Below are 142,806 nucleotides of genomic sequence, written 5' to 3' on the forward strand. Positions count from 1 at the left end.
TTTAGAGTTTTATCAAAGGTAGTTACAAAACAGGCCTTAAGCAGAGCTCTCCAGCCACAAAGAGGAGTGGAAGGTGGGAATCTCTTGCCAGAGGATGCTCTGGAGTCTCCATCCAGAGCCACCAGCACTGGGGCACCAAAACTTTGAACAGTTTTTAAAACAAGTCCTGTGCAGCTCCAGGCCCTGCTGTCATGGTTTCCTCTTCCAGGTATTCCCATGCTCAGCAAAGGGGTGACTTCTCCTCCTCTTCTTCCACCTGCTCAGACTGCACACTGATGTCCTCACCTCTCCTCATCTGCCCCACTACACACCCACACCTTCCTGCTTCTTTGTGCTTTCCAGCTTCAGTCTCGAAACCCTCCTGGATTCCCCAGAGAACCAGCAGACAGCCAGTTTTCCAGGAACTCTCCATCCCTGGATACCTTTAGGGATCAGCTCGGTTGGCATCAGTCAGGTGTTTCCTTGGTGAAGAGCTGACAGCCAGGCTCACACTCCTTTTCCCAGGAAGCTCATCATGAGGCTTTTCCCTCCTTGGTCTCAGCTTCCAGGAGTTTGTTCCTTTCCTCTCAGTGGTGCTCAAACAGCTGCTCTGAGCAGCTGCCCAGTTCCAAGGACGTCTCATTTTCCTCGTGCGATTTCGGCTCCGATATCGTAACACGTGAATAATGTATCAGAGCTGGGAAGTCTCCCAGCCCTTCAGCTCCCTGTTCCCTGCCATCTGAGCCTGATGCAATCAAAGGAATAGCCCAGGATGCTTTCCTTGCTCCTGGGTACCACTGCTGAGAAGTCTCTGATCGCTGTTAATCACGTTGGTTCAGCGAGGCCCGAATTCTGACGCAATTAACAGGGGAATAACTGAATTTGCTTTATTGCCTCTCCTCTGGGAACACAGAAAATTCCCTCAAGGCCTGTTGAGGCCATGTGTAACTCCACAAGCTTAAACACTCTTCCACACACCCCCCTATCAGAAACTGAGAGAAGCTTAATCACATTTTTCTCCCCAGACTGCAGCTTCAAGGCGACGTGGTGACCTATGGCTGGAAAGATTTTTTATAAAGGCTCTTGATTTATTTTGATTAAGATGGATAAGCCCATCCTGTATACCCAGCAGAGAAGGGCACTTTAGGATTGATATGCATCACTGTTAGATGTGCCTCCAGTGGTATAATCACAATTTCCAAATGCACTTTGAACAGCAGGAAGGAGAGGACTGGATGGAGGATGTTTAAACCCTTTCCTGATTGCAGGTCTCAGGGGGGAATTGCTGCTTATTCAGCATTTTGGATGTTTGGTTTCGTCTCACTTTTTCCTTTTGCAATTTTATCTCCAGGAATGGGAAAATAAGGATCAAGAGAAAACAGGGCTGGAAGAATATGAACCTCATACCTCCATCCCAGGGTGGGTAAGAAACATTCATTGCTGCATTCATTAGGTTTTAGCTGCTTGGCTTTTATATTTTGTGGATGTTGTAGGTGTATGTACACAGTCAATTATGAGGAAAAGTGACTGAGCACAACAGGCTCTGTTTGACAAATCCAGGAAAATGTCCAAAATTCGGGAAACCTTCCACTGCAAGATCAAATCCTCTTCACTGTTCCTCCTGTAATTTTCAGTATTCCAGATGATCAGCCAAGAAGCTGATAGGCCTAAGCCATCCTGATTTGTCTAGACATGTACAAGCATCCAAAGGATTAAAATACAGTGGATAATTTGGATCCTACAGTGTGCTATGGGCCAAATTCTCTGCAGCTATTGCTCTCCTGAAAACCTGGGGTAGGTGCAGCTCTGCTGGCAGTGGGGAAGATGAGGGTGGAAACCTCCTCCTAGATCTGACATGTCTAAAATGCAGATATTTAAGCCTGAGCTTCTTACCCCGTTCTCCTTCTACAGTCAATAAAGAGAAACAGGCACATCCAGAGGGAAATTTGCCTCACCCTAAAATAAGAAACTAAGGTCAATCTGAGCAAGACCCTTTGGAAGAGCTTATTCAGAGCTATGGGTCACAAAGGGATCCCAGGATGAGGAACTCAGGTGCAACCACCTGACTTTTAGACGCCTAAAATTAAGAGATACAAATCTCACTGTGACTTCATATCCTTGTCCCTCCCCACCATGTCACATGAAGGGACCAACCCCTCCTCTTCCATGTCGCTGTGTCCCCACACCACAGGATTAGGAGGGTTGGAAAGGCACCATCCTTCCTCAGCTCTGAAGGGAATATCAGACTCTTCCTCCCTCCCAGTACTTGGGGCTAAGGAGGAAACCAATATCTCTGTGCTGAGGGTGGGTGGGTGCTCAGCTGCAGCAGGACTGAGGGTTAACGGGAAGTAAATGACCTTCCTGGCAAATCTGAGCCTGATTATCCCACCAGATCACTCCTCTGAAGCAATGGGATTTCACAAGTTGAGATCACTCCACAGTCCTCACTCACAGGACTTATGAAGGAACCCAGTGTTTCCTCCAGAGCTCAGGTGTGGTTTTCATCACCTGACCCCGGGAGCAGGTTTGCGAGATCGTCTCAATGGCACAAGAAGCTGATTTTGGCCAAAAGGAGCTGTTTCCCACTGAACAACTGCAGCAGTGGCAGGTCTGACTCCCTCTCAGTGCAGCGAGATGGTTTCAGCTGAGCTGGACTCATTACAGAGTCAGAGCAACTCCTGTGCTCTGCATTCTTTGTGCTCAGAGGCATCCACTGACAGTGCAGCTCTTTTCCCAGTACCAGGAAAATCACTTCACTTGTCAGAGAGGCAGAGGCTTTTTGATCAACCCAAGACAGGGTGTCTCACAGTAAATACCTCTCTGCCTGCAGCAAGGTGCAATCTGCACTACTTTCCAGGCTTGATTTCCTTTGTTTTCCACCCTCGGGTTCTTCCTTTCACAAAGCAGATCTGCGAAGTGGGACAGTTCACCCTCTGCTGGAGCCCATTAGGGAACTTTTCAGCCTCCGCAAATCTTTCCACATTTATTTATTTCTTAATCATAGAGCGATTAGGGTTGGAAGGGACTGCAAAGATCATTTCATTCCAACCCCTCTGCCATGGGCAGGGACATCTTCCACTAGACCAGGTTGCTCCAAGCCTCGTCTAACCTGGCCTTGGACACTTCCAGGGATGGGGCAGCCACAGCTTCTCTGGGCAACCTGTGCCAGGGCTTTACCACCCTCACAGCCAGGAATTCCTTCCCAATATCCCATCTAAACCTGCTCTCTGGCAGTGGGAAGCCATTCCCTGTGTCCTGTCCCGCCATCCCTTGTCCCCAGTCCCTCTCCAGCTCTCCTCGAGCCCCTTTAGGCCCTGCAAGGGGCTCTCAGCTCTCGCTGGATCCTTCTCTTCTCCAGGTGAACCCCCCCAGCTCTCCCAGCCTGGCTCCAGAGCAGAGGGGCTCCAGCCCTGGGAGCATCTTTGTGGCCTCCTCTGGACCTGCTCCAACAGCTCCACATCTTTCTGTGTTTGGAGCCCCAGAGCTGGAGGTAGAACTGCAGGTGAGGTCTCACCAGAGCAGAGTAAAGGGGGAGAACCCCCTCCCTTACCCTGCTGCCCACTCTGCTTTTGATACAGCCCAGGACACCTTTGGCTTCCTGGGCTACAAGGGCACATTGCTGGGTAATGTCCAGCTTGTCCCCTGACACACCCAGTCTTCAACACCCCCTGGATCTTCAGAAAGGAATGAGAGCCCAAGGGAATAACCTTTGCTGTACAACATCTCTCTTGCATCTGTCCCTAGAAGTGCTCTTGGCATTTCTGTGAAAATTCCAATAGTCAGACCTTGATCTCAGTCCCTCACCTGGGAAACAGTCCTGTCCACGGGCATCCCGGGATTTGGAACGTGTGGTCTCAGGAATGGAGAAGAAAAGTGGAGCAGAGCAGATGATACTAACCTATGACACACCCCTGTTACTGTGTTGTTCTCCTAAATGAGCCATTTCAAAACAAAAAGGAAAAGGAGCATTCTTAAAGAGTTCAGATGTTTTGATGACATTTCTGAAAGAAAATGTTTCCTCCCACACAAGCTTTTCACTTGGAAAATTTACTTAATTGCTCTTTTGTTATCTTAATTCCCAAACTTTGATCAGAGCACTTTGATTCAAATGAAATGTTTTGTTCCCAGGGTTGCCAGTAGCTCAAAACATTGCTTTCCCTCATTACTCTGATTGCAGAGTCAGGGCAATTTGCCTGCCTTGTACACGGGGTGTCAAATGGCTGAGTCAAGAGCTGTGACAGCCAGGTCACCTCGACTTCCTGGCCAGGAGAAGAGCAAAACCTGCCTCTGGAAAGGGTGCTCCTGTGGGACAGGCCATGGAGATGGACTTGAGAGTCAGGGTTCAATCCCAGCTCTTCCCTTAGATGCCTCTATTTGAGCTTCTCACCCCTTATGAAATCAGTCAGTGGGACAATTCACCTCATCCTTAAGGGGATGTATAAATAATTCAAAAATATTGCTCCCTAAAGGCACCAGCTTCTCACCTAAATCCGTTATCAGAGCCAAGGGACACAGTTTAGTTGCCTAAAATCAGGCTTTCAGTGCCATTTGAGACCCACTGTGTGTTCAGCTGCCACTTCAGAAGGCACTGAGCACCTTGTAGGTCCTGCCAGCCCCACACACGTATAAAATACCCCAGGTCATGTAAAAAGGCACCAAACACGTTCAGTCAACTGAATAGAGCTGAGCACAAATTGTAAGACACAGTGACAACAATAATTCTCTGAAGAGTTTGCTCTGGTAAGTGAATCACCCTCACCTTTAGTGTCTTTCTCCTTGCTTTGTTGTGCTCTTGTCTAAAGAGCCCATTTAGCATCCAGTCCCTTCCTCCCAGTCCTTTTAAACACTGCAATCAATCCCCTCTGGATTGTGAGAGCTCGTGAGGTCTTCCTGCAAGATCTGCTTCCAACTGTGAAATAATTTCCATGGGAAGCAGAAATAGGCACAGTGGGGCAAAAATAATTTGAATGGAAACTGTTTCTCAAAGAGAAATCATTCCCAGTCAACAAACACAATCCACAGGACCTGGAATTGCAAGTGTACAGTAAAGTCCTCTTAAAAACCAATTTCTGCCTCTTCATAGCCTCATTTACAGAATTCATTGTCCCTGCTGCATTCAGGAATGGATATATTTCCATGAAATGGAGTTTCCTCTTACCTCACATCTCTTGGCCATCACAAGGCAAACATTCAAGGTGAGCTCACTAAAGGAGTTTCTGGTGCCTTCCACACTGAGCAAAACTGTTGGCACGTGGACTCCTGAGTTCCCTGGATGCCAAGAGCACAGGGAAAGGGAGCTCTGCTTAACCAGCCAAACAAATGAAGGGAAAGCAATTTGTCAAGTCGACCACCCTGATGACTTTTATTGCCCTGCTCTCAACCTCCACAGCTTCCAACAGGAGGAACAGAGAGACTTTCAGCACAGTGTCAGCTAAGGCAGGGAAGTCATTATGTTAATGAACAAGACAAACTGACTGGGGAGGCAGAGGCAGGGAAATCAGCTCATGCAATCCATCAGGGCACACTTGTCAGGGCACAGGTGGCAAATGTCCTCGTGACTCACAAATGGGGGATCTGCAGCAGCATCTCGGGAACAGGGAAGGCAAGAAGTGTTTGCTGCTCTGGAAAGAAAAGAGAAGACAGGAAAAAAAAAAAAAAGAGAAAAGTTAAAGATTGTAGAGTACCCGGCCAGAGATCTGTAAAACATAAAGTTCATGGGCCAACTTCTAAATCTGAAGAAGATTTAGAATCTGACAAACCTGCTAATCATAGAACCACAGAATGGTTTGTATTGGAAGGGACCTTAAAGATCATCTCATTCCAACCCCCTGCCACGGGCAGGGACACCTTCCACTAGCCCAGGTTGCTCCAAGCCCCGTCCAACCTGGCCTTGGACACTTCCAGGGATGGGGTAGGCACAGCTTCCCTGGGTAACCTGTGCCAGGGCCTCACCACCCTCACAGGAAAAAAATACTTCTGTAATATATCCTAGATTTCCTCTCTTTCAGTTTGAATCCATTACTCCTTGTCCTATCACCACAATTTCTGGTGAAATGTCCCTCTCCAGCTTCCCTGCAGGCCCCTGCAGATACTGGAAGGTGCTGTGATGTCTCCACGTGACCTTCTCTTCTCCAGGTTGAACAGCCCCTACTTTCTCATCCTGTCTCCATAGGAGAGGTGCTCCTGTCTCCTATATGTGGCTAAATTCCACCCAACTGCCTAAAAAATATCACCAAAAAATGAGCCAGGCTCTGGAAGTTTCTGCTTCTCTTGACTGATGCAGAAAGAGCCTGGATGACTCATTTAAAATTATCAGTTATCTTGTAAACATCTGATGTTGGACAAAAAGTGTTCTTCCCCTTCTTGTTTCAGTAGGAAAAGTAGGATGGGCAGAGAAAATGATGGCCCTGTACCACAGGCTGCTTAACCTGCCTTGCCTCAGGAGTCTGAGGATCTTACTGGTTTTCTGACTCTTTTTTTGGGTCTATTTTTGTTTTAAGGAAATATTTTCCAGCTGAAGGTGTCCTTGCTTATTGCAGGGGGGTTGGACTAGATGAGCTTTAAGGGTCCAAACCCAAACTCTTCTATGACTCTATGATTTAGCTTCAAAATCAATGCTCAGTAGCCTTCCCCCATCAAACAGGTCTTCCCTCTCCTCTCCCATTGCAGGACTGAGGAAACCACTCTTCTCCAAAGAGAGAGCATTTCAACAACCCTCTACTTCCCTCTTTGTCAAGTCTCCCAGTAAATGGGATCCAGAGGTGGCTGAAAATCATCTTTTTTCCCAGCCTGACCCTCCTCAGCAGGCACCACATGGATTCCAGTTCCCTGGTAGGAGGACTCTGTGCCAAGCCTTGCCCTCCCCTCCTGCCAGCCTGTGCCACCCACACAGAGCCCAAGGAACAGACCATGATGACAATATCTTAACAAACTGCTTTTTCCCTGGTGGGATTCACTTGGATGGAGGGTGTCTGCATGCCTCTTTGGTTTTATTTTGCAGAGGAGGCTTTCAGGGTGTCCTGGACCCCTCTGGCCAAACCTGCTGCCTGGGGGCAGTAAAAGCCAAGCCAGGAACGAGTCAGGGTGGAGTATTTTAAGTGCATGAAAACTATTTTTGCCGGTGGACTAAAAGCTACACACTTGGTTCTACTTTTTAATGCAACTGGCAGCACATCAGGGTGAAAAGAAATGCAATATTTTAGTGGGTGACAAGTTATGGAAGGAGCTCTCAGTGCCCAGTTAATGGATGTGATCTTGCCTCGTGCCAATGTGAGTTGTTAAACTCTTTCCTTGGTTCACAATTTCTTCCTGCTGAAAGCTCACCTGTGACAAGGCACCATTGTTCAGCTGAGAGATGGCAATTTGTCCCTGGATTAGGCACAAAGGTTGTGCTGTTCAGATCATTGGAATTAAAGCTGTTAAATATCCTTCTTAAATCCCCTTCCTCATGCCCATGCAGGCATAGGAATGCAGGAACAAGTATGTGAAATAGCTGGGTTTTATAAACCTTAATGATGGTGGCATGAGTGAGATGAACCATTTGAAACCCAGAAGTGCAAATTTCCATGTCACTCCTCTCCTAATCTCAGGCTGTTGACTGAGGTGTGACTTTTCACAAGGGCATGTAGTGATAGGATGAGGAGTAATGGTTTTATACTGAAAGAGAGTTGATTTACATGATATACTAGGAAGAAATTATTTCCTGTGAGGTGGTGAGGCCCTGGCACAGGTTGCCCAGAGAAGCTGTGGCTGCCCCATCCCTGGAGTTGTCCAAGGCCAGGTTGGATGAGGCTTGGAGTCACCTGGGCTAGTGGAAGGTGTCCCTGCCTGCAACAGGAGGACTGTAACTAAAAGATCTTTAAAGATCCTTCCAGCCCAAGCCATCTATGATTTTAGGACTCCAGATCCTAGGATTTGACCTGTTTGTTGGGAAAGTCTCAAAAATCTTTCTAGACTCGTGGTGCCACTGGACAACACTGGTTTCAGAAGCAGATATATCTTAACCAAGCTGGTACCTGGGATTGGGACAGATTTTAGACCTGTTTCTGTAAAGAAAATGGACTATACTGCTATGGTGTGCCTTGGCCATCATCTGCTCACCTGGAGGCTGGGTGGCTCTGGGAGCTGGACTGTCTTAGAGCAGCACTGAGCTTGGGTGAGGCATCCAACTGCTGCTCCGTGGATGAACTGATGCTAAACACTAAGCCACAGGCAAGGAATGGTTTGGAAAGACTTCCATTAATGGACAGGAGGGGAGAAAAGGGGATGGTTGTCTTCCTGTCAGCACATCAGCCCCTGCTTCAGGTACTCTAAAGCTGCCCTGTTTAGGAGAACACCACCTACTAACCCAGGTGGTTTTAGAGGTGCAAAATGTTATGTGAGGACCTGGTTTAAAGTTCATTTGTCGCAGTGTTCCTGGATGGAGGAGGAGATCCCCCTCCACAGCTCCATGTGGTGCTGGGGGAAGGTCTTCACAGGGCCAGGGCAGTCCAACCAGATATGACACAGATAGGACATTAATCCTGGGCACAGAGACTCATGTGAGGGCCGCACATGTGCTCTTTCTTCCTCCTGGGGAGGACCACACCACGCAGCTGCCCTTCCCTGCTGGGTTCAGCACCCATCAAGGTTTGGATGCACCTCCCTGTCCCTCCAGAGTGACCCAGGAGGACACTCCAACACTCAGGGTTCACACCTGGCAAAGAATTTGTGCTGACATTGCCCCAGGGAAACAACCCAAGCCAGGAATGACGTGACACCAGGTAGCTCAGCTTCCACCCCAGTGATAAATGCTCCTTGTTTTGGCAGGATGGATGGATGGGAGCTGGGATTTCTTGGGCTAATACAGGCTGTGGAAAATCGATCACACTGAGGTCCTTTAAGCTATCGAGAAAATGCATTGGGAGGTTTCTGCTGTCTGGACAGAAGAAAAAGGGGTTGTAGAGCTTGGTCATGATGGATTTCAAACATACTCAGAACTGAAATGAGGGTTCTACTACTGTTCATTCTCCAGAGAACAACAGCAAGGGATGAATAACTGAGGAGAGCTTAGAAACACCTTGTTTATTTCAAGTTAAACAAGCAGGCAAAGGAAATTAAAGGAATTAAAAATCAAGTTCTTCTTGGGGTCGTTGATTAGGGCGAGAAGTCGACTGTGGCCACTGCGATTTCAGCTTGAGAGATGTTTTTCCTGTAAATCACCACAGCATTCCCAGCTCCAGGGATGCTGCCACAGGGGCTTGTGCTCGTTTGTCAGGAGTGTGTCTCAAAGCCACCAGCTCCTCGCTGAAAGCCAGAACTGCTGTGATCATCTGCAGAAAATACTGACCCTTGCCTGCAGACACTGTCGTGGATCGAGGCCTCACTGATCCAGGCACAAAGTGCACGAGGCAACAGACAATTCCTGCTCCAAAAATCTCCTAATCCAGCTGTAGGGTGGAAAATTTGAGAGGAGTGTGTTCTTCTTTTAGGGGCTGGAAAGTGAGGCACAGATGGAGTGTGAGGTTTCCCCAGGGTCACTTAGGGAGTCAGTAGCAGAACACTGGAGTAAATCCAGATCTCCTGAAATGTGCTGAATTCCAGAAACCTTTAATATATCCATCTTTCCAGACACCTCACAGACACGAAACAGGGGGAGATATCCATGCTTCGAAAATGCAGCTGAGTTTCTCTTCTCATTATGGGAGTTGGACTCGATGATCCCTGTGGATCCCTTCCAACTCAGAATATTCTGGGATTCTGCAACTTCCAGGGAAGAGCAGGACAGCAGAAGTTTGTGTTGCAGCTCTGCAGCCCAGATTTGGCTTGGAGGACAGATTTTACATGTTGGGGAAGAGCCTGCACTCAGAGGGGAGGTGAAGGCTGCAAACAACGAGCTCTTAACCTCAGAAACAAGAACAATTTTATAGAGCACAAAACTAAACCCATATGGGGGAAACTGGGCTATTGCAAGGCAAAATTTTTCCTGTGACACATCAGCATAAAACAGATGCTAAAGACCAAAAAAGCTGTCACTTCATGGGTGCAGAGAAAGGACTCGAGTACCATTATTTCTGCTTGACTTAAGCCTGACAACACAATTTTCTCCACACGCTTGTTAATGCCAACAGAGAGAGGGGCCAACCACTGACACACACCAGCAATGCCAATAAAAAGCACAGTGGCTTGGCTTGCAGAGAGCTTTCTGAGAGCTCCTAATAACTGAGAAGCTGTTGCTATTATCACACAGCCTCTGAATGCTGGCTTTTAAATAGAGGGAGTGAACTGCAAGGGAGCCCTGTCGTCTTTATGGCAGCAATAACATTCCCATCTCTAATCCAACATCATTTTAAAAGACAAAGTCTCCCAGCTTTGAGAGAGTTTGACACTCTCCCATTCCTTTCACACTGAAAATTGCCTTTTGCCTCATGGCAATTTGCAGGTGGTTCCATCACTGGGGGGGTGTGACAGTCCATAGGCTGTGGTGCCCTGAACCCTAAAATGACCCAGCAAGAGACACATGACAGAATCCCACAATGGTTTGGGTTAGAAGGGACCTTAAAGATCAACTCCCCCCAACCCCCTGCCATGGGCAGGGACACCTTCCACTAGCCCAGGTTGCTCCAAGCCCCGTCCAACCTGGCCTTGGACACTTCCAGGGACGGGGCAGCCACAGCTTCCCTGGGCAACCTGTTCCTGTTCTCTGGATCTGGGGCTGACGGGCTAAATCCAAATAGGAAGGTTAAGGCCTCAGCCCATCCCTCAGAAAATCACCCTCAGGGACCTCCACTCACAACTTCCTTCTTCTCAGACTCCCCTTGTTTCCCTTTGCCTCCCAGTTGATGCAGCCCCAGGAAGGTCAAGACCAGCTCTCCCAAGTCAAAGGAGTGGAGCAGATCTGCAAAGCTGAACTTGCATTCCAGGAGCTGTATCCATATCCAGCTGATGAAGAGGGAAAAGGAGCTTGTTTCAACTTAACCCAGCACCTTGGCTTTTCCAATTAGTGTGTCACAGCCCAGATGTTTAGGAGGTCCCACCTCAGACAGGATAATGTCAGTAATCACAGGGACATACTGGCAGTCTGGGCTGCTTTTTATTCTGCTTGAAAGGGGAAAAAAATATGACAAACATGCAAATGGAACACAGGTCTCTCTAAGAAGTCATTTACATGGCCCGAAGGTCACAATTTGCAGCTGTTTTTAAAAGTCTGCTGGGGGGGAAAAAAAAGAAAACAGGAAAAGATGCAGAAGATAACCACAAGGATGGTTCATAGATGTGAGAAAACTCCTTACAAGATTTGGACAATTTGACCCCTGCCCATGGTAGGGGGATGGAATTAGATGATCTTTAAGGTCCCTGCCAACCCAAACTATTCTGTGAATATTTAAGAACTGAATTTTCTCAGTTAACAGAAGAAAAAGTTGAAGGAGACTTGCCCAAGGTGTGTAAATGTCTATGGGGGATGTAACCCCAGGTCCTGGCGGGCTGCTTAGCAGGACCAAAACCAAAGAGTGGAAACTAAAGCTGGACAAATTTAATCTGGAAATCAGAAACTCATAAGGGGAATGGAGTAGGACTTGACAAAACAGTGGGTTCTTCCTTTGTGACAGCTGCAGGTGCAGACAGCTGAGTGACAAATAAATACACACAGCTTAGGGGTCAGTTAAACACAGTTTAAACAGAAGAAAGAAGGGGAAGAGCAGTGACTGCTTCACACAGCCCAGATGTTGCAGCAGCACCTCCAGAGTACCAGACCCACCTTTGGCTCATGGAAGAGGCACCAGACCTTTGAGACCAATTGCTTTTTTCCTAAAACACCAAGAACCTTTCCCTGGTCGCTGGGTTTTAAACACATTTCTGTGCTTGCATCAGGAATAACCTGGTGAACTGCTCCACCCTCCATTTATATCCTTCACTTACTGTTCAGTATTCTTTGCATAAACCCCCTGCCATGGGAGGCTTCTACCTTTCCAAATATTTATGTAGATGTCCTCACCAGATGATCTGAACATTTAGTTGTCTTTAAACAACCCACCCTTAGGTGAAGCTGCTTTTGTTTCTGGCCATGAAGAACACCTGGAGCAGGATGTAAAATGGGCTGTAGCTTATGCCATAACAACATAAAATTGGGGTTTTAAAGGCCTTGGGTAGCTGGCATTCCTATTTTATTCTTTTCACAAGAAACCAGGTCAATTGTCTTTCACGCTGCAGAGATTTCATGCAAAACAGAAAGAAAAAATAAAAGAAATGATGTTGCAAATATACTTAGTGCACCTGACTGTGCAGTTTCCTTATGTCCTTCCTCTGGGGAAAAGCACCATAACCTGGTCCCAGTACTCAAGATGTGGTCAGCTAATACAGGCACTGCTAAAGCCCTGCTGAGGCAAATGTTTGTTACAGCTTCACACAAATACTCACACACACACCCCCCACTGCCCTGTGGCTGCCTACACTCGGGCTCCTAAAGTCATCCATCTGCCCTGTCTTGGGGCAAACTCAAGAAAACTGTGTCAAAAATGAAATAATGGTGGATTTGAGGCCTCCTGAGTGCTGGTGCAATTTGGTGTGGCCAAATGGCTCTTCAAATGGGTTTTATGACCTAAGGGAGGAAGATCCAGCCTGGCCAAAGAGGGACAACACATGTCTCTGAAAAACCAAGAGCCAGGTTTGATAGGAGACCTCACAACCACGTGATGCTCTGAGAGAACCAGGTGATATGAAATATGGGCAGTTCTGGGGTCAGAGTAGCCAAAATCAGCATCTTCTCCAGGCTGAGTGCCCAAAGTCCATCACTGCTGTTTTCAACACCTCATCCTCAGGAAGCGCCCAAAGCCAGGTTGGAGCAACCTGGTCCAGTGGAAGGTGTCCCTGCCCATGGCAGCGGGTGAGACTGGATGATCTTTGAAGGTCTCTTCCAACCTAAACCATTCTGTGGCTCTGCAAATCTAATGTATTTTATTCCTTCCAATTCTCTGGTGCCCCTTTCTCTGCCTGGGTTTGGTCTCAGGATTCAAGTGTCATCAGCCACCTCCAAGGGCTCTTCACTTTGACTCAGAGCAGCTTCAAACATCACAGAGCACATCTGAAACCAGACTGGCTCCTTCAGACAAGAAGGGCTGTTCTTGCCTCACCGAGAAATCAAAGCTCTGAGAAGGGGAAGGAAGGGAGAACAGCATACTGACCTCCTGGACACAAGAGATACACTGGATGTTCCCTTCTGGATGCTGAGAAGAGCATCCAAAAGGCAATATCCAAAAGGAAATTCTCCTCCAAAGGACTAGAAGCCTTTCATATTAAAGCATTTGAAGTTTTCAGGCTTTAAATCAACTTTTCATTGCCAAAGGCTCAGGCCAGAAGCTCCCATGGCAGGGCTTGGAATGAGATGATCTTTAAGGTCCTTTCCAACCTAAACCATTCTGTGATTCTTGAAGTGGTTTCTTACCCTCCAGTGCCGGTGTAGGCTTTTCTTGGAGGTTTTTCTTGGCTCATGGAAGAGGCACCAAAGCTTTGAGACCAATTTTTCCTTGGAGGCAAAGAGTTCCTGCACTGATGTGACAGCGACTTGATCCCACTGCAGATCCCACCCAGCACCAACACAGCATGGAAAGCACTATTTGAGGTTGGGGTTTTGGAGAAACAGATGCCAAATGCCATGGATTTAGAGCTCCTAATCCTTGTAAGTCTCTGCAGCCCCCCTCCATGTCCTTCACTTAGCAAGACAGTGAAATCTAACCCTGTTGGGTCACAGCCCAGGTATGAAAATAAGAGGTGAAAAGCAACACAAATGTTGGATACGGTGCTGGATCAGGATTAGCGGCAAACAGGAGGGTGTTCAGGCTCCAGTCCTTCACTACTGACATCAGGGGGGGGACACAAATGTCACACACTGCAAGACAAATTTCCTGTGGGGTGTTCATGGTACCCACCAGGTCTCCTCCACTGGTGATGTGGCAGCATAAGGTCAGACAAGGCTTATCATTTTAACTGTTGGATTCAATGATCTTCGAGGTCTTTTCAAGCTTTGTTCTATAATCTTATGATTTTCCAAACCAGACTGTCACAGTCAATCAAAGCCAAAAGCAGGGCTCAGATTTTCCTGTGTGTGGTTGGTTGCTTTTTCTGAGTTGTCTTACTTTTTCACCCTTTCCTGTTCCTCTCAAACTGAATTTTCACACATCAACCCTCAGGAGAGCTGAAGTGAGGAAAGGTTTGTTCCCAGGATCAAGCCCCCGTGACCCTGCCTGGCTCACACACCCCCATCCATCTCACTCCAGCGTTACCTCCCACCCCTTCCCACCCTCCTTCCCTGCCTGCGGCAGCAGCACCAGGAAGAAAATCTGCAGAGCTTCATCCCTGCTCTTCTCCCTCCTCTCCCCCTGTAAATTCCCTGCCAAAAACCCGAGGTTTGTGTCCTCCTCTTTGGATGCTCCCTGCCCTCTCCAAGAGCAGAGACTGGGTTTGCTGGGCTGCTCCCCCTTCCCCAGCAATCCCTCTTTCCCACACATACGGGATCACCCTCCCCTCTCCATTTCTCGTTTCTCTTTGAGCAGACAAGTGAGAAGTTTGAGGAATTTTCTGCTTTTTCTGGTTTGAAACTCCGCAGGTTGTGCCTGTCCTGCTTCCTCGGTCACCACCTAATGGCGCGTGAGGAAACAGCACTTGGATCCCAATGAATTCTGTATAACTGGTGTTCTGGGAGCAGATTCCCATGGAGACACATAGGACACTGTGTGTGCAGCTCTACCACCCTGGATTTACCCCACAGAACAGCCCCTGTGCTCGTCCCCCTGCCAAAATATCTCAAACCAGTCCTGCCTCACCAGACTTCTCCCAGGGACACAATTCAGACACTAAAAAGTTGTTATTTCCGTTTTACTGTAGGGAACAGAGACCCAGAAGGGCAAAATGAGCAAAGAGTGGAGCACAAGGAGGAATTAACTCATTGCAGGAGCAAACAGAGCTCCTTCCCTGCTCCACGTGTGTGTTCCTGCTTCCACTGGTGTTCTGGGACCAGTCCAGGACTGCTGAGCACAGCCAGGCCCTTCAAACAGATTTGTACAGACATTGGATGGCACTGGGCAATTTAAATCCTGCCTCTCCCTTACACCAAGGCAAAGCCACCAATCCTAAGGTCCAGTTTTATGCAGGTCTTCACCTTGATCACAAGGAGTCACCTCCTCTGCCCTCACTTGCCATAAGCAAGGCATCTAAGCTTGACCTACTTGACCTTTTTTTTCCCCAAAACACTGCTCTCTTTTCCATTCTATAAAAGTCCAACTCAAAAACCACTCAGAATACAACTTCTCTGACCTTTTCCTGCAGACAGCTGTGATGCTCCGTGGTTTGTGTGACCTCCATCATTCACTGTATCAATAAATCCTGCACTGGGGTTCAGGATTTTTGGTGTGAGGAGGTATTTAGTGCTCTAAAATGAGAAACTCAAGTGGAAGTTTAACATCACACAGCCTGTCTGGGTTAGCAATGAAACCCTGATCAAGAAGAGACACTGAGATTTGTCTTCAGATGGGACAGGACTTGTATCTTACGGAGAAATACAAAGCCAGAAGTTATTTGTCTTGGCCCTTTCTCACCACAAAACAGTGTAAGAGGGGAATTTTTTTAGGAATGGGAGTTAAGCCTAGCTCAGGAGTGACCCATTTGCTCAGCAAAATGTAGATAGACAAGGCTGTGTCCAAGCATTCCTGACCAAACACAACCCCACACCTTGCCTGGAAAGATGGATATTTGCCCAGAAAGGCAGATATTTGTCACCCTGCTTTGAATGTCAGGACCAGTCACCAGCTCCCTGGACATCTGGGGTGCTCCTTGGCATTCCCAAATAGATCCCAACCTCTGGAAAGCACAAGGACAGCCGTGCCTGGCTGATGGGCAGCTCAGATTTGCTCTTTGGGGATGTAACAAAACACTGTCTTCCTCCTCAATGTGCACAGCAACTAATTAGAGCATCTATCCCTCCAGAGATTGCCCAGGCTTAAACATTTTCCTGGATTTTAAACAAAAATGTCTCTTGGCACAGGCAGGCACCATAAAAAGCTGGTGACAGGTCTGCCAGAGCTGAAAGCCACTGGCACTGCAGGCTAAAAATCAGGATATGTGGCATGTCAAGGATGTCTTGTCCCTTAGAGGGTGAAACACAGGGAGGGAGCTTGTTCCAAGCCTCATCCCAGGCTTGCCAAGAGGGAAATCATCCCTCCTCAAGAGCTCAAATCCATTACACAGGGGCAGTGGAAACTCAGTGTTCTGCTCCACCACCCTCCAGCCCCAGTATGATCCCAGAGGTGGGAGGAAAGAGTCAGGAGAAGGAAACAGAGCTCCCAGTTCAGGGCACAGTGGTAGGGGAGAGGAATTGATTTTTTTTCATTAGGAACTGCAGTGATGGGACAAGGAGGAATTGGGACATATTGAGATAGGTGAGATATCTGGAAGAAATTTTTTACCAGGAGGGTGGTTGGACACTGGCACAGGTTGCCCAGGGAGGCTGTGGATGCTCCAACCCTGGCAGTGTTCAGGTTGGATAAGGCCTTGAGTGACCTGGTCTAGTGGGAGGTGTCCCTGCCCATGGCAAAGGGTTGGGACTGGATGGTCTTTAAAGTCCATTCCAACCCCTTATGATTCTAAATGGAGGCCCAAAGGAGTGTCCTGTACAAAAATGCGACTTGAACCATTTTTAACTGCTGAGAGGGGACCTTCTGATTCTCCACAACTCCCTGGAAGGAGATTGGAGCCAGGTGGGGGGCTGGCTCTTGTCCCAGGTAACAGCAACAGGACAGGAGGAAACAGCTTCGAGTTGCACCAGGGGAGGTTTAGATTGGATTTCAGGAAAATTTCTTCACTGGAAGGGTGGTCAGGTATTGGAAAAGGCTGCCCAGGGAGGTGGTGGGGTCACCATCCCTGGTGTTCAAGGACAGGCTGGATGTGGCACCCAGTGCCAGGGTTCAGGTGACGAGGTGGTGATCGGTCAAAGGTTGGACTCGATGACCTCAGAGGTCTTTTCCAACCTCAGCAATTCCGTGATACTTCAGTAAAAGGCTTCTGCTTTTATCCCAACCTCTCTACATCTCCAGTAAGAGAAATTTAGTTTATGCATTAAAAGCATTTACGGTGCTTTGCATCATCCTTGCCGATGCAGAGGGGTCTGCTCCTCCACCCACAAACAAGGTTAAATTTGCTTTCTCCTAACACCCAGTTTCACAGCTCTAGTTGCCTTTTCATCAGGACTTTGACTTACAAGTCCCTGTGATTGACAGGCAGGGAAGGAGCAGGTTTTCTCTGTAGGATCAGGGCTGACGTGGGTATTTGCTCCTCACTTGTTGGGAACACAGAAGGAAAACAAGCACCACATTTACTTTGGTCACATAAAAAAACTGTCCCAGTTCTCCCCTGCTGCTGCAGAGCAAAGAGAAGGGGAAGTACAAGCACCCTGATACCTTTTATATCCCCTTTTTACAGATAAAACTGACAGTGAAAATCTGGTTGCTAACAGTACAGAAATTTTGGTCACCTCAGGGCCCATCGTGCTTGAGCTCAGCTCTGCAGTGTTACAGTGGGAATTTACACCCCCATCACCAAAGTTTCCATGGGCTGCTGGAGCCCCTGGCACAGTTTAAGCCACTTTCTAGGCTGTTCAGGATTTTAGCTGCCCAAAGGAATGTTGGGGTTGGAGTTCAGCACATCCCTCACAGCCGGGCTTGAGGATGAGAAGCAGATTTGATGGATGAGGTGAGGATTTGACCTGGCAGCTCCTGTTCTCCCCAGTATCACAGGGATCCTCACACCAGCTTTGAGTCCTTGCCCACCCACAGCTAAGCCAGGTTCACACATGGAATCCAGCTGAGCCCACCCTGCTGTCCCCTCCCCTCAACACAAACCTCCTGAACCTCATCTTGGGGCAGGTTCTGTTCTCCTGAATCCATATTGGATCCCCAAGATATCCCCCCTGGCCTCCAGCTGCCTTTTCAGAAGGATGTTGGTGCCTTGTAAATCCTGTGTGACACCTGCCAGTCCCATGTAAATGTCTCAGATACCATCTCAAATGGTATTTGACAGCTTTTTATAGGAGCTGAATCACACCTGAGATGTGCAGGATAAGGGAGCTGAGGTGCCACTGGGGTCTGTTTCTCTCCTGTAAAAGGAGTCCTGTGTGAACTGGTTTAGATTTGAAGTTTAATATTTACATGTCAGGGAAGATTAATCCTCTGCTGCAAATGTTGGGGTTATTCAGCCTCAATAAGAGAAAGCTCTGGGGGATTTATTAATGTCTACAAGTACCTGATGTGGGGGGAGGAAAGAAGATGGAACCAGGCTCTTCTTGGAGCAGGACAGGAGGCAACAGGCTCAATCCAAAATATGGGAAATTCCACTTGAACATAAGAATAAACCTCTTCACTGTGGGAGTGCTCAAATCCCACAGAGGAGGGATTTGGAGAAGGTTGCCCAGAGGGGTTGTGGACTTTCCATCCTTGGAGATTTTCCAAACCTGACAGTGCACATCCTGCTCTCGTTCATCCTGGTTTCGGCAAGGGGGGGAGTGGGCTAGAGACCTCCAGAGATCCTTCCCAGCACAGCTATCCTGTGGCTCTGTGCATCCCAGGCATTCCTAGGGCATGGCCAGAGACCACAGGCAAGTGTCCAAAGTCTTCCAACTCTACCTGACATAATTTCTGATGAAGGAAGAGGCCAGGCTCAGGCAAATAAAGCAGGTCCGAGCTTAAAAGCAGCTCAGTGCCTCAGTGACCATGTACTTCTATTAAACTAAATTAAACTAAACTAATTAAAACAGAGTGCTCTGAAGCCCTCTGTGGTCACCTTTATTCATCAGGTCTTCTGTGCCCACTGCTAACAATGATGCAAAGAACGTGACCAAAGAGAACAGGAGCAGCAGAGCAGAAGTTGTGAGAGACCCAAAACTGGGCAGCTGGGTAAGGTTAAACACAGATAAATGAGAGGGGGGTGAGGCCCTGGCAAAGAAATTGTGGATGTCTTATCCCTGGAAGTGTCCAAGGCCAGGTTGGACAGGGTTTGGAGCAACCTGGGCTAGTAGAAAGTGTCCCTGCCCATGGCAGAGGGTAGAATGAGATGGGCTTTGAGGTCCTTTCCAACACAAACCATTCTGGGATTCTGTGATTAAGATATGATATGTAGAAAGGTGTTTATTCAACTCTCTTCTCCAAGTCTCAAACAATATTCAGTGTCAGACACAAACTTTATTCCGAATGATGCCTGAGATTTCATCCATGTTCATCTGGGACAGCATGAGATGCTCACAATGTCACTGTCCTGGACCATGGTATCCTTTTGTCCTCCTGTGCTGGTGTCTGAGCTCCTCTGGCAGCTACATCCTTACTACACAACCATTCCTATGGGCAGGAGGTCGAGGCAAGGAAGTGATGTGAGAGGGAAGGAAGGGGATGATCAGACACAGATGGAGTTTTCATGGCAGGAAGGTGAGGGATTGGGGTTAATGCCCTGGGCTGGGATATGGGGACACAAAAGGCTGTTAGAGGGTGCCAGTCTGCTCAGGTAGCACTGGAAGACAGGGTTGGAAGGGATCTTTAAAGGTCTTCTAGTCCAAACCCCTGCCATGGACAGCCAAACCTTCCACTAGCCCAGGTTGCTCCAAGCCCCATCCAACCTGGCCTTGAACATTTCCAGGGATGGGGCACCTTCTCTGGGCAACCTGTGCCAGTGTTTTACCATCCTGATCGAAAAAGAACTTCTTCCTTACATCTAATCTACATCAACCTTCCTTTAACTTAAAGCCATTACCCCTGTCACAACACTCCCTGCTGAAAAGTTCATCCCCATGTTTCTTATGGTCTCCTGCAAGTACCAAAAGGCTGCAATGACACCTTCCTGGAGCTTTTTCTTTCCAGGTGAACACCCCCAGCTCTCTCAGCCTGGCTCCAGAGCAGAGGGGCTCCAGCCCTGGGAGCATCTCTGTGGCCTCCTCTGGACCTGCTCCAACAGTCCCACATCCTTCTCACGTTGGGAGCTCCAGAGCTGGAGGCAGCACTGCAGGTTGGGTCTCACCAGAGCACAGTAGAGGGGCAGAATCCCCTCCCTCCACCTGCTGGCCACCATTCCTCAGTCTTGGAAAGGTGCAGCTGGAGGTGTCCAGAGCACAGCCCGCGGCAGAACAAGCAGCTGAGAAGCGAGGACGATCCAGCCTTTGGCACCCGAGCTCTGGCTCTGGCCCTTTTCTTTTGCGGTCTAAAGAACCATTTCTGCCCACCTGACGGAAAGTTTTTACAGATCTCCTCATGCCACTGCTCCTGGCCACACCCAGGGCACACCCACCCACCTGCACACCCAGTCACCCACATACAACAAGCAGCCACACCCAAACAAATATGTGCCCAAGCACCCTCGTGGTCCACCCAGAGTGAAGCTGTTGAGTTCACCTCTTTTGCAGCTTCCCAGCCTGTTGTATCACTGCCATTCCTTTCTCCCCAGAGTCCTCATCCATTAACTCATTTAATTGCTGCATTTCGGAATCGATGGGATTTCATCGATTTCCAAGGAGCTGCTCAGGGTTTGGGCTGGCCAAACCAGCTGGCAGCTTTGTTATATGCTCTCCCCTCAAATCAATACTTAATAGATGAGAGGGATACTTGAGACTGAATACAATTTCAGCGGGATGGAAGGTACTTCATTACAACCTGACTGTCTGTTTTGTTTCCTACAGCCAATTTGCAGTCTCTTGAAATGATCACAGACATAACTTAGATCAAAACAAACCAAATCCCCCACGTGAAAGATAATGCACTGGTGCTCCTGGCGACCCCCTCCCTGGAAAGATAAATGGGTTTCATTTCTATCTTTAAAGGATTCAGCCAAGGTCTAGAGGCAAAAGTTGCAGTTGGAAAGAAAATTCATCTTGTTGAGAGGGGACATGGGCCTGGGCAACCTGGTCTAGGTGGCACTGCTTGAGCAGATCCAGGGGTTCTTTCCAACCTCGATCACTCTGTGAGTCTCTTCATCTCCCAGTACAAACCCAGAGGTGCAAAGAATTACACTATCACAAGACCCATCTTCACACTGCTGCCAACTCATGGATACGCGTCAGCCTTGTGGTACCTCTGGTTTTCATAAAGCTTCAGATCTTGGAATTGTGCAAGAGTGACAGTAGATGCAGACTCAGCAGGCCAAGGACATTGAATCTTTGTTCCCTGACAGCTGATGTAATGAGGGATGATCCCACTGTCACCTGATCCTCCCATTCAAACCAGGCTGCAGCTGCCTCCAGTGACTCGACTTGTAACATGGTAAATTGATCCTGGTAAAAGAAATCCAAGGTAAAACCTAAATGTAGCAAGAAGAAATAGCTAAAGAAATAACTTCACTTACAGAGGACAAGCCACAACTGGGCTGGACTGGCTTTAGACTAGACCAAATAATTCTGTGTAAAGTGGGAAACCAGCTGATGAAACAGCCCCATTGAGCTGATCCCAGTGGAACTGGGCAGCATTAACCCCACTGCCAGTCCCACCAGCTGTGGGGGTGCTCGCTGATATCTGGCACTCCCGGGAGAAAGCAAGCTCTGTGTTCTGAGGGAGATGTATTTTTGCACCCAGTGATTTGAGAAATAAACCACATAAATGCATATAAATTACAGGAGGGCACAGGAGGATGAGGCCAATGCAAGGCCCCAAAGGATGTGAGGTTTTTCACACCGTTGCTGTGGTGGTGAGGACACTGGAGCAGCAAAGCCACAGCTTTGAGTCCAGAACAAAGCGGGAAATGATTTTTAATGTTACTACAGGAAACCTTGGAGGAAGGCAAACTTCTGCAAGACACTTAGTGCCACATACATGTGAGAAAAGTGGGCATTTTGTATGAAGAGAGGGACTTGGGAATGCTGATGGACAAGAATCTTGACAAGACCCATCACTGTGCTCTTGCAGCCCAGGAAGCCAAACGTGTCCTGGGCTGCACCAAAAGCAGAGTGGGCAGCAGGGCAAGGGAGGGGGTTCTACCCCTCTGCTCTGTCCTGGTGAGACCCCACCTGCAGTGCTGCCTCCAGCTCTGGGGCTCCAAACACAGAAAGGATGTGGAGCTGTTGGAGCAGGTCCAGAGGAGGCCACAGAGATGCTCTGAGGGTTGGAGCCCCTCTGCTCTGGAGCCAGGCTGGGAGAGCTGGGGGTGTTCACCTGGAGAAGTATCCAGGGAGACCTGAGAGCCCTTTTCCAGGGCCTAAAGGGGCTCCAGGAGAGCTGGAGAGTGATTTGGACAATTGATGGAGGGACAGGAATACAGGGAATGGCTTCCCACTGCCAGACGGCAGGGTTAGATGGGATATTGGGAAGGAATTCCTGGCTGGGAGGGTGATGAGGCACTGGCACAGGTTTCCCAGAGAAGCTGTGGCTGCCCCATGCCTGGAAGTGTCCAAGGTCAGGTTGGACGGGGCTTGGAGCAACCTGGTCTAGTGGAAGGTGTCCTTGCCATGGCAGGATTAGAACAAGATGAACTTTAGGGTCCATTCCAGCCCAAGGCATTCTGTGATTCTCTGATTCTTTACTTCAGTGCTGGGATACCTGAGATGTCCACACAGGACAGGAACACAACCTGCAGGAGACCCAAACCCTCCTGGGCTGGTACTGTGAGAACAAACAGGAGACCCTCTGATAACATCAGACAGGGACGTTCAGACAACTGAGTCTCACTGTGCATAACTCAGGGCAAACAAACCCTCCAAGACACACATTTCCATGGCTCTCTCCCAGAACCACATTAATATTCAGATGTTTATCACACCACTTATGTCACAAATCATTTCTTTTTAAGCACTGCTTTTGTGTGCTTTGTGTGTGAATCTCTCTGCAGAAGAAAACCAGCAATTATGTTAAGCTCTCTTTAAGTAATTCAAGCCTTCCCAGTGCCGGTGTCTCCTTGTCTGGGGTGTGTGCTATCACACTCTGCTTGCATTTTGTGAGTCTAGTAACCCATTTTCACACTGACAGGTTTTGACTACATTTCCGGATATAAAACCAGTGAATCCACACCTGAGATGGAAAATGATAGAAAGACTATCAAGCAACTTTTAAATTTAAAATCAGAGGCGTCTCCCTTGGTCCACAAAGTGGTTTGGGTTGGAAGGGACCTTAAGGATCATCTGCTTTCAACCCTTTTCAGGCTAAAATCAAATTAGAAATACTGAAGGTAAATATAAGATGTGAGGAAATGCTCCAAACCTAATCCCATCATTTAGGCAACTTGAAAGTACCAGGTAATTTGCACCTGCAGACCTCAGGTAAGGCCAGAAGCTTAGACACAAAATGATGGGATGGGGAAATAGTGGGAATAGAATTAATAATTTATTTATGGCCTGCCACTGCCTGAGGGGAATAAGATGCAGTGTGGGGAGGTGAAAATGTAATATACCATAAAATCGTGTCTATTGATTTTCCACGTCTCATAGATTTATCTATTTTTACTTTAAAGGCTCATGTTTGAACAGATTTCATAGGTGTTTCCTGGGGGTGAAGACTGAGTGATCAGAGACAAAAGGGTGAAGCCTGGAAAAATATTCTCTTCTGGACACCAGAGGGTTCCTGCCTGTATTATTATTCTGGCTGGTTTATTTTTCATCTTCCTGGGCTCTCTGGCAGTACTTGGAATGAAATCTCTCTCTTTCTGGTTTGTCCAGGCCTTGCTGGATTTGGGCAGTCTTGTACTAATGGATTTCTCACGGGTACCAACAACAAGCTTTTGGATACCAGCACGGGGCTCCTGAGCCTGCACTGGTCCATGTGGCATCTCTAAACTGTGCAGGGAAGGATGGAGGGGACATTTGGGCACTTGGAGATCTTTCAGTGAAATGTTCTTACGTGAGGTTGGTTCTTTGATGTTCTTCTGGCAGAGTTTGGTTTGCTAAAACACGGACACACACGTGGATGTCTCAGACTTTCCTGCTCTTGGGTCTTCCTGCTTTTCATTGCAGTGAAGGTGGGTTGGAGAGACCCTCTGCTCTGGAGCCAGGCTGGGAGAGCTGGGGGGGTTCATCTGGAGAAGAGAAGGATCCAGGGAGAGCTGAGAGCCCCTTGCAGGGCCTAAAGGGGCTCCAGGAGAGCTGGAGAGGGACTGGAGACAAGGGGTAGAGGGACAGGACAAGGAGGAGTGGCTTCAAACTGCCAGAGGACAGGGTTAGATGGGATATTGGGAAGAAATTCTTCCCTGTGAGGGTGGGGAGGTCCTGGCACAGGTTTCCCAGAGAAGCTGTGGCTGCCCCATCCTTGGAAGTGTCCAAGGCCAGGTTGGACAGGGTTTGGAGCAACCTGGGCTAGTGGAAGGTGTCCCTGCCCAGGGCAGGGGGTGGAACTGGATGATCTTTAAGGTCCCTTCCAACCCAGACCATTGTAGGTTTCTCTGATATTCAGGCAGCTCATTTTGAAGGTGAGATCTGTTCCCCACACGAGCACTTGAGGGGATTTCCCTTCCAGGCCAGTCCCACAAATTGTCCATGTACAGTGGAATGTTGAGGCCTCCACAGGTCACGTGGCCTCAGCAGCCTTTCCCAGGACTTTGGTGGGTTTGGGGTGGTTGGGGGGTTTGAGGGTGTCAGTGGTGTCTCTGTGCTTTGAGGGGTTTCTGAATGGGGTGGTTTGGGTCTGGTTTGTTTTCCATGATGATTGTGGGGTCCAGAAAACAGATACTTGGGAGATAGGAGGGAAGAGGAGGACAGGAAAGATGCAAATAGGTCAGTGACAACACTAATGGGAGCGACTGAGGGTAACCAAGAAATAAGAATATCGTGTTCCTGTTATTATTTATTACATCACATTTAGTATACAAAGTTAGGGTATTTTTAGTGCCCTTTATAGCACAGTCAAAGGTAAATCTGGCAACCCTAAAGTTGTGCTCATGCTGAAATGTATCACATGCTGCCATCCTGACTTCCTAAATCAGCTGAACAGCAGGATAATGAATTGCTGGAGAGGGAAAGCAACTGCACACTGAGCAGTTCTTTCATTTGCCTTCTCCTGCTTATGAATCCAACTCTCCAGTGGCACTTTGCCCAGTTCATTTTACTTTAGCAGCTGGTAAATGAATAAGTGATCAGGAAGCATTTCCAATAAATGTAATTACTCCTCTGCTGGGGAGGGTTGTGGCAAAGGCAGCCCAGCAACATTTTATATGAAACAATAAAAAGGGAGAGAATAAATTAAATGAGGAGGGTTTCCTTAAAAAATTCCAGCTTAACTTGATTCTCATGGGTTAAAGGAAACCACTGCTGAAGTCCCAGCATGGTGAAAATCAGGAAAGAGCTACTTTAGCTGTGGAATGAATTCCCTCCAGTGGATCTACGTGCCTTGCTAGTGCTAGAATGGAAAGTTCATAGAATCACAGAATGGTTTGGATTGGAATAAAAAGCTCATCCAGTTCCACACCCTGCCATGGGCAGGGACACCTTCCACTAGCCCAGGTTGCTCCAACCTGGCCTTGGACACTTCCAGGGATCCAGGGGCAGCCACAGCTTCTCTGGGCAACCTGTGCCAGGGCCTCCCCACCCTCTCAGCCAAGAATTTCTTCCAAACGTCTGATCCAAACCTCTCCTCTTTGAGTTTAAAACAATTCCCCCTTGTCCCATCTCCACCTGCCCAAGTAAAGTTGCTGGTGGAAATAAGAGCCATTTTAATGCAGGAACAACTGGATGCTCCCCTGGGAAGAGGGTCTGGCTGTGCAGGGGCTGTTCCCCCACCACATCTGCTGGCACAAAAGTTCTGGATTTTGCCCTCAAGCACTCGGGCACTGAAACTCTGCCAATCTGTGATTGCAGAGCTGCAGCCATAAAGTGTGGCCTCTGTCTGGGCAAATATGGCCCACGTCATAAAAATTCACCCACCCGTGTTCATCCAGTCCAGAGGCACTCCTGAAAATCCTGCTTTGGAGTACAGAAGAAAGGAAGGACAAGAGAAAGGAATATCAGCTTGGAGACCGGATTATTCCTTTCTGTTCAGATGTTCCTGCAAAAATATTGCTGTGCCACAACAGAGGGAAAATAAAAATAAAAAACAGAGGTGGTTTGTTTCTTAGTTTTTTGGGGTTTTTTTAATAAATTCTACTGAGCGTTTTTCAAATGTTCCCAGAGGAATAAAAAGGAATGTTGTATCAAAACTTCAACTTCTCTTTCTTTTACTGGAAGTTTCAAAAGGCCTATTTCATCAGAATAGGCATTTTCTCACTGAACTTTTCTTTGACAGAGAAGAGTTCAATGAAAAGGTTCTGCAGCTGCTTTATGTAGGAGGAAACAAGACATGGAGAAAGGGAGAAATCTCTGTAACCTGAGTGTGGACCACAAGAGCTTTTTGTTGGTGTCAGATCTATGTGTCTCAAAGGAATCTGAGCCTGGAGAGCACATGCTCCAATTCACTTCCATGAGCTCAGAGACACTGGCTGGCCATGACACCTGATTTCTGTGCCTGCCTGACCCAGCACAGCCCTAAGTGACCTGTCTGGAGTCACACAGGGAATTCCTGGAGAGCAGGGATTGAACACAGGCCCTTTCAGCTCCGCAACTGTGTCAAAACCTGTCAATCCCTTTGGCTTTTGGGACTCTCCACTGACGCCTGGGTTGGTGACTCCTAAATGGGAACCCTTTAAGTCTTCAAATTGGAAAAACATTGTCCAATTGAGTAATGTTGTAAGCTGGGTTCAGTAAGATGAATCTTAGTGTCCCCAAATCCTACCTGGGTACCCAAAGAAAGGAGCTGACTTCTCAAAGGTGCTCTGAAATCAGTCCTGCTGCTCAGGCACCTCAATATGTGTCTCCTAACCTGACTCCAGGTCCTCTTTTGATGCTCCTCAAGCTTCAGCTTCCCTTCCACCTGTACCACATTTGCATCCTCAGCTCTCTTCTAGTGTTTCAAACACTGACCAACTCTCCCACCAGCCAAAGGCCACACGGGACCATTTCCCTTTCCTCTGTGAGCTAGACCCAGTAAAACTGAGTTTACAAATGCTCTCCTCAGCAGTGCTCAGTGTGTCTTCAGTGGCTGTGGCCGCTGATCCTTGGCAGGAATGGTTTGTCCTCCAAAGTTGCTGCTGCTTTCAGCATCCACAGGCCAGTTAAAACCTTTGGGACTTGCCTGGCTTGGTTTGTGACCTCATGTCACGTCACAGTTGACAGCTGAGATCCCTTAAACTGAACCCTTCACAACCACCTAAGTTGCTCTCAGGAGAGGCCTTTGGTCTTTTAGTTGTGCATAAACCCCTGCATCCATCACACCACAACCTGTTCCAGTGCAAACACCAAACAGCACTCTGTGGGCTGGAAAAACATGGAATCCTGGGATGGGTTTGGTCAGAAGGGATCTTAAAAACCATCCAGTTCCAACCCCCTGCCATGGGAAGGGACACCTTCCACTGGACCAGGTTGCTCCAAGCTGTGTTGAACACCTCCAGGAGTGAGGAATCCACAACCTCTCTGGCCAATCAGTCCCTCCTGGCCAAGACTGTGCTCAGTGTGGATAAACAGAGTGGATTGCAGTGGGAGTCCTCACACCAGAGGTTTATTGACCCTCACACCAGAGGTTTATTGACCCTCACACCAGAGGTTTATTGACCCTCACACCAGTGGTTTATTGACCCTCACACCAGTGGTTTATTGATCCTCACACCACGCTGAGGAAGGTGAGTTTCCAGGAGATGCCTCAGCTGCTGCTCTGCCAAATAGAACAGGAACGTGCAGGTTTTAAAAGGCAAAGCCCCAGCCCATCCCTCACTGAAGACACCTCCACCCTGACCTTTTGCATTATTGAATATCCTCACTGCCACAAAAAGGATTGATTTTCTTTCCCAGGCAGTGATGGATGGAGAGACACAACCCAGGGGGAAGAGCTGCAAATCAACCTGGGTCAAAGATACCCTCAAAGCCCTTTTCCTTCTTTGCCCGTGTACCCAAGAGTGTCTAAAGCAGCAGCAGGTCCCATAATTAACCAACTTAAGGTTGTAATTCCTCAGTACATCGATGGATTTGGGCACCACACACCTGACCAGGCAGCAATGGATGACTTAATTTGCAATCATTAATTTATCAAGGATTTAAATTTTTAAGTCAGTCTTAAAAGGCAATGGGGTCTCAACAAAACTGAACACTGAATTTTAACTACTCAAGACTGTCAAAGCAGGGGCTGAGAACAGTTATACCCCTGCCTTTAAAATCTTATTGTGATTAAACTCTTTGATCACAGTCCTCTGTTGCTGTTTCTAGGCTTTCCTGGACAAAAAGGGTCTTGAGATGAACAAAATATGTCATTTTCAGGATGTTTCCTTTTTGACTTTTACTGAGATTGAGGCTGACAGTGAAATATAATTTTGAATGAAAAGTGTAGCATTTCAATATTTTTTTTTTAAGTTTTTTGGATTTTTTCTGTTGTGATTGAAGCAACCGAATGAGTTCAGTTCACAGGACAAAACCTTTTTCTTTTTTTTTTTTTTTCTCTGATTAAAATATCCAGCAAAACCACTGTGCTTTGCCCTGGCACATTGTAAAATATTTATCAGAGGGAAGACTGAGAAAGAACTATGGGCTGACCAAATTCAGCACAAGAGGTGTTGTGACCAGGGGGTTGCCTGACCCCTCTGTGATGAGCATCATCCCCCACCATCAGATCAGCTCAGCCACCAGAAACAACTCACTGAGCTTTCAAATGACCAGAGGTGATCAAATTAAAACCTAATTTTCCTGCCAATCTGACTCAACTCCTTTGCAATGAAAAGACATCAAGCTCCACGTGGTTGGTTGTTGAGCACCCACCAGCACGGTGGTGGCAGGTGAGAAGGACTCAGCACAAGCTGTTGACATCCCATCCCTGGAAGTGTTCCAGGTCAAGTTGGACAGGGCTTGGAGCAACCTGGGCTAGTGGAAGGTGTCCCTGCCCACGGCAGGGGGTTGGAATGAGATGACTTTTAAGAGCCCTTCCAACCCAAACCGTTCTGTGATTCCGCAAAAAGGCAAGATTCCCATAAAACTGAGCCTTGGCAACACCATCCCCACCACACAGGCCACCTCCAGTCCAGAAGGTTTGTGGCTTTGTTGCCACAATTAATGCCTAGAAGTGGCTGGAAGTCATCCAGAGGGTAGAATCTCCCAAGGGTAGGGATGAAGGCAGGGCTGAGAGCCTCCAGGGGACATCGATGCTCCCAGCTGTGTGTCGTACCATCCCACACCCATATGGAATCATGGAATCCCAGAATGGTTTGGATTGGAAGGGATCTTAATGATCATTCAGTTCCAACCCTCTCTGTCACAGACAGGGACACCTTCCACTAGCCCAGGTTGTGCCAAGCCCTGTCCAACCTTGCCTTGGACACTTCCAGGGATGGGGAGACATAGTCATGTAAGCCTCCAGTAAAAGGCATTTTTGGGTCTTTTTTAGGGGCTGATGTGTCTCAACCATCAGAAAAAAAATAATTACCTTCAGACACAGGAACAACAACACATTTGTCCTACCCACAATAAAATTTGATTCCTGCTTGGGGAAGGCACTGGTGGTGTCAGGTTATTGTAACTCTCCCACAGACATGTTAGAAACATGTAACTTGGAACTTCATTAAGTCAGATTCCTGATATGTGGGGAGGGAAAGGGAGTTTTTGGGTTTTTTAAATAGTTGAGACATCTTTAAATAAAAACCTAAGTGTAATTATGCTGCTTCATTTCCTTCTGAAGCTCTGAGGTCACCTTCCAAATGGGAACAAGATCTTCAAAGGACAAGCAATCCCCTCAGATGGCAGCTGTAAATCTGATGTGCTGCAGGTCAGCACCATCCCAACACAAGGTGCATTCCCTCCCCACCACAAGGCTGGTTGTGGAACATGTGGCAAGGTCTACATTTCACAGCCACAGGACAGACAATGTGGGTGTGAAATGATAAAAATGTCCTCAAAGTACTCTGTGAATCCTTCCTGCTCTTCCTAAATTACGTTAATGTTTCATTTGGAGCGAGAGAACCTGCAGGGAGATCAATTTGATTTAGGGTTGTTGGTGGGATTTATTTTAATACTGTGTTAATTTAAGACCATTGTGAAGTAGCTGAGCAGCATCCAGAGCTCTAAATCACAGGGTGTCACAGGCTTGTAAAGTCACAGAGGTGCTGCTTGGAAGGGACATTAAATCACAGGTTTGTGAAATCACAGAGATGTGGTTGGAAGGGACATTAAATCAGAGAGATGGTTGTTGGAAGGGACATCTAGTCCAGCCTTTGGCTCAAGGCAGGGCTGACACCAACACTGGTTCCCGTCAGCTGTGGCTTTGCCCAGCCAAGACGTGACAGTCTCTGGGGATGGAGAGACCTCAATCTGTGTGACACTCTCCAGAGCTTCCCTTTCCTCCCAGCCATGTTTTTATCCAGTGCCCAGCCTGAGCATCCCAAGCTGCAATCACAGAATCATGGAATTGTTAGGGTTGGAAAAGACGTCTGGGATCATCGAGTCCACCTGTTACCTCAGCACTGTGCTCACCCCTAACCCACGTCCCCAAGTGCCACGTCCACACACCTCTGGAACCCTTCTGGGGATGGTTATTCCAACACTTCCCTGGGCAGCCTGTTCCAATGCCTGACCACCCTTTTGAGCAAGACATTTTTTCTAATGTCCAACCTAAACCTCCCCTGGCACAATGTGAGGCCATTTCATCTCATGCTGTTGTTAATTACTGGGAGCAGAGCCCAACACCACCCCCCCAGCTCCCCCCTCCTGTCAGGGGGTTGCAGAGCCAGAAGGTCCCCCCTGAGCCTCCTTTTCTCCAGGCTGAGCCCCCCCAGCTCCCTCAGCTGCTCCTGCTGCTCCAGCCCCTTCCCAGCTCCATTCCCTTCCCTGGACATGCTCCAGCCCCTCCATGTCTTTCTTGTTGTGAGGGGCCCAAAACTGCCCCCCAGGATTTGAGGTGTGGCCTCAGCAGTGCCAGCACAGGGGGACAATCCCTGCCCTGGTCCTGTGGTCAGAACTAGTGGTGATCCAAGCCAGGTGCCCTTGGCCTCCTTGGCCACCTGGGCTCGTGTTCAGCTGCTGTTGATCAGCACCCCCAGATCCTTTTCTGCCGAGCAGTTTTCCAGACAGTGAGTTCTCCATGTACACTTTCTGCTCCCATCAGATTTTCCCTCAGCCTCTTCTCCAGACCAAAACAAAGCCATCTCCCTGACCTCTCACGGTAGATCACAGACTTTTGCTCCAGCCATCACTACATCCTTTCACCAGATCCTCTCCAGCTCCTCCACATTCCTTTTGGATTAGTAAACCCGAGCTGGACTGAGTGTATTAGGTGCAATCCCCCAGCAATAATTAGGGGTGCAGAGCAAGACCTGCCAACGCAGAACAGATTAAAATGGTCAAGAATTCAGTTTTTAACCAGTGGCAAAGGAAAGGTTTTCTTGCCAGCACTCCAGTTGGCTCATTCCTCCAAAGGATGGAGGTGTCTATCCAGGTGAGCAGAAATCACGCCTCTGGAATGCCTTTGGGATGTGGTGGTCCCAGAGCTGAGTTGTTTAGACACCAACTGGCCATTGTGGGGTTTATTGCTCCTGGTTAAAGAGGGTGAGCAAACAACTGGGAGCTGTTGGAGCTGCATCTCTGTGGACAATGGTCTTGTCCAGTCCCAGAGACCCAGGAGTTTGGTTCTGCTTGTGTCCGAGCCCTGAAGGGGATGTGGGGTGGTACAGCTGATATTCCTGGCTCACAGAGACCCTCCCACAGCTGTTCCCAAAGGGAATAATTTGAACTCAGGCATCTTCAAGGTCACTTGGTGACCTTTGAAAGGTCTCTGCCAACTTGAACCATCCTATGATTCAGTGGTTGCTCCCCATCCCGGCAGGAGCAGAGTCTCTGCTGCTGCCTCACTTCCAGCCAGTAATCCCCAATTATGGCCAAGATCCTTTCAGAGCAAGCTGGCAGGTGGCTTCCAAGCCAGGTAAACCTCTATAATACATGCAGTGCAGGAGCACACCTGGGAATTTGGGGTTTTTCTGACAAGCAGCTGTGCCCTTTGCAGGAGGATGGTACCTGGTACCAGCTGCCATCTGAGATCTGCCCCTCTCTCTGCCAGTGAAGAGGTGGTGCATGACAGCCCATCACTCTCTAGGCAATCATCAGGAAGGGATTTAAAAGAAAAAAAAAAAAAAAAAAAAACACTACAGGGTAAGAAACTGCTGAAAAAACCTGTAAAAATTTTGGCTGGGAAAGAACATTTTCCCTGACCACACAGCGATACCAGAAGTAGGCAACTTTTGGTAGATGCCAACACGACTCTTCAGAGGAGCCAGGCAGCTCCTCTTCACCCCTAAACAGCAGAAAATTTGCTGTGGGATTAAGCTGGGAAAAATCCACCCTGTTTACCTGGCCTTGGCACACTGTGCCACCTCCTCCTGCCAGTGGACAGGTTTCTCCAGGAGGAAGCATCCAGTGTCACCTCTTCCCCCATGTGCCCTGAGGAGCTCAGGCATTAGGATGAGGTTAGAGCAGACCCGACCAAGCATCCCTACTCCTGCTTTTCTCTGCCTCCTGTTCCTCCATCCAGTGTGCTGGTACACGTGGGCTTGTGGTGAGGGAGGTCCAGTTTCTCCTTCACACCCACCCAATTTCCCTGCCCCTGTGGGAGGAGGGAATCAGGAATCAGCACTGCTGGCAGCAAAACAAAAGGGCAAGGAGAAGACGTGGTGTTATAAAAACAAGTTAATCCCAGAGCACACACTGCTAGGGGGGAGGAAGGATTAACGAGGTCCTGAGAGGTCCCTTCCAGCACCAGCAAAGCATCTCTCAGGCTTTGGTCACTGGGAGCAGCCTGGTGACCTCTGACAGCTCCAGTCTCTCTGCCCAGTGCTGGCCCAGGGGATACACCCCAGGTCCTACCTGGGAGTGACCCTACGTGTCTTCTACTCCCATCCTCCCACTCCTCTGGGCAGTAAAGGGCAGCATCATCCCTTAACCCATTTATTAGCAGAGTTTTGGAAACAAGGCTTTGCCTCAAATCCCTCTCCATGACTTAACTTTCCAAGCAGTCACTGCAGATGGATTAAGGGCCAGCAATGTATGCATGGGGGCCTCCAGACTGCTTGCTAATTAAGCTGCTGGTTTCTCCTCTCAGAACCCTCCAGTCCCTTCCTGCAACCCCTCAGGCTGAGAACAAAGCTTAGACCAGGAGCACCAATATTTAGCACAATCCTTTGTTCCTTAAAGACAGGCAGAGACAAAAAAGAAAAAAAAAGAGCTGCAGTGACTTTGCTCCTGACAAATCGGTTCCAGCCTCGCCGGCTAAGTGGATTTGCAGCCCTGAAGGGATCCTTCTACAGTCTCCAGGGTGTTTTATCTCTGTTTCAGGAGTCCTATGGCAAAATCTACTGGGAAAACTGTAGCTGAGTCAGCTGCTTGGCTTCCCTCCCAGCCTGGGAACAGCATTAGCTTGTGCACTGGTGCCTCCCAGTGCCTGGAAAAGGGAGAAACAGGAAGCTCAAGAAGTAACACTGAAGAGACTGTTTCAAATTCGTTGTTTCTAAATCAAAATACTCCTTTATATCAAATTTTTTTGTTTTAAATCTAAGTGCTCCTTGATATCACAGAATCACAGAATGGTTTGGGTTGGGAGGGACCTTACAGATCATCCAGTTCCAACCCCTGCCACGGGCAGGGACACCTTTCACTAGCCCAGGTTGCTCCAAGCCCTGTCCAAGCTGGCCTTGAACACTTCCAGGGAAGTGTTATGTACCTCATGCTTGGAGGGGAATCAGGAAATCCTGGGACACCTGAGTCCTGGGAATGTTGGGAGCAAGGTTTTCCCCCTTCTTGGTTCAGTGTATTGACCTTGAGAGCACCAAGTGCTGCTTCTCACCTGCCCCCTCCAGCCCCAGCAGCTGCAGGACAAGGCAGGAAGAAGCTTCAAAGAGGAGAAAAACGACATCATGACTTTGGTACACATGGGCAAGACACAGCAGAAGTACCAACACTGTCCCTGGAAGTGTCAAAAAAAACGTGTAGATGTGGCACTTGGGGACATGGTTTAGTGGTGGACCCGGCAGTGCTGGGTTAATGGTTGGATTTGGGGATCTTGGAGGGCTTTTCCAACCCTAGTGATTCCGTGATACACCACGGGAATTTTGGCTTCTGAGCCCAAACCAGCAGCCCAGCCTGACCACACTGCCAGCTCTGAGATGCCTCAGACATCAGAGTTCCTGCTCTGTGTCACCTGAATGCCCCTCTAGCCCTAAATGAGACCTGTGTGCAGGTGAAAGCCACGACCCTGGAAGAGGATCCATCTTCTGGAAGGATGTCCCAGCTCCTGGGGATGCTCAGAGCAGACCTGCCCAACTTCTGCCTTGTCATGCAGGGATGCCTGATGCCACAGAACCATGGAATTGTTGGGGTTGGAAAAGACCTTTAAGATCTTCGAGTCCAACCGTCAACTCAGCAACACCCCCCCAATAAGTGCCACATCCACATGTTTTTTGAGCACTTCCAGGGATTGTGACTCCATCACTTCCCTGGGCAGCCTGTCCCAGTGCCTGACCACCCTTTCAGTAAAAGAAAATTGTTCCTAAAATCTAATCTAAACCTCCCCTGGCTGAGGGGGAACCTGGTGCAACTCGAGGCCATTTTCTCTCATCCTGTCACTTGTTACCTGGGGAAGTTGATCCCTTGTTCACCTGTACATGCACTCAGGTCATTCCTAACACAGGGAAACAGCAAATCCCAGGATGAGGGATCGTCACTGCCATCCCTGCCACCCAGAGCCACGCTCAGCAGCTGTGGCTGTACTGTCACATCTTCCAAGCATGTAATTTAGGGCACCCTGTACCCCATCAAACACAGGGGGCTCTGCTCCTGAAAGCCTCATGTGACCTGCACAGGTTTATTCGGCACCTTCAGTGCAGCTTGATGGGGTTTTTTGCCTCACCCAGCAGGTAAATGTGAGTATTTTGGGATCAATCCTGCCAGGTCTGTGCCCTGTGCTCTTACCCAAGGCCACCAACCACAGCAGGAGGAGGTGGCACCTCCCAGGAGGAGGCCTCGTGTTTGTTTTGCCCTGTGCATTCCAATGGGCACTGATGGAATTGGGGGCTGAACTTCCCACTCAATTGCTCTTTAGTATTTCCCTACAAGAGCCCATGAAACAAGGGTTTTGGGATGTGAGTGTCCTTCTTTGCATAATGAAACAATAAATCCCAGCCCTCCCTACTGGACTGAGTGGTGCTTTACATTTTAGTGGTCACAATTTCAACCCTTTCTTACCATTCTCATAGCAAATGACATTTGTTCCACCAAAGGGAATTTTAAGGCCTTCTGCATTTTGCTTAGTTTGTACTTTAAATGGGAACAGAAAGCAAAGGCTTTTTAGGGCTCTTTGTTTTGCCTTGCCATTTAATTACTTTTAAAACGGTTCTTCCAAGCAGCCTGGATCAGCCTTCCTAGGGCTAGAAAAAATGGATCAAGGGAATCAGAGTGGTTTGGGTTGGAAGGGACCTTAAAGACCATCTCATTCCAACCCCCTGCCATGGGCAGGGACACCTTCCACTAGGCCAGTTGCTCCAACCTGGCCTGGGACACATCCAGGGATGGGGTAGCCACAGCTTCTCTGGGAAACCTGTGCCAGTGACTTGGTGAGTCACTATATAAAAAAATATATATTAAAAATATATATATAAATATATTAAAAAATATGTATATATAAAAATATATCTCCACTCCCAGAGTTTAACAGCTCGTCTCCGTGACCAGCCCTCCCAGAAGCCCCTGATGAACACAAGGTGTGCTGGTTTTAGCTGGGGTAGAGTTAACTTTCCTCACAGGGGGGTTAATTTTACTCTGGGGCCTGATATTACACATTTGCAGCACGGCAAAACACAGCAGGTGCTACTCCTGGCCCTCATTTTTGCCAGCAACACTTTACAGTGCCCAGCAAATGGTGCAATTTAAAAATACCACTTTGTTAAGCCCTCATTGAAAAGAAGGGATGAGGCGAAGAGGATTCATTTCCACACCTGCCCCGGGGAGCTCAAACACACCTTCATCTCCTGCCGGTGCGGCACTGCTGCTCTCCAAAACCTTCTCCAAAACGTCAAACCTCGGGGAGAGAATTTATTTGCAGACAAGCAGGAGGTGCCTGTAAAAGCCAAAAGGGGTGGAATGAAGCCTCTGACCCCTCCAAGCTCCATCCTCAGCAGAGGCACCTCACCACTGAGGCAAAGCGGTCGATGGTTTTTAAAGCAAATCCCTCTTGAGAGTGACGGTTCAGCTGCCCCCACCTCCTGCCTGGCCCTGTTTTTGTGGCCAAGGTTTCCTTCCCCTCCCCAACAGAACAGTTTTTACATGCAATTAGGTCACATCTGAAAGCCAGCACACAGCAGAAGCGGAGTTACTTCGCTTAAAATAAAAACATGTACTTCTATCACCTGAGGAGTTGTTTCTCTTTCGGCACAGGGCCCCCCCTGATCCTCCCACCTCCTTTTATCAGCATCTTCAAAAGAGAAAGGGAGTTATAATTGCTTCCTCCCCTCACCTTAGAAGAAAAGGGAGAGGCTGCTGTTCTTCTCTACTGGCAGCTGGAGAAGAAACATGCTTTGAGCAATCATTTATTTACAGAACAAAAATAACACCTCGATTTCAAAGGGCAGAGCAGTTCAGAAGAATGAGGCTCCCTCCTCCCTCCCCTGTTACCTCCCCCTGCTCCACCTCTCCCCCCATTCCAGGGGCTTCTCCCTCTCTCTGAGCATCATGTTTTGCTTTTGCTACAGATCCCAGAATCCCAGAATGCTTTGGGTTGGAAGGGACCTTACAGATCATCCAGTCCCACCCCCTGCCATGGGCAGGGACACCTTCCACTAGCCCAGGTTGCTCCAACCTGGCCTTGGACACTTCCAGAGATGGGGCAGCCACAGCTTCTCTGGGCAACCTGTGCCAGGACCTCCCCCCCCTCACAGGGAAGAATTTCTTCCTGACATCTGAGCTAAACCCCCTCTCTTTCACTCTGAAGGTGTCGTTCCTGTGGTGAACCAGGGAGCAGAAAAATGGGACAAACCCACTAATTCCACGAGCCTGATTTCTTCCAGCTCTTTGATTTTTACCTTATTCTGATTATTCTGGTTCCTGATCCAGCAGGGTCCTCTGAGTCCTTTCCCACAAAGCACCCTTCCCAAAGCACACCTGAACCCACCACATTCCAGTGGTGGGAAAGCTGGATTTTTCTGTCACATACAGCCATTCATTGCTGTAAAGCTGATGGGTTGGTGTCTTCAGGGCTGAAAATGGCCAAAAAAAAAGTCCACAAGCTCTGAGCAGGGACTGACTGGCCTATTTCCACTCAGAGACCAGGCTAAAATCCCAACAGCAAACTGCCACATCCCAATTACTCACTTCCAGGAAGCTGGAGAAGGACTTATGGGACTGTGTTACATCTTATTTCACACACTTCAACACTTCAAAATACAAGTTTTGCAGGAAAAGCCCCTGCAACAGTCTCTGAAATTAAAGAGCAAGATTGTTAAAGCTATAAAAATATTATATCACAGCCTGCTGCAATCTCTTGCTTGGATAACAAAGTTTCTCTGCCCATATTTATAAATGTATTTACGTAGTTCAACTGATGCCACACAGAACAGTAAAGGTGCCTCCAAAAATGAAAAGCTGATCAACTTGTTTTTGATATAATCAGTTAATTCAAAACTCTAAACGAAGACAACCATTAGAAAAAAAGCCATTTATTAGATATATGTACATATATACATGCAAAATGATTTTTTATACACATTTACACAGGTTCAATTATTAATACAGTGCAAAAATGTCTAAAAAGGTACCAGCCCACCTTCTACAAACTCAACAGGTTTTTGAGAGAAAGGGGGAAAAAAAAAAAACCACAGAAAATTATCAGCTTCATAAAGTGACTAAGCACTGAAAATCTGGAAATTATTGGAGTTTATTCTTTGCCAATTTTCTTGTGCTGAGCTACTGGGAGAGGAAAAGAGTTTCCAGCAGACTTATCTTGCAAACTGACAGAATTAAGAAGATGCAATTCAAACTACATTAAACAGTTTAAAGTGGAACAAAAAGGGATGGATTTCTCCCCGGGGATTTGATTCAATACAGGAATAATCCCACGTTGTGAGTCAGATCTCATGTACTCAAACTGCAAGTCATTCTTTTTTATTAAATCTTAAAGCACTGAGATCCATGTAAACTATTCTATTCCTCTTGCTGCTCCACCAGGAGAAGATGTTTAACTGTATAAATACCACGTGGATGTGGGAGCCACTCTAAATACCAACATTAAAAATAAAAATAGGGCCAACTACGAGAGCTCTGCCTCATCCTTGGAATCCCAATCCAAAGCTGCAAAGTGCACAGTGTTAGTGCACACAGACTAATCCATGGAGATTCCTTAATATGGTTTACAAATATTACAGGGGGGGAAAAAAAAAGGTTGCAAAGGGATTAAGACTAACAGCAAAGCAGAGCTTTGGTCACTGAGTAGGAAAGATCTAAAGATTACAAAGATCCAGTCACATCCTCCAATTAATCCACAAAGCAAAAAAATATCAGTTTAGGCAAAGGCAGAACTAAACCAACGGGTTTGGTTTGATTTTACTGAAACATTTTAAGGAAAAAAAAATTAAATGAAAGCTGAATTTAACCTTTATCCACTTTATGTTAATTACATAAATTACCCAGACACCTTGTTGTACCACTGCTGCAGAGCTGTGAGTCACATCACCTGGCACAGGGATTTGTTTTGTGACACAGCAAACAGCTGGATGCTTGGGAATCATTGGGAATGTTACAGCTTCTTCCAGTCAGCTTAGTCCAAGGATGAGGAATGCCCCAGCTGTAAATGCTCTGTGTGCCTTAAGCTGGAGCAGCCTGGCTTTAGCCAAGGAACAGGAAAGCTCTTTTGGATCATTTAGTCAGATTTAGGCTAAAAAGGCAGGAGCAGGGAGTTGGGTCATGTCACTAAAGTCCTTTTCCCAAAGTTTTGTCCATCTGTAGTATAAAATCCTCCATCCTTTCCCCACAGGATGATTCTCCATGATAACCCAGTGGGCTGACACCCAGTTTATGCTCCCAGAAAATACAATCAGATCCAGTATCCTTTTAAGTGTCAAATTTCCAGTATCAGATTTTTGGGGTGGTATTTTTTTCAGCTTTTTCTTTTTTTTTTTTTTAAACTTGTGATCCAAACTCGTGGCTTAGTTCCCACGAGGTCTCCAAAAGAATCTTTCCAAGGAAAACTGGGACTGAGCAGCATTATAGCAGTATATAAATTATAACTCCTCACATCTGTGAGGTCACCTGGGTGTCTTCAGGACAGTGGTTGAGTTCTGGCTTCAGTTTTCCACTCAAAGAGAACTGGGATAATGACAGACAAAAAACTTTAATCCATTCCCTTATAACACAAGGGAATTCCCTCATGGCACACAGCTCCAACTGTATTCTATCCCTCCATCATTCCTACCAGCCTCACATTTAGAGGCTTTTATGATGTTGGTGTTACAGTAAGTGCAATGAAAAAGAAATATCTACATTTTCCTACCGGGAAAAGCTCTGGAATTAAGTCCCTTGATGTCCTAGAAACTGGTCAGGTTGTAATGGGCAGCCTATCCCTGCTGTTGTTGCAATCAGCTGCATCCAGGAGTGCTTCCAAAGTACAGCACCACAAATTTCTGGTCTGATCCTCCACTGATACTCGTGTTTGCATCCTGAGATTTCAGGAAAAGTCACTGAGACACAAGAAAGTAAATTTTTTAAGTGTTTCTGCAAAAAACCCACAACTCGGCTGCATGTTAATTAATCTCTTTGCAACCAGAGGTAGAGATTATGTGAGAGGAAAAGAAATCTTTGGTGAACGAAACGGGGCGACCAGAAAGAAAGAAAGAAAAAAAAAAAAAACAAATAAAAATTCTCAAGAACAAAAATAAAAGGAAATTTTAGGACCATAATCCCACAATAATGCACCTACAGTTCTCTACACCTCGATTTGAATCCCCACGACCCTGCTGCATCAAAATGCTGTGCATTTTTTTTTTTTTTAACAGACAGCCCTAAATTATTCATCTGTGTTCTAAAATGCCCCCCTGCACCTGGATATGTGACATCCCAGCACAGCCAGTGCAGCAGAGGTGAAGAGTTCCAGCTCTGCAGTCCTATATATTCCAAAGTGCACACTCAGGAATTCATCTGAGTGTAAGAACTCTACACCATTAACTGAAGGTGTTCTACAGAATGAAGAGAACCTGCTCTTGCTTCCCACTCCTGGAAATGGGTTTTTACTCACCAGCCACACATAATTTCTTTTAAAAAGGTGAAGGAGTCAATGGCCTGGCACAAGCAGGCTTGGAAGATTTATTATCCATACAGACCAAGCAAATATGGAATTGCCCTTGTACTAAAAGTGACCTTAACCAAGGAAACAAAGGCCACTTGAGCTGAAAGATCACTCACTTGGTTTATTTTATGCTGCCCAAGCACTGTTGCAATTAACCACTGAGCACACACTTAACTACAATGTGCAGTTTAGCCAGGAGATATTTATAGCCTTTATGGTTTTTAAAAGAGCCACAGCCTTTTCCTGCCCTTCAAAACCCAGACAAATCACCCTGAAACTCCCCCTGACCATTTTTCCCACTGATTGTGAACTCACCTAATTGCAGCAAACAACTCCTTTACTAACGTTTACCAAGAATCTCAACCCTGCACAAATTCCAGAGACAAAAACGTTCTCTGTCACTTTGATCTTCATTTTGCCACACAGTTTTGGCATTTTCAGAAGCAGGGCAAGACACTGACCTGCCAAACTGTCCCAAAGGCAGAAAGACAAATGGCAAAATGCTGTGTGGATGGTGCAAGTCAAGGTGTAAAAGCCTGTGGATGGTTAAGAACCTCCACCTGTTGATGCCACCTGGCAAGATGTCCTGTGCACCACCACCACATCAAACCCAGCTACACTCCTCACTTCACTGGGTGTTGGACATGATTCCAGCATCCTACTTATTTCAAGTTGCTTGGAACTACCCTCCTTGCAACAGCCATTGTGACAAGTCTCTAAAAATACCCCGAGCTGTTTTTGGCCAGGTGAATACGAAAAGAAAAACCGACCAGTTGTAAAAACAGAGTAGCAAACCCCAAGTGCTTTTTCATACACCACAGTCAGGCTGTTTCTCCAGGAGTTGCCTTGTCAGGATCTGGTAGGAGGAAAGGGATGCCACTCCCATGTGGAAGGCAATTTGCCAGAGGTTCCTTAATCCATAGAGGTGGATGTTGCAAAAACAGACACAGAAAAGGAGCACAAATGTCTTCACCTTCCTCCCAGAGGTGTAGAAGAGGTACAAGTAACACTGCAAAAGGAGCAGAGAGGCAGTGTCAGGGTTGAACTACATAAACCCTGGGATACAGCGGGAATTGCTGCTTGGGACAGGTGGAACCCACTTGCTGAGAACGTGTGAAGAGCAACAACCCTTTTAGGAGCAAACTAAAAGCTCCAAGTGCTGACAGAAGAGTCCCTTTTTTAACTCAGGCAGGAGCAGCTCAGCCTTTCTCACTTCAGGTCACAGTTTCCAACTGTGCTGGTGCCACAGGCAGAGATCACTGTAATTTATGCACAGGCATTTTTGGGAAGATGCCTGCTGCAAATCAAAAGGATGAGAGGCAACATTCCTTTATTGAGCTTCCCTGGCTCCAGGTACTGACTGGGAAAAAAAGCAGGACAGAGCCTTTCTTTGTGAAAAGCCACTTGCATCAAGAATTTAGGTCTAAACTAATATATTCACCTCAAAGCTCTGCCCTGAGCAGAGGTGTGAGAAGGCTGAAAGACACTGAATTGTATCATGATACAATAAATAACCCCTCTGCAGGTTTTAAGCACCATAAATAAATAGAAACCTGCAGAGAGTGGTCCTCAAACCATCATTCAAATGCAACAGCACATGGGAATGAACACACTGCAGGCATTATGTTATTCCCAGTAACCCAACTGCTGCAGCTTCCTGTGATGACAGGCTAAAAATTGAAGATTTTCCAACAACATATTGCCCTTAAGTTAAAGGTTGTGCAGCACTGTTTTTGGAATTTAAGGAATTTTTCAAGAAAAACCCATTTGGAGCACACTGTATTTTCCTCAAACACTTCTGCATAAGGAAGTCAGCAAAAATAACCCCTTAGGGAAAAGTCTGAGGAAGTCAAGCACTGCATTTGCCACCAGAATGAACTGTAATTTTCAATGTAAATTAAAACATTTTCAATAATGTTGCTAAGATTTGCTTAGTCCTTCAAGGTGGGCTACAAAAGCCCATCACTAAGTTTAGCACTGACAGAAAGACATTCATCCCTTTGGAAAGAATCATCTTTGAGAGAGCATTTATTTATCCCACTCAACTGCAGTTTGCCAAGGGTCAAATTGTGCCTTTAACTGTATTTATGTGCCATTTTAGCTGTAATTTTGTGCCATAAATTTGTGCCATATTTAACTGTATTTCCAGTGATTCCACTGGAATCATTCAGGTAGGATATTAAAAACCTCTGCTTAGCCGAAAATCACTGTCTTGTGTATCAGAATATCAAAATCATCAGAAAGAATCTTATTTACAGTGAACATACCTGAAAAACACAGGCTAGAAAAGGTACAAAAAAAGCTATCACATTCCCAATTCCTTCATGGTCCTCCTGTTGGGATTAAAAGAAGTGACAAACAACTACGTCAGGCACAGTTTTTAGCAAGTGTTGCTTGATATTTGAGAACACTATAAAAATAGTCAAGTACCTCCCATCTTAGTTTATGCTGATTGACTGTAACAGTGTCAAACACCAAGATCAATATCATTGAACAAGACACCAAGAACTGAGGCTTATGTGACAGTTCCTGCTAAATAAAACTGTGTCAGCACACAACCAGGACACTTTTGCTTTTAAAATGTTGTTTGCACTTTCATGGTCGTTTAAAAAAAAAAAGAATTACAGAGAAGGATCTAAAATTAAAACATAAGAACAGAGAGGGGAAAAAAAAAAAATATCCAGCCAGGCTGGCAAGAGTAAAATATTTCTACAAATTTTAACCAGAATAAAAGGCAAAATGCTGTGATATACAACAAAATACAGCAGGTCCAGAGGGTGAGTAACAAGTTGTACATTCCCTGGAGAAACAAAACACTAATTGTGGAAAGGTGTGTGCTCTGCTAAGGAGCAGAACAGCCACCCTCAGCATGGTTACCCAAGGAATTGTCTCCCTTTGGCTCATTCCCAGGATTCAGTGCCATCAGAGGTACCTGAAATGAATATTCTGCCAGGTGAACTCCTCGGATGAGGTTCAGAGCTCCACACATGATGTTCAGGACAAGGGACAGGATCCCCAGGGGGGTCACAGGCTGCATTCTGTAAGTGGGGACTTAAAAGAAAGAAAAAAGAAAACCAGACATCAGTGAAAATTTGCACTATTACTCTGAATCTTTTAACAGAAAACAACCCAAATCTGCTTTTGTGGGTTCCAAACATTTTCAAAACCTTTCGTGTTTGCTGCAGAGGAGACTAAATATGAACAGAACAACCATTTTTTGCTGTTGCATTACACTGTTCTGTTCTTCAGACACCTAGAAATCAGCAAGAGCTCTGGAGTATTTTTTAAACAGATCAAGAACAGAATTTTTCTTGACCCATTTGGCATCAGTGTCTTGCATTATGGTGCACAGAGATATTTTTCAAGTGTTTATTACAGCAGATTAGCATGTTTAGCACTCCTTACAGGTCAGTAGAAAAGCCTCTCAGCACCCAAAGGTCTGGGAAAGGGCTTGGATTCCTGACACCCGTAACAGCAAGACAGCAATTCATCTCTTCCTTAACCAGTAATTATGTATTTCTTTCTGAGGGCTCAGGCTGCCCACATTTCACAGGTAGGGAATTATCTGCCTCCTTCCTTTCTCACCTTCTCCACTACTGCTCAACACCCACACTCCCTAACACCATTTCTTCAGGATAATCTCATTGATGAAACACCTAATTAAGGTCAAAGCAATTATTATAAGTGTGTGTTTAACTTGGGAATCTGCTGCCTCTAATCCAGGGCTGTCCCAAAGCCCACCTACGGTTTTCCCTCGCTTGCCCAACAAGAGATTCCACACCTGGATACTCCCCCACACTTCATCCCTGCCTTTGGGTCACCACAAGTAGGACACAGCCAGCTTAATAAAAAAAAAATGGGAGTTTGCAGCTCAGATACCAAATTCAAATCCTCTCCTGCACCACAAGACACGGGAGGGAATGAACCAGCCCTCAAGAAACCTCCCCAGCTCTCAGGATCTTCTGCCTCCTGTCCAGGTGTATCCAGCCCCTGGCTCTTAGAAATAAACTCTGGCTTCATTTTATTGTCTTCTCCTTCAAGAGATTTTGAGAGAGGGATATAAAAAACATTTGGTGCCAAATTAATGGAGGGATGTAAAGCATCTTTGCTAAGGGTCTCTGCAATTAATTTGTCTGGCACACACTCACACATCCACAATTTCAGCTCCAAAGCAACTGCACTAATTCCATTTGATACGTGTCACTTTATGGAGCATTGCTGTATATTATAGTCAGAGTGGTGTAACTCTGTCATCAAAGGCAATTTGGCTTTTTTTTTTTTTGGCAGACAGTGACGTTTAAGGCCCAAATAGTGCCCTGAGCAGAAGCTGTGGCAGCATCTTTGTTCACTCACTGAGCCCAGAATTCAGTTTCCTGCTATTTTTGATCAATTAAATCATGCTACAGCTCTCTCTCTCACACAGAAATTTCCAAATAAAGACTCTTTCTTTTCCTCAGGTTCTAAGATTTACTTCAGAGGCACAAAATGTCTCTCAAACAAATTAGAATTGTCAAGCACAGATGTCATTCATTGAACAAGATCCTGCAAACTACACGTGTCAGGAGTTCCCAGACCCCAGGGAAGAACAATGCAGGTCTCCATATATTCCTTCTGCAGCACGGAATATTATGTAAAAGTTACAGTTTCCTTAGTCCAGGAGGATAAAAAGAATTGCTGTCACAGATGCAGGGGAGATTAAAATATCATGGGTTCAGAGTTTGTATTCTGTGAGAACTGATCTTGAAATCGGGGAGCTTTATTTCTGCCATTAAATTCTGAGGTTTAATTCACAAACTGAAACTGCACAGAAAAGGGAGATTGGTCCTGCTCAGGGAAAAATTATCACACTTCCCTGTGTGCATTCAATCATAATTTAAAGAGAATTTCATATTAGAATGGCTTATTAAATTAAATAAGGGAACAGGAGAGTACAAGCACTTAGTCCAAGACAGCACAGTTTTGCACAAGAACAGATAAATTTTAACTGGGTTTCAAACTGATTTGACTCTTCAAGTGCAGAAGTTGTGCATTCCAGAGCACCAGATCCACACAGAAATGTTTGGGAACTGTGGGTGACGGAGCACCCAGGCAAAATGCACCTGCAGGTTTGAACATGCACAGAACAGCTCTGTGAAAACACCCTCACACAAGGAAGAAGTTGAAAGCTCTGCCCATAAAAGATTTTGTGAGCAGAGGCCTCTGCCCATTGAACACCAACACTCTGTGCTGCCTCCTCAAGGCACAGCACAAGGGGCTGGCAGTGAGTCACTCACTCAAAGCTCTGGATAAGGAGCATCAGGAGTGAGAAATGGAATCAGACTCAAACAGTTTAGAATGAAATACAAGCACACAAAAGACAAGAGATGTGAGACAGCTTCAAAAAACACCTTGAAAAGGACTCAGAAGGACTCCCTGTGTGCCTACAAAACATTAGGAACATTCATCAAGAGCAGCTGTATAATTTCCCAGCACATTTACTGGCCAAATTGCACAAGTTGTTCTGCTTCCCAGAGCCAGTTCTGATGAGAAAACTCTTCCCTCTTCACAGAAAGCTACTCAGACTTCACATTTCTGCTGTACCTGTGTCCTCCAGGGCACCATCAGCTGTGCCCATCCCATGGCACAGGGTGAGGCCCTGCAGCAGCAGCTGGGCTTGGGTAGGTGTGGATCAGTGTAAGGGCTTTTCTAGCAAGAGTTGGGATGGGTTTAGTGAACACAGGAAGGAACCAACAGGAGAATGGAAATAAAAGAGATGAAAAAGCTCTTGTTCCCATAAATATTAACAAGGACAAAACTGCCCTGACTTTTCCATCCCTTTTCACACTAAATTGAAGGGTCAGGGATGAGCTCACATGGCTTCAAAGAATCCAGGAGCCAGTTACAGCCATGTGATCATCTGATCATCCATGGACTGATCCATCTGCACTAGGGAGTCCATGGATTGATCCATCTGCACTAGGGAGTCCATGGATTGATCCATCTGCACTAGGGAGTCCATGGATTGATCCATCTGCACTAGGGAGTCCATGGATTGATCCATCTGCACTAGGGAGTCCATGGATTGATCCATGTGCACTAGGGAATCCATGGAGTGATCCATCTGCACTAGGGAATGCATGGATTGATGTATCTGCACTAGGGAAACCATGGACTGATCTATCTGCACTAGGGAATCCATGGACTGATCCATCTGCACTAGGGAGTCCATGGATTGATCCATCTGCACTAGGGAATCCATGTCCATGGGGAATCCATGGATCCACTAGGGAATCCATGCCACTAGGGAATCCATGGATTGATCCATCTGCACTAGGGAATCCATGGATTGATCCATCTGCACTAGGGAATCCATGGATTGATCCATCTGCACTAGGGAATCCATGGATTGATCTATCTGCACTAGGGAATCCATGGATTGATGTATCTGCACTAGGGAATCCATGGATTGATCTATCTGCACTAGGGAATGCAGACACAGTGAAATCCTGCTCACCTGCAACCACAGCCCTTCAAGAACAGCAGGGCCATCACATAAATAACATCAATTTAGGAACAAACACCATGCACACAGCTAAACATAGAGCAGCAAAGTAGGGATTCAGCTGGTAGGGAATGATGAGAGGGGAGAGACATAAGCCAGGAAAGCCGACTCCAGAGGAGGGAAACAGATGAACACAAACACCATCCTTAAAATAAAAGCAGAACAATGTGTGAGAGTACTTGGGTTAGAGCAGAGAGGAGAGCCAGAAATAAAAAGCCAGATGGGAAGCAATTAGGGATATGGGGGAACTGGAAATGTATTTCTGGTCTGTGGGCACAGACTGGATTGCAAATATTTACTGGCACTGAAGCTGTTCAAAAGGAAAAAAAAACAGTGCAAAGAATTTCTACACCCTGTCACATCATGAAAAGATTTAACCTTCAAGGACAGCTCTGAGGAGCACTCACAAACCTGACTGGCAAATACAGGCCTTTCAATTCTATTTTTAATTCTTCCTGGCCACTGCCCTGCTATATTTTAATTTAAAATACCTATGTCAAATTAGATTCCAGCTCATCCATCACAAACAATAAGATTGAGCAAGTGGAACTTAATTTTATTAGTGTTTCATAAGCCAAGAACGACAAAAAAAAAAAAAAAATGGAGGAAATACAAGCTCATGGCACTCCAGCTGCATCTAAACCACCATGTTAATAGGATTAAAACAGGGAAGGGTTTAGTGGTGGGCTTGGCAGTGTTTGGTTTCCTGTTGGACTCAATGATCTTAAGGGTTTTTTCCAACCTAAACAACAGCAGGTAAAATGTCAGGTTTTGTTACAGAAAAGTCTCTTGTCAAGGCTCCACGTGTTGTTCATACAGATACACAAATCCTCTTTCAGAATTTTAGGCAAATGCACTAAATTTTAAAGAACAAGGTCAAAGGGGGAAGCAAAGAGGGGAGAACAACTCAAGGCAGTCTGGGAACAAGAGTTTTACCCTCAGCTCATATTCTCCTCAGCTTTTCTTGCCTCGAGACTGAAGAAACTCATTCAGACTACAATTATGTATCTTTTATTATGAGTTTGCACAAGCAATGAATTCATTTGAGCTCCTCTTGCCATAGAAATTTGAACAAACACGGACTTTAAAAGCAGGAGAATTTAACGTGGCAAATACCAAGTCCAGTTAGAAACAATTTTCCATACAGAGAAGCTGATCTAAGGCTGGAAAAAGACACCACCACAGGTCCTTAAAGGCACTAATTACCTTTACCTGCCATAATGTAAATTCCAAATGTTGTTTCCTACGACAGAAAAGTCTTTTTTTGCTTCATACACAAGATAAAAACATGTATTTCTCAACACAAAAGGAACCTGTTGTGTGCCATTTGCAGAGTGAGGGTTGGGATATCTGCTGTCACCTTGGGTAGCAGTGACTTACCAACCTCCAAATGAACTCCTGAGTGCCCACCATTGGTCATCCCATTCAGCAGCTCCGTGTCCTCCAGTTTCAGCTGAACTGGGGGCTGGAATTTCAGCTCCTCCTCCACCTTCTCCCAGTTGGCCTTGGCTCGAGAGCCACGGGTACTGTTGAAATGGAATTTCACCTTCTGAATGATGTTGTCTGGAACAATAGAGGAACCTGCTTCAGTCAGCTCTGCAAAAGTTAACTGCTTAATCACTGACCCTTTACATTATTAAACCTTAATTAGGGAAATTCTTAATGATATTGCAGCAGTCTTTTTTAATTGGTTTTAATTTCTTCATTTCTTATTAGTTTCAGGTATAAAATTCCACTGCTAGTTAGGGAAAAAAAATACTTCTTCTAGGTACTGTACATCACAGAATCCTAAAATGAAAGGACATTAAAGACCATCTTGTTCCAGAAAAGACCTTCCACTAGCCCAGGTTGCTCCAACCTGGCCTTGGACACTTCCAGGGATGGGGCAGCCACAGCTTCTCTGGGCAACCTGGGCCAGGGCCTCCCCACCCTCACAGCCAAGGATTCCTTCCTAATATCCAGTCTAAACCTGTCCTCTTTCAGCCTTCTGGACATTTTAATCTCCACATCCTGCCAGTGGACTGCAAACAAGTCCTCACATCCCAGGGTGGATGTCAACTCGTATCTCAAACCACCCGTGAACTACCACGAGAAGCAATTCCTGGGCTTTAACCATGACAAGGATTTGCCCAGCACAGAGGTAAATTAATTCAATCTATATCTGAGTCATGAAGCAGCTCTGGCCAGCAGAGGCAATTCCACAGTGATTCCATCAATGTCCAAGCCACAGATCCATGCACAGATCACTCTCCTTCATCTCTCCCTCTTTCAATTTAACACCAGTCACAAGCAAATCCCTTTCCACAACTGTGGCTGCTGGTTGGACAGGAATTGTGCTGAGCCCAGGCAGGGAATTCCTCCAAGTACTCACTGCAGGTAGGGCTATTTCCTATTGAATTGTGGAAAGATATGGGCAAATTCAACCTATTTCAAATGCTTAGGGGAATAAAATGCAGAAACATTTATCCTATAAGTAAAATCTATATCAAATATTGCACAGGTGGCCCACAGCTACTACTGGATATGATATATCTGTAATACCTGTAGCATGTTGTGTTTAAGCTACTGTTATAGCTTGTATATATTCTATATTATTTATATATTATATATTATTTACCTATATTATTATAGTGTTTATATTTATGTATTTGTTTATATTATTTTATTTATATTATAATTATGCATTATTTATAATTATATATTATAACTTTTTATTTATTTACATATTATATATTGTTTAAATATTCTATATAAATATCTAATATTTATATACCATTTATATCTACGTATTAATTTATATCTATGTATTTATTAATTAATTACATATTCTTTCTATTCTAAAACATAGCTTAAGCTCTAGTTCTGTTGTGCTGGAATACACAGTGCCACAAGCAGGGGAAAATCCTACATTTTACCATGTCAGCCTGTCGAGAAGGCAAGAGTATCTACATTATTCTCTATATATATAATTATAGGTAATATTAATAATTAAAATAATAATGATAATTATAATAATAATATCTATAACTACCAGACAAAAGGCTAAGATCTCAGGCATCAAGTGCTTCTTAGATCCAAACACAGGGAAGAAGATGATTAAATAAATAAATCAGTTATCACGATATTAGGTAAACTCAATAACAAAGTATAACAGTAAAAATAAAATAAAAAAAGGGTGTGTTTTTTCTTTAAAAAAAAGACCCTCATGCAATTAAAAGAAGGTAGAAATTACCCAATTCCTACTCAAGTTAAAAAAGAAAAAGGAATAACGTGGATCTCAATCTAAAATCACACCATGGCTGTAACGTGCCCTGCAGGGAATGCACCCAAAATCCCAGAAGGCTGTTTAATAAGCTTTCCTTGTGGATTTCTCAATCTTTTAAGCATGAGCTTAAAAAAAAATATGACTGAAATCTGGACAGAAGGGTGCAAACCCACTGCAGGATTTCATCCTCTCCCACGGCAGTTTCTCACTGCGAGGGAATTGTGTGTGAGGTTCAGCAGAGCAGCTCCCACTTGGCAAGAAAACAAATTATATCAGGTTAAAAAAGAAACACTGGGCATGACTCTGAAGCTTTATGAGACTGTAAGTCAGGCCAGAAATAAAGCTGCCCACAATAATCTATTCTGTCTCCCAATAATCTGCTCTGTCTCCCTTTTTTCCTGTTCTCATCTGTCTCCACTCATCAGATTTTTTAATTATGTTAAAGTGTCTGAGATATCAATTTCTTGTTCTTCTCTGCTTGTTCATTAATCACAGATGAACTCTCTGTCACTACACACCCAATAATCCAGTAGTTTAAGGCATTAAGATCTTCCTCCTTCCTTGCAATCACAAGCTAAAACCCATTTCTTAAATGAGTTTAAATAAATGTCTTCATTTCTTCCTTCTTAATTTCTTGAATAAATTTCTCCTCCTAAACTCAGTAATTCCAAGGCACCAGGATGCCCTTTTAAAGAAGCAGAATTCCATGATAATCCAACTGCTGACAGCAACAAGCACTGCCCACTGAGCAGAAAGCTTGGCTACAACAAATGGAAAAGAGCAAAATACATCTAAAAATATAAATATGTGGAAATATCATGTAAATATGTGTGTGCACAAACACAAAGTGATTGTGTTGATATATCATAAAATAAATAATTATTTATTTTGTAATAATAATATTTTATATATATTTGTAATAATATTTATATATTTGTAATAATATTTATATATTTGTGATAATATTTATATATTTGTAATAATATTTATATATTTGTAATAATATTTATATATTTGTAATAATATTTATATATTTGTAATAATATTTATATATGTAATAATATTTATATATATGTAATAATATTTATATATTTGTAATGATATTTATATATTTGTAATGATATTTATATATTTGTAATAATTGTTATATATTTGTAATAATAATTATATATTTGTAATAATAATTATATATTTGTAATAATAACTATATATTTGTAATAATTATTATATATTTGTAATAATTATTATGTATTTGTAATAATTATTATATATACTTGTAATAATAATTATATATTTGTAATAATTATTATATATATTTTTAATAATAATTATATATATATTTGTAATTTTTGTACTAAAATGATTATATATATTTGTATAGACCATTTATATAAATATAATATATAAAATATTATATATAAGTGTACCATATATAAATATGTATTTATCTAGAAGTCTATAAATATCTATGTTCACTGAACTGAGCAGGAGCTTCGGGGCTGTGGTGCTGAAAAACAAGGTTTCAAAATACACACACACAGGCAAAGGCACACCCAGGTTCACTTGCACAACCAGGCTTTGGCCTGGAAACATTATTTAACCTGATAAAAGTAGCAAGACAAGAGAATTTTGACAGTCAGAGGCCGAAGTTACCAACCAAATTCAATGAAAGCATAAGGCCTGGAAGCCAAGTTGATGCTGGTTGTGTCGTAGGAAGCAGAGAATTCCCAGCGAAGCTCTTCCAGGAAGCAGAAGGCCATGATGGTGGAGTAGCTGCTGGAACAGATTGCCATGCAGGCAACATCCCCAGAGGAGAGGAAGCTGGGACAGAAGCAAAGAAATAAAAGAGTAATATCAACATAAAAAGGTAAAAGTGCTGCCGAAGACGAGGATTAAACTGTGTTTTCTGTCAACACAAAACGTACAGACGGAGCTGAAGGAGCAGACTGCAAAAAAATGTATTATTTTTTTTGTTGTTGTCACAGCCCTGCAGCCCCTGGAGATTTATTTATCTATTCTCAGACAATTATTTATTCTTAACTGGCCCAGGACACCTGAGCACACTGAATATCACCACACAGAGTTGATTAAATTGGTACATCAGTCCAAATCGAGGACATTTTCTCCCAGGCTGGCTTTAAATCACATTAATAAGGAACAAGGTGGCCAGAAAACCAACTTTGAAAGAAAATTCAGCGGGTCTCCAAATTAAAAAAAAAAAAAAAAATTAAACCCAAGGAAGCTTGTTCCCAGTAAGCACATGCATTCCTCACTCCCCATGAAAGATTCCCATATTTGTGTTGAAGTTTCCAACATTTATGTCAAGATTCCCACATTTATGTCAAAGATTCCCATATTTATGTCAAAGATTCCCACATTTACCTCAAAGATTCCCACATTTACCTCAAAGATTCCCACATTTGTGTAGAAGTTTCCCATATTTATGTTGGAGTTTCCTGTATTTATGTCAAAGATTCCCATATTTACGCTGGAGTTTCCCATATTTATGTTGAACATTCCCATATTTATACTGAAGTTTCACATATTTATATCAAAGCTTCCCATATTTATGTTGAAGTTTCCCATATTTGTGTTGACGTTTCTGACATTTGTGTTGAAGTTTCCCAAATTTATGTCAAAGTTTCCCATATTTATGTTGAAGATTCCCATATTTATACTGAACTTTCCCATATTTATGTCAGAGATTCCCATATTTAAGTCAAACTTTCCCATATTTATGTCAAACTTTCCCATATTTATGTCCAAGATTCCCATATTTATACTGAACTTTCCCATATTTATATCAAAGTTTCCCATATTTATGTCAAAGTTTCCCATATTTATGGTCAAGATTCCCACATTTATGTCTAAAATTCCCACATTTATGTCTAAAATTCCCACATTTATGTCTAAGATTCCCACATTTATGTCTAAGATTCCCACATTTATGTCTAAGATTCCCACATTTATGTCCAAGATTCCCACATTTATGTCCAAGATTCCCACATTTACGTTGAACTTTCCACTTGGAGAAGGGCCCAATTCCTTCCAGGAACCTTATCAGGGAGATCTTCTCTTCCAGCTCAGCCCTTTGTCAGCAGGAATTCAGTCAAACACCACAGGTTTGAAGCTGAAACATTTCTCCCTCTGGATTTTCTCTCTCCTATTATCCATGCATTTCATCCCAACTTCATTTCATTCCCGTGGTTTCTATTTTACCCCATTTTTATTTGTTCTATCACACACTTGGGATTTAGGGTTTGGATTGGCTCTGACAGCCCAGTTACACCGGGTAGGTTCCCCAAATTCCTGCTATTCCCAGCTCCCAGCTGAGGATCAACACCATTCCTGCCTAAAACCACCTTTCCCAAGTTGCCAGTAATTTCTGGCCCTTTTGCCACGGATCTCTTTGCACCCCTCTCACTCCAGAGCCAGAGCAGAGCAGCTTCTGCAGGGACAGGAGATTAAAAGCAGCAGGACTTGTTGCCATCAAAGGGCACAATTTTGCTTGGACTGACCAGGAATTCCAATGCAAATCTCTGCTTTTCCAACTGTTTCAGAGCAAATTCATGGATCTTTTTTTCTCCAACCACTCCCCCAAAAATGGATGCTTAGATTTAGCTTAGGGTCACTTCAAGTTTTCTCACATTTGCTCACCAGAGGTGCAATCACAAGCTAAAACTCATTTCTTAAACGAGCTTAAAATAAATTTCTTAATGTCTTTCTTCTTAATTTCTTTAATAACTTTCTTCTCTTAAACTTAGTCATTCCAAGGCAATAGGATGCCACCTTAAAGAAGCAGAAATCCATGATACTCCAAGTGGTAACAGTAACAAGCACTGCCCATCGAGCAGAAAGCTCGGCTACAACAAATGAAAACAAGCAAAACACATATAAAAGTATAAATGTGTGTAAATACGATGTAAATATGTCTGTGGAAATATGTATGTGTGAATGCATATGTGTAAATATGTAGGTGTATAAATATAATGTGTTAATATATAATAAAATAAATAATCTATTTCTATATATATATTTAAAAACCATTTATATAAATATAATATATAACATATAAATATAATATATAACATAAATTTCTGTATATATATAAATTATATATAAAATATATAAATTTTAAGTAATATTTGTAAAATATATAAAATATATATAAAATATATAAAAATATATAGAGTATATATAAAATATATAGAAATATATATAGAAATATATATAATATATATAAAATCATATAAATACATTAGTATGGATATATAATATTTACATATTAATATATAAGTATATGTATGAAAATATATAAATATATATTAAATATAAATATATATGTGTTATATATATAATGAATATATATATAATGAATATTATATATATATGTATAATGAAAATATATAAATATATATTTAGTGTGCATATGCTCACTAAATTGAGCAGGAGCTGTGTGCTGAGAAATAAGGTTTCAAAATACCTGGTGCTGACAACCCAGACAGGCACAGTGGGATTTCAGACTGGACTCAGGCCCTACAGACCATACCCAAAATTCTACTAATTCCCAAGGATAATTATTTCAAAAATAAAAGCCCCCCAAAAAAATAAACCAACCAGGGACTTACTGGATGCTCAGGTTACGTCCCTTTGCTGTGCCTCGGCTTGGGTACCGTGCCAGGGCTGAGGATAAGGCCTTTAATCTCTTCCTGCATTCCAGAAAGTCCTGGTTGAAATGAAAATCCGTGGAGGCCGAGAGGGGAAGCCCATCCCTCACCCTCACCACGCAGGCAAAGAAGATCAGGGACATTCTCCACTGGAGTATTCATGAGGACAACCTGAAAATGGAACATCACGTTGGGTTCGGGGAGGTGAGAGAGTTTCCAAGCCAAAATTCCAGCCAGGAACACGTCAGGGAAAGAGTTTATTCAGCACTGAGACTGAACAGCACCTCTTGCACCACCTCTGCCGGGGAAAGGCAACCAAACTGTGCCCATTTTTTGCCTCTCTCAGACTAAAAGGAGAGGCAGGCGATTTGACAGGGGAATTATCTACCTGGAAAACATCCCTGTTTTCCCTGCTTTGCTTTATTTAGGCAGCAGAAACGCTGAGCAAAGTTCTTATTTATGGGCCTGCTGCATCTCTGGAATTGCAAACAGCTGCAGGAATGTTGCAGTTCCCTCATTTTCTACTGCAACACACAAATCCAAGAATAAATTTTAGGCTACAGCCTGTCAGGCTCTTTTTAGACTCACCTAGGGCTAAATATAGAATAAAAGCTGCCCTCTCTTGTCTTCCTGGTCACAAACTCCCATGGAAAGTTATTATTGGGATTTACCTGGTACATTCAGAACATGCAGAGATCTGTCCTTCAGACATACCATGAGGATCCAGAGGACTAACACAGCAGCTCACATAATATCTGAAAGAGAACCATAATGAACATTAAAAAAAACCTAATTAATAACCTATATTTACATGCATATTTACTATAAAAACTCCCCTGCAGTGGGTAAACATATCCTAGAAAGTATTTTGCCTAAGGGAAAACAATTTATTTTCTTATTAATTAATGTATTAATTTCTACACACATTCAAAGACACTATGAAATGATATGCAAAATATTTATCATGTCCCAATCATAATTTTTTTAATTTAGTCCAATAAAAGAGCAGCTCTAAATCAGTGGATTTTAAGGGATTATCAGACACAAGTCAAGGAAGAAAAAGGAAAAAAAAAAAAAAAAGGAAAAATAAAGGCATTTACTTGGCTTCAGGCAAACTACATAAATAAAGCATTAGGGAGTAAAAAGAAAGAAACAAAATCACCCTGTGAACTCAAACTTTAGATAGAGAAGGACTGTTTTAACCAGCCCTGTATCACACAATTCATTAGGATGCTCAAAGTATCTTTGAAATGTGTCTCATCAAAACATGTTTTTCGTGTCTAAGAAGTCCAGGGAGCAAAAAACTCTTCTAGTTCAGGCAAAAGAAACTCTTAAAAATGCCCTGATTTCTAATAAAGGTTGAGTTCCTACCACAGGCAGCACTAAGAAGATCTGATTTCTGCTCCAGAAGAATCATTTCCACACAATTTGTGGGAACAATCCCTCTGTCCAAGGTGGCAGCAATTTGCCAGCAGGTTAAAGCAACTACAATTATCAGAAAGCACAATGGCACATAACTTGTTCCCTTAGAAAAGCAAATTAAAACCACAGAAGACCAGACATCTCTTGAAAAGTGTTATTTTGAACTTTTAAAATGGAAATCGAAGAATCAGATGCTATTCTTTTTCCACTGTGCCCTCTCACAGTTCTTCTCCAGTTGAGTAAAATCAAACCCAGCTCACAAAAACCTCATGTCAACACCCAGCAAAAAGAATTTCAACAATAATCAAGATTGTTATGTCAGCTTGAAACATCACATTGTTCTTTAAGGTGCTGTGGTAGCAGCCATGAAAGAAACAGTGCAGAAAATTAACATACAAGTGAAATAAAACCAAAAAATACACCTGCTAACTCAGAAATATTAACTTTAACACAGTCAGCTTTTAAGCACAGTTGCTCAGAACAGCACAGTTTAATGGTGAAAAGCTGGTAGCACTGATGAAGTTTAACTCCAAAATAACTCCAGAACAGGCAAAAGATGGTCAGGAAAACTAAAAAGCACCAAGCTTAGAAAAATCAAATACATTTTCTAAAACCTATCTGGCCTATGAAATTATTCAGCTCCCTGTGTCACTAACAGTAAGAGTTTAAAATTCATATATTTATTCAGCACTAAGGCAAACATCACCACCTGCACATATGGAGTGGTACAGCTTCCCAAGACATACAAACCTCCCTGGTGCAGGGCACGAGGCTGTCCCTGAGTATCAGCTGCCCATCAGAGGGATCCTCTGATCTCCTGGGGAAGATCTGCTGCAGGTCCCCACCAGGCCAATTCCAAATTAACTGCCAGACTTCACTGCAGAAATGAATCCACACTCCTTCCTGGGACAAAGCACCCACCAAGGAGGCTTTGAGTTCTCCTTTTCCTTTGTCACAAGCCTCTTGTTCCTTGCACAGAGTGCTCTGAGTTTGTGACAGTTACCGATGTCCCCTCCCTGGGAGTTTTAACTACTTGCAAGCCACTTTTGCCACGTCACCCGTGACAAACTGTCACAAACTGGTCAAGGTGTGCCTGTAACCCAGTGACTGGATGCTGTTCCTGTTCCACATCTACCGCCCTTTCCTCCTCCAGGCTCCTTCGGTTTGCTCAGGGTCAGGAGCACAAAGATCTGCAAGCACCTGTACGTGGCAGGTCTTTGACCTTGGGTCCTGAACGTGGGCAAAGTACTCGTGTCTCTGGACTGGGCAGATATCAAATCCTGCTGTACTCACAATTAATAACATCACACCAACATCAGACCACTGAGATTTTACTGGCACAAAGCAGCCAGAACACTGAGATGTGTTTTGACCAATTGTTTCAGGAGAACAAGTTGTAATTTCTGACCGAAGCAAAGCAAGTTGATTTTTCACTATTTAAACCATCTGTACACCCAACAACACTTTAAAATAAAACTGTTTAGTGCAGGACTCAAACAGCACACATTTACCACTATTAGAACAAACAATTCTTTGGTGTATTTCCATAGTAGGTGTCTAGGTTACCTGACTCACAACTCCTCCCTCCCTCACTTCCTAAGCAGCAGACAACTCTCTCCAGTGTCTGCTTGGGGATTATCAAGGCAGCCTTAATCAGACCCCTTGCACTTTACTACACTGTTACACAACTCCTCCGGGTAAGGAGATTAGACCCAACTCACCAGGCTCACACCTCCCCACATGCTCCACAAACTCCTGCTTGATTGCCTGTACTTAGGAAACAATCTACTCAAAAGGCTCTGAGAGCAAATGGAAACCAGTGCATGGTTCATGAGGGGAATGATGTTAAAATACAGCTCTTTCAGAAATTATTCTATCTAACCATCAAAAGCAGAAAGTTTCCTTCCAAGAATGGCACAACACTAACAAGACATGTCTTGCTACCAGGATTTCTCTCAAGTATTTGACTTCCCTCCCTGTTCAGAGCCACATTTCCCTTCTTTCTGCATCCAAACTTCAAACACAACAACATCCAACTATTTTTTCCAGTCCTGACCTTCCTCCTGAATGAAGAGCAGAAGGCTTTAGTGGATGTTACCATGGTCCTGAAGCAGCCTGTGAAGTTTTTTGGACATGTGACAGCTTCACACATGACCATAACTACTGCACTAAAGCATCTTTCCTCAGGCAGGCAATCTCCAGAGGGAGTCATGGACAGCTACAGGTGGGATGCTGGACTACGAGAGAGATTCAGGTTGACTCAATCAAACACAAAACCTTTAACAGAGCTGCAGCTCAAGGGCTGGTTTCAGTCCAAAGAAAAGAAAACAACTGGCATGTGGTTCATGAGGGAGAGTTAGTACATCTCTGTGGGATCACAAGGTGGATTTTACCCTCTTCTCACGTATATAAACAAGCAAATAAAAACCACTGTTAAATTCTCATCTCCTAAGGTTGCAGGAGCTGTATCCATGTGGTCCACCCCAACTTCTCCCCCTCCATGCTCCCAGCAGTGCTGACCAGCTACATCCCAGACCTACAGCAACAAGAGCCACTCTCCAGACTGAGCAGTGAATTAAAGCAGTCTGAAAGCACAATGTTATCTCAAATTTTAAAACAGGATTTGTGCATATCCAGAGCTTACAGGCTCCTATAAATCCTACAGGCTTTATCCTTATCCCCAAAGGGAAGCATGTAGAAAACCTTTACCATCACAAATCTCCTGTCTACACAAACTCCTGTGAATTATCAGGAATGAAGCATGTTACACAAACCTCAAACCCCAGCATTCCATCAATCCCACTGTCCCAATGGACAGGCCTCCAAACCACACCATAACAACTCCGGGAGGTTCTGAAGCTTTGCCTCACCATAATCTGTCAGGAACACTATATACTTTACCTGTTCCCAAAAATACACCCACCTCGCCCAGCTGAAGCCTCCCAAAGCCCACCAGCTCATCCCACCAGCTCATCCCTGTACCCTCACCAGTCCATACAACTAAGGACCCTTCCCACATCCATCCTGCTCCACTCACAGTACTCCCGCCTCTTCTCCCCCACGTTAAGCATCCAAAAATTCCCAAAAGAACCCCTTTCCCACACTCTTCAATAAAACCAGACACCCTGAAAGCAAACACACACATACACCCCCTCAATCAGGACTGACAAGTCCCCCCATACACTCCTCAAGCACCCCAGACACCCTCAAATCCTACTCCCATCCCACAGGTCCCAAACCCTCATGTTATCCCAGTTCACCTCAAGCCATCCCCAGCTCAACCAAAACCCCATTCAGAGTCCCAAATCCTCCTCCTCTACCCCTCAGGCACCCTGCAACTCCAACATCCACACCAAAAGATCCCAATCCCAACCCACACATCCCCCTACTCACCACAACAACCCCCAAGACCCAAACTCCCCTCATTGCCTCCCACAGCCCCCCAAACTCCCCAAACCTCACCTCCCTGCCAGAGGACCCCCAAAACACCCCCTCACATCAGCCCTGCTCACCCCAGTCCACCCAGCTCACCCCCAGGGCCCTTCCCTTCCCACACACCCCCTCCAATTCCAACATCCATCCATACAACATGATCCCAGCACATACACCCCCACTCACCCCCACCCTATCCCCACACCCCCCTGCCCACCCCCTACCCCATCCCCACACCTTCCAACACCCCAACTCCCCCCATGGCCTCCCACACCCCCTCAAGGAACCCCCAAGGAACCCCAAGGAACCCCCAAACCCTACATCCATACCACGGGATCCCAGCGCCAACACACACATCCCCCCGCTCACTCCCACCCCGTCCCTACATCCCCTAACTCGCCTCTAACTCGCCTCACCGCCTTCCAGACCCCCCCAAGCACCCCAAGCCTCCCCTCCCTACCAGAGGACCCCCCAAACATCCCCTCCCATCACCGCAGCTCACCCCCAGGGCCCTTCCCTCCCTCCCAGGAGCCCCAAATCCAACATCCGTCCCTACAACAGGATCCCAACACACACATCCCCCTGCTCACCCCCACCCCATCCCTACACCCCTCAAATCCCTTCACCGCCTCCCACAGCCCCCCAAGCACCCCAAACCTCCCCTCCCTGCCGGAGGACCCCCGAACACCCCCTTCTATCACCCCAGTCCTCTCGGTTCGCTCCCCGCACACCCCCCGGATCGCCCCGTCCCCGGGTCCCGGAGGGGCCGGAGGAGGAAGAGGAGGAAGAAGAGGGTCGGTGCTCGCCCGGACCCTCCGCACTCACCGTCCCCGCCCGTCCCGCGGCCTCTCGGGCCTCCGGCTCCGCCACAGCCCCGGCCCCGCCCGCTTCCGCCATGGAGAGAGCGCGGGGACAGCCGGGACGGCGGGAGGGACCGGCGGGACGGGGCGGGAGGGGTGGGATAGGGGGTGGGATGGGATGGGATGGGATAGGGGTGTGGGGATGGGATGGGGTGTGGGGATGGGATGGGGTTGGTGGGAGGATGGGATGGGATGGGGTGTGGGGCTGGGATTGGGTTGTGGGGAATCGATGGGGTGTGGGGATGGGATGGAGGTTGGGGATGAGATTTGGGTGGATGGGGTGTTGGGGCTTGGGATGTGATAGGGGGTGGGATGGGATGGGATGGGGCTGTGGGGATGGGATGGGATGGGGCTGTGGGGATGGGATGGGGTTGTGGGATGGATGGGATGGGGTGTGTGGGGGATGGGAGGGATTGGGTGTGGGGATGGGATGGGATGGGTGTGGGGATGAGATGGGGTGTGGGGAATGGATGGGCTGGGATAGGGGTGTGGGATGGGCTGGGCTTCGGTGTGGGGCTGGGCTGGGATGGATGGGATGGGATGGGATGGGATGTGGGGATGGGATGGGGTGTGGGGATGGGATGAGATGGGATGGGGTGTGGGGATGGGATGGATGGGGTGCGGGGATGCGGTATGGGGATGGAGATAGGGGCCGGGATGGAGATGGGGGTCGGTATGGGGTGTGAGGACGGGATGGGGTGTGGGCATGCAGTGTGGGGATGAGGATGGGAATAGGAATGGGGTGCGGGGATGGGGATGGGAATGAAGTGTGGAGTGGGGATGGAGTGTGGGGATGGGGATGGAGATGCAGATGGGGATGGGATTGGGGTGTAGGGATGAGGCTGGGGATAGAGATGGGGTCTAGGAATGGGACTGGGGGCGGGAATGAGGATGAGAATGGTGTGTGGGTGTGGGGATGGGGATTGGGATGCAGATGGGGATGGGACTGGGGTGTAGGGATGCATATGGGAATGGGATTGGGGTGTAGGGATGGAGATGGGATGTGGGAATGAGACTGGGGACAGGGTGGGGGAATGGGACTGGGGGTGGGGATGAGGATGGGTAAGGGGCTGCAGCTGGGTATGGGGTGTGGGGGTGGAAATGGGGATTGGGATGCAGATAGGGATGGAGATAAAGTGTAGGGATGAGGATGGGGCTGCAGCTGGGAATGGAGCTGGGACTGGGGTGCAGGAATGGGGATGGGGTGTGGGAATGGGGATGAGGATGGGGATGGGGTGTGGGAATGGGGATGAGGATGGGGATGGGGGTGGCGGTGGGAATGGGGTATGAGGATGTGAATGGGGATTGGGATGCACATAGGGATGGGAATGAGGTGTAGGGATGAGGCTGGGGATAGGGATAGGGATGGGGTGTGGGAATGGGACTACGGATGGGGTTGAGGATGGGAATGGGGATGGGGGTTGGAATGGGGATGAGGCTGCAGCTGGGGATGGGGGTAGGGCTGAGAATGAGGATTGGGATGCAGATGGGAATGGGAATGGGTTGTGGAGATGGGCATAGGGTGTGGGGATGGGACTGAGGATGAGGATGGGTCTGGGGATGGGCATGAGGGTGGAGTGTGAGGATGGGCTGTAGGTATGGGGATGAGGCTGGGGCTGGGGTATGGACACAGGGAGTGGGATGGGGTGCAGGGCCTGAAGATGGGAGTACTCATCCAGCTGAGCAGTGGGAGCCATGCTGGAGCACCAGCAGCAGCCAAGGAAGGGGGGAAACGGTGAGATTTTCCCAGTGATACATTCACAGAGCTGGGACACTGCAGCCAGATCACCTGGCCCTTCTGGGAGCTCTTGGGTTAAACAAAACCAAGCTCTGTAGCTCAGCTCTTGTGCTGGTGCTTCAGGATGGACTCTCTACATCCCAAATGACAGATGGATTTTTGTTTTTAATTAGGAGCTGCTGCACAAGATGAGCTGGGATGCAAAGCAGATTTGCCATCTTCCTTCCTCCTGGGGGTGCCAGGCATAGAGACAAGTCAGGAGGCTCCACATCTGGCATCGACCCCTGATCCTTGAGGTTGTTCATGGTCGTGGGGTTGTTCAGCCTGGAGAAGAGGTGGCTCAAGGGAGACCTCATGGCAGCCTTTCAGTGCTTACAAGGGGTTATAAAAAAGTGGCAGAGCAGCTTTTTACATGGTCAGATAGAGATAGGACAAGGGTTTGAAATTAAAAGAGGAGAGATTTAGATTAGATATTGGGAAGGAATTCTTCCCTGTGAGGGTGGTGGGGCCCTGACACAGGTTGCCCAGAGAAGCTGAGGCTGCCCCTGGATCCCTGGAAGTGTCCAAGGCCAGGTTGGATGGGCTTGGAGCAACCTGGGCTAGTGGAAGGTGTCCCTGCCCATGGCAGGGGGTGGAACTGGATGAGCTTTAATGATCTTCCAACCCAAACCACTCTCTGATACAATTCTGTGATTCTCATTGTGAGTGTTGGGGCAGTAACACATCACAAACTCTCTTCTCCCAGGACATTCATCTGAAAAAACAACAGAGTAAAAATAGTAAACAATAAATCACGATTGAACATGGGAGCTCTGAATTCCAAAAATCTTGACAGAGACATTATCTGCTGTTCTAACAGCTTCCACTTCTCAGGAAAACACCACACTGCTGCAAGTCTGTATTCTTTCACAGATCTGATTCTATCCCTGCTGAGGGATCCTTTCCTTGGATTCTTCCTGTTGGTCATGTAGGGAAAAAGGATGTTTTTGGGATGCTGGGGAACAGCAATAGATGAGCTTAATTCCAAAGACTTATTGCAGCCACGCAGGATGTGTTTTGGTGTAGTTTGATCTCGTTCACTCTGCCTTTGAAGGGAACAGCTCCCTCTTTGCTGTCACCACTTAAAGTGGCTTGGTAGGTTTTTTCCTCCAGTTTTTAGACCTTTCTTAGGAAGTTGGTGACCAAGCAAGTTCACAACACAGTGGGTACACTGACTGCTGAGCAGTTGCTGCATCTGTGCTCCCATTTGTGTTATAGAATCCCAGAATAGTTTGGGTTGGAAGGGACATTAAAGCTCATCCAGTTCCAACCCCTGCCCTGGGCAGGGACACCTTCCACCAAACCAGGTTGCTCCAAGCCCTGTCCAGCCTGGCCTTGGACACTTCCAGGTTGAAGGCTCAATCCAAACAATGATAAGGAACAAATGTTTCCATCTACATCAGCAGTGATCTGCCCAGTGGTGCAGAAGAGACACAGTAAGGTGATTTTTCTCTTGCCACAGCTCCACCTGTGAGAAATGTGAACAATGAAGCACAGAGCAACACTGAACTTCCAAGGAAAACAAGGTTATGTGCAGACAGGCTTGAGCCAGATAAGCTGAGATGATCTGTATCCCGTATGAGAAGCTTTGCCAGGGAATTTGAAGCCAGTCTTTGCTTCCATTTTGAAGCAGAAAATCCTTATGTCAAAGTGAAAACTGTAGAATAAAGCGTGGACTGAGTATCTGGGGCAAAGAAAATAAACATAATCATGCACCACTAAATACTGGAGTGTTGGGATAATCTTGTGTTAATACAAACAAACAAACAAATGAAAAAAAACAAACTAAGCAAACCCAGGGCACAGTCTGAAATTGCAGCAGTTCCCAGTTTGCCATGTAGCCAGGCCACTTTCCTGATCCTGAATGCCAAGTGATGGAAAGGATGCCAAGTCATGTGGATAAGAGGTGGCAAAGCAGATAAATATATGTTTTAAGGTTTGAATATATTTTAAAGTTTCCTTCCTCAAGGTTCTCTACAGTGGGTCAGTTCAGGGTCAGGCAGCGCAGCCAAGGGGATTGTACAAGCTCCTGCAGTAGTCCCTAAATCCCTGGGAAGCTGTGGAAGTGCCAGCCAGCAGTGCCTTGCTGTGAAAATAAGTCACTGAATGAGTTTTTACACTTTCATCTCTTGTATTAAATGCAAATTCACTTCTTATGGCCGTGGCATGGGGGTAAGAAAGAGGCAGGGTGCTCACCCACTCAGGAAAACATGATTTTTTGCCTGACCTTCTGTTTGAATTATCATGCCAACCACAAAACAAAGGACTGCTTTATTAGGTTGCTTGCCATCAGGATTTCCTTAGGATTTAATGATCCCAGCCATGAGTAGGAAAGAACAGAGCATGGCAAATACTGAGACTTGCCCTAAGAGGTTTAAATTAAACTAGAAGAAAACACACTGACATGCAAAACCCTTGGCAGCTTTCTGGGTGAATACAAGTTGGCATTTGATGATTGTGTTAAAATAGACATAATGGCTTGTTGGAGCTCAGATGTCTTCCCCAACACTTCCTGAGTGAGCAGGAGGGCTGGGCACAAACACTGGGCTTAAAAGGCCACGGTGCTGGTTCCAAGGTAAACAATTGTGAATTATCCAGCTGACAGCACACCGCTCTGCTTAAAAGGAAAGGTACACCCAAGTCTGAAAAAGGAGGCTCTGGCAGTCTTTATGCATTTCACAAACTCTTATTTATGGTATGTGGATGCACCTTGTGTGTGTCTGAATAGCGGAGTTAAACCACTGCTGTGTGTCTGAGGGCAGGGAGAGAGTAGAGATTAGGAAGAAATTCTTCCCTACAACTCCTTACCTACAACTCTTGTAACTGTGGTAAGAACTGCTTCGACTCCTTGACCTATTTCTGCTGTACCACCCTCTGCTTCTGCTGCTGGCATAGCTTCTTGACATACACTGAACAACAGGACAGAACAGAACTGAAGAGGAAGCAGAAAAAAGTTTTAAATCTTTATCTTTTAAGATAAATATTTATTCCATGCTTGCCATTAAGTTTATCACAGGGCTGGAGCACCTCTGAGAACTGGGGGTGTTAAGCCAGGAGAAGAGAAGGCTCCAAGGACATCTTGGAGTCCCTTCCAGTGCTTGAAGGGGCTCCAGGAGAGCTGGAGAGGAACTGGGGACAAGGGATGGAGGGACAGGACAAGGGGGAATGGCTTTGCATTGCCAGACAGCAGGGTTAGATGGGATATTGGGAAGGAATTCTTGGCTATGAGGCTGGTGAGGCCCTGGCACAGGTTGCCCAGAGAAGCTGTGGCTGCCCCATCCCTGGAAGTGTCCAAGGCCAGGCTGGATGGGGCTTGGAGCAACCTGGGATAGTGGAAGGTGTCCCTGCCCGTGGAAGGTGTCCCTGCCCATGGCAGGGGGTAGAACAAGATGGTCTTCAAGGTCCCTTCCAAAACCATTCTTGGACTCTATGATCTTAGATATGCAAACAGTGAATCCAAAGCATCAGCTAAATGGGGAAAGAGTGTAAGATTAAAACCTCCTCTGCATGCTCAAATTTATACCTGTCCAGGAACCACAGCCTCAGTGAAAAGATGCTGGAGGAGATATCAGTCATTTTCTGAGTGGAGATTTGATATCTTATCCAAGACAGGTCGTAGCCAGGTGGGGGTTGGTCTCCTCTCCAGGTAACAAGTGACAGGACCAGGGGAAATGACCTCAAATTGCACCAGGGGAGGTTTAGGTTGGACATTGGGAAAAAATTTCCTCACCAAAAGGGTGGTCAGGCATTGGAACAGGCTGCCCAGGGAAGCAATGGAGTCACCATCCCTGGGAGTGTTCCAAAGGCGTGTGGATGTGGCACTTGGGGACATAGTTCAGTGGGGAACACGGCGGTGCTGGGTGAACGGTTGGACTCGATGATCTCAGAGGTCTTTTCCAACCTAAATGGTTCCATGATTTTATAATGGATCACAACACTCCTTTGATAGTGGCTGGCAAGGCCAGGTAGCTCAAGGCCCTGGTCTGTAGCCAGTGTTTCTTCTGTAGCAGCCACATTTCTCTCGGCAGGGTAATGGGCTGTCATGAGTCATGTCTCCAAACATTCTGTGTCACCACCAAATCAGTGAAAGCCCCTGGCTGAACTCTACATTCCCACAGTAATGCTGGTCTCTGTATCACATCACAGTGCTCATTTCATTACCTCCCAAAGCACTCTGGAGCAACGCAGGAAGAAAAGCCTTAAATTTTCATTTCCTAGGAATTTGGGAAGTCGGTTTGTTAACCTCCAGAACAGCTTATTTAATGTTGTAACAGGAGGTAAATCCTTCTATTTGCTCTATGTTATTATTATAGAAGAACATGTCATGATTTGTAATGTAAATCCTCAATTTTGTGAGCATTTGATGAACACGTGGGAGGTTTATCTGTCTGGCTGCTCTCCCTGAATTGAATGCATCCCATTACATAGACCTAAGAAGTGTAATGTTGGCTTCTTTCAATGTTCTCAGCATATCAGGTTTGTTTTAATACGAGAAGAGTCATTAAATAATTATTCAGCTTTGTCATATTCATCTTAATGGTTTCTTGTTAATAAATAAATCCTGTCATAAGGGCAAAGGGCAGGATACTGATTCAAACCTAAGGCACAAGTAGTCCACTACCCTGTTTTCAGAAGTGTCCATAAGCAGATGTCAAAGAAAAAGTGATACTTCCCCCAACCAACTTGAGCTTCCAACTACTTTAATCTCAGATGGTTTCATGACCCTGATGTGGTTTTTTTTTACTTGGTAATCCTCAAGAGATCTCTCTAAAGTGCTGTCTTAATTTCTCTTTTAACCCAGGTAAGTTTTCTACACCCACAACCTCTGGCAGGGAGTTCCACAGCTCAGCTGTGCACAGCATGAAAACCATCTCTTCTTCCCCTGTATTAATATTGAAATATGCAAATACACACTGACCTTCTGGCATATGTTCGTCGGTTGGGGTTCTTTTTTTAATTATGAATTTACCCTGAGTTCTCATGTGTCTTCCCCATGATTTACATTCAGACTGTTTCCACTGCTCCTACTGCCACTGTCTGCTGCACCCTGAGCAAGCCTCTGGGCTTCCCCTCTGCTTTCACTCCCCAGCTCACATTCCAAGGACAAAGCAAGCGGAGGGATCCTCCAGGCAGCTCCCAGCAGCTTTTTGCTTTCTGCCCTGGTTTCACAGGAGGTCAAAGTGACACAGGTGGCTTGAAGTCTTCCCACGCCTCGCTGTTCATCCCTGTCCCGCTCTGACACGGTGGGTTTGGTGAGGAGAGCTGAGAGACAGATCAGAGAATGGAGCCAGAAAAGAGAGGGGATGCACCTACTCCTCTCTCTAAGCCCTGTCAGCTCCGTGCTCAGTTCAGAGCAGAGCCCCAGGGCATGTGGTGCAACCAAAGGAGGGGGCAGGAGGAGGTGAGAGTGCTTAAGTCAGTGCTGCTTTGAGGAGGTTTCACATTACCTCCACCCCGGAGTCAAGCAGCAGCTCGGAATATTTTTATCAGCAGGGTGCCCCGAGTACTTTGACTTTTAAAAGCCTGACCAGCATAAGCAAGAAGGCAGATGTGCTTTTTGATAAATGCAGCCCCATCACTGGGGTTTCATTCTGTGCTCCATTTACAGTCCGTGTGAAACAGGGACTAAAGGACACGGTGCCTCTGGAAAGGGAATTAATAATCAATTAAACATTTATGCTGGGAAAGAATCCCACCATTTTAATACTGAAATGAACGGAATGGGAATAAGCTTTGACTTTTTTTATATTGCTCTGACCTCCCTCTTCTTCCTTCCCTCTGCCAGGAAGGACTGCAGGGCAGGGCCAGACCTGCCCCCCAGCTCAGGCAAGGAGCAGGGGCAAGAGCTTGTGCTGAAACACAGCTCTCAAGTCGAGGGCTGGAGGGTTCATGGGCAAAAACACCGAGCAGGAATTCTCACATTTCCATAGCAGATCCAAGGTTACAGCTGCCCTATGTCAGGGCTGACCCTGAGCACTGGCAGGAGGGGCAGAGAGGAGGTTGCAGAACCTGTTGGTGCACTCAGGGCTGTGACAGTCACCTCCTCCCCCATCACTGTTTGTCCCCACACCTCACAAAGGTCCTGCTTTGGAGAGGCAGGTGGTGTGAAATTCCTGGTGTGCAAACAACAGTCCTCAGGGGCTGGACTCACCTCGAGGCATTTAAGGGCCACCAGTTCAAGGTGCAGCATTGTGTAGATGCTCCCATAGGCTCTGCCTTTGCTGGGATCAAACCAGTGGGGCAGCCACGAGGGCAGTGATGAGGCAATGTTTGTCTCCTGCATGGACCCTTCAAAGAGACGTGAAGATGCTCCGAGGGCTGGAAACCCTCAGAGACAGGCTGGGAGAGCTTGAGGTGTTTACCTGGAGAAGAGAAGGGTCCAGGAAACATTCATGGCAGTCTTCTTATCATAGAATCATGGAATGGTTTGGTTAGGAAGGGACCTTAAAGGCCATCCAGTTCCACCCCGTGCCACAGGCAGGGACACCTTCCACTAGCCCAGGTTGCCCCAAGCCCTGTCCAACCTGGCCTTGAACATTTCCAGGGATGGGGCAGCCACAGCTTCTCTGGGTAACCTGTGCCAGGGCCCCACCACCCTCACAGGGAAGAATTTCTTCCTCATATCTCATCTAAGTCTGCCAAACCCCAACATCAACCCTGATCCAAACCCAAATGTGTCTTCCCACAGCAGGTCCTCCTACACACTCCTAGCAGAGCAGAATGACCCAAGGCTATGACTGAACTGTTATCAGAGCTCCCTCCAGCACAGGCAGCCACAGCTCCTTCTTGAGGAGAAGGGAGGGGGTTGTAGAGCTCAGTGGCACATGCAAAATCCCAGTGAAAGCCTCCTCTCACTCTGAACATCCTCTTGTCATGCTGTATTAACATTTCAGATCAGACACAGGCCAGGAGCTTCCCAAGCTGACCAGGACTTAGCAGAGTCTGTGAGGGAGCTGGTTGCAGGTTTGTTCTCCTTAACACAGAGCCTCCCTCTCTCTCTATTCTGGCTCCCCCTGTAAATCACAGCATCTTCAGGCTTTAAAAATTGTCACCTGCTTGATACTGGAGAGCTTTGCTATTTCTTGGGAACAGGTCATTCAGCTCTGGATAAATGTTATGACAGTTCTCCCTCCACAGAGACATAATTGCTCCTCCTCCTCCTCCTCCTCAGGCGGTGCTGTGGCATCTGAAAAGCATTGGCAAGATGTAGTTTAAATGCTCAGGCATTTTTTTTGGCCCAGAAATAGGCTGATCAATTATATCCATACCTGTAAATAAAGAAGGGCAGGGTTCATCCTCTGGCCTGAGATCAGGGCTCCTGTTGATGTGGCTTATCTCTGTTCCTGTTCTTCCCTCAGGACAGGGGGGATTCTTTCTTCTGCTGACCAGCAAGAGCTGCTGGCCCACGACCTTCTCAGGCCATGCCTGGGTCAGTCAGCAGATCCCAACACCATCCCAAAGCAATACCAACAACTGAACAGTACAGACAGCCATGGAGAAGTGTTCCCACTACTGTCTGACCATCCTCGTTGCTTTATATATATCCATCTAGTCCATTGGGTATGTGCATACATAATTCTTCGTAGAATTTGATCCTAAAAACTGTTTAATTTTCTCCTCTGATTCCCAACTTGAGAAGGTGGAATTTTAATTTGGCTGCCATCCCCAGGCTACTGACTTTTAGTGCCCCCTTAAATGACAATTGTCAGACTCTATGGAGAAATAATTGGGGAAAATCCAGTCCCAAATGAGGTCAGATTGGATAATTTCCTCATCCTTTTTAGCTCTCTGTGTCTGAGGATTTGGGTGCTGATACTTCTGCCTTTTTCAGGGTTTTTTTTGCCTGCCCTGTGTCACTGTTGGGTCTGGCTGAGCTGGGGGTCCAACCCCAGAGCCAGCACGCAGGAATTCATCCCTTCAAAGAGGGAGGAGTGACCTTGGTTTGCAGCATCTCCCTGTCCCCTGGGGCACTGTCAGACACCAAATGAAGAGCCTGTGTGCTTGATGAGTGTTCCTGCTTTCTCCCAGCCAGAAAGAATATTTCAATTCCACAGCAGGAGTTTCCTTTGTTAACCCTTCCCCACCTGCTCTCAGGGTATTTTTCTCGTCCCCAGTCTCCAAGAAGATTCAGACTGGAGGTTATATTTGCCTAATTAGCAGTAGGCAAATATGCAGTTTTATAATGTTCAAAGAAGGTTTTTTTTCCCCCGAGGATTTTTAGGATTAGCTCTTTGGAGAAACAACATCATCCACCACACAAATACACCCTGCTGCTGTAGCACTGTCATGCTGAATGCACAGGAATGGAGAGCTGCAAATTTTACAAAAGCTTATCAAAAGTTGTAATTAGGAGGGGGAATTGAGGTCTGACAGAATCAGAGCTAACAGCTCCTCTAATGTGCTGCTGTTTAATGAATCCCAGGGACAAGTTTAACACAGGAGGAGGGACTGTGGCACCTACACTGACACTACGTGGTGCAACTCTGCTCATCCAATGAGTAACAGTGGTGTTACTGCTCACCCCACCTCTGCAGGGATGCAACCTTTGAGATGCCTCATGGAATGATCTGGGTTGGAAAAGACCTCTAAGATCATTGAGTCCAACTGTCAACCCAGTTCACCACTAAACCATGTCCTCAAGTGCCACATTTAACCATCCTTTGGGAAGTGCTTTGCCACAACAAGTGAAATATGACATTTAAAGTTTTGAAATTTTGGGATAATGGAAAATCCCAGCTTGCTCTCCAAAACAAAGGTAATTTGTAGGCATTATAATGGGAGAGTAGAGCAAAAATACAAAGTATTTTAAAAAAGCGACACAGCCTTCTTTGCTTCAAAAAGCCCATAGATATTAATTCGATTTAATTTAATTACGATCATTTGGGGTTGGCCTCGGGAGATGAGCATCTGGAGGTGATGGTAGCACAGATGTTCCCTGGCAGTGGTGCAGCAGGAGAAGGTGAGTCATCTGCTACCCAGTTGGTTCCTTTGCTGATGGGGAAGAGGAGCAGCTTTGCCTCAGATCTACAGAGTGACTCGTCTTAATAAAGACGTGCAAAAGAACACAGTAAAAATTGGCCCTGAACAATCCCACAGTCACAGGATGGGTTGGGTTGGAAAGGACCATAAAGATCATCTTGTTCCAACCCCTCTGCCATGGGCAGGGACACCTTCTGCTATCCCAGGTTGCTCCAAGCCCCATCCAACCTGGCCTTGGACACTTCCAGGGTTGGGGCAGCCACAGCTTCTCTGGGCAACCTGTGCCAGGGCCTCCCCACCCTCACAGAAACTCTCCCATCTTGCTCCCACATCCACCTCTGTGCAGTCTGATCCAGAGAGCTGCTTCCTGAGAAATGCCCACACATCTCTTTGCATCCTGCAGAACAAACAGTGGCCAAACAGGAGGATATTTGGCGGGTGTTAAGCACGGAAGGATGTAGGAAATAACGGTGTATTTGCATTTATACAAATCCCAGCAGTCAGGGAGGAAGGCTCAGGCTTAGAAGTGGTTTCAATTTTGTTTTCTCAGTTTTCCTCCCAAGAGCCCACATTTCATTGCCCTCAGCAAATGATGCCTCTGCTCATGGATATTGTTTCTCCCAGAAATCTGCCTTCTAGGACAAAGCTCATCCAACCATGGCACTACAGCACTCCCGTTACACCTACTCCAAATTAACTCCTCTCAGTTTTCACACATCACATTTCACCAGCGCTTGTAACAACCTATAAAACCGCAAGTGAGAGGCCAAAGAAATAGGAAAATTACTTGGAAACTCTGGACAATTAGGGAGAGAACAAACCATAAGAAAATCACTATCCTGGGGAACGGAAAATGGGCTGCATCCACTGAACACGATGTTTGCTGGGAATAACGTGGTACATTCACACTGACTTTTGCAAACACAGCAATTACTGTCTGGGTGCCCTAAATAGTCACATTTATCTGGGGAGACTTTCTCTGCTCCCTGTGATTTTTCACGGCTCTTCCTCAGAGCTGTTTGCTCCCCGGCAGAGTTGTTTATGTGCTCGTTATTTTTATGGCTTTCCCCTTCATTTCCCTGTAAGTAGAACAACAAATAAAAGGTGTACAGAAGGTGGGAGTGAGTTCCTGCCAGGGGTCAGTCAGGCCAAGCATCAGAAGGTGGTTTCTGACAGCAGGTTCATCCTACAATTGTTTGAGACAAGTCAACAGCAGAGGTTGACTTGAGAGGAGGAAAATGATTGATGTGGTGCTCTGGCAGAGAGGAAAATAGGAAGAAAATTAAGGCAGAGACACAGTTTTTTTTCAATTAATTGTTTTTCCCTGAAAATTAGGGGACACAGTTTATTTCCATTTATAATGCCAGGAGAATTTGATTCAGCCACATCTTACTTGTCAGTGCCAGCAGGGCACACAGGAGAAAACGTGCCCACGGAGATGAGATTAAATACCCTCTAATGAGGTTTTCCAATTATTTTCCTTGGCCCATATGTTTTAACTAGACCCAAGTGTATCCGATGCTTGGGTCAGAAATTGTACTCAAAGCCTTTTTCTGCTCTGTGCCTCTCAGTCTGGCCACCTCTGCACATGTTGGCCACGAGCACTGGACTGGCCAGCACTCGACAGAACGTGGTAGAGACATTTTCTAGTGCAGCCAAGATCTAAAAGCCCAGGAATAGAGAACTGTGGAATAGAATCACAGAATGGTTTAGGTTGGAAAAGGACCTCTAAGATCATCAAGTCCAACCATTAACCCAGCACTGCCAAAGCCACCACTAAACCACCCCAAGTGCCACATCCACACATCCTTTAAATCCCTCCAGGGCTGGTGATTCTGCCATTTCCCTGAGCAGCCTGTAATAATGCTTGACAACCCTCTCCTTCCAGAAATTTTCCCCAGTATCCAATCTGAACCTCCCCTGGCACAACTTGAGGCAGTTTCCTCTTGTCCTGTCCCTTGTTCCCTGGGAACAGAGCCCGACACCCCTCCCCAGCTCCCCCTCCTTTCAGGGAGTTGCAGAGAGTGAGAAGGTCCCCACGAGCCTCCTTTTCCCTGGGCTAAACAACCCCAGTTCCCTGGGGTTTATAAAGAAAGCTATCTATGGGTTTATAGCTGTTTCTTGCCTCAGAATCTAGGCTGAATCCATGCAGCAAGTATTTTATTGATCCTGATTTATGTTTATAGACACTGTGTGATTATATCACTCCTTTGTTTACCCAGACCCACTAACACTTCCATATCTGACTCTTTAGTTAGGCAGCAACTGGCAGCAACAGCTTCATGGCTGGATTTTCTCCCATTCTGTTCCTTAATTCACCATTAAAACTCCATTATTATAGTGATGGTAAAAAGCTCAGTTGTTCATTATTATTCTCCCAAAGGCCCTCAAGTTACCCTGAATAAACACTTGACAGATTTGAGCACCAGGGCTAAATCTGGGTGTAGCAGAATGTGACACAACTGATTTCCCAGCTGATCCATAATCCATCAGAACAACAACAGATATCTCTCTTCAACTGACAAGTGCACACAATTTAATCAGGAAACCTTTGACAAGCTGTAGGTACAGGATATCTCACCGAGATAACACCTCTCCAGTTCAGGTTCATCCTGCTTAACCTTCCTGAGGCACCAATAGCTGAGGATTTGTGATATTTCTGAAGCAAAAAAAATCATCTGTTTGGAGGGGTCTTGGATTTGTGAGTTTGTTTTTTTTTTTGGGAGGGGCAGTTTATTGCTGGTTTACATTGTTTACTCAGGATTACATAAATGCCATAGGTGCCAGTGAGTGTGGAAGAGTCTTGTTTCCCAGAGAAGCTGTGGCTGTTCCATCCCTGGAAATGTCCAAGGCCAGGTTGGACAGGGCTTGGAGTAACCTGGTCTAGTGAAAGGTGTCCCTGCCCATGGCAGGGGGTTGGACCACAGGGGTTGGACCAAGATGACCTTTAAAAGGTCCATTCCAATTCAAACCATTCCATGATTCTATGATTTTGGAAATCTCTGCGTGGTTTCATATGCGGTCAGTCCTAATTTCTCACACTGAGAGGGAAGTTTTGGCTTGCACTGTAAGGGAGCAGACTGGAAACTGGCTGATCCCTGATTTACATTTTATTTTCATGTTTACATTCAGCTTTTACTTTAAGCTCCTGCCTTATCCTAAGACAAACTCTTTCCATACAGAGGCATAAACAAGATTCTCACTACATCACGCCAGCAGTTTTATGTATCTGTGCCCACCACAACCTTTCAATATTGAATTAAGTGAGGCCAAAGCACTGAACTCCCAGTACAGATATTTTGCTGCTGTTGCAGGGAAGAGAAATTGTCATTCCCAAACAGATCAATGCAGTTTCCTGTCTCTGACAGTGGCCAGTGTTGAACGTTTCAGAAAACAATATAAATCCTTCCCTTCCAACATTCTCTGTCTGTAAGTGCACACACTGCACTTAATTGTTCAATCCCGGAAAAATAATACCTTCCTGACCGTAGCTGATCATAATTGCATATAGCTTTATTTATATCAACATCAATATTAATCTTGATGGTTATTACTGGTGCTGCTACCAGGAGGCACTGCATGTTTTATGGCTGCTGTTCTCTAAGCACACTGTGCCAGTCGAGGACTTCTGGAGATCCTTCATTCCTCCTATGGAAACCGCCCACTTCTTCGCAGGAACTCCCTGCAGGAATCCATCCTGCCTGTATCCACAAGCCAGAGTTCTGTAGAATCATAAAGTCACAGAACGGTTTGGGTTGGAAAGGACTGCAAAGATCATCTTGTTCCAATCCCCTGCCATGGGCAGGGACACCTTCCACTAGCCCAGGTTGCTCCAAGCCCCATTCGACCCAGTCTTGAACACTTCCAGGCAGCCACAGCTTCTCTGGGCAACCTGTGCCAGGGCCTCTTCACCCTTATAGGCAAGAATTCCTTCCCAATATCCCATCTAACCCTGCCCTCTGGCAGTTTGAAGCCATTCCCACTAGTCCTGTCCCTCCATCCCTTGTCTCCAGTCCCTCTCCAGCTCTCCTGGATCCCCTTTAGGCCCTGGAAGGGGCTCTCAGTTCTCCCTGGAGCCTTCTCTTCTCTGGGTGAGCAACCCCAGCATTTCCAGCCTGGCTCCAGAGCAGAGGGGCTCCAGCCCTCAGAGTATCCCCGTGGCCTCCTCTGGATTCATTCCAACAAATCCATGTCCATCTTGTGCTGAGAACTCCAGAGCTGCACACAGAACTCCAGGTGGGGTCTCATGAGGGCAGAGTAGAGGGGGAGAATCATCTCCCTTGACCTGCTGACCTGAATTCCTCAGCGCCCTCTTTTGTTCCCAGGATTCTCCGTTCCTCCCCCAGGTTCAAGCGCAGGGAGCTGCTCCCTTTTGCCTCTTCAGATCTCCTGAGAATTCCCTGCCCCGTCACAGCCATGGCTCTGCCCACTGCTCGGCTTTTCCTTCCTGGCACTGCTCTCCCTGCCATTATCATTCTGCTCCGGAGCCTCAGCTGCAGATTCACCGCTCTAGCACCAGAACAAAGCTGAATCAATTAGTTTGACCTCCCAGCTCTCGGGGGCCGCCACGTTTCCCCCAGTTCCTTCTGCGCTGGGACTTGAATTCTTTATTTTTAAAGCCCTGGCAGCTGTATGGATTTATTTGTACCCGAGATGGCTTTGTGTGGAGTCAGTGTGGTTTCCATATGACCTAATGGTTCAGGATCAGCAGTGCATACAAATGGAGCTGCCCTTGTTCTGGGGCCAGTTTGGGTTTAGGAGAGATGCAGTTGCTGAACCTGGGCTGGTAAAGCCCTGCCAGAGCTTGGCTGGTTCTGCTTGGAACTGGCTCCAGCCTTTCCGTGCCACATGTCCCACTCCTGGAAGCAGTAAGTTTGGGAGAGCAGAGACAGGGTGTTCCACCAGCACTGCATGAAGTCATTTCTGGCTCAGCACAGCAAACTGATGAACCTCTGCTGGTCTGCAGAGCTGCTCTGATGGTCCCCAGCATAGGCAGGGCCCCGAATTTCTGGGTACATCTGCACCACAGCCAATTACCAAACCCTCCTGCGAGCCCCCAGGCTGCAGGAACTGTCTGAGCTAAATCTAACAAGCTCTGAAGTACCTGAGCTGACTCAGTTTCGAGCATTTCCAGCTGCACAACAGAGTGTTCTCAGATGGTGAGGACGTCGAGCCGGGTTTATACATCTTTAATAATGCAAAGGTAAAAAGGTAAACTAAACTTAGGGGAAAAAGGAAAGGGGAAAAAAATCCAGTGGAGAGGAATCATCGTATATTTTTCCCCTCAAAAAGCTATTAACTAAATATTAGTTTGAATCTGAGTGATCCTGGGGATATTACACTTCATACCAGGCCTCTTATGGGGCCATGTAGCTGCCTCCAGCAATATGTATGAATTTTCCCTTTTTTTTTTCCTGCTTGTTCAGTCCCATTTTTTATTTCCAACCCCTACCTCAGTGTCATTTCTGAACAAGAGGAGGCTTTTAGGCAAAATTGCCTTATTCCTTTTACCGACAGAAGACCGATAGGGGTTGTCAAAGCCCCTAGTAAAAGCCCTCTGTTGTCATCCATTCCAAGAGCTCTAAATTTAATACAGGAGATAAGAGACACAGAGAAACAGATGGGAGGTGGCAAGAACACGGTAACACAGTCTAATTTTATTGGAAAGGGTAAAAACTCCCTTGTGTTGCTGTTCTGTAGCTTGTCCCACTTACTGGTTTCCACACAAGACTCCACATGCAAACCCAGACATTGTATCATTAACTTCCACGATTTCCTGCAGCACCAAGTTTCACCGGTTAATTATATGTTGTATAAACAAATCTCTGGGTTTTGACCCAGTTCGAGTATTATTGCATGGGTAAATCATGTCTGATATGAGGTAGTAGAACTTCTTCCTTTGCTTAAAGAATAGTTTTGATTACTAACAAGACATCAGGGTTGGTGGGGTTTTTTTTCCATATCCCTGAGTTATAACCCCTTGAAGTAAATGAAAAAAATAACCAATTGCTCTGGGGTTTGGATCAGGCCAAATGTGACTTGAGACACTCACAAGACACCAACCCACACATCAGACATTTATTGGTTACGGAAATGTAAAATCCTCAAGCTCTTTATCTACACACATTAAAGGAGTAAAATGCTTTTTTTTTTTAATTTTTTTGGGGAGAACTCAGTTACTAATGAAATAAGCAGCGAGGTAGACAGGAAGGTTTAGAGGTAGGGATCATCCTGTAGCAGCTCAGAGAATTACACAGAAACCACATTAAATGCTGTTCCAGCCCCTGATCTCACTCATATTCAGGTTTCTTGACAGTATTTGCTTTTGCTTGTTTTCTGGGTGAGATTTTGGCACTGTTGAGATTCACGAGCCAAGGAGATTGAAGCTCTGTGTTCATCCAGGGAGAGCACAGGCAGCTGGAGGAGGAAACCTCAGGGCTCCCAAACTCACCTGCCCCTCAGCACCTGGCTGGTTTTGTTTCTAGTCACAGCAAGCTGCAGATAACAACCTGCAGGCATCGTGTCCATTTAAAGCCCCAGACACCAGTTTAGATGAAAAGGGGGTTTCAGGGTGTGAAGAAGCCAGAAGTACAGGAATATTCCCTGCCCCATTAAGCAATTCCCACATAATGGATTAATGAGTTGCTGATATCTCTGTCCTGCTGGGGCAGTCATTAACCAGTTCTGGTTACTGCCTGGATAGCAGATGGGGCCACCTACTCACACCAGGGATGGAAACACTCCTAAAGCTTTAGGGCAGGATGGGGGGAAGCTCAGTAATCCTCTAGGAAGAATGTTAGTGGTTCAGGTATTAACTGGGTTCACAGGAAATCCCAGAGGAAAGGGAAGGCTGAGTGTAGAGAACTGCAGGGAGCATTTGGATATCTGAGGTTACAGATATCCCTGTAACCACATCCATGCTCCTTTTCAGCAAAAGCAAGTCCTAGGATAGAAGTTTTGCTTTAGACACACCATTTCCTTCCCTTTAACATCTAAACTCTGCACTCAAATGCTGACCTGGGGATTTTTTAATGAAGCACCTTTTTGCTGTTTCAGTTTTCTTAACAGACAAACCGCCCGTCGGCTTTTCATTTTTAGCTTCTTGTTTGCTCAGCAACGAGGCTTTGCATAATTAAAACCATTTTTCAGTTCTTCTGGTCTGCAATAATTATAAAAAATATCAAAGGAGTGGTTTTGTGTGGTTGACTGATTGAAGGAAGCACTTCAGGTGCTCATCTGTTCTTCAGTAACACAAGTTTTTAAATTTAACTGTAGAATTCGCCATAGGCTGGTAGAATTTTTCCACAGAACTGTAGAATTCTGTAAACTTTTGAGCATCTCTCAGTGCTCAAGACTTCAGTGACCTCTGGGAACAGCTCTGACTCAGTTCTTCTCCTGGTGTCAACACTTCACATCCATTTCCAAACAGAATCTGCAGAGCAGTTACAGCGAGATTTGGAACAAGCAGCCGTGAATTTGTCTCACAGAAGTATTTTCAGCACCACCCCCCTCAACCCAAACGCCCCAGATAATGAAAAGCTTTGTTGGAAATTCCTTTTCCTCCTTATGCAACAAATTAGGTAGGAAAATACTCAGCAGAGCAGAGGTTTTTCAGGCACTAGGTCCTCTACCACCAACCTGTTGCTTAGAAAAAAAACCAACCTTGTTTCCCTTTTCAGACTCAGGTTCCATGTACGGAATTTGCAAAAAAAGATAAGGAAAAGCCTCTATAAATACCTAAACAAAAGCTTCTTAGTTCAAGCTTCCACGGCCACATGTAGACTAATAATTACTAAGGCAATCAAAGGCACTTTGGAAAATACAGTCTGTGTCCCAATTCAAGCAGTTTTACCCCAAAGTGCCCGTAGGCTCCGTAGCTGCTCCACAGTGGCTTTGTATCCTCCTAATTTTCAATCTCCTGCAGCCAAACAGGCTCTGCCTCAGGAAAGAATGCAGCTTCCAGCCGAGAAGCTGGAACCAAGAGTCGTCGATGTGGATTTTTAGGCATAAATTGTATCACTAAGAAATCTCTAAAGTGGATTTGAGGTAGGATAAGCTGGATCTGCGGACCTTGGTGCCTGCAAAAGTTGTCCACAGGACTGGAACCTGACCGTGAAAATTTAAAAGGGGGCATTTCGCAAATTGATGGCTTATCAAAAACTAGAATTACACAGAAGTAATTATTCATAACTACACCGAGCATAATCCCCCTCACACAGGCTACAGCCAGAGTCACTGCCATCAATGGGGACTTTGTCACTGGCTTCAATGGGCACAGGATGTGACCAGAGCAGCATCTGCAGCAGCTCCCAGAGAGGAACACGAGGAAAAATCTTCATTTGTAACTCAGTGTTTCATGTTTCAAAGGACTGGCCTCAGAATGTGCTTCAGAAACTCTTTCTTTTGGGTATCTCTTTCTTCATCAAGCTGCATATTTATCAGCTCTAGTCCTAGACATGATCTTAAGAGCTTGTCTCTCAAGGGATCAGAACTTCTTTCCAATTTGTGTCTTTATTAAAATAATCAGGGCTTGAAATTAACTTTTTTTTAATTGCTCACAGTGTTTGCTACTTTCATCAAGACCAAGTAGTTCATTTCCATGTCTTTTTTTGAGACTTTTTACTTATTTATTTGTTCATCTGCCTCTAGCAAGTTCACATTCTGAGGACAGAAAAGCAAAAAAAGTGCAGGTAAAAGGGAATTAATAATTTATTTGAAGATTAAGGAAATCAAGGAGACGTGCTGTCAAATTTTGATTCTAGCAAGGAATTCCTGCAGACCTACTATAACTCAACTTCTCAGTAGTTTTGTTTCTCAGTTACCATGTAAAAGTGAGGTAAATAACACCCTTCTGCTTTATAAGAGCATTTCACAGCTAAATAATTTAGGACCGGACTGTGCTACACTTTTTTTTTTCACATTTTTTGATAGCTTACCATGCAAGTATCCCCAAGGACCAGTAAACCTGTGTGACAACTCCAGTGACAGGATTCCTTAGGGACCACTTGCACAATCATGTGGTATCAGCCCTAATAAGGACAGAATCTAGCTGTTAAAACTTCATGAGATGCTCAAATAGTGTGGTGACAGCAACCATTAAACTATAGATAAATTACATCTGAAAAAAAAACACTTTTGCCGCATTCCCAACTTCTAAAATATCCTCTGATTTCAGCATTGCTACTCTATTCTCAGCAGGGGATTTTTTTCATCTAAAACCTCGTCTGAATTTCTCCTCAGACAAGGACATAATTGCAGATTCTGCTGCCAGGGAAAATTCCTGCAATGAGTTCTGGTTTGTACAACTTTTGGAAAGCATTTGGAAACGTTTTGCTCCTCGGGTGGTGAGGACTGGGTAAGTGCCCTCTCGCTGTTTAGAAACAGACAAAACTTCTTTCTGGAATTAATAAAGGTAATGTTACAGGAGTATTTATATAAATTAAATTGATGGGCTACACGAAAAGCTCTTTTAAGCTGCTGGACATCCTCAGTTTGAAGTAAGTCGGCCAGAAGGACGCGTTAGGCTGAGGATTTACAGATTTAATTCTCCTTCCTGAGCAGTTTGACGCTTCAATTTCTGGTTATCATTTTCACGCTCTGGAAAAATCCCAAACTCCGAATAAATAACCTATGGCCTGCTGCAATCATTAGAATGTCTTGGGTTTCATTTTGGGGGGTGATCCTAAGATGTAGCGGGGCTGAGGCTGAGCAAGGGGCAGGATGATCCCACGTTCCCATCCTGAGGGAGAACCAGGGCAGCCCCATGTGATGAACGCATTACAGCGAACATTTTTCCACACATAATCTTCTGAGGACTTTTTTTATGCTCGCAAAAATATTCTCCTTTCGCAGGGAATCTTCTCAGGCTTCTCGAATTAAAGGGGTGAAGGAGCTGAGGGGGAAGGTTGCTCAGCTCCACAGCCCTGCCCGGGTATGATGATGAGGGGGAACATCCCCCTGTGGGGATTGTTTATTCTGTAAACGTCATTTATTCTCTAATGGTTATTTATTCTGCTATTTATTCATGTTACTTATTCTGTAAAGCCCCTCTTCCTCCTCCCTGAGCCACGTCCAGAGAGATGGGTAAGCAAATCTGCGCTCCCATTTCTTCGGAGAGGGGAAAACACCAGAGGGAACCAAGCAGCTATTTCCAGGATTTAAAATCACAGCCCACCACTTATGGGCAATTACACTTCCCACAGGGAGAAAGCACGAGTTAAGAGCTGACTTTATTTTAATTTTTTTTTTTTTTTTTAAGCATTCATCGTTTTAAACACGGCACGGCACCGGGGGATGTCGGTCACGCCATGGAGGGAGCGGAGCCCTCATCCCCTCATGGCGCTGTCGCCCGCACCAAGCACCGCCCCCCCCCATCCCGGGAGAGCACGAGTTAAAAGTTGGATTTATTTTAATTATTATTTAAAAAAAAAACCACCAAACAGTCATCCTTTTAAACATGACGGGGGAGGTCTCTCGCTCATCCCCTCACAGCGCCGCCTTCCCCTCACGCAGAGGGCGGGAAAGGCGGGGAAGGAGGCGGCGCCCGGCGCGGCCATTGAGCCCCGGCGGGTAATGGCGGCCGGCGGCGGCGGCGGCGCCGCCTGGCGGCGGGGCGGGGACAGCGGGGGCTGAGCCGGGGGGCGCCGTGCGGGGACAAAGCGCCGGAGCCGCCAGGTAAAAACCCCGGAGAAAGGGATGGACGGGAAGGGCTGCGAGGGGACCGGGATGGGATGGGATGGGATGGGAGGAGGGGATGGGCCGCGCTGACGGCGCCGAGCCCGCCTGGGAGGAACCGAATGCCCTGAGGGCGAGTCTCGCCCGCCGCCGGCGGAGGGTCGGGGCTGAGGCGGGGGCGGGGGGCGGGAGGGGCCGCCCCGCTGTAATTGAAGCCCCGGGGGAGGAGGGAGGGACGGGAGGAGGGACCGCGGGGGCTCCTTCTGTGCTTTGTGTCCAGGTGGCGAGGCCGAGGGGCGGCCATGGGGGTGCAGGACCGGCCCCAGTGCTTCTTCGAGATCGAGATCAACAGGGAGCCAGGTGAGGCTGCGCCCTGGGGGCTTTTTCACCGCGTTTTCGCCCCTTCATGATGGGCCCAAGCCGCTAGCAGCGAGTTTGGCTACGGACGTGTTATTTCTGAGTTACTTTTTAATAACTTCTGGTGTTTTCTGCGGTGCTGGACGCTCCTGGTTCTCTCCCGGGTTCGGTTTTTATTTGCACACCTGAATTTAAAGGTTTGGAGAGGCTCGTAAACTCTGTTTCTGAAGGTAAAAAGCTGTCTGGTGATGTGTTACACCTTTTCTATTATACCTTTGTTATACCAGCTCTATAAACTGTGGAAAATTGGGGCAAGCTGTGAGGAGGCTGGAGATTTACTCCTATAAGTATTTTTAATCATACAGTAATTAAAATTGGGAAGGGACCTCAGGAGGTCATCAGGACTAAATCTTTCCTCCTCCCGCTCGAAATGAGTCTTTTGAATGTAAAATAAGAACTGACCATTCAGTCAGAGGTTATCTCACCAAGTGGGCAGTTCAAAAAAAAAAATAAATAATTAAAATAAATCCATCCCTTAACTCGTATTTTCCCTATGGGAAGTGTAATTCCCATGAGTGGTAGACTGTGAGTTTTAATCCTGGAATAGCTGCTTGGTTCCCTCTGGTGATTTCCCCTCTCTCTGAAAATGGTTGTACAGATTTTCTTACCCATCCTTCTATGAATGTGTATTTATCGGTGCGTGTCAGTTGTCTCAAACACAACTCGGTGCTTTATGTTGTTACTACTTGTCTCTCAGAGAAAATGAATGTACGGGGTGGCTTCATTTATGCTTTCACTTTCATTTTCTGCTTTAATGTTTCTCTGAAAGCCTTTGAATTAAGAGGCTGTATCTCTGAGACTCCAGATTTCGGCTGCATTCAGATGTAACTGAAACCCATTTAGCTTTTTGTTTTCGCCACAATTTCAAAAGAGAGATTGATTCTGTTCTGACTTCAGAGACCTGATAGGGCATATCTATAAATCTGTTGCTATTGTAGACCCTGTCTGAGTTATTTTGATTAACAGTGTGTTTTCTGAATAGTTTTATTGAAAAGTGTTGATGTGAGTGGAGTTTTGACATGTTCTGTTGGTTTAAATTCGGATTTACTATGGGATGAGACGACTAAAAATGTTGAGATTGTGTAGGTTTCCAGTTAGGGATGGTAGTTTAATGGCATTGATTTATAGCCAGGACAATTCATTCTTCATCTCATTTGTTTTTAATCTTTTTAGGTTTTGGGGTTTTTTTGTTCTGAATCTCCATGTGAGGGATCTCTCCCCGCACTGTTTCCTCTGCTCTTTATGCTCAGGTTGCTGCTCCCATTTCATAATCGCTTTTGTTACCTCGTCCCCTCCTCAGCCCCGGGCTGTGCATCTCGAGTGAAAGTGGATTACCTTGCTTTCCCCCCAAATCTGTTTGGGATTGATGACTGATAGCGGTGTCAGGGAGGAATTGCAGCGTCTGTGTTCCTGGTGGTGCAGAGCTTGGGTTACCTGGAGCAGACCCAAGGCTCTGGCTCACTTTTTGTGGCTGTCTGCATTTATTTTCTCTTCTAAGTAACAGGAATCTCCCAGCTGCGTCTCAAACTCGGGGCCCTGCTGGGTTTATTGCACCTGACTAACGACTGGTGTTTCTGCAGGAAAATGTGCCAATTTGTAAGATGTTGGTGGTGGGACTTGTGCACGATCTTGTCATTCTGCTTTGTTCTGGTGCCTGTTTATTAATTCACTGTGCAACTGTGCCTCGGGATTTAAGGATATATTTAAAAAGCTTAAACGTTGCTCCCTTAGCTGTGAGATGACCTTCAAAAGCTGAATCGAGTGGTAAATCAGTGCTTCCAGATGACACCAAGCACTAACTCTGAGAGCTGTGCTCTCCTGCTGACACTACTGAGGTATTAAATTTAACTTCTAAACTGCCAGCAGATTTCCAGATTAACATTTTGCTGCTTTGACTTCAATAAACGAGCCAGTCTCCCCCTTCATCTTTGTTAGATGCTGGGAGACAGATCTGGGGAGGAGAACAGCCCTGCTGTTTGTTGTTAGCAAAGAAATAGGGCATTGCCCCCACCCTGTCTGCACTGAAAAGCTGAACTAACATCTCCCCAAAATGCAGAGACAAGAGAATGTGCCTCTTGCAGCACTGGAGGCACCTCTTTGCCTGCAGAACACAAACCTGTGTCCTTTTTAACACTGGAGGTTGCTTGGAGTCCAAAAACGTTTCCCCCCTCCCAGGCTTTGCTTTCCCAGTGTTTGTCAGAATACCTGTAGCAATTAAAAGTAAGGTTAATTTTACTCTAATTAGATCCCTTAGAAAATGCAGCCATGAATAATGTCACTTTGCTTGTGCTTTCAGAAGCTTTTTTTTTTTTTTTTTTACAGCTTTTGTGTCCATATTTTAATTTTAGCTACAGAATCTTGGAATAAAACTTGGTGCCAGCTTGTGTGTGCCTCTTACAGTGGGGCAAACTTTGTGGGCTTAGTGTTTTTTGAGTCTAAATTTAGGCTGCTTTTAGGAAGTTGCCTGTTAAGCATTTATTTTTTCTGAATGCACGTTGTGGCTTGTAATTCTTAAACAGCAAACGGGGAATAAATCAGGAGTAAACATTTATTTTGATCCTGGCAGAGACAGCACCTCTCCCTTCTTTTGGGCCCCTCACCAATGGATTTGGCTGCTTGCAGCGTGCACATAGGATTAAAGTGCTTACAGCATTCCAAGAATTTGGGGATGGCAGCAGATGCCTATTTAAATAATTCTGTCTTTACTCTATGAGGCAAAGTCTGTGTGAAGCTCCAGTCTTGCAGGTACCGTGATAATTGGAACAGATGTCCCACTAGGATGTCACAGATGCTGCTCTAGCATTTCATGTGGCCATCCAAGAACTTTTTCCCACATCTCCCCTCCTCACCCCACTCCTGACTGACTTTGTCCCTCATAAAGTATGTTATATTTACTAATTATTGCTTTGTTTCATTTTTATTCACAGAAGAATTTTTTTCATTTCTTTTTTTCTCCTGTCTTTTGTTGTTGTTTGACCCTTTGCTCACTCTTCCACTTCAGTTTCCTCCTTTCCTGGTATGTCCCTTCCCTTATCAGTCAGTCTGTTCTTTCCTTACTTTTCTCGTTCTCGTCCCTTTTGCCTGAAGTTTGGTGTATTTTGGGATTTCAGCTGCTATAAATTTGTGTGAGACAAACCCTGCTGTAAAATTCCTTGTAGTCCTGTGCCTCCAGTAGTAACCCAGGGATGCCTTAGGGGGTTTTATTGCCTTTCCCAAAGACAGAAACTGTTCTCAACTGCCTTCACATTAACTTTTGAGTCCTTTGAATGGAAAAAGTTGTATTTTGGCAGAAAATAGATCAGCACTTGGACTGTCCCTGAGCTGATTTGCAATTCAGTTGTGCCTGGTACAGAAGGAGCCAAGGGGGATCCTGTGTGGGGAGCCCTTGTCAAGGGAGAAAAGATATAAGATTGCAGGGAACTAGTTTAATAAAAACTGTGATCCAGTCATCCTGTAGGATTGTTGTCAGTGCAGGATAAAATACCTGAAAACTCACCTTGAGGCCTGGAACAAGTTGGATGAGTGAATGGAAGGCAAAGTGAGCATCCTCTTGTGCCAGGAGAAGAAGTGCAGCCTCTCACTTGCACATCTCTGTGAATTTTTTTGTGTGCAGTACTGGAATATGTTTGGTTTTGTGGAGACCGGGGAAGAGTGGAATGGAGGGAGCTCCAGGCAGTGTTTGTGGAAGATTGGGATTAGTAGGGAGCTGAGCAAAGAAGTTTGTTTTCCTTGCAAAGGGGCAGGGAAGTGTTAGCAAAGTGTCAATGTGTCAGGACTGCAGATCCTCTGCTCGGGGAAACTGGGACATCCATTCCTTCAACTCATATTTTAAATAAAATCTATTCTTTTCCCCAGTAAGCTTTTATTTTCTTACACTGTAGTCACACTTCTGCTTTAAAGCAATGTCTTTAGATTTATGTGCCTTTAGTGTTCAAAAATTTTAGGGATAAATAAACTAATAAAATTCAAATACAGTCCTTATAGTGAGCTGTTACTTAAACTTGAATGCAAATCTGTCTGAGCCTTTGGGCCCTTGGCAGCCTTCCTGGCCTCAGTCTGTGCATCACTGTCTTCATGTTGTTATCCCTCCTTTCTCCTTCAGCAGGATATCCCTGCTCATATCCTGGGAAAAGTGCCTTTTCCTTGGTTTTACTCCAAGAAAAAGATCAAACCCAATAGGTATAATTTTGAATAACTAGGTTTATTTTGGGAGTGTGTATCATAAATTGATACCGGTGTGGTCTAAATATAAAAAAGCAAAACAGTTTACATGATATGGAAAATAACTTAAAAAACAATTTGTGTTTGGCTCCCAAAGTTCTTCTGGAAAAGTTAAGCAGCTTAATCGGAGGATTAACATTTGAAACAGTAAACATTTGAAATCAATGATTATTTTAGTAAACTTTGCCCTTATTTTAACATAACATGGATATTCCTACCCTGAATTTTTACCACTTAATTTGAATCAATACTAGTTCTTCCTCAGCAGAAAAATTTGTTTGGGAGTTCAAAAACAAAATAAAACAAAGTTTCTCTAATTGGTGCAGCTCATTAGCCTCAGATAGCACTTTATGAAATCCAGCTTCAAAAATCTCAGACTTCACAAACAGCAAGTGCTGCATTTATAGTTATTAATAATGTACGTCTTTCATCACTCTAATTTCTATTAAAAAGCTTTAAAAAACAAAAGCCTGCCAAAAAATAATACTTCATTGAAGCGTTGTTTTACAAATAATAGGTACATGTAATCCCAGCGTGTTTTGCTTTAGCCTGGAAGTGAGATCTGTGCAGGCTCATTTCGTGGCTCAAGCCAACCGAGGGCTCTGGGTAGGTTTGGGAGCAGCCTTTGCCTGCTTGACTGGCTCTTTTTAGCAGTTTTTTTGTTTGTTTGTTTTCATTTCCTGTTCAAATATTATGGTTAGTCACAGAGCTCCTTCCCTGATCTGGTAACTTAAACCTTTGCATCAGGGAAATGAAGCTGAAGGAAGCATTGGAAATTTTCTCTCAGTAGTGGGGGATCATTTTGGAGAAGAAGTGTCTAAATCTGAAGAAATAAGTGGCATCTCAAATGCTTTTTTTTTTCTCTTAATCTCTGTTATATCTGCATGTACCTCACCTCGATTTTAAAATGAGACTTTTTTTTTTTTATAGGTTCTAATCGTGCATATTTTCATTAATCTTTTTATTAACGGCTGTTATTTCCTGCATCTTTGACCAAGGTGTGAAAATGTGTTTGATCTTTCCTGACACATTTAATTGCCTGTTTGTCAGGGGAACATATAACCTTCCAGTGATAATGGTATTCATGGAGCTGGAGTAAAACACAGCCAGTAACCCAGCAGATGGATACACAGCGTGGGGTTTCTCTTGGATGAGGAGGCAGCAGCGTTTTGTGCTGTTGGATAGAACTGGGTAAGCAGTACTTCAGGTTCTATGGAGGAGAAAGTCCTCTTTTAGTCTGGATCTGTAACCTCTGGGTGTTGGAAATGTGTGTTACAGCTTGTAGGAGTTGAAAGGGGTGAGAAGGCCGGGCTGGATGGGGCTCTGAGCAGCTTGGTCTGATGGAAGGTGTCCCTGCCCATGGAAGTGGATGATCTTTAAGGTCCCTTCCAGCCCAAATCATTCCATGGTTCTACGAGCACCTTGTTACTGACAAAGCTTTAGGGAAAGACATGTTCAAGTCTTGATGCCTTAGTTGTGAATGTGCCTTTTCCCATCTTCTGCTGTCATCTTCAAGAACTTAAGGTAATGTTCTTCCACCAGAAATAAAGAAGTGGTGTCTGCTGCTTAAAGTGCTAAATATGATGGAATTATAAGTAGGACTTGCAACCAGAATCCTACAATTTATGCCTAAGGCTAAAAGTCCCTTCTGGAGCCTGCAGGCACTGACACCTCCCAGTTATTTGACAGCTGGCACCTTGGAATCAGCAGCTGGAACCTTGGAATCAGCAGCTGGGCTCTATTTCTCTTCTCTGAGGAGAATGGGGATAGTGGCAACTTCTTCCCTGGAAAAGATCATGTGTTATTTCACACAGTGAATGCAGGAGGGATCTTCTCCTCTGGGGCAGGCTGGGAGAGCTGGGAGTGTTCACCTGGAGAAGAGAAGACTCCAGGGAGACTTGAGAGCCCCTTCCAGTGTCCAAAGGGGCTCCAAGAGAGCTGGAGAGGGACTTGGGAGAAGGGATGGAGGGACAGGACAAAGGGGAATGGCTTTAAGCTGAAGGAGGGCAGGTTTAGATTGGATATTGGAAAGAAATTCTTGGCTATGAGGGTGGGGAGGCCCTGCCACAGGTTGCCCAGAGAAGCTGGGGCTGCCCCATCCCTGGAAGTGTCCAAGGCCAGGTTGGATGGAGTTTGGAGCAGCCTGGAAGAGTGAAAGGTTTCCCTGCCCTTGCCAGGGGGTGGAACAAGATGATCTTTAAGTTCCCTTCCAACCCAAACCAGTCTGAGATTCTATTCTATGATTCTATGAGATCTGTCCATGGCTTTCTAAAGCACTTGCTTCAGTTCAGCACTTTTCCAGCAGAAGAATGGGAATGGGACTTCTGTTCTCCTGGATTCCTGGGCTCTAATGGAAATGGGTAACTTTTCTGCTGAAGTGTCTCCTCCATTGTGTTCTTTGTATGGATCTTCAATCCTCACAGCTTATAATGGTTTCTTTACCTCCAAATAACTCCCTTTTCATAATGGTAGTTACAGAGCTGCTGTTTGATGTGAGATCCACGAATATTCCCTATTTCTTCATTCTTTGGACACTCTCCCTGCCCATTTCCTTTAGATTTTCCTGCTGTAATGATGAATGCTTAGAGAACATTCTTTCTGCACTTAATGAGACACAGACATTTCAACAGCTGAAGGCATCTGGAATTTTTACCTAAGAGTACAAAATTCAGGTGGTGTTATTTCATTCCTTCCTTTTTGAGCCAACAGTTCACCTTGTTATAATTGTATATATTTGGACAAAGCCTTAAACTTGAATGCAGTTTCTTGGGAGCCTCTTAATTATTTTTTTTGGCATTAAATGAAATACATTTCAACTTCAGGTTTGTTTGTTTTTTTTTTTCTTTAAAGGGAAGAAAAGAGAAGTTATTCCTGGAGTAGTTACTTTTTAAAATGATCCTTGAAGTCTTACCAGTGTGCACCACTAGAGTGTAGTGCTCATTGATAGATTGTTACTGGTCTTCTTGTAATGCTGGCCAACAGTGTGGCTTCTATGGTTTTATTTCACAACCTGTAGATACAACTTTTTCTGTGCTAATTATGTATTTTCTAAAGATTTCATATATTTGGGAATGGTTTGGGTTTGGTTTTTTTTTGTTTTGTTTTGTTTTTTTGGTACTCTGCATCTCAGTATCTTGGAAAATGGAATAGAAAATATGAATCAGTTTTAAAATACTTTTCTTTATTAAAATACGGCTGAAAAATGATTTAATGTAGTTTTAGAAGGTAGATAACAAAAGGAGAAAGTAATATTTAGTTAATAGTATCTGGCAATTAGTCCTGCCTGCCTTCCATCTTTCCTATTTGGTTTATCTGGTTGTTGTTTTATTGTTTTATTTTATTTTTTTTTTTTTAACTAAAGGATTTTAGGCCAAAAGTGCCAATGCATCTGTAATCCTTAACATGGTATGAAACTAAATTGGACTTTTTAGGTCATGATCCCAGGGAAAACTGTGGAAATGTGATTATTAATGCATTTGTATAAACATGGTAATTGGGGAGGGAATTCCTCCAGCTCTCTGAGGACTTGTGTTTATGGCAAATCTTTCTCAAAACAGATCTGACATGATAAACTATTTCAGTAAGTCAGTTTGGCTTTCCAGGTTCAAATCAAAATGGGGTCATTAGAATTGTTAATAAATTAACTGTAATGATATTACTTAATTTTTTACAGTTGTTATTGTTCTTCCTTGCAGCTTATTTTAATATTTGCATATTTAAGATGCTTTCTTATTCTGCTTAATGAAACAACTTTTTCTCAGAAAATGATACTTTCACAAATGCTGATTTATTTATATGGAGACTTTCCCCTATTATTCCAAAGAGTTATAAAACTCTTAATTTTATTTTTTTATTACTGTTTTCTAGTTGGTCGAATTATGTTTCAGCTCTTCTCAGACATTTGTCCGAAGACTTGCAAAAACTTCCTTTGCTTGTGCTCAGGTAAATAACTTTGCTTATATTTCAAATTTTTATGGTGACTTGCAATTATTATTTGTTTATACAAGTATAAAGCACAGCCACGGGCTTACCTGAGGAGCTAAATAGCTGTATAATGGAGATCACTCAGCACCTAATTCAGTGTATGTCACCTGGCAAAGCTCACCTGCCCAGGGGTTATCCCTTGCAATCCCTGGGTGACTCCTCCACATCCCACTTCCAAGTGATTTGCAGCACATGGAAAGAGCTGCTTAGGCAGGAGGGGTTACAAGTAGATGGAGCTCAAAGATTTTTGTCTCTTTCAAACAAAAATCAAACACATTTAGGGCAAAAAAAATTCAGAAAAGAAAAGCCCAACCCGTGAGCTTTGTCCTGGCTGTTGTGGAAAAGTGTCTGAGCTCGGGGAGGTGCTGCAGCTCCAACCAGTGGAACAAACTGGTCTGTGTTTTCCCTGCCTGGGAAAGTCGTGGCAGTGCTGTCAAGGAGGGTAAAAAATGAGATTAAAACTTCTAACCGTGGTCTAAAAGCTCACATCTCAGTGTCCCAGCTGAATTCCATGGTTAAGTGCCGTGTAGGATCCCATTCTCCAAGGGGATTATCCACAGCCTGAGGGATGTGCTGGAACATGGCCAAAACCGGGGGCACATCTTCCTTGGGATTGACTGAGGTGGGGTTCCTAATGCTGTAGCAAAGAGGGGCATGTTTTGGGGTGAAAGGGGGTGTGTCCATGCCTGTAATAAATAGCTTTGCTTGCTTGACTCCTGTGGAAAATAAAACTGGGGTAGGAGGAGGCCCGGATGGTGGGTGTGGAAAAGAACTTGTATTTGAGGGAAGACTTCTGTAAGTCCCATAAACAGCAGTGCCCTGAATGGCTTTTGTGCCACAAACTGCTCTTTGCCCTCATCCTGGCAGGGATGGGCTGTTTGGAAGGGCAAAGTTGGGATGTTTGAGCTGTCAGTTAATTTGGGGTGGAGGAATAATAGCTTGTAAAGGGTGGGGTTGTCTCTGGGTAAGGAGTGTACCTGCATTTCTGAGGGCATGTCCTCTGACTGACTGTCAAATGCCTCTTTCATAACCAGTGGTGGTATGAAAGTGAATATTGGTTTATTTATCCTGTCTCCTTACAAAATAACTCCTGTACATGTGGTTTATATGGGATTTCAGCTGTTGCACAGGGCATAATGTATATATTCTTAATTGCCATGTTCTACCAGCTCCCCTCTTCCCAGGAGCTAAAGTGTCTCTTGACATTCCCTGAGTGGAGCAGTATAAATCCCTCATGAACCTACCACACCTCCCCATCCACATGCCCAGTGTGGTTTTCCTTCTGGATTTGGGAGGAAATGTTAATGCAACTTGAGGTGCTGGGATCACCTGCCTCAAAAACCACCAGCACCCCTGACCTCCAGCTGGCATTGAGGGGTGGCCTGACACTGTGCATGGACTGGTGAAGATGTGACACATGCTTGGAGCAGCTCAATCCCACTTTTCCAAGTGTGGATCACATTGAAACCGAGCTGAAGCCTGTTCTGAGCTCACATTTCTCTCCTGGGAATCATGTGGCACATCCAGATGTGGAAGTGCTCTGAAGAGGACTCTGTGAGCTGAGTGCAGCTACAACCACAGAAAACAGTTAACCCATCATTATCCTGAACTCTTGTTTCCTTATAAATTATCCTGGGTGGATTAACACACTCTTCCTTGGAAAGGGAGGACGTTTTTTTAAGGAACAACTTAATTTTCACCTGAGTCCCTTTCTGATATTTATGGATGGTGAAAAGGCAGCAGGTAGGGCTGTGTTATCTTTCATAGCTTTGCTATTTGATGACTCCCATATCCATGGGCACTGGGAAGGTAAAAGCCATGGAATAATTTGTCCAGTGACAATCTGTAGATTCTTTCTGTTTAACCTCCTCTGCAGGTGAAAAAGGAATTGGCAAAACAACGGGAAAGAAGCTTTGCTACAAAGGCACCACATTCCATCGTGTGGTTAAAAACTTCATGATTCAGGGGGGGGACTTCAGCGAAGGTAAAAACAGCACTTGGAAAACTGGGGAGTTTTTTAAAGGGAACAGAAACGTTGTAATTGATGTGGTTATAATGTGTAGAACCTCAGAAAATGGCATGACAAGTATTGCAATGCCATAAAAATATTTCCTTTGCTGTGAAGTGCAGCCCAGATCACCCATTTGTTAACTTTTGAAATCGGAAGATATTTCAACTGATGCAAGATTGGTTTATTGTGCCACTGGTTACTGTGCCATTTGACACATCAACTGATGTGTTAAATCCTTGCTGGAGGGTTTTATCATTTTCTATCTTATTAAAACCATTCAAATCCAAACTGGAAGTGCTTTTACACTCTTGTGTCTGCAGCAGAGGCAACACTGATACAGGAACAAAACTGTTGGAATAAGTTTAACAATTAAGTAGTGAGCAAACTCTTAAGTGTTTAAAAGTATCTGAAGGAAGATTTTCCAGGAGTTTCTTTGTTTCCTTCCCTGCAGTCTGTGTACAACAGGATGTTTTATCCTGTTGTCCTTCCCAGAAATCCCTCTCCTTACCAAAAATCTTTTTTTTTTGCTGTGTCCTGAAATCTTGTGCCTGATCAAATGGTTGTGGAGAAGGAATATTCCTGTGTTGAGTGAAGTAGCAGTGCCTTGTAAAATACTGGTGGAATGTTATGTACAGCTTTTGTAGAAATGAAATAAAAGTTTTAACTGATGCTTTCTGATGTGTAGGTAATGGAAAAGGAGGTGAATCTATTTATGGTGGCTATTTCAAAGGTAAGAGAAAATATATCTTTGCAGATTCTTTATTCAGTTCTGAGATAAACAAGTCTTGATTCCCAAACTACTTAATGAAAACAGGTCTACTCATAGATCACCTTTTGCATGAAACTAATGTTGCATGAGAATTCTTTTTTATATGCATGACTTTCAGATAATTTTTTTTTGTTAATATTTAACTTTAACTGACAATTAATTAAGGCTAACATTATTGGTTAAACATGACTTTCAGCATGGAGGTTAGGCAACTTTATTCATGAATAAACTCCTATCTTCCTGCCTAAAACTGTCAACATATTCTTTTGTTTATAGAGAATGTGGTCTTTTGCAAAATGAAAAGGTAAGAGACAAAAGCTCAGTAACACAAATTCAAACTCTGTTCCCTTGTACCCTCCCTAGTAAATATATAGACAACTGATACATCCCTTTGTAGATGGATATCTGTGTTGCTTGGAGAAATGAAGAGTTCTGTGTCTAACCTTTCTGAGGGTTAATGACTTATTCTGAGAGAGAATCCTGCCATAATTTCCAGCTCTAAACAGTTATTTCTTCTTTTTTTTTTTTTTTTAATGTCCCTTTTCCTCCCCTTCCCCTCCTCAAGGTTTGTATGCTTAGTGTTCATTTCTAAAGTGTTATTTACAAGCTACACGAGTTATTTTCTTTGCAAAGAATTTGTAAATAAATTAAATTTACCTCTTTTAAAAATCTGTTGGAAGGAAAATGGTGAGTTTATGAAGTATTTGTTTAAAAGACAGACAATTGTTTCTGAAAAAACAGGTGGCTACTGTGGTGTTCAAATATTAAGACACTGGATGTATTTGTTCTGTATGTGTTGCAAGTAGCTCTGCCTGGTTGTGCATGAAGTTTCTCTTTAAAAAGAGACCTAGTTTGATGTTGGAGTATTAAAATCTTTAGTCAAGGGAAGTCTTTAATAGATCCATAAATTAAGAAGTTACTCAAGGTTTGTTTCTCAACATGGTGAGTGCTGAATATGCAGGATTGAGTTTTGATATATAATCTAAAAAGCTGCAGCTTTGTACACTCAAATTACTATTTTTACTTCTGAAAATGACCTTCAGAAGGTTTTATATTATTATGCTGTGCAACCAGAGCTCCTCTTTAATTCACTGGAATATAAAATGCATGTTTAGTTTAGTCTTAATTGGTTTTATACTTAGATTCAGATATTTAGGTGGGGTTTTTTTCCCTTGTATGTTTTGAGCCTTCCAGTTTTGAAAGGATAGCTGGCATCTTTAAGTGCCATGCCAGGAAAATAAATAAATGGCTTTTTCTCCTGGTCTTTCCAGCTGGAAAATAAATAACAATATCGTGTATGTTAAGTCTTGTTTTAGAATGTTAGTAATTCTGCCAACTTTGTTCTTATCCAAATAAGACTGGATTAAAATCCAAATCTGTAAGAATCTAATGTTAATTGAAGGCACTAATAACGACTTTAATTATTTTCATTAGAAATGTTTGCACTATATCTGAAACTTTTCTGCTTTGTCTCAACTGTAACTTTTAAGAGACTTATTTAAACTTGTTTTTTCCCCCCACCCTGTTCACGTTTCTCCAGCAGCAGCAGAATTTCTCCTCGTAGCATCCATAAGTTACTAAGAAAAAAAAAAACAAAAACCCGCCTGCCTTGTCAGGGGAAAAAAAAAATCTGACAAACATATTTTTTCTTCAAACAGATGAAAACTTTATTCTCAAACATGACAGAGCGTTCCTTTTGTCAATGGCAAACCGAGGGAAACATACCAATGGTTCCCAATTTTTCATGTGAGTAGATGTTGATCCCACAGTCGAGCTTTTCTTACACAGAGAAGCGCCGTTCATGAGAAAGATGGTATTGCTAAAATTCTCTATATCCGTGTTCGTCCACCTGAGTTTTAACTGGGATGCAGGGGTAAAATGCACTAGGAATTACTAGTGGCCTTCATTTGGGTTAGAAGTTGGATGTTCCTTGTTCATTGCTTTTTTTTTTTTACCCTCAAAACAGGGCTGATTTCGTTCAGTTCTCGGCGCCCAGAAAATAAATTCTTTGCTTTTCTGTGCGCCCCAAATTTAGCAGATTATCTGCAAATTGTGATGTGGAGCATTGTATGCAAAAGGGGAGTGAGATCTAAAGGTGATATACATGGTTTTGCATGTGCTCCTTAAAATATGATGATTTATGATTTACTTTGGGGGGATTGTTTTAGTTTTGTTTGGTTGGTTTTTTTGTTTGTTTGTTTTTTTTTTTCAGGAGGAGAATGAGTTAGGCTTTTATTTATTGGGGGTTTTTGTTTGCTTATCATTATTCTTATTATTAATTTTTGTGTTTTGTTTCTGACATGCTTTTTTAATATATACTTGCATAATTGTGTTTACTTGTGCTTATACCAATACTCTAGTACCAACACTATGTAAAATTATGTGCTGATAATCAGATTTTTTTCTTCACTGCTTAAAAAAAACCTTTCCATTCTAGTAGCCACATTCTGCTCAAATTGTAGAAAACACATGACTACCTTCAGTAAATACTCAGGTCTGATAATTGAGGGTTTTCTGGTTAAAGCAGCTGTATTTTAGGTTCATTATCAGTATTTTTAAGCTTGCTAATTTTCCTGTGATTATTCCTCCTCTTAGAAATTGCCTTTGGAAAGAGCAACTTTATAACTTCAGTCTTGTGCTGAGAAGTACTTTGTGAAACAACGCTGGGGTTTTCAAAAGCAAAGTTTAGAGTAGTTACTTCACTAGAAAAACTTTTTTTTTTTTCCTCTTTGCCATCTTTCTTGGGGGAGAGGAATGAATGGCGCTTCCCTGTCTGCAGGAAAGGAGTAAATTGTCCTCAAGAATCTTTCTTTTTATTTTTCTTTGCCTGAAAAAGATCTTCAGTATGATCTGATGGAGTTCAGATAAGAGACATTTTTAGGCCTCTTCCTAAAAAAAATGTCCCAAAAATGGAAAATGCACAAGGAACCTTAAGAGAGAGTCTTTCACAATTCAGACATTCCATAGTATAAAGTTGTTTCAAAACTTGTTTTCTGTTACCTTCAAAGGAAATTGTAGATGCTGTGCTTCCTTACATATAAATCTGAATACATCTGTGTGCTCATTAATATGGAAAACAGTCTGTATAAACAATACCCTGAATATAAATATATATATTATATAAATAAGCTCTCTGAAGGCATTGCTTCACTATTTACTATGTGGTGACTTCCTTTGGGTTCTCTTGCCATGATTTTCCATTTTTAAGCTTATCTGAACCATACATGAAAACCTAATGATGTCACATGAGTCAAGCAGCTGTCATTTGAGGGCTCTAAAGTTTCTTTTCTCTCCTGCATTTAATTCCAAAGTCATCTTTTTCCCCTTAGGCTTTAGTAGACTCAGCTGTTTTGATTAGTTTTAAACACCTTTGTCTCTCCCACACAGGTTGTGTTGGATGCTAAATTATAACTTGGACAGGACAATAAATGAACAGAATTTAAGAGCACTTTCCCCAAATAGAGAAGTATTTTGAAAGATACAGACTTCTTAAAAAAAAAATCTGATTTTTCATGAAATCAGCATGAAGAGAGAGTGTTAGTTTGGGAATTCAGAGAAAGAGATTTAAACACAGTTATCTCTGTGGAAGGTGGGTTCCCCTCGGCTGCCTGTAGGAATCCAGAGCTGGTTTTAGGCTCTTGGGGTGTCCTACCAGCTTTCAGCTGCTGGGAGGGATGGATGTGGATGTTCTGATTACCTTCCTGCCCCAAGCAGATTTCCTGGATATCCTGGGATGTCTTAAATGACACTCCAGTGCCCTGGAGTCAGGGAAGTGAGTCAGGATTCCAAGTGGGAAACAACTGCTGCAGGTTTTCTCTGGGTAGTTTCTGCCTGAACTTTAAAATGCAGTTTATTAAAGCAGTTACTCTTGCTTGGTAGCATTTGTCTGATGCCCTCAGGGATTGTACTGTGCATCCATACAGCTTTGCTTTAGTAAAATATTCGCTTCCTTTAGTGATTTGCTTTAAGCTGAAATTAAAATGTGCTTTCTATACTCCAAGTAATGCTCAGTTTCTCTGTAGTTTACCATTAGGAAAATTTGTTCTTCAAATGTATAACCTGAAAAGTGTGTGAAAGGCAGTCCTTAGATTTATTTTTTTTTTTAATGTTTGAATATGTTTAATTTTATTGATTAGATCTGTAGGGAGGGAAGTAGCTCATCCCTTCTGAACTTCTTTAGATTTTTGCATTTATTTTCATAAATACGAGGGCTGAGAAGTCTTGTTTATTGTGCACATCTAATGTAACAGAGAAGGAGTGCAAAGAAGTGATTTTCTTTTTTATATCTGTCCAAGTAAGGCTGAAATAATGGCAAGAATCCTGACTAAACCAGTTTTCCTTATTCATCAGGAATGCTTTCCCTGCTTACCAGTGAAAAGTGTCATTTGGAATAACGAGTCCTTACAGGAATTAATCAGGCAGCAAATCTCTGTGGCAGGTTGCACTGACAAGCCAGTCACAACAGGACTCTGCAATGCCTAAAAATCATTAAAAGTTGATTTTAAAGTGGTCAGTTTTACCCAGAATAGAAGCTCCAGACTCATCTTAATGTAAACAGGCATCTGACTCATCCTAAAATATCCTCAGCTTTCTTTGAGTGGCAGCAATTTCTCTGGCATGACTGAACCTGAAGAATTTCTAAGCAACAATAGAGAGCTGGGCATGGAAAAGGCAGTGGAAGTGTTGCTGGGAAGCTCCAGGGAGGGCAGGGTGAAAAGAGTGACCTTAAATTAAAGCACTGGTGCAAACTGGCAAGGTGCAGGGGTAGAATGAGGAGTCAGAAGTGTGTCTGTGTAATATCAGAGGTGCTGTGTTTAGTGCTGGGGCACTGGTTTTCCCCACTTTTTTTCCTGACTGGAATAAGAACAGGAGTTGAGTGGAAAGGAGGATGTTTGGCTGAGGAAGGATCATGTGTTTCATGCAGATATATTTGAAACAGGCCAAGTCTGTTCACGTGTGCCTGAGAAACATTTCCTGCTCTGAAGGAACACATTGTGAGAGAGACCATTCAGGTGAAATACAGGAATTTCAGTTCCCTTTTCCCAAAGGGATCTGTTGTAGCAGTTTATTCCAGGCTTGTGTTGAAGACAGTTGTAAGGCACCAGGCTATAAATCAGCTGTTTATATGTTCAGAGAGCAGCACTCTCTGATTCTTTTCTGGGAATAACTTCCTTTAGAACCCTCGGGTATTTTGCAGGTGTCCTAAGCACCATCTGGGTGTGTTAATCTTTACCTGTCCTGTTTCCACATGGATATTCAGATATGGAATCCCTAGGATGGGGCAGAGGTTGGCAGGAACCCCTCTAGAATCATCTTTCTTTTTCTAAATCTCCAATACCTGCTTTGAATTGCTGCTGATAATATAATATTAATTATATTATTAATATATTAAATTATTGGGGGAGCACATCCAGAGCATTGCACAGATACAACTGATGTCTTTAGGCCCCTGATTTAGAGTCCAGGGGGGGATACTTGGTCTGGTCTTGGATATTCCAGGCTGTTTTCCTGTGGGGAATGTTCCTCTGGAGCCACATCCTCTGCTTCTCACTGGAGCTGATCTGATCTCTTGTCTCTCTGGAGCAGCTCCATTGTGCATTTGACAATTCCCAACCTGCCAGGAAGGAAAGTCACCACTAAAATAAGTGCAACTCTTGTGAAAATGAGTGTCTTAAGTTCTTAAAAAAAAAAAAATTAATGACACTCTTGATCCTCCAAGTGCTCACCTGGGCTTAACTCTGCTTCCATGGTCATCCAAAACCTGTCAAGCTACACTTAGTAGAAAATGAGAAGTGCCTGTGCAGAATCAACAATAAAGAAACAACAGGAAGCAAAACAAAATAACCAACCTCTTTGTTTTATTTTCCCTGGGAAGTTGTGTATAATAATTAATTTATTGCCTAACTATTTAACTCTATAGCTTGCTGAAGAATACATCCCCATTGCAGCTTTGAGAGGAGTCTGGACTGTTCCTTATCAGGCCAAATTCTTGCCTCTGTGTTCAAAAGCTATTTAAAACTTGAGCCTGATTTCCTATTACTGCCAGGTTTTTATTTTTTTTTTCCATGTTGAGGGTGTTGTTGGTTTTAATGTGTCTCTCAAGCTCTGCTTGCTTGCTCAGAACTAAATAGCTATTTTTTGTTTTAAAAATGTTTAAATGCGTGGTGCCATGCCTAGTTACTAAATTCAAACAAACTAACCACTTTGATCTGCTAAATGAAGGATAAAATAAGTTGTGAGGACTCTTTTGTTCTGATTTTACAAATTATTTCTGAATATTACCAGCTCATTAAAAGCAGTTCATGTCTTTTTGGTGTCCCAAAACAGGTATTTTTCTAATCAACAGTTAATAATTTCTTTTTTTTTTTTTTTTTTTACTGTGGATGAAATACCTTTTGAGCTAACTATTGAACAGTTTATTCAAGTAAAACCCCAAAAATGTCAAATGGAAGGGGCTGATGTTGCATTATCTTTGAGCAGTAGTGGTTCATGTGCACTTATCACACCAGCAGGTCCCATTGGCTTGAGGAAAAGTTGATGTAAAAACATTCCCAGGATGCTTTTATGTGTAATAAGTAACAAAATAAGTAACAAAAAGATCATTCCAGTGCTCGAATAAGCAGAGGCATAATTAATAACCTGTAGTTTATTTTTTGGGGAGGGGGAGGAGGATGTGGCTAAACTCAACTGCTAATGCATTTTTAAACCATTGCTGCTGCTCAGAATTAGACCAGACCCTAAAGCTCAGTATGAACTGGGGCAGGTGGTTTGGCTTTTTTTCCCCCCTCTGCAGTGGGTCTGTTGTTGTGGAACTCTGGACAGGAGCAATCAATGAAAAAGAAAACACTTATTTTTCTTAGTTCTAGAAAAGCTTCATAGAGCAAGGGAGATGTCAGCCAAGTCTGAAATGTCTGAAGTTGTCCCCTTGCAGACTTTACACCTTTGATTTGGGAACCCAAACACTTAAGCTCTGCTGTGCCTGTGAAATTCCTCCTTAGGAGGGGGTTCAGTGGAGCATTTGAACCCCTGGGAAGCTGCAAACGTGGGAATAAACCCACAGAAATTGAATATTCACCTACCTCAAGTTGGGCATTGCTGGGTTGAGACTTAGAGGGGAGTGGGAGGATTCTCTTTCCTGACTGGTTTTGCAATAGTGTGACAAGCAGGGTTTGTCTGTAGTTTTCTTTTTGCTTTTTAAGGAGAACTTTTAGTTTTCAAAATACCTTGTATTCTCAAGAAAATTTAGAGCCCTCTTTTAGGCATCCTTGTTCTGCATACAACTTGATTAATATGAATTTTAACCTTGTATTTGATAAAACATAGACACAGTTTTGTCTGAAAATGTATTACAATTTATTTCTGCCATTTTTGTGTAAAATTTACAGAAACAGTGTTACATCGTGCGCTCCAAAGGTAATGTCTCATTCCTCTAAGGCTGTGTCCTTTCCTTTTCTTTCTGTTTTTATCTTTTCTTGTTTTTCTGATCATATTGTTATGTGCATTGAACCCTTTGTTAGGCCTGAAGTTCTCGGGGGGGGGGGGGGGGGGGGGGGGTGGGTGATAAAATGCTTTTGTCAAAAAAAGATGATTTTCTCCTCAGCGGTATCTTAGACCCATTTAAACCTGAGTGAAGAAAGGTATTGATCCTGCTGTACATAACTTGGATAATTGTATCTGTTATAAAGCAAATGTTGAATGTTTTCAATTATAGAAATTCTGTATAGAAATGTTCTAATAAATATCACTTTGGGGGAGGAACTCACCATGACTTCAGGTTTCCGTAGTGCAAAGGCAGGGGGTGGGTTTTGCTCCTGAGGAAGTTTGAAGGTTCAAGGGTTGATGCAGGAAACTTTTTAAAATGCTCTTTTAAAGGGCACATTCACAGAATAAATGTCGTGTTCCAGCCCCAACACTGAGGTGAGAAAACATTCAAAAGCACAGCAAGGATTTGGGGATCTGCTTCCTGTGGGAAGTTGTTCGGTCTCCCAACTCCTTGTCGTGCATCTGAAAGGTTTTCCCTTGGGATAACACTTTTCCTTGTGCTTTCACTCCATGAAAGGAGAGAAACCTTGTCCATTTTCTCTCTCAAATTGCCAGTTTAATGGGAGGAACCTCTGCATGGGTTTTAAGCACCAACTCTCCCTTTCTTTGCTCAGTAAGGCCTAGTCTAAAGTAAGTTCCTTACTTAATTGGTCTCAAACGCTGCTACAGCCTCCACAGCCCCTCTGTTTGAACCTGCTGCCTTTCCCAGCTAATCCCAAACACTAAATCTTCCATACCATTGGGTTCATGGAAGGAACCCACTTCTTTTTTTCACTCCTTTAAATCAGCTTTATAATTAAACCCACTTAAAGTGTTTACTTAACAACAGGTTGTTAACACAGTTAACTATTGCTTAAAGAAATTCAAAAGCTGCAAGGATTTTTCTCCTTGTAGGAATACCCCTTATTAGCAAGGGAACACCAAAGAACACCCCCTAACTATTGAGAAATTTAATAGTGTCTTAATAGCATTTATTCCCCTGTGTTAAACCAAAGAAGTTTTCTGTTTTATTTAGCATTACAGAAGTGGAAGGTCTTGGCATTTGGAGCTTAAAAACAAATCAGGAGTGTAAACACTCCTGATCCACAGTTCCATCTTTTGGGATGTGTTCCAGCACTGCAGTGTTTTGTGACCTAATAGCTCAAAACTCCAGGGAAGATACGTGGTTAAGAAGCAGTATTTTATTAGAGCACTGAAAAACTGACTTCATCCTACCCAATCTGTGCCACTGTAAATTTAGAAAAAGCATCTGTGATTGATTTTTTTTTTTTTATTTGGAGAGAGGGGAGCTCATTGGAGGAAGGTTTGAAAAGCAAAATAATGCTTGGGAGGAGAGAGAGGAAAGATGTTTTCACATATTAAAGTAACTTCAACTGCAAATGATCTGGACTTCTACTTTATTTCTCCCCGAGTATTTGAGCAGGTTCTGATGTTTGTCTGGATAGGAGGGTTCCCTGTGCAGCAGGAGCTCAGGCTCACTTGGAAAAGTAACTTTATTTTGGGTTTGAAATAGGATAAAGACACCAGGTCGTAGAATCAAACAGATTGGTACAAAATGCAGTTGCATTTCCCATTCAGGCTGAATGGAGGAGCTGGAAAATAGGGAGGGAGTCTGGATTTAACTGTAGGGTGGCACCTAATGTCCTGCTGTGGGTTTTTGGGAGTTCATGAGCTGAAGTGTTGGCTGATTTAAGGCAGAACTGTTGCTTTGTGTTCCTGAGGCCGAGCAGGTACATGGAGAGGGAGAAGGAAGTGGGGGGAGGGAGGTGAAGCGGAGAATCTCTCACATATCATAACTCTTCTTTTCTAAAATACGTGACTTTAAAGTGACCTTGTCATCTAAGAAGTTAATAACCTCAGAACCATTTCAATTCCACTAGTTACCCGTTATTTGTTGCCAAATTGTATCTTCTCTGTGATTACAAATTGTAGAGTTATATTAAATGAGTATTTAAAGATACATATTTGAAAATTGTTTACTGCATGCATAAAATGATACTTGGTACAACTTTCAATTATGCACAGTTAGTTAAACCTCAGACAGATTTCATGTAAAAGCTTAAAAAAGCCTGTTTGTACAATCTGTAGTTTTAATAATTTTAATTCGTTGAATTCCATGTATGTAACTGGATTTTTTCACTATTTTTTGTCTTACCTTCACCTCTTTTTTTTTTTTTTTCCCCTGTGTCATTCTCCTCTTTCACTTCATCTGAATCCCTGATTTTATTTTATTTTACCATCTTCCCATCTTGCTGTTTGTCAAACAGAACAACAAAACCTGCTCCTCATCTCGATGGGTAAGAATCCTTTCCAGTTTCTTTTCTCCAGTGGTGGCTAAAGTTTGAAGGGTTTAAGCCTTCACATGTTACATTGAAAGCAGACAACAATGGGCAAACAAATTCTTAATTCTGGGAAAGATTATACAATAGAACAAGCTGGGAAACAAAAGTTTGAATTCCATCAAAATTTCAAGTTGCAGCTTATTTCCTAAAGCTGGACAAAAACTTGGATTGCCTTAAATCCTAACATTATGTCTTTAAAAACTGGTTGCTGCCCTCAGCCCATAAATCAATGAGTTGAGTTGTCAAGTTTAATATCTTTGAATAGTCCTTTGAATCCCTTTTTTGAGGCGTGTTTTCATCCCCAAAATTTATGGGGCAAGTAAAAGAAGGGAAGAGAAATTGTGGTACCATAGAACAAAACTGAGGATTCCTGAATTATAACTGTCCCTGCAATGCCAGTGGGGAATTTGTATTCCGAGCTTGGAGAGACCTATAAATTGTTCTTCTCTGGAGAAAACTGCCCTTTTGTCATGTTTATATATGGACTCTTGATGTCTGTTGCCCAAAATTGCTAAAATGGAAGGGTGGATGGGGGATTATGGTCTGTTCCCCCTGCCCATGTAGAGGAGAGTAGACTGACATCAAGTATTTCCCTCAGATTGGAGCAGAGTGGATCTCTGGTTTATGCTGCATGTAATCTTAGCATTTAAGTTAAAGTACTTTAAAATAAAATCTTATTTTTAACACATTAAGAGCTGAATGTTTCTATTTCACACCGATTTTTTTTTTTTTTTTTTAACTGAAATCAGTTGAAAAATAATCATTTAACCCTGAAATCTGCTGGAAAAATAACGAGGAGCCATTTCTAAATGTGTTGTACCTTAAATGTTTTCTTTCTGCAGTGTCCATGTTGTCTTTGGACTGGTTATTTCTGGTTTTGAAGTCATAGAACAGATAGAAAACCTCAAAACTGACACTGCAAGTCGACCCTACGCAGACGTTCGGGTCATCGACTGCGGGGTGCTCGTGACCAGATCAGCCAAGGATGGTGAGCACGGAATTCCCAAACTTAAGGGATCTTCCCATTGCTCTCAGAGAATATAAAAACTATTCCAACATCTAAAAATCACTGTGGTAAACCTCTAATCTCAATCAATTCTTACAAGCCTCTACAACTTCAGTCTTGGTGTGGGCGAGGAAGGCACAGCGAAGGGGGAAAAAAAGGTTTTCTGACCTAAAATTTGTCCCTTGCAAAATGTGTTCCTGCTTCCTGCTCTCTGTAATTCATGTTGGAGATTCATGTGGCAAACTCACAATTAGGAGTTATTTTTCTGAATTTGAAAGAGGGAGACACAAACATGCTTCTCTTGAAGTTGGATTTTGTGCACTTTGCAGAGGTTTATTTTAAGATCATGTAACGTTAATATAAGCAGTATATGGAGTGAACATACTCTGCCTTTTTATAAGTATTCATGGAATATAAATTCCCTTAAATATATGTTTGGACAGTTGCTGTGAAACAGTGGAGTGTTACAAGTTTACATTTTCTACTTAATTTTTGACTTTCCTTGAGTGTAATGTTGTTATTTATGTCCTTTAGAGCAAGTCAACAGTGTGGGTTGTGTAAAGGTGTGAGGATGCAGAAAGGAGAGAATGACAGAGTTTTAGAAATAAAAAATATACAATTGAGGCTGCAACTAATTTGTTCTTAAACTTTGTTTTGCAACCTGTGCATTGTTTTTAAAGAAACTATTTTTTTTTTTTTACTACAAATGATCTTTGCTTATCTGTGTACTCTGCCTTTGCTGGAAATTATTTGTATGTCCCAATATGGATTTAGGCTGGACACAATTAGATGTATTTTCATAGTGATTCTTTAATGCAACTCATTGTGAAAAAGGTCACAAAGCTCCTCTGAATCAACATTTATATATATATATTTATATATATAAAATGGTCTGGTTTATGCTGTGTAAATCCATATACACAGTGTAAATTTGAAATATCTTTTAAGCTTTGGAGAAGAAGAAGAAAGTCTGTTCTGACTCCGAAGGCTCCGAGTCCTCCTCCAGTGCATCCAGCTCTTCAGAATCCTCATCTGAAAGTGAAGCTGAAAATGAAAGGATCAGAAGGAGAAAGAGGAAGAGAAGAACTAAAACCAAACAGTCCAGAAAACGAAGGAAGGAGGAGAGGAGGAAAGAGGATCCAAGGTGCAAGCGAAGCTCAAACCAAAGACGGTGACTAGTCCCTTAAACTTAAGAATTTGGGAGAAATATGAGAAGTTCTCCTGTGGTTTCAAGCAGTGAATATGAAAATGCTTTTATTTAAGTTTGCATTTTGGTGCTTGATTTTATAAGTTCAAGTGAGACTTCAGGCAAATTAATAGGATTTTGATATATATTTGATGATATTCGAAAGTATTTCAAGGTAAGTTGTAAATTAAAAGTACAGCTGTGTTAAAGGGAGACTTCAGGCAAATAATAGGATTTTGATATATATTTGATGATATTCAAAAATGTTTCATGGCAAGCTGTAAATTAAAAGCAAAATTATTTGCTGCAAAACAAGGACTGAACCTTCTCCCCAATACTAAAGGAGCATCCTTCCTTTAGCCTGAAATGGGTTGTTAAACCATCTTTAGGTTTGGGGTGGGCTTGGCTTGGAATTCACTTGCAGTGAATATGAAAATGCTTTTATTTAAGTTTGCATTTTGATGCTTGATTTTATAAACAAACTAAACTAATCAACCAAACGAGCAAAAAACCCTAAAGCTGAGCTGGTTGAGTAGAGCTTTCCAGGAAAGAATTCAAGATCTTTGTAGGCAGAAGCTACAGCAACATAGAAATGAGGAGATCTCAAGTTGTGACAGTATTTGGGGCTCAGTACAGCTGTTCAAGTGAGACTTCAGGCAAATTAATAGGATTTTGATATATATTTGATGATATTCAAAAATATTTCATGGCAAGTTGTAAATTAAAAGCAAAATCATTTGCTGCAAAGCAAGGACTCAACCTTCTCCCCAGTAATAAAGGAACATCCTTCCTTTAGCCTGAAATGGGCTGTTAAACCATCTTTAGGTTTGGGGTGGGCTTGGCTTGGAATTCACTTGCAGCGAATATGAAAATGCTTTTATTTAAGTTTGCATTTTGATGCTTGATTTTATAAACAAACTATAAACTAATCAACCAAACAAGCAAAAAAACCCTAAAGCTGAGCTGGTTGAGTAGAGCTTTCCAGGAAAGAATTCAAGATCTTTGTAGGCAGAAGCTACAGCAACATTGAAATGAGATCTCAGCTTGTGAAAGGGTTTGGAGCTCAGTACACTCTTGTTAAAGTGAGACTTCTGGGAAATAACAGAATCTTGATATATATTTGATGATATTCAAAAATATTTCATGGCAAGTTGTAAATTAAAAGCAAAATCATTTGCTGCAAAGCAAGGACTGAACCTTCTCCCCAGTAATAAAGGGGCATCCTTCCTTTAGCCTGAAATGGGCTGTTAAACACAGTTGGGTTGTTAAACCATCTTTAGGTTTGATGCATCAGGTGGGCTTATCTTGGAATTCTCTTGGAAAAGAAGTGTTTTCCCAGCTGACAGCTGACTGTGCTTTTCCCTGTAGCAGCCTTTCTGACAAGAGTGATGTCCCAGACAGAGTGGACGTGAGCACAAAGAGGGACAAGCCCGTGGTACGTCCTGAAGAAATTCCCCCAGTGCCTGAAAATAGATTTTTGCTCAGAAGAGATGTGCCTGTTGTCAATGTAGAGCCTGAACCGTAAGGAACTCTGAGCTTTTTATTCTGCCTTGCTGAAAACTGTGCATGAAATATGAAATATTCCTGTTAAAATCCCTGTTCCTTAGCACTGGGAGCAGGTGGTGGCCGGAATTCCAACTTTTAATTGTCCTTTTTACAGTTTTCTCTGTAATATTCCTTCCATCTCATGAGTTGGTTTCTTTGGTCCTCAAGGATCACATGTATTAAACTCGATTATAGATGATGCAAACAAAAAAAAGAATTCCAGACAAAAATTTGCCAGTGTAAAACCACAGCAAATATTTAATTGCAAGGGAAACTTGGATTCGGGAGAGGTGATTTTTTTTTCATCTTTCTTAGACCAAAGAAGAAACTTGGGTTCAAAATCAGTCACCCGGATTTTTAGGACTCATCAGTGTTAGACTGAGAGAAAATATTCTTCTTTTGCTGCAAAGGAAGTCAGGAGTTCATGAGAATAATTTCAATTTGTGTTTTGCACCTCCACTAAATTGCAGTTGGGTTGTTTCTTTGTCAAGTTTCCTTGGTTTTGGACTCTGAGCTAAGACATTGCAGTGCCAGATATCTCAAAAATCGGGTTTGGTTTGGGTTTTTTTGGGGGGGGGATTGGGTTGGGGTTTTTTTCTGGGGTTTTTGTTTGTTTGTTTGCTTGTTTGGGTTTTCTTTGGGGTTTGGGGTTTTGATTTTTTTGTTTGTTTTGTTTTTTGGTTTTTTTGGGGGGGGGGGTTTTTTGGGGGGGGGGTTTTTTGGTGGGGTTTTTTTTTTTTTTGGGGGGGGTTTTTGGGGGGTTTTTTTTTTGGGGGGGGGGTTTTGGGGGGGGGTTTTGGGGGGGTGGGGTTTTTTGGGGGGGGGTTTTTTGGGGGGTTTTTTTTTTTGGGGGGGGTTTTTTTTGAGGTTTTGGTTCTTTCTTTAGTTTTTTTGGGGTTTTGGGGGTTTTTTTGTTGGTTTTTTGGGGGTTTTTTTTGTTGGTTTTTTGGGGGGTTTTTTTGTTGGTTTTTTGGGGGGTTTTTTTGTTGGTTTTTTGGGGGTTTTTTTTGTTGGTTTTTTGGGGGGGTTTTTTGTTGGTTTTTTTGGGGGGGTTTTTTGTTGGTTTTTTGGGGGGGTTTTTAGTTTTTTTTGGGGGGTTGTTTTGGGGGGTTTTTTGGGAGGGGTTTTTGTTTTTTTGGGTTTTTTTTGGTGGGGGTTGGGGGCTTTTGGGAGGTTTTGAGGAGTCTTGGTTTTGGGGGGTGTTTTTGGTCTTTTGGTTGTAGGAGGGTTTTGGGGGTTGGTTTTGGGGGGTTTTTGGTTTTGTGGGTTTTTTTGTTTGTTTTGGGGTTTTTTGTGGTTTGGGTTTTTTTTCGTTTTTGGGGAGGATTTGGGGTTTTTTTGTTTGGTTTTTGGGGTTTTTTTGGGGAGAGTTTTTTGAGGTGGTTTTTATTTGGTTTTGGTTTGTGCTTGGAGGACATGGGGGTTTGTTGGGGTTTTTTGTTTGTTTATTTTAATTTCAGTTAATGGCTTAGTCTCCTGTAAGTCTTCTCTTGGAACATCACTCATATTTCCAAAGATTTAGCAACTATTTCTTTTGAGGATATTACACAAACTGTAAAAAGGAGGATTGAATTCCCTCTTCTTTCCTAAGCAAGAAGACTTTAGAACCTGTGAGCAGTCCTGAACTGAGATCCTGAACCTCTTCTGCCCATGTTGCCCTCAGGATTTCTGCCCCAAACACAAATTAACCTCTTGTAACAGGATTTTGCAAGTCCTTTGTTAGCATTTATTTATGTGTAAAGACATCAGGCTGCACATTTGCTTGAAAACAAATACATGTTGATTTGCCTTTTGTTGCAAAATCGTCTCATTTCTTGGAAAATTCGCTGAATTCTTAGTTCTGCCTCAAAATGAATGAATAAGATGATGAATATTTTTCATTATTAACTTAAAATTAGGTTAAGTTAACTGGGGTTTTTTTTCCATGCAAGCTCATATTTTATTAATTTATGTAGGAAGCTTCTTGATGCCACTCCAGTTCTGACTGACCAGAAACCATCAGTCTCAAAATCCGGACGAAAAATTAAAGGAAGAGGCACAATAGTATGTGACAGTTTTATTTATTTATATATTTCTTTCCTCTCACCTAGAGTATCTTCTCTGGCCTTGAGCTTTGACTTTCCTTGGAGGCTTTGTAGGATGCTTTATTTACGTGTTTATTCACATGTATTTATTTGCGTTCTAGTTTAGGAGGTTGAAATATTGTCAGGTAGCTGATTTTGTAATGCAGGTTTTCATTCCTTCTTGTTACTCTCTTAAAGTTTGGGAAAACAAAGGCTTAATTCTCAGCCACAAGAAGCCTCCAAACATAAGAATGAGATTATTTCTTTTAAAAGATGGAAACTAATTCAGGCAGATTCATCCCACGCAAGCCACAAGATCCAAAGCAGTGAGAAGTGACAAGAGCTTTTCCTCTTCCCTGTTCATTGGATTTCCTTGTGTTTTCTCTGAGCATTAGGACTGCAACACATAAGACACACCAAGCTGCTCAGCAGTGTCCTGAGTGTCTGCAGCCCTTTCTGATATATAATTCAAAAGTTTTTCTTCTCTAATAACTCCCAATCCAGGCCCAAAACGCTGCACAGCTGTGCTGTTGTTTTTCACTCAGTACGAGGGGGAGAAAGTAAGAGAAGCTGCTGTAATTGTGCATTTGATTCTATTGGATTGCAGCATATTCTTCCCCTGGAGAATCTTTTCCTGGATCAGCTTAGCAGGTGGCATTTGGGGAACCATAAAGCCAAACCAAGCCTTGGTCCTGCCAAATGTTTTTGCAAGTGGAAGTTCTCAAAAAGAAAAGTGTATATACAGATATCAATATATCTATAGTTATTCTAATGAAAAGCTTCATTAGGATGGTTTAAACTGAGACTCCTCTGAGTGTGATCTTTCTTATATAACAGCCACTGGATTTGGGAAGTACTTTTCCACCATGATCCCCCATGACACAATTATTTTAAGCCACAAAATGAACAGCTTGGATGCCATAGCACGGACCAAGGTGGTGGAGTGGTTGAGCCTCAACCCGAATTTTCCAGCCTTGACGTGAAATGTGGCAGCTGCCTTTGCATCTGACAGCTCGTGTTTGTATTTGACACTCGTGGGATCCACTAAAGCCTTTAAACCAGAACGGTTTTGCTTATTTATGTAAATAAAAATTTAGGGAAAAGTAACTCAAAGCTGAGTGGAATTGGCTTTAGCCAGGTTTTGGCGTTTCTCTGATGTTTTTCATCATTTTAACACCCTCTTGAAAAAAGTGAAGAATGAGAACAAGGTGTCATTTAGGGCCAGCACTTAGTTGGAGAAACACATTTTTCTGCCATCTCTAATAATCTGATCAGCAACAGTTTCTCTTTGGGGTGAAGTTGTTTGATAATTTCCAAAATATTTATTTGTAGATTCCAAGATGCTCCTGAATAGACTGAGAATTAGGGAGATCCATGATACCTTCACAACCTGTTATGTGCCAGTCATCTGTAAAAGCTTTTTTAAGTAGTCATTCCTTCAACCCAAATTAGCTCTGTATGGTAGAATATCCTTATATTTTTTTAGTTAAACAGGGTATCTTAAAGACTTTTGTAATTAACTGAATAAATCAACACATGCATCTTTCTGATTTTATTCTGGGGGACAACACTTTTTTTCCCCTCTCTTTTGCTTTCAAAAGTGGCTCAAAATAATTGAGTGAAATCCAGATGTGTTTTTTATTGAGTCAAGGAGCATCTGATGTCCTCACAGAGTTTACCTGAGTGTGTATCCAACTGGGTAGTGGAAAATAACAATTTACTATATTAGAGGGTTTTTTCCTCTGCTGCACAAGTAGCTCTTATTGCCTACTTAAATGCTGTTCCTAAGCATAATTCTTTAAATATGAAGCTTCTTTATTCTTTTTTGTGAAAGACTTTTGGGGAGTTTTAGTGGTTTATTTTTTTTTGTTTGGTTTTCTATTTTTTGTTGCTGGGAAGGTGTTTTAAACTGGATTCTCATTTCTGCAGAGCTGAACAGCAGTAACTTTGGAATAGGGCTTGTCTTTGCTCATATGAGCAGTTAAGTGTCTGCTAACTGAAGTGAAACATCTGTGCTTTAACATCCTGATAAAAAAGGTAGTTATCTGCAGTAACTGGGAATCCATGGCCTCTTCCTTGATCCTTCCTTTTATGTTTAGGAAAAAAAGAGTGAGCTTCTGGCCCTCCTCAGGCTTCGTAAAACATCTTGGGTATGAAAAGACACAGTTTGCTATGTAAGAAAGTTGCATAATGTGGTTTTTTTCTGTGCTTTCACAGCGATACCACACCCCCCCTCGATCCCGGTCGTGTTCCGAATCCGAGGATGACGAGAGCAGTGAGACCCCTCCTCACTGGAAAGAGGAGATGCAGAGGTTGAGGACGTACCGACCTCCCAGTGGGGAGAAGTGGAGCAAAGGAGATAAGTAAGATCCTTATCATAAATTTTATAATCTGGGTTTTTTTTACACAGTGTTTAACATGTTGTGTAGATGTACCACGTGGATGTACCAGGACGAGAGGAAACGACCTCCAGTTGTGCCAGGGAAGGTTTAGATTAAATGCTAGGGAAAAAAAAAAATTCATGGAACAAATTGTAAAGAACAGGCTGCCCAAGGAGGTGGTGGAGTCATCATCCCTGGAATCGTTCAGAGAAAACATGGATGTGGCTCTTCAGGACATCAGTTCTGGGCTCCTCAGTTCAGGAAGGACATGGAGAGGCTGGAGCAGGTCCAGAGAAGAGCAACGAGGCTGGGGAAGGGACTGGAGCACAAGTCCTATGAGGAGAGGCTGAGGGAGCTGGGGGGGCTCAGCCTGGAGAAGAGGAGGCTCAGGGGAGACCTCCTCACTCTCTGCAACTCCCTGACAGGAGGTTGTAGCCAGATGGGGGTCAGGTTCTTCTCCCAGGAACCAGCAGTAGGACAAGAGGGCTCGGTCTCAAGCTGTGCCAGGGAGGTTTAGGTTGGATATTGGGAAGAAATTTTTTCCAGAGAGAGTGCTCAGCCATTGGAATGGGCTGCCCAGGGAGGGGGTGGATTCTCCATCCCTGGAGGTGTTTTAGATGAGACTGGATGTGGCATCAGTGCCATGGGCTGGGAACCACAGCGGGGTTGGATCAAGGGTTGGACTTGATGATCTCGGAGGTCTTTTCCAACCGGGTTGATTCTGTGGCAAGGTTTGGTGGTGAACAAGGTGGTGGTGTTGGGTTAACATTGGACTTGGTCACGTTAAAGGTCTTTTCCAACCTTGAAACTTCCATGGTTTCCTTTAGCCCCAAACTGGGTGATATGGATTCTTTGGGTACCAAGTGAGACAACTGAATCCACCGACCCTTTATTGTTTTGATTATATGTTCTTTCTGCAATTGCAAACTGTGTGATAGATGGAAGCCAGCTCTCCAAAATTTGACTTGATACTAAATATGAGCTTCTGTCAAATTATGAGACAGAAACCTCAAAAGGAAAACTGAAAAATACTATGTATAACCATTATTGAATAATTGCAAATGTTTCTGGTGGTTCTTTTTTATATACTGAGATATGTTTTAAATTTTAAATATTTACTAATATCTAATAATATAACAACAATGTTAATGTTAGTAATAGTAATATTTAATATTTAATAATACTAATATGTAAAAGTGGTTTGAGAATCCTGCAGTTGTAGAGGTCAAAGTCCTGCAGACTAGGGTAATTAAAACATTAAATCTCTTCACACGGGTTCTACAATATGCAAAATTTGCTGATGTTGGCTGATTTATTTCTTAGAGAGAAGTAGCTCTTGGTAGTGATGTAATTCTTAAAATGAGTGTAAGAAGCTCAGTCAGAACACAATTGCCTGGTAGTAAAGTGTGTGGGTGTGTCAGGTTCTTATATCTTGATGTAAAATCAAGTTTAAAAATACTTAATTTATCTGAAGTTTTAAAAGAATTTCCACTCAGGGTGGGGCTTTCTGCTTTGTTTTCCAGGTTGAGTGACCCATGTACAAGCAGATGGGATGAAAGAAGTGCATCCCGGAGATCCAGGTCCTGGTCCCATAATGGTTATGCTGATCTAAACACCACGAGGTACTCCAGCCATCACAAGAAGCACAGGAAAGAGAAGAAGAAGGTGAAGCATAAAAAGAAATCTAAAAAGCAGAAGCATTTCAAGAAGCACAAGCAAACGAAAAAAAAGAAAGCCTCGGCCTCATCAGACGTGGAATCTTCTCATTCCTTCCACAGGAGGACAAAGTCATCTTGTGATCGTGAGAGGAAATCTCGTTCTTCTTCCTTGTCTTCTAGGCGTTCATCCAGAAGAGACTGGTCCAAGTCTGATAAAGAAGATCAGAGCTCATCATCTTTATCAAGCAGAGGGTCTCGCTCTTACTACAGGTCCAGGTCCAGATCCAGATCCAGATCCAGGTCTAAATCAAGGTCTTACTCCCGAAGAAGTTCTAGATCGAGATCAGCCTCTAAATCATCACGCTCTCGAAGTAGGTCAAGGTCCAGTTCTAACCCCAGGCAGCAAAAGACTGTTCCCAGTTCTCCACGGAATATTTCAACCCGATTAAATGACAGTAAGTTGACCAAGGCAGCCGAGCCCGTCCGAGCAGTTCTTCTGCCCAGTGACAAAGTCGTCGTCCCACCAGTTGTCCCAGAAAACCTCCCTGTGATACCCTTAAGCGACAGTCCACCTCCTTCCAGGTGGAAACCTGGGCAGAAACCATGGAAGCCATCCTATGAGCGAATTCAGGAAATGAAAGCTAAAACAACCCATTTAATACCCACCCAAACTAATTACAGCCTGGTGGTCGTTAAAGAGGCCAACACCTCCTCCTCCTACCGCAAGCGGGAGAGGAGCTCGGAGAGCGATCGGAGTGGGTATTCCAAAGGCCGCAGCGACAGGAGCTCGGAGAGTTGGCCGAGGTCCAGGAGCAGGTCCTCCCGAAGTCGGTCCTACTCCAGATCCTACACAAGATCCAGAAGTCCATCGAGCTCTAGGACAAAATCCCACTCTTCTGGCAGGTCCCCGTCACCGAGCAAATACCGCAGTGACCGGTCGGGGTACAGCGAGTCCACGTCTTACTATTCCCTCAGCGACGAGGACAGACACGGGAACAAAAGGAAATCCACGTCCAGCGATCAGAAAGCTCGGGGCTCCAAACTGAGGCAGGAGACGAGCTCAGAAAGTCCCCTGCCTCACAAACATCCCAAAGACTACGATGAGTCTTCCCAAGGACTGAAGGAGAGCGACACTTTGTCATCCTCAGACTTCTCCAGCGACAGCGAGCGCTCCGCCAAAGCAAAAGCGGTCCCAGAGAAGGAAAGTCGTTTTCCATTAGAAGGGGATGCTCAGAAACAGGATAAAAATAGCTTGAGTTCTGAGAGAGGGGAGGAGAAGTCCAAGTGTGAGCGGGATTCTGATCACTCCAAAAGGAAAGCAGGGAAGGAGAAGTTTCTGGAGGAACCCAGAGGAGGGGCAAAAACGAAACGGAAATCCTACTCAGGCAGCAAATGGGACTCAGAGTCAAATTCCGAAAGAGGAGAGGCAAGGCATAATAGGGGGGATTCCAGACCCTCCTCTGGTAAAGAAGAAGGAGAGGCCACCTCAGGGTCTGATACAGAGCTCAGTGTCACCAAAAGGATAAAGAAACAATCCAATTCCTCTGAAGGCTTTTTGGACTCTGATTGGAAGACAAACAAACAGTTGTCATCTTCTGAATCCGACAGTTCCTGTTCCAGCTCAGCAGACACTCGAGGCAAGTCAAAAAAACACAGGCATGGGTTGAAAAAACAACTTAAGAAATCGCATTCCAAAAAGCCAAAAGAAAAATCCAAAGGGAAAAAGGAGAAAAAACACAAAGTCCAGAAAAGAAAAGAGATGTTTCATTGGCAGCCCCCCCTCGAGTTTGGTGAAGAAGAGGACGATGAGATAAATGAAAAGCCAGTTGCCAAGGATGATAAAAAAGAAAAGCAGCTTACCAGGGACATAAAGGATAAAAAACAAGTTTATGAAAAGGATGAAATAGTCACAGATAAAATGGGAAACGGTGAAAAGTCGTGTGGGAGTGAAAACCTTTTAGATAAAAACACCACAGGTGAGGCCTCCCCAGATCGCAGCAACCTTAATAAAGAGAACATTGAAACAAACGCTTCAACTGGTGCTTTAAACTCAGGAATAAACGTTTCTGCCTGCAAGAATGAGATTAAACAAGCTGAAGAAAGTAACCAGAACGGATTGGAGGACGTTATTCAGACAGATGACAACATGGAGATCTGTACTCCGGATCGTAACTCGCCAGGGAAGGTGGATGTGGACGTTTTGTCTCCTGTCATTCTCACTCCTAAACCCCAGGCTTTAAGTGCTGCTATAAAAAAGGAGCTACAGGTTGAGACCCCTGAGCAAGATGCTGTCAAACTAGGAAACAACATTAGAGACTTGATTCATATTAAAGAAGAAAAAGAAACAGGAAGGCAAGAAAACAACTCTCTGTCTGGTGCTAAAGACCGTGGTTTGAAAAGTGAAATGACTGAAAATCTGCAAAGCAATATGATAGACAATAAATGGAAGCCTTTGCAGGGTGTTGGTAACCTACAACCAGCAGCAATTAGTACAGCCACGGAGGTTAAGAGTGTAGCAGTAGCACCAGAGCCTAAACCAGCAGGTTTAAGGATTGAAATAAAAGCCAAGAATAAAGTAAGGCCTGGGTCTCTGTTTGATGAGGTCAGGAAAACAGCCCGGCTCAATCGGCGGCCCAGGAACCAGGAAAGTTCCAGTGAGGAGGAATCTCCAAGCAGAGATGACAACAGTCCATCCAGGAGCCTCAGTAGATCACGGAGTAAATCTGGGTCTAAATCCAGACACAGAACAAGGTCCATATCCTACAGTCACTCCAGAAGTCGATCTCGAAGTTCTACATATTCATACAGGTAAGAAGCTGGTGCTGCTCCCGCAGCCTGCCCTGGGAACTTGGAAGTTTTCATCTTTTCAAGGCATGTTTTCCTTTCTCAGCTCATGTTTTTCTTTTGAACAGCACAGTGTCACACAATCATAGAGTGGGTTGGGTTGGAAGGGACCATGTCATTCCATCCAGCTTCCACTATCCCAAGTTGCTCCAAGCCCTGAACAACCTGACCTTGGACACTTCCAGGATGGGCAACCTGTGCCAGGGTATCAACACCCTCATATTAAACAATTTCTTCTCAATATCCCATCTAAACCTACCCTCTGTCAGTTTAAAGCCATTCCCCCTTGTCCTGTCCCTCCATCCCTTATCCCAAGTCCCTCTCCAGCTCTCCTGGAGCCCCTTCAAGCACTGGAAGGGGCTCCAAGATGTTCTTGGAGCCTTCTCTTCTGGATGAACGCCCCCAACTCTCAGAGGTGCTCCAGCCCTGTGATCAACTTAATGGCAAGCATGGAATAAATATTTATCTTAAAAGACAAAGATTTAAAACTTTTTTTTGCTTCCTCTTCAGTTCTGTTCTGTCCTGTTGTTCACTGTAGGTCCAGAAGCTACTCGAGAAGCAGAAGCAGAGGGTGGTACAGCAGAGATCGCTCAAGGAGTCGAAGCAGTTCTTACCACAGTTACAAGAGTCGTAGGTGAGTTTGTTTGGAGATACTGCAAGACATGTTGTGCTCCTCTTGCTCCCCCCTCTCCCCCTGCTCCCTTGTATTTTATTAACTTAAGATGTCTCTGTGGTTTTGTTTCTGTCAGTCGAAGCTACAGCCGAAGCCGATCCAGAAGTAGTTCTTACGGTCATCACAGTCGATCCAGGTATGGATTATAGTTGTGTACAAACTTTGCAATAAATGGACTTCTTATAAAAATGCCTTGAAGTCAGAATACTTTTTATTTATATTTCTTTAAAATAGACTTTAGTATATAATTACATGACATATAAGAATAATTTATATAATGTATGCTACGTATTTTATAATATAGACTATAATATAAATACATATATAAATACATATTTATAAGAATACTTTTTAAGAATGCCTTTATCTCATAGAGTCTGGAATGGTTTGGGCCGGAAGAGAACTTAAAGATGATCTAGTTCCAACCCACCTGCCATGGGCAGGGACACTTTCCACTATCCCAGGTTGCTCCAAACCTCGTCCAACCTGGCCTTGGACACTTCCAGGGATCCGTGGTACTTAAAACTATAATATCGTTGTAACAGCTTGAATCAAAGCAAAATCAATATAAGGCACTTAAAAGCTGGAAATAACCAAATTATCCCAGCATTACAGTTACAGGTGATGATATGAGATGAGAAATAGTGAACACATCCTCCTTTTTTGTTAAAATAAAATTGAGTTATAAACAGAATCACTTTGCTGGTTTTCAAATTAGCAAACAACGTTTTTACAGCATCTACAAAAAAGAGAAACCACAAAACTTTATGGATGCTTATTGTGTCTTTTCTAGATTAGTAAATTTGACATTTTTACTTTTGCTTTGAAGATAATTGTTGCTGCGTTGAAACTTTTCTAAAGCACGGAATTGTTTGCCACAGCCTTCAAAAGTAATTTCTAGCCAGCCCTTCATCTCTGTCTGTAAATGTCATTTGAGCCTGCATATAAAATAGCATTTTAGACAAGAAATCATAAATTTACAGTTGCCTTCTTTTCCCTTTAAAGTAGGTCCTACACATATGACAGTTACTACAGCAGGAGTCGGAGTAGGAGTAAAAGGAGTGACAGCTACCGACGGTCCCGGAGCTACGATCGGAGATCCAGGTGTGGTTTGGCACTGGATTTGTGGGGAAAAAATTTGCTAAATACATACCTGTGATGTTTAAGAAAGGCCAATGTGCTGGGTTTTTTTTCCCCCAAGCATAAAAAAGTAATAATTAAAACCAATTAAAATCCAAGCGTGTGTGTGAGTGAGGAAGTCAGAACTCCTCACGTGCTAAATATGAGGATGGGGAAGAAGTAGGATAAGAAAGATTTGAGTTCCAGTTCATTGTATGAATGCATTCAAAATTTTCACGTTTTCCCAGTCACCATCCCTGGAAATGTTAAAAAAAACATGTGGAAATGGCACTTGAGGACATGGTTTGATGGAGAAGACAGTGCTGGGGCTGGGTTAACAGTTGGACTTGGTGGTCTTACAGGTCTTTTCCAACCTTTGTGATTCCATGATTTCTGATTTTTAAAATAGTATTAAGTGATTTTTAAAAACTACACAGTAAACTAACTCAAGATTTAAATCAAATGCCCTGTGATGGATTAAAAGCTGCTTGGTATGCAGAGAATTCCATTGGATGGTAAATTCTTTTTGCTTTCAACTGCAAATATGGATTTAAAACAATCTGGAAGGGAAAGTAAAAAATTGCACTGAAATCCAGACTTAATTTTTAACTTCCTAGAAAGTATTTTGAAAGAATATTTTTACCTGCAAATCTGATGAATCTGGAATAAATTCTATTCTGCTCTGTCCAGGGGATTTACAGAGGTGCAAGTGAGCACATTTCACAGAGATCGGAGGTGGAACAGGAGATATAGAGAGATATAGATTTAATAGCACTGATGATTGGTTTTATACCTTTTAATATGTCCCCTATTAGTCATAAATCATACAGGTCTCTACAACTGCTGTAAATTTTCATCCTCTACCCTTCTCATACTCATTTTTTTCCCAACTTTATAGCACCTCTTAAAGGTTTTGCTCTCACCCATTTCCACAAGACAACTTTCATCTTGTGTTTGAGGGGAAATTAATTAGATTAACAAAGAATGTGGAAATAAACTTGGAAAATCATTGTCTTATTATGTTGAGAAGCTTCAAAGAAGCAATATTGGATTAGGATACGCTCACCTTTCGTTTAGAAAGCTTCCTTTGCGGGCAGGAGGCTAAAAAAAAAATCTCTAATGAAAACTTATTTCTGTGTAATTGGAATATTTCCTGTGGCTTGTCTGAAACCATCTGGACTCTGTGTTGATGTTTGGCCAGGTGCTGAGCTTGGGATTCTTCTGGATAAGCCAAACCATTTTAATACACAATTTCCACACTGCAGAGACACACACACTCTGTTCTTGTGGTTCTGGGGCCTAATTTTCAAGATCCTTCTTCAAACAAGAAAATACAACATGTATGAAGCAAGGATTTGTGGACTTATCTTAGTTGGGAGATGCTTGCAATATGAAATCAGATGTGTTAGAATATATTTCTCAGTCAGCTTATTAGCATTTATAAAAACATTAATTTTGGATGGTTTTTAGCTGTAAAAGAAAAAGCAAGAAGTTACAGAGAACTTGCCTTGAGTTATCCAGGGCAAGACCACGTAAAGTTAATTATTATTTCAATTTTGAGTATCCTTTAGCGAATTCTTCAGTTATAAGAAACACCACCCTGCAAAAGACTTTGTGTTTGTTTTTCTTATCTGTGTCCATCTTAACAATGTTTTTTACACGATGTAAATTTGAATTTGAAGCTCAAATCTGAAGCAGTTCTGAGGCATTTTTGAACCTTTTTTCTCGGCAGGTCCTACGGCTCCGACAGCGAAAGCGATCGCAGCTACTCCAACAACAGGAGCCCCAGTGAGAGCAGCAGATACAGCTGAAAACACTTCTGGGAGGATGAAAACTGTGTTTCATCATTTTTTCAGTGTTACATTAAAAAAAAAAAACCAAACAACAGAACCAAACTGTTTTGAGGGTGTCACAAGTGAAGGTTGTTTGCTGAATTCGCTGAAACTTTCCCATTTACCGGCGAACTCGCTCGACTCTGTGCTCACAGAGAGAAGGACTGAGCTCCACAGCTGAGTTGATTTTTTTAATTTTTTTTATGTGAAATGCAACTTTTACAGGATAATTAAAAAAAAAAAAAAACAACAACCCAGCAGTTTTGTTTCCTCGAATTAGCTTTTCCAAGCCATGGATGACTCTTAGATGAATTGCTGCCACCGCTTTTCCGGGTGCAACAGAGTCTGTTTATAAATAAACACCTTGAGGGCTTTGTGCCTGTTCCTGGGAAATGTGTGTGAGCAACTATTAAACTGTGAAGTCCATTTCTTACCAAGGCTGCCGTTTCTAGTTTATGAAAATGCTTTTTTTAATGCTGGAATCTGCATTCTGTGCTGTCTTGATTGTCGATTATTGCGTTCTGTGCAGGATAGAGGCGATGAAAACAAAGCTGCCACTCTGTCTTAATCCTTCCTGAACTGTGAGGTTGAGGAATTCTGCTGGAAAAGGTGAGATGATGCACAGTGGGAATTGTCAAACTGACAAGCAGCGAGCAAAAGTGTGATGTGAATGAGTTTTGAGCTTAATGTCCAACTTGTCTAAACTTTTTATGTTTCAAAAATGAATTTTGTGATAAACAGCAATGTCCTTTGGAGACTAAAAAAGTGTTTCCAAACACTTCTTGACTTTCATTTCAGTTCCTATTACAGCGCTTGGCATCCTCCACCACATTTTGGGTGTTGTTAAAGCATTGAGTGTGTCATGAGTTTGTCCAAAACACTTTTTGATAATTTTTTGAGAAAACCAACTATAGAGGTTCCTTTATGAAATGCCTGTAGGTGTATCCCATCCTATGTTCCATATAGGGAATATCAGAGATTGATACTGCAGATACTGAACTCTAGATTGTTAAAAGGATGGGACTACAAAAATACTGGGTTGCCTGATAAAAAGCATGGACAGTACTTTACTTGGAAAGTTTATTACCAAAAATGACTCCATGTTCCAGGTATTTGCAAAAAAATAAATAGATTTAAGCTGAAGACCATTGAGTAAGTTTTGCAATATTCTGACTGAGTTGCTGTAAAATAATTTGTGAAGTTTTTCAGGGGTTTAGAAAGTTGTGTACTGAGAACCAGATTTTTAATGGCACAATGTGACCTGCAAATTGGGGTCTGTGGTGACACAACAGACTTAACATTGTTTGATTAGAGCTACCGAGCTCTGTTGTATCATAATAGTTTTCATTACTGACTTTCTGTAATATCTGGAGATGCTTTCATTTCTCTCAAATGTTTTCAAATACTGGAAATGACTTTTTTTTTTTTTTTTTTGGTGTGTGTGATCTCATCAGGCCCCAACAGCTTTGAAAATTAAAAGTGGTTATTTCTCGCTTAGGCATCAATTCATTCTCTCTTTGATTGAATTAAACTACCCCAAATTAGATAATTTTTTCATACACTTGTGAAACATGAAAAGCAAGTTCAAAGGGAAGTTTGCAGACTGTGATGATTCCCTCCATTTCTGTCCATCAGCAGCTGAATAAGATGTTTGTGTGCACGTTCCTGAAGCTGAATTTGCCACAGAGGTTTTTTCACTTTTCTATGAGAACCCAAAATTCTGAACTTTCCCCCTTCCTACACTTGTAGTTTAGTGTCAAAGTGTGTGCATGTAACCCTTTCCAGTCAATCTTTTGTAAGCTTCTTATGCCTTTTAACATTAAATACACTTCTTGCTCGAGGCAGGATGCATTTAGAGGCAGGTTTCTAACAGCAGGAGCCATCTGAGAGTCCTGAACAAATATTTCAGTAACATTTGTTGCACTTTCATCATTTTCATTACAAATGTAACTTGTTTGTCCCTTACTAAGAAAATAGAACTAGAGGGCTGTGTAACAAAATATACAAATATAACTGTTACCATTCGATACTTATTAGTGGAAAAAATAGCTCCAGAATCGGACTTCTGTCATATATCAGAGCTGATTTGAGTTTTTAAGGTCAGGAAAAGGTAATAGAAATATGGTCAATCAATTAACTGTAGTTATCAAAAATTACTGCAATGCCACTAAAGTCTTTCATATCTTGAATTAAAGCTTTATAAAGAAATTCCATCAGGTTGGGGAGGGGGGTGAGGGAAGGGTTGGGGGCACTTAGTGAATTCTGTTCAATTGTGCTTCAGGTAGAAAACATCCCCCTGAGCTGGTTTTCTAACTTTGCTCTATGTTTTTGCAATTTTGTTATTCCAAAGTAGTCGCTGTTTGTAAAATAAACTTTTGTACATATCTGCAAATGCTGTTTTTCTCTACATCTGGAAAAATCCGGTGCTGCTCGAGGGGAAGCAGGCAGGAAAATGAAAAATAGACTTCAATTTCTGCATCTGCCTTTGTCCCTTGCAAGACTCGGGCACGAGTTTGCCTTTTCCTTTTCCTGACCTACATAGGGAACGATTCCTCTGCAAGACTCTGCACTGGGTTTACATAACAGTCATTGGAGGAACAAATATTTTGAAATTTCCAAGTGATTTGAGGTCTCTCCATTTCCTCAAGATACATAAAAGGTTCCTCTCCTTGGTGAAAAGATACACTCAACAGATCTCCACGGAAATCTGGGGCTTGGGCTGAGCTTAACCACTTGGCTAAATGTTCTTTCCCAAATACACATTCCCACATCACTTCCTTAGCATTGGAAGTGGGATATTAGTTCATGGCAGCAGATGTGATGGCTCAGTGCATTAATCCATTAGTCTTTTAGACCTTCTGTTCCACAAAAAACTGGATTTCATTGGAATTACTGATTTTGTCTTAATGGAGAGACTAATTGCCTTGGTCTGAGGTGAAAAGGACAGAGGAAAGTGTTTCCTTGTTTGGTTTAGTCTTTAGTGTGGTCTTTTTCCTCACTTTGGAATACTGATTTTGAGAAAGAGAAGCAAGAAATCCTGGGCAGGACAAAGAGGAGCTCCAGGTGATCTGAGCTGTGTAGTGCTGAAATGTTTGGAAAATGGTAATTTTAAGGTGGGGAAGGGGTGAAGTGGCAAAGAGATCAGCTGAAATAGGGTAAGAAATGTTAGATAAGCTCTTGTGTCTCAATGCAGCGTAAACCAGTTGTTTTTCATAGGATGGTGTGGGTTGGAAGGCACCTTAAAACTCATCTCATTCCAACCCCTGCCATGGGCAGGGACACCTTCCACTAGTCCAGGTTGCTCCAAGCCCCGTCCGACCTGGCCTTGGACACTTCCAGGGATCCGGGGGCAGCCACAGCTTCTCTGGGAAACCTGTGCCAGGGCCTCACCACCCTCACAGGGAAGAATTTCTTCCCAATATCCCATCTAACCCTGCCCTCTGGCAGTTTGAAGCCATTCCTCCTTGTCCTATTTCTCCAGGCTCTTATCCCAAGTCCCTCTCCAGCTCTCCTGGAGCCCCTTTAGGCCCTGGAAGGGGCTCTCTGGTCTCCCTGGAGCCTTCTCTTTCCCAGGTGAACACCTCCAGCTCTCCCAGCCTGGCTCCAGAGCAGAGGGACTCCAGCCCTCGGAGCATCTCTGAGGCCTCCTCTGGATTTGCTCCAGCAGCTCCACATCCTGCTTGTGCCAGAGGCTCCAGAGCTGGAGGCAGCACTGCCAGTGGGGTCTCACCAGAGCAGAGGGGGACAATCCCCTCCCTAACAGGTTGTTACAAGTGATCACCAACCTTTCTTTTGAGAGCATAACATTGCTTTTTATCCTTCCAGAGGTGTATTCCCTGCAGGAGTCAAACGCTGGGATGGTGCTCAGGTGCCACAACCGTGGAGGTCACGGTGTTACCTGGAGCTCACGGTGCATCAGGGCCTGGTGAAAACAGAGTGGGTGACACCCACTGCTCACCAGTGGCATTTTTTGATTTAAACAAACCTTAAATCCTGCCATCAAGTAAAATTATCACTCAAGCATAAGCGGTTTCTGCTAAAAAAAAAAAAAAAAGGGAATTCTAAGTGAGATTGGTCTGTAGGTCTTGGATTGTTTTGGGAATGGTTTATCCACCGTGCAGCACACAGGATATTGTGGAATAGCTCTGTAGGAGCAAATGTTCATCTCCAGTTGCAGGTGAGTGACTTGTCTCGAGTCAGGCTATTAAATGAACCATCTGCCTTAAAAATCACAGATTTACAAACCTACAGCACAAATACACTTTCCCTATGAAATCCCTGCGACTCCTTCCCGCTCTGTGGCTTCCAAACAAGGGCAGTTTGTGTCCTTGCGCCCGAGGGGAAGCAGCGTTTGAAGTGTTTTTCCTGAAGATCCCTTGGTGTCTGACAGTGTGTTAAATGTCTGTTGAGTCTTTGTGTGCTCGTGGCGATCACACTCCCGGTTCAGAGCAGTGCAGAGTGTTTGGATGACCTTGAGCTGCACCCTGGAATCCCATCTGGTGTCGTTTCCAAACGGAACGGGCTGCCCGGGATTTAAATCACCAGGAGATAAAGCTTTGCATGCTCCACCCCTGCCTCACAGCCACGTAAGTAATTCTCTTTTAGGTGATTGGGAAACAGGAAAGGGGTTTTCCACCTGGTTTTAAAAACATGCTCCACTGTGGTGCTTTAAAACTGTTTACAAATTATCTAAACAATTAAAGGGGCCCAGGCTTGAATTCCGTAATATCCATGTAATCCCTCTGAAGTAGATGGGATTGCATGAGTGAAATCAGAGGGCCCGTGGCAGTTTGGGGGAGGTTTTTTTAATGAAGATGATATTTCAGAGTCACAGTGGATGCACAGAGAGGGGGTGGGCATTAATTGGGTATTAATTGATGTTTCTGTTGTATCTGTCCTTGCAAGAGCAGGGTGGAGCCCATGGAAATTGATGTTCTTACCTATAGGGTGTTATAATGTTGCACCTGGAATTTTGTGTTAATTTTGGGCCCCTCGCTGCAAGGAAGTCATTGAGGGGCTGGAGTGTGTCCAGGGAAGGGAAGGGAGCTGGGAAGGGGCTGGAGCAGCAGGAGCAGCTGAGGGAGCTGGGGAGGCTCAGCCTGGAGAAAAGGAGGCTCAGGGGGGACCTTCTGGCTCTCTGCAACTCCCTGGCAGGAGGGGGGAGCTGGGAAGAGTCAGGCTCTGCTTCCAGGGAACAAGAGACAGGACAAGGGGAAACGGCCTCAAGTTGCGCCAGGGGAGGTTTAGGTTGGATATCAGGGAAAATTTCTTCATGGAAAGGGTTGTCAGGCACTGTAACAGGCCACCCAGGGCAGTGGTGGTGTCACCATCCCTGGAGGTGTTCAAAAACCGTGTGCATGTGTCGCCTGAGGACATGGTTTGGTGGTGGACACGGGAGTGTTGGGTTAATAGTTGGACTCAGTGATCCCAGAGCTCTTTCCCAGCCTTAACAATTCGAACACGGAGAGTTCTGAGCTCAACACAGCTTGTGAACACTTGTAGCTCCCACCCTGCCATTATATCCTAGTCCTGGCCTCAGGCTGCAAAATTCCTTAATGAATTCATCCTGGAAGGGGCTGCCTTCCCTCTTGGGCTTTCTTTTTCTTCTTCCTGCACCCTGTGAGGGAGGACAAGGAAGGGTCCTTCCCCTCTCCCACTGCCTTGGCCACCCACCGTGTAACTTTACCCCAATGAGTTTTGGCAAGTAAGCCATGAGAAGCATGAGGAGGACTGGGAAGGGGAGAAGGTGAGAATTGCTTCCAGGAGAAACACACAGCTCTTTTGGGAATGTACCAGTGAGATAAACCAATCAACAGAGGCTCTTGGGTCTTCAGAAGAAGTAAGTTTAAGGAATAATGAAAAGGCAAATACGTTCTTTTGAGAGGGCTAAACATCCTATCGCTCCATGCCCTTGTCCCAGGTCCCTCTCCAGCTCTCCTGGAACCCCTTTAGGTGCTGAAAGGGGCTCTAAGGTCTCCCTGGAGCCTTCTCTTTTCCAGCTGAACACCCCCAGCTCTCCCAGCCTGGCTCCAGAGAGGCTCCTGCCCCTGGAGCAGCTCTGTGGCCTCCTCTGGGCTTATTTCAGCAGCTCCATGTCCTTTTTGTGTTGGGGGCCCCAGAGCTGGACCCAGCACTCCAGGTGGGATCTCATAAGAGCAGAATAGAGGGCTGGAATCACCTCCCTTGACCTGCTGGTCACTCAGCTTTATTTTGCTGAGGTTTGCACCATCCTCTAGTGATGGTTTTAAAGAAATAACACTGAGAGTGGAGAATTCATTTTTTTTTTCTACTGCACTGTGCAGTTTGAAAATTTCATTGAGTGTCCTTAGCTCCTATTTTGGGAGAAACTGTGAGCAACCCTTCCCTGATCACTTCATTTCCCTTATTTCCAGTGTCCCCCCTTGTGACAAATAACTGTACATTTTAAGGAGTCAGAAAACCAAGGGAGAGGGAGGATGTCAGGCACAGTTAGTGTGATTTTTTTTTTTTAGATTTCATGAGTGGGGCAATACACCTCTCCTTTTTTTATCCCATTAAACCAGGAGGGAAAAAGCCAAAATTTTTTTTTTTTTAATTAAAACCACTCCATGTACCAAAACCCCACACACTGATGGAGAAATTCGGCTTTAGTGATGGATTTTCTATCAGCTCCCTGCGGGAAACTGCACAGATTCCATGCTCATCTTTCATTTCTATCAATAGCTTCGAACTGACACCTTTCACAAGGAGTTTGTGCCAGAGAACATGGCAAAAAGGGACCTTTCCAGCTCTGCAGTTTCCTCCTTTGCAGAGTCAGGATCAACTCCAGTTGTATAAATCACAGTAGTTGTTATCCAACCTATCTGTTAAAAAATTGCCAGTGCTGAGAGGGAGCAGTTGAGGTGCCAAAACCAAAATTGCTGAACTGTTCACATTATATAAATATATATATATAAATGTACTTTTTTTTTCTGATATCTAAAGTAAAGGGCCTTTTCTGCCACATAAACCCATCACTGCTTCTCACAGTTGGAGAGGAAGAGAATGACCTTTTTCCTTCTAATTAAACCATGGAATCCCAGAATGGTTTGGGTTGGGAGGGACCTTAAAGGTCATCTCATTCCAACCCCTGCCATGGGCAGGGACACCTTCCACTAGCCCAGGTTGCTCCAACCTGGCCTTGGACACTTCCAGGGATGGGGCAGCCACAGCTTCTCTGGGCAACCTGTACCAGGGCCCCACCACCCTCATAGTCAAGAATTCCTTCCCAATATCCCACTAACCCTTTCCTCTGGCAGTGGGAAGCCAATCCCCCTCGTCCTATCACGACATGTCCTCATAAATATTTAAGTAGAAGGAAAAAGACCACCTTAAATATTTGTAAAAGGATTGGGCAGGCTCTTGCCCAAACCTGGTCTTCTCTGGACCAAATAGCTCCAAGTTCTTCAATTATTTTGAGGGTGTTGGGAGTTTTTTTTTTAAGTTCTTAGCTCTGACCCTCTCCTGGACTCCACCACCAGCCCTTAACCCTCCCCAGATCACCAGACCCATATGGGCAACATTCTCCACGTGAGGATTTCACAGTGCCATGGGGATTTAAAGCTTCACTCCACGTGTCCTGCAGGCAACATTCACCTGTCCTTGCCCGAGGTTTGCTGCTTTTGCCACAGAACGAGGATTTCCAGCACCCAGGCAGGGATGTGACACCTCTGCCTTTCCCTGCTGCATCCCTGCTCCCCCATTCCCTGCCCAGGCCACGCTCTGCAGCTCCACTCCTCTTACACAAGCAGCATTTTCCCTTTGTTTCTGCTAAATTGCAGCCTGTTTTGTTGTTTGTTTTTTTTTCCAGGCTATTTCTCTACTGCGTCAAGATTGTTTTGAAGTTCCAGCCCATCCTCCAAAGCACTTCAAGTCCCTCCCGGCTTGGTATCGTTTGCAGCTGGGAAGAAGCAAATTTTCTATTCATGCAAGTAATTATTAAAAAAATATTTTGAGCAGTACCAGGCCTGGGACAGATCCCCGGGGAGTCCCAGGCTGTGTATCTCCTCGGTTTCCCGGCGGATCATAAATAACTCCTCCAAGCAATGTTCCCTCCTTCCAGTGCTGCTTTCCTCCGGCTTCGTGTCATCTGTCCCTGCCATCTTCCCTCTCCCAGCCGTGCTGGAGCTGCAGGGATGTGAGCAGGGCTTGGCATCTTAATTTAACGTGAACTTCAGCTTGTTTGACTTGAGCTTCTGGGTGTTGGGTCCTACAGAACCTTGGCTGAAGGTGCCCGTTGCTGATTTTCCACAGTTGCCCTCAGGGACTGTGTTTCTAAACCCCCTGCACATGTATCTTTGGAAAAGCTGAGCTGTCCACCCTAAAACATCTCCTTCAGGCCTTCACTCTTTGGAATCATGGAATCACGGGATAGTTTGAGTTGGAAGGGACCCTCAAAGGTCATCTACTCCAACCCCCCTGCCATGGGCAGGGAACCTCCTCTGTTGAATATACCAGCACAAATATCAGCATTTAATGTTTTTCTCCAGCACTGATATAAATCAGACTGCTTCTGATCTTCACCCTGGATTTTTCTTTGTTTGGGGGATTACTTAGCATGGCTTAGGCAGTGGAGGAAAATTCACTGTATGTTTTCAATATATGAGTATTTACTGAAGAAGATGGGTTTTTTGGGTTTCCCATTACCAATTTCATAGAAGCACAGACTGGTTTGGGTTGGAAGTGACCTTAAAAATCATCTCATTCCACCCCCTGCCATGGGCAGGGACACCTTCCACTAGCCCAGGTTGCTCCAAGCCCTGTCCAACCTGATGTTGGACACTTCCAGGGATGGGGAATCCACAGCTTCTCTGGATACCCCTTTTATGATGGAAAGGTGGATTCCAGGGACCTAAAATCCATGGAGGAGTGAAGAGGCTTTGAAATTATTGCAGTTCACACGTATGTGCTTTGCAACTCCAGCATTTCCCCAGCAGTCTTAAAGATCACTCCTTACCTGAGATTATCTAAGGAAAAAAAGTAGGGATCTGGTTTGTTCTAAGAAAAGAGGTAAAAGGCAGGACTGGTATGGGGGGTTTGAAAGCTGGGACTTCATTTTGCAGTGCTGCATCCCTGAGCAGCAGCTCCTATTTGGGGCAAAGTTCCCCCTTCTCCCTGAAGACTCTCTTGAATAGAAATGCATCTTCGGGTATTTCCTGTAATTCCTGATAATTATTTCAATCAAGACATCAATTTATAACTTCCTGGCTAATGAAATGCTGCTCCTTCACTGCATTATCCTTTGATATGCAAAGATGCCTTTGAGCTGCAAGCCCCCGTGCTGGGAAGGGCTGTGCAGCTTTCACACCTGGCAAAGCCAGCGCTGCCAACGTGACTGGGGGTGACACCAGAGCCCTTGGGAGCTGCTGCAGGAATTCTGTCCTTAACTTTGCAGGAGGCAAAGCAGGAACCATTTAATGTGTGCACTGGACAAGGACTGAAGTTTAGAGGTGAGGAGCAGTAAATCCAAGTGCAGCTCGCTGGGTTTGGGAGAGTGGTCCCATGAGCTGCCCCATTTTTCTGTAAGTTTAGCAAGTCTATTAATCTTCTCCAGCAGCAGCAGCAGGAGGTAACACTCTAAGACCAGATTGGATGGAGCTTGGAGCAACCTGATCTAGTGGAGGGTGTCCCTGCTCATGGCAGGGGGTTGGAACGAGATGATCTTTAAGGAGCCTTCCAACCCAAACTGTTCTGGGATTCTCGGATCTGCTCCGAGCAATCATCTTGCATTTACTGAACTCATTGCCTTTATGATTTGCTGCCCCAAGCTCCCAAGAGCCTCCCCTTCTCCAGGTCAAAGGGTCCTGAGTTTGTCATCTCGCCTCAGAAAGCAGCTGCCTCACCCCACTAGTCATTTTATTTGTTCTTTCTGCTTCTCCAGCACCACCCTGGGGGAAACCAGGACTACCCACAGTCACTGAGCTGTGGATGCTCCAGGGTCTTCTGCCATGGCAAAGTGACGCCTTGAGCGTTGGGTGTGCTCAGGGAAAGCTGAGAAGTAACAATTCCTTGGCTCTTTTTGGCTCCCACCTTTGGCCACACACTGAGCCAGTGATTTCAGAGAGCTGCTGGTGGCAATCCAAGCTCTCAGCTCCAGGTGCCGCTTCCAACCTCAGCACAGCATGAGCACGGTCTAGACCTTCTTACTCCAGATGCTTTGCTTTGTGCATTCCTAAAGCAAAGCTCATTTGAAACTTTCTTCTCTGCTTTTCTGGGTTCTTGTGAGAGCCTTTTGGAGTTTCTTGACATCAGTGTGACACTCAGTGGCCTTCTAAGAGCTCACCTGCAAGCACAGAGGTGCAGGTCTGCTCTTACTCCTCCAGACTGAGGATGAGGATGTCAAAAAACCCTGGATTTAATATCTGCTGAACCACACCACGGACTTACTTCCCTCCTGAAAAATGACCACTGGAGCACCACCTCTTTCTTTCTGTCTTTTCTCCAGTTTTCGAGCAGCAGAAGGACCTTTTCTCCAATCCTGTGGCAACTTCATTTCCTTCATGGTGTTGTGAAGGGCTTTAAAAAAAAAAAAAAATGTATACTCCCACCTAGAACATAGAATCCCTGTGCTTTATCATGAAAAATGTTAAATTTTACTGAATCTGCTTTTGGCCAGTGCCCTGAGCATGAGGAGTTAAATAGTTCATGCAGGGAAGCAGTAGCCAATAACGGCTGGAGAAAGGCCTGGTGGGAGAATAAAAATATTCCTTTCCCCAAAATGTTGAAGCTGCCAAGTCAAGTTGTTAATAGAGATTATTTCTCCAATGCAACAGCAGCGAGGACAACTTGGCTGGGGCTGCTTGGCTTGGCTTGCTCGGTGCACACACTGCACAGGCCTGGGTCGTAAAACCTGCCCTTAAGTAACATTCCAAATAAGCCCTTTTCCTCCCAAAAAGAAGACTTGGAAATGCTCTGGTTCTCTGCTGTAATTCATCCCAGGGACAAGCAGGAGCAGCTCAAAGAGCAGGGTCGTGTCAGCTGCTCCATGGTCCTTATAACACATTGAGGTGACCCTCCTGCCCCATCCCTGGAAGTGTCCAAGGCCAGGCTGGACAGGGTTGAGCAACCTGGATCAGTGGAAGGTGCCCCTGGCTATGGCAGGGGGGTTGGACTAGATGTTCTTTAAGGCCTCTTCTAACCCAAATCCCCCAAGGCACCAGTTGTAATGAGTCCCACTGCTAATGAACTGATGTCTGTCAACATCAGCACCACACCAGGGATGTGCAGACACTAAAGCCTCTGAGTCAGAGTGAAGAGACACGTCACAGCCTCCCCTCCCTCCAGATTTTGATACCCAAGAAGGATTTCTCGATGTTCAGCAGCTGGGCAGATGTCTGGGCTGTGAAGGTACAGCTCCAGTGTGGGTCCCTGCTGGCAAACCTGCTCCAGTGTGGGCTCCTCTCCCCATGGATCCACAGGTCCCTGCTAGGACCCTGCTCCAACATGGGCTTCCCATGGGGTCACAGCCTGTTTCAGGCATCCCCCTGCTCCATGTGGGCTCCTCCCTGTGCTGCAGGTGAATCTCTGCTCCCACATGGACCCCCAAGGGCTGCAGGGGCACGGCTGCCTCCCCATGGGCTGCACCTTGGGCTGCAGGGGAACCTCAGCTCCAGCACCTGGAGCTCCTCCTGCCCCTCCTCCTGCACCGCCCTGGGGTCTGCAGGGCTGTTCCTCCCACAGATCTCACTCCTCTCTCTGCATTTCCACAGGTTTTTTTCCCACTTCCTAAATCTGTTATCCCAGAGGTGCTGCCACCACCTCTGATGGGCTCAGCCTTGCTCAGCAGTGTGTCCATCCTGGATCTGTCTGGCATTGGCTCCACTGGACCTGGGGGAAACTTGAGCAGCTTCCCACAGGAGCCACCTCTGTAGCTCCTCACTACCAAAACCTGGCCACTGAAAACCAATACACTGTTCCAATCAATTTTTCATTACTACTTGGATCTTCTCATCACTGCACTGTAACTCGGGGGTTGGAAGTAAACTTCCTAGTACTGGCATTACTGTGTATAAAATAAAACCTGATCATTGCAAAATGAGCAGAAAATAAGATCTGGAATCCAATATGAGCTCCTCCGAAAATTAAAACCTGGCTGCTGCCAAATCCAGCAGATACCTGTGGGTGGGCAAAATATTGGAAGCAGGAAAAGTACAGAAATACAGAAAAAATACAGAAAACACAAATCCAGGAGCTTCCCTAGGCTTTCTGACAGGTCAGGGTCTTACTTGCAATGTGGATTCCTCTCCCTGCCTCAGCCAAGCAGAGAGAAGAAGTTATTCCCAGTGAAATTGTGATTCCTCAGAAGGAAAATCCCACCTGACGTGGGATATTTTTGCAACTCTGGGAGGTGCTGGGTCAGGCCAGGCTGGGATCTGAAGCAGTGGATGGATGGCCTTGGCACAGGATGTTGTGCTTAAGAGTAGAGTAAGGACATCTCCAGCTTGGATCACAGCCCTTCCAGGCCACAGGGAGGGATAAACACCAGCACAGCCACTGCTCCACTGCTGGGAGAACAGAGACCATCCTCCCCACAGGGGTCTGACAGCTCGGGGGGCTTCACCTGCATCCTCAGACAACCTTCCTGAATGAGGGTGTCACCTGAAACCAGCCAGCCCTGCCTGAAGAATCACTTTTCCTTTTAAATTTATTAATTTACCCCCCCCCCCCCAGCTTGGAGGCAGAAGCGAGAAATCAAAGAGGGGAAAGGAAGAATTATGAGAAGAAAAGCAAAGGAGAATCGGGGTCACCACAAAGCAGCAGCGTTTCAGTCGTCCTTTGAGAGCTCCTCTGTGCTCACACCGTGGGTGTTCTCGCTGCAAACACCAAGAGGGAGACGTTTTCCCTTAGTAGGGCAGGCTCTGGCACCACTGCCCTCCTTGCCTGGCCATAAAAGGGCAGTGTTTTCTGCAGGACCCCCGGATCCTCGGGAAGCTGACGGGTTTTTGGGAAGGGGCCTGCCCCGCTGCTTGCCTTGGACCTCGCAGCCCTCGTGTTAACGTTGTTTTGGCTTGTTCTTTTCTTGTGCCTTTTGTTTTGTCTCCCTCCTCCTCCTGCTCCTCTCAGGAGGTTGGAGGGAGAGAGGCCAGAGAGCCTCCAGGAATGTTCTTGCTTTCCCTATTTTTCATTCTTTCTCTCTGTCTTGGCCTGATTTGATCCCTTCTTTTCCATGATCCGTACGCCTGCTCAGAAAACCAGCTGCTGAGTGAAAACCAGTTTCCAAGCCCACAATGTGTCCCTGAAGGGCTGACCATGTCCCCAACTTCTCTCCTGTCTTCCCATGGGAATCTGGAGGACCCTTCCACCTCCTGCTCTGGCCAAGCCCTGACATGCTGGTGGCTCAGTGCTGGCTCAGGAAGGGTGGACACCAAGGGAGCTCATCTCACTGTCTCCTGGAGATCCCTCCCTTTGGAATTCCAGCCCACAGGAGACACCCAGCAGAGCACAGTCGTTGCACTTTAGAGCAGTGAATCCCAGGCAGGCAGAGGCAGTGAGAGGACGTTGTACCTGCTTGGAGAGACCCTTCCAGGCCTTCACAGAATCTTTTGGGTTGGAAAAGACCCTTAAGATCATCAAGTCCAACCATTCTCCCAGCACTGCCAAGGACAGCACCAAACCACGTTTCCTGGCTCCACACCTACACATCCTAAATCCCTCCAGGTTCCTGTGAGGGTCCTCACAAACTCAAAGCTCTCTGAGCTGTTACAGGGTGTCAGCTTTGTTTTTCTCCCGTGTCCTTGCTGACACTTCCCTTGGAAAAGACCACAGCTATGGAAATGCAAATTGAAATATCAGGGATCAGCTATACCAGGGAATTATGAGCCTCTCCTCATTTTCCTAAACGTTTTCCAGTCTCTGTGTTGTTGTGGCTGATCTTTCATTTAAGACCTCCCGTGTGACCTTGTGAAGTCACTGGATTGCCATTTCAGGGCCTGGGGAGAGAAAGGGAGAGGTAAAGCTGCAGGAGATGTCCCTTTTGTGGGCACCACACTGCTGGAAAGTGTCAGGGAGGAGACCCAGCACTTCTCTGGTGTCAACAAGCCTCCCTCCACATGCTCCTTGTTTACCAGTTTCTCCAGAACTTTGTCTTGCTGGAAAACCTGCTCCTTAACAGTGACTGAACTGAACTCTGACCAGCTCTCCATGTGAGGGGTGGGCTCAGCATCCTCCAAAAGGCAAGGACCTCATGGTGACCCCACCAGAGTGGCATCAGGGCTTTGACCACCCCTGAATACTCCCTGAGCTACGAGGCCTCCAAGCTCTGGAGCTCCCTGGTCCCCTGCGCCGCATCCATGAAGGTGCCACAGGGATTTGGGCTGCGGAGCAGAGCTTAAATCCCCAGCTCCCACCTCCAGCCTCATCTCCCCCTTACCCCCAGCGCTGGCTGTGTGTCAGCCAAGTGTTTTCCAGGAGCCTATGTAGCTTTTGGAAAAGTTTCCAGTGTAGGAGACGTGTTGGAAGGGCCGAACACTCATCTCACGAAAAGCCTCCTGATAGGGGAGAGGTGCCGGTGGCATCGGCCAGGAATTTTTCCTATGGAGCAGAGCAGGGCTGGGAGCAAGAAAAGGCATTAAAAAAAAACCAAACAAACCCAAAAGTATGGGTTGAATGAACCCAGAGCAGGCAGGACGTGGCCACAGAGATGTTATGCAAAGCACATCTGGAAGGAGTTACAAACAAGGCAGAGTCCAAACAAGTGCAAGACGTTACCACAGGGATGTCTGCGGGAGGGAGTGGCTTGGGAAAGGGGGAGAACCGGGAAGGTGGGATGAAGATGGAGCAGCTCTGAGGGTGCCCCCAGCCCTGTTGTTGTGTGGCCAATGCCCTTCAGAGCTGCTGTGTTTCTCTGCTTTTAGGGTGGTGCAAGGGAATCCACGTGCCTTTGGATGGTGCCTGCGGGAATGGTGAGGCAGAAATGGGTTTTGGAGGTGGTCACCACCCCAAAGAGCCTTGGTAGGGCTGCCTTCTCCTTCCCTGGTGGAGCCCAGAGCTGAGGGCAGAGCCTGTCCTGGTGCTGGAGGTGTGGGAGCACCGTGGGATTGCGCGTGATCCCTCCCCAGACACCCTGGAGCTGCTCCAGCTTTGCCCCCCTCAGTCCCCCACGTGAGGATTTTGGGGATCCCCAGCTCCTGGCTGAGGCTGGGGGATGTTGGGACGATGAAACCCACCCCTGGCTCGTCATCCAAGCAGAGCTGGGGGCAAAATAATGAAGGTTTACTTTATTTTGGGGGGGTATTTGGGACTGGTTGTGTCTCACAGATCCCATCCCAGGCCCTCAGGGGGCTCTGGGGGGCCCCTCTCCTAGAACTAAGTGTTCCTTGAACGCCCTTCCAGTGGGGAATCCCCATTTCCTCCAGAGAGTGTGAGAAAAGTCCAAAAATCCCGTTTTTAAATAAATTGATGTTATGCTACAGGACCCTAAATTAGGAGTTTATACCCCAAAAGCCTTGGGATCTTTTTATGGATTTGGGTGGGGGGAAAGGGGCTCCATGTACCTCAATTTCCCTCCTCCACCAGCACCCAGAGGTTGCTCCCAATAACCAAATGTGCCTAGTGGGGGATCTCCACTTCCTCCAAACAGTGGGAGAACACTCCAAAAATCGCATTTTTAAATAAATCAATGTTATGACACCCCAAATTAGGGGTTTAGACCCCAAAAAAGCCTTGGGGTGTTTTGGCTGTGTGCCTCAGTCGCCCCCATCACTGGGATCTGGAGGATGCTCCCAACAACCACAGATGCCTTAAACATCCCCCTTCACCTGTCTCTGGCAGTGGGGATCCCCATTTCCTCCAAAAATCACATTTTTAAATAAATGGACATTATGCCACAACACCCCAAACTGGGGGTTATGCTCTAAAAGGCTTTGGGGGTTTTTTTATCTTATTTGGGGGACAGAATGGGCTCTGTGTGCCTCAGCTTCCCTCCTCCAGCAGCACCCAGAGGATGCTCCCAATAATCAAATGTGCCTTAAACACCCTCTCAGTGGGGGATCCCCATTTCCTCCAGCAGCAGAACACTCCAAAAATCCTCGTCAATAAATTATTTTGTAAATAAATTATTTTGTAAATAAATTATTTTGTAAATAAATTATTTTATCCCTCCCACCAGTGGGATCCAGAGGATGCTCCCAATAGCCAAATGTGCCTTAAACACCACCCCCCAATCCGCCTCTGGCAGGGGGGATCCTTATTTCCTCCAAAAATCCCATTTTTAAATAAATCCATGTTATGCCATGATACCCCAAATTAGGGGGTTATGCCCCAAAAAGCCTTGGGGTGTTTTTATCGATTTTTTTTGGGGGAAAGGGGCTCTGTGTGCCTCAGTTTCCCTCTTCCAGCACCACCCAGAGGATGCTTCCAATAACCAAATGTGCCTTAAACACCCTCCCAGTGGGGATCCCAATTTCCTCCAAAAACCCCATTTTTAAATAAATCCACGTTATACCACGACACCCCAAACTGGGGGTTTTAACATAAATCCTCGCTATTCCTCAACACCCCAAACTGGGGATTTATGCCCCAAAAAGCCTTGGGGTGTTTTCATCAGGTTTGGGTGGGGGGCAGAGGCTCCATGTGCCTCAGTTTCCCTCCACCAGCAGGACCCAGAGGATGCTCCCAATAACCAAATGTACCTTAAACACCCCCCTGCCCAATCTATCTGTGGCAGGGGGGATCCCCATTTTCCCCAAAAACCTCAATTTTAAATAAATCCATGTTATGCCATGACACCCCAAATTAGGGGTTTATGCCCCAAAAAGCCTAGGGGTGTTTTTATCGATTTTTTCTGGGGGGCAGGGGCTCCACGTGCCTCAGTTTCCCTCCCCCAGCAGGACCCAGAGGATGCTCCCAATAACCAAATGTACCTTAAACACCCCCCTGCCCCATCTATCTGTGGCAGGGGGGATCCCCATTTCCTCCAAAAATCCCATTTTTAAATAAATCCATGTTGTGCCATGACACCCCAAATTAGGGGGTTATGCCCCAATAATCCTTGGGGTGTTTTTATCGATTTTTTCTGGGGGGAAAGGAGCTCTGTGTGCCTCAGTTTCCCTCCTCCACCAGCACCCAGAGGTTGCTCCCAATAACCAAATGTGCCTTAAACACCACCCCTCTCATCTATCTGTGGCAAGGGGGACATCCCCATTTCCCCCAAAACCGCCCCTTTTAAAATAAATCCACGTTATGCCACGACACCCCAAACTGGGGGTTTTAACATAAATCCTCGCTATCCCCCAACGCCCCAAATCGAGGTTTTACGCCCCAAAAAGCCTTGGGGTGTTTTTTTTAATTGAGTTTTGGGGGGGGGGGGAGCTCCGCGCGCCTCAGTTTCCCCGCCCCAGCGGGATCCAGAGGATGCTCCCCGGGGGATGCTGCGCTGCGGGGGCGACCCTAAGGGAGGGTTGGGGTGCGGGGAGAGGGGACACGGGGGTGTCCCGGTGGGGGTGGCGGTGGCTGCTGTCGCTTTAAAGGGGCAGCCTTGGCCCCAGCTGATGCGGCGGCTCCAATCAGCGGCCCCGGGGCTCTTGGCAGCCGGAGCCGCCGCCGCTCCGCATTCCTTCGGCTTCCGAAAAGGGGCGAACATGGCGATGGGCAGGATGAGGTGAAGAGGAGGAGGAGGGAAGGAGAAGAAGAAGAAGAGGAAAACGCGGAAAAAGGAAAAAAAAAAGGAAAAAGAAAAGAAAGGAAGGGAAAAAAAAAAAGAAGAACGAAAAAGAGGAGAGGAAAAAAAAGAAAAAAGGAAATTATAAGGGGGGAAAAAAATAGGAAAAGAGGGAAGGGGATGCAAGCGGCGCTGGCGCGGTGATTTCCTCCCCCCTCCACTCCCTCTTCCTCCTCCTCCTCTAAAAGGCAAAAAAAAAAAAAAAAGGAAGAAAAGCAGAAATAAGGCAGCAAAAAAAAAAAAAAAGAAAAAGAAAAAAGGAAAAAAAAAAAAGCCACCAACCCAGCAACCCACCAATTCCTTGTTTTTTCATGGAGAGCACAAACCCCAGGCCAGCGGAGGAGGACCGGGACTCCTCAGCGCGGAGACCTTTGCATCAAAATGGTAGAGCCTGAACACCCCCCCCCCTTTTCCCTTTTCTCCTCGCTTTTATTTCTCCCTTTCCTTTCCCCTTCCTTCCCCCGTCGCTTCCTCGCGCTCCCGGGGCTTTGCCGACTTCCCAAAGGCCTCGAAACTTGCCCAAATCCCGGCCGGGGCGGCGGAGGTGGATGCGGGAAGCGGGTGTGGGGGGGGAGTTGCATGGGCGATGCTGCATCCACGCGTGGGGGGAGCACTGGGGGAGGGGGGCGTGTGTTTTTTGGGGGCACAAAGAGCGCAGCCCACCCGGCAGCTGCACTGCCAGCAGCTTCGGGGAGGGTTGCGTGGGGTCCTCCCCTTGCGCGAGGGGAAAATGTGTTGTATTTGGTTAAAATGGCATTAAAAACGCCCCCCCTCCCCCGCCGCTTTGGGGTGGCTTGAGGGGGGATGAGGGGGTTTGGGGGGTGCAGAAGGGGCGTGAGGAGGGGTCTGATCCCCTCTTCCCCGCGAGGGGGTCCCCGCCCGTCTCAGCGCTCCCACCCGGGGGTCTCTGGAAGGATTTGGGGGACACACACACTTTTGGGGCCCCCAGGCCGGAGGATTCGCTGAGGGGAGGGGGGGGGGTGCAGAAGATGCCGCTTCCTCGGCCATTCCCATTCCCCGGATGACTCCATCATTTTGCCAATTCCTGCCCCCCCCCCCCCCCCCCCCCCCCCCCGCCATGGCTGGCTCCAGTCGTGGGCCCCCCCTTTTCCCGGGGGTCTGAGGGATATTGGGAGCACCCCGAAATCCCGGAGGAGCGAGGCCGCGGGGAGGGCGCAGCATCCCACCCCGCTGCGGGCCGGGAAAGGGATTTTCCATCCCTGCACTTAAAAAATAACGATAATAATAATAAAAACATCCGAGCCGGGGCTCTCGCCTGCGGCAGTGACCTATTTTATCGGCCGGCGGAGTTTTGGGGGGAGGTTACTCTGAGTTGCAGAGGGCAGGCCTGAGCTGGGAGGATCCACGGGAAATCCCCTGGGATGTGCCGTGACCACAGACCGCGGTTCCCGGTACCCTGGTGCCTCCCTCCCCATCCCTAAAAGTGCAGGGCTGTGATTGCCCCAGCGCTGGCTCCGTGCCCATCATAACACCCCGGGAAAGCGTCCGAGCAGCTTTTCGGGAAGGGGAAGAAAGTGCAAGCTTGGAAAAATAAGGAAACGGCGTTGGCTCAGCGCAGGAGATGATGGACGGGATGGTGGGATGGGGCTCGGCACCCCCTGACTCCGAGACTGGGGGTAAACCGGCTAGGATTGGGATTGGGAGTGGGATTGGAATTGGGATTGGGAGTGGGATTGGGATTGGGTTCGTGCTGGTCAGTCACACTCGACCTGCAAAATTCCTGCTGGCACGGAATCAGCTGCTGGAACTGCCCCTGCATCCCGTCTCCCAGAGGAGATGCTGATGGACCAGGGGACACGCAGGGGTGTTTTTGGGAGTGTTTCATTCCCTGAGGTGGGGAGGGAGATGCCCAGAGCCCACTCAAGCGAGCAACCCTGCGAGGAAGACAGGGAAAAGTTGGGAATTCAGCCTTTCCTTCCACACCCGGCCTCAGCAAGGACCAGAGGAAGATTTGCCTTACAGAGCAAAAATTCCTCCTTGGAAAGATAAAAGGATTTATTCTTTTTTATTTTGTTTTTCCCCTGGATCTGTGGCGAAATCTCGCTGGGTGCAAACATTCCGGCTCTGACCACGGAGTTTCCCAGAGGATGCAGGTTGGGATAAGCACCGCTCCGGGGCTTTTGCCGGGGTCCCCTTGGCTCCGCGGCGGAGCTTTGTTCTCCCTGTGAGGAATTAACGGCGTGTTGGGTCGTTACCAGGCGAGATAAACGGCCTTGTATTCCCGTCTCCCGTCTGCGGGAGAGGCTTGTCAGCCCCTCCACAAAAATAGCCCACTGCCGCCTCTGGAATTGGCTTCTTTGGAAAAGGGAGGGAGAAGCGGGGGGCTGCCTGCGAGTTGATTAAATATTGGTTATTTTTAAGATGCAGGTTTTTCTGCTGGAGGAAAAATGGGTGGGGGGGAGAGAACCTTTTGCAGATGAACCGAATGTGTCAAAACATCAGAGAGCCTTTGAAGGTTTTGGGGGAATCGCTGATTTTCCCACCCTCCCTCCGTGCTCTGGCTGGAGAAGGAAACTGAGGACTCTCCCACTTTGCTGCATTTAAGCCTTTACAGATGGGGACGTGCTGATGGCCATGACAAAGTGCTCTGGGAAGAGCAAGAGATGAAGTTTTTAATCTGCTGCCACGTTTGCCTGGCCCCAAAAATGGGGATGCCCGGATCCTCCACGTGTTTTGCATCCTGGATGTCCCCTGGCATCCCACGGGTCCCTGTAAGGCTGGAGGAGCTGGTGGGGAGGATGAGCTGAGGGTCAGGCTCTGTGCTTCCTAATCTTCCCTTTCTTATTTCTAAGGGGAATACGTTGTGTTGTGTTGCTGGAGTGGTTTGGGCAGGGCAGGGATGATTCTGTTGGGTTTCCCACATGGGGACACTGAGAACTTGTCCCCATATCCTTCGGGGCTGCTGTCCCCTCTTCAACCAACCTCGGAGTTCTTCCACCTCTCCTGGGATGGCCTTGGAATATGGGGAAAGACTGGCCATGGTAGTGCAGATATGATGGGTAAAGGACTTAATTACAATAAATTATCCCTTTTTTTGTTATTATTTTTACGATTCTATATTTTGCCTGGAGCCAAGGCTGCTGACACCCTGTCTGAGTTAAAGCTCTGCTCCCCGAGGTGCTGGATTTGCTGGAAAAATCATGATAAAAATGAGGCATTTTAAGGCATGTTCATAAAAAATGTTTAAAGTGTGAGGTAAGAAGGGCCTGGTGTGCCCAGATCCTTGATCTGGGCAACTGGATCTAATGGAATGTGCCTCTGCCCACGGCAGGGGGGTTGGAACGAGATAATCTTTAAGGTCCCATCCAACCCAAACCATTCTATGCCTGGACCAGAGGAGCACAAGTGGTGCTTCCCAAAGAGCCCCAGTCAAGGCTGGGTTTAGGAAAGAACCGGAGATGGGACCATCCCTGGAGTCAGTGCCAGGATTTGGAGAGGATGCTCCAGGATGGAAAGCCCTGCCTGGGATGTTGGGAGAGGTCCAAGGTTGAACAGTTTTGTGGTCTGGGGTTGGGTTGGAAAACGCTGTGCTTGTAGGTTTGCTGGGGCTGGGTGTGAGGCAAACCTTAGAAGTGACACATCCCACCTTCCTGTTCCCCCACCTGGAAGGTCGTGGTGGCTTCCACAGGGATGGGAACTGTGGTGCTGGGCAGGGGATGCTGCCGTCTGAGGAAAGCCTCATGGAGCAGTGCTTGGGAGGAGGTTCCATCCATCCATCCACCCATCCACCCATCCACCTTGCTTCCCGGGGACCTCACCCTCTTCCCGGCCATCGTGTGGCAGCACATGGAAGTGGTTCTGGCTCAGGGTTATGATGTCTCCAGGTTCTGCACAAGTGACACAGTGGCTGCCCCACTGCACCGTCCATGCTCCTGGCACCGAATTTGGGGGTCCTGGGAGTGGGTCTTATGACCCCCACGGGGGGATTCGAGCACCTCCTGCCCTGCTGCATCCACCCCCTCCCTCGCTGGCAGTGGGACATCCGTGGGGTCTGTGGGGCTGATTCCCTTCCCCGGCTCCCCCCGGGCTGGGCAGCGCTCGGAGCCGGCCCCTGGCGCAGCCGCTTGGCCGCCAGCCCGGCTGGGGAGGTCAGCGCTGGGTTTTGTCCTCGTTTCCTCCCTGGATCTTCCCTCCTCCTGTTTTTCCCGGGCAGGGGAGGGAGGGGGACAGTGGCTTTGCGTGTCTGCGGATCCCCCGGGCTCGTCCACCCGGGCAGTGGCTCCGCGGGAGGTCCCGCACCCCGCCGGCAGGAAGGCAGCAGCCCATCCCACCCCATCCCATCCCGCCGCCTTCTCCCGTGCCAGGGTGGCGGCTCGGGGACATCTCCATCAACCGGGTGTCACTGGCTGTGCCAGGCGCTGGCGGGGACCCCGCGGCCGGGCTGTCCTGTCTGCGTTTGCCAGGAGGACGCCTGCTCTACCCAAATCCAGCAGCGTCTCCTCGGGGTTTAACTCCAGACCCGGCTCCGGGCTTGGCGCAGCTCTGGAATTACCTGCAGAGCTTCTGCACCACGTGCTGGGTCTGGCTGAGCTGCCCAAAGAAACCCCTTTCAGCCCTGACCGAGGGGACAGGGACAGACAGACTGGTACATCCAGCCTGCTTTGGTGCCTTCCCAAGGGATTGGGATTTGTCCTGGGCTGGAAATGATGTGGCATTACTGAAGCCTCAGTATTTTTGCAGCACAGGCCGTGCCTGCAGAGGGGATGGTGCTTGACTTCACACGTGCTGGGATGGACTCCCAGGGCTTGGTATTGCCCTTGCTGTCACCCTTGGTGGGATAGAGGGATGGTGGCATCCCCCAGGAGCTGTGTCACCTCACTGGGCCGGTTTGGGGATGGGGGGTGATGGCAGGGTTGATGTCCATCCATCCTTGGAAATACCACTTTGGCTTTGCAGCTCTGTGTGTGAAAGAAAAGGAGAAAACCATCCAAAGAGGCTGGTGGGGTTTAAAAATTAAAAAAAACCCATAAAATAAATGAGAAAGCACCAAACCATTAACCCTCTGTGGGCTGTGCTGTCAGAAGCCAGTGTCTGCTCCCAGGGGAGCAAAGCCTTGTGTTGCTCATCCCAGCTCATCCCCCTGCTCATCCCAGCTCACCCCCCTGCTCTCCCCACGCTGCCAACAGGAGAGAGAAACCCAAATGAACCTTTCCCTCGTTTGCAGAGGTGTCCCCTTGGATGCAGATGGACAGGGATGGGACAGGGATTTGCCCCTGTTCCCTTGTGCTGAGGACAGTTGTGGTGGGCCTGGTGCTGCTGTGCCAACTTCCCAGGCTGCTCCTGGGAAAAGCTCGTTTGAGCCAAAGCCTGTAAACGCTGGGTATCATTAACAAAAAATTAAAACCAACAAGATGGGAGGGGAAAAAAAAAACACCTGGGAAGCATCTGACTGTCCCACAGCTGGGTTAATGCTCTTCTTCACTTGTGCAGAGGCTGGGAGGCGTTTTTTGGGATGTCTGACGCCCTGGGGGGGGGAGAGGCTCTGGGAGCATCGCTGAACCCCTTCCCGTTGTTGCTATAACAGGTATACGGCTCTATTTTAGACACACGGGGGAAAATCACCCCTTTACGTGGTGTCACCACCATCCCAAAGGTCATCCCTGGCCTCTGGAGGTGGGATGGGA

General features: G+C 45.1%; 3 protein-coding genes and 1 long non-coding RNA gene across 15 annotated transcripts in view; 3 read left to right on the forward strand and 1 right to left on the reverse strand.

Annotated features, from left to right (window-relative positions):
• Positions 1-37,640: 37,640 nt before the first annotated feature.
• On the reverse strand, positions 37,641-60,508 carry SEC22C (SEC22 homolog C, vesicle trafficking protein). 4 transcript variants are annotated; one of them, XM_039382418.1, is made up of 9 exons: positions 58,229-59,525; positions 56,923-57,075; positions 55,422-55,505; positions 54,712-54,921; positions 51,741-51,904; positions 48,199-48,381; positions 43,210-43,328; positions 42,545-42,610; positions 37,641-41,286 (listed from the first exon to the last, which is right to left on the reverse strand). In XM_039382418.1, exons 4-9 carry the CDS (start codon positions 54,891-54,893, stop codon positions 41,086-41,088), a joined length of 915 nt encoding a protein of 304 aa, XP_039238352.1. In that variant the 5' UTR covers positions 54,894-54,921; positions 55,422-55,505; positions 56,923-57,075; positions 58,229-59,525; the 3' UTR covers positions 37,641-41,085. The 4 variants fall into 4 exon arrangements, with proteins under 4 accessions (XP_039238352.1, XP_027573090.1, XP_027573088.1 ...); XM_027717289.2 differs by lacking the exons at positions 56,923-57,075; positions 58,229-59,525 and adding an exon at positions 60,430-60,508 and having other exon boundaries at positions 55,465-55,505; XM_027717287.2 differs by lacking the exons at positions 56,923-57,075; positions 58,229-59,525 and adding an exon at positions 60,430-60,507.
• Positions 60,509-62,091: 1,583 nt separating this feature from the next.
• LOC113999727 lies at positions 62,092-63,964 on the forward strand. The gene is made up of 3 exons (XR_003544968.2): positions 62,092-62,199; positions 62,376-62,498; positions 63,704-63,964. It is a non-coding gene; the product is annotated as an uncharacterized LOC113999727 (long non-coding RNA).
• Positions 63,965-81,831: 17,867 nt separating this feature from the next.
• NKTR (natural killer cell triggering receptor) lies at positions 81,832-120,992 on the forward strand. 9 transcript variants are annotated; one of them, XM_027743340.2, is made up of 17 exons: positions 81,832-81,894; positions 82,175-82,254; positions 90,400-90,474; positions 92,393-92,500; positions 93,213-93,257; positions 94,955-95,042; positions 103,106-103,135; positions 104,023-104,168; positions 105,135-105,357; positions 106,741-106,893; positions 108,873-108,960; positions 111,198-111,343; positions 112,885-115,827; positions 116,402-116,497; positions 116,613-116,672; positions 117,542-117,640; positions 119,388-120,992. In XM_027743340.2, the coding sequence occupies exons 2-17, from the start codon at positions 82,197-82,199 to the stop codon at positions 119,464-119,466; spliced, it is 4,437 nt and encodes a 1,478-aa protein (XP_027599141.1). In that variant the 5' UTR covers positions 81,832-81,894; positions 82,175-82,196; the 3' UTR covers positions 119,467-120,992. The 9 variants fall into 9 exon arrangements, with proteins under 9 accessions (XP_027599141.1, XP_027599144.1, XP_027599143.1 ...); XM_027743343.2 differs by having other exon boundaries at positions 117,545-117,640; XM_027743342.2 differs by having other exon boundaries at positions 106,744-106,893.
• Positions 120,993-137,434: 16,442 nt separating this feature from the next.
• Positions 137,435-142,806, forward strand: part of ZBTB47 (zinc finger and BTB domain containing 47) — a 21,416-nt gene continuing 16,044 nt past the window's right edge. The window contains exon 1 of the mRNA XM_027743353.2: positions 137,435-137,545. Within this exon, the coding sequence (XP_027599154.1) occupies positions 137,543-137,545 (3 nt within the window). The 5' untranslated portion in view covers positions 137,435-137,542. The remainder of the gene's footprint in view (positions 137,546-142,806) is intronic.

The sequence above is a fragment of the Pipra filicauda genome, unplaced genomic scaffold (assembly GCF_003945595.2).
Source record: "Pipra filicauda isolate LSUMZ 115617 unplaced genomic scaffold, ASM394559v2 scaffold269_size1075953_pilon, whole genome shotgun sequence".
Classification (NCBI taxonomy): domain Eukaryota; kingdom Metazoa; phylum Chordata; class Aves; order Passeriformes; family Pipridae; genus Pipra; species Pipra filicauda.

What these genes read in the sequence shown, in the direction of transcription:
- SEC22C (XM_027717289.2), bottom strand. Translation starts at nt 54,893, where the DNA reads ATGTCCCTGATCTTCTTTGCCTGCGTGGTGAGGGTGAGGGATGGGCTT. An exon ending in TTATGCTTTCATTGAATTTG is followed by an intron (nt 48,382 to 51,740) that starts GTTGGTAACTTC and finishes CTATTGTTCCAG; the next exon opens with ACAACATCATTCAGAAGGTG. An exon ending in TGGCAGAATATTCATTTCAG is followed by an intron (nt 42,611 to 43,209) that starts GTACCTCTGATG and finishes TAATCCCAACAG; the next exon opens with GAGGACCATGAAGGAATTGG.
- NKTR (XM_027743340.2), top strand. Translation starts at nt 82,197, where the DNA reads ATGGGGGTGCAGGACCGGCCCCAGTGCTTCTTCGAGATCGAGATCAAC. An exon ending in TTAAAGGAAGAGGCACAATA is followed by an intron (nt 108,961 to 111,197) that starts GTATGTGACAGT and finishes GTGCTTTCACAG; the next exon opens with CGATACCACACCCCCCCTCG. An exon ending in AAGTGGAGCAAAGGAGATAA is followed by an intron (nt 111,344 to 112,884) that starts GTAAGATCCTTA and finishes TTTGTTTTCCAG; the next exon opens with GTTGAGTGACCCATGTACAA.